Genomic DNA, 110,859 nt, shown 5'->3' with positions numbered 1-110,859 from the left:
AATTAATTTTTGTGCTGAATTGATATTTGGGGGTGACAAATTTTTTGGGGAACCGGATATGTTTCCTTTGATGTGTTTACTTTTGTTGTCAGTTAGTGGATTTGTGTTACAGAATAAAAAAAAAAGACGATATCATTGACATCTTATGTCATATGAGAGGTTGATATCTCTAAGATTAAGAAAACGGTAGGGAAAGATATAGGCTGTTGTTGTTAACCTTTTGCCTCAATTAATATGATTAAAAGATTTAAAATAAATTATTTGTTTTTATTAAAACTTAAAAAACATATTTTCGTCTAAGACTAAACTGTGTCTTGGTCAGGAAATGGACACTTCAGTTCTTCTTTAACGCTGGTACTAAAGGGGGATTTTTTAGCTATTATCTTTTTGGCAACACTGGTTTAAATAATTTTACCATGAATCGTCCTACAAACGAACAAAGCTTGAAAAATTATTGCATTTTATTATCAAAATTCTTCTTCTTCTTCAGCGAGGATGTTAATTTTTGGCGCAATGTGTGAAGATCAGCCAGAAGTATTGCAAGAGCTACCAATGCATCCAGAACAAGCAAAAGCGTGCTAAGTTCGTCCGGGTCAAATCTTAGGAACCCACCACCATGGATTCTGCTAAAATATGGGAGCTACATCTAGTTATAGACCGAATTGGACAGTACTTGGCGCAGTTGTTGAGAGTCATAACAGAACACTATATGCAAAATTTCAGCCAAATCGGAAAAAATCGCGTCTTTAGGGGCTCAAGAAATCAAATCGGGAGATCGGTTTATATGGGAGCTATATCATGTTCCTGACCGCTTTGAACCGTACTTAGCACAGTTGTTGGGAGTCATAACAGAGCACCATGTACAAAATTTCAGCCAAATCGGATGACAATTGCGGCTTCCAGGGGCTCAGGAAGTCAAATCGGGGATCGGTTTATATGGGAGCTATATCATGTTCTTGACCGCTTTGAACCGTACTTAGCACAGTTGTTGGGAGTCATAACAGAACATCATGTACAAAATTTCAGCCAAATCGGATGAAAATTGTGACTTCCATGGGCATAAGAAGTCAAATCGGGAGATCGGTTTATATGGGAACTATATCCAAATTTGAACCGATTTGGCCCATTTGCAATCCCCAATGACCTACATCAATACAAAGTATCTGTGCGAGAGATGAGGGCATCGGGATGACGTCAAAAGTGAGTGATGGCTTTGCTAAGCTCACAAGCAGCCAAATCGAATGACAATTGCGGCTTCCAGGGGCTCAGGGAGTCAAATCGGGAGATGGGTTTATATGGGAGCTATATCAGGTTCTTGACCGCTTTAAACCGTACTTAGCACAGTTATTGGGAGTCATAACAGAACATCATGTACAAAATTTCAGCCAAATCGGATGAAAATTGTGACTTCCATGGAGGCCACCGTAGAGCAGACGTTATCAGGTACGCCTATGACGCTGAACGCCTAGGTTCAAAACCTGGCGAGACCATCAGAAAAAAAATTTCAGCGGTGGTTTTCCCCTCCTAATGCTGGCAACATTTGTAAGGTACTATGCCATGTAAAACTTCTTTCCAAAGAGGTGTCGCAATGCGGCACGCCGTTCGAACTCGTCTTTAAAAATGAGGCCCCTTATCATTGAACTTAAACTTGAATCGGACTGCACTCATTGATATGTGAGAAGTTTGCCCCTGTTCCTTAGTGGAATGTTCATGGACAAAATTTGCCTTTGCATGGGCTTTAGAATCGGGAGATAGGTTTATATGGGAACTATATCCAAATCTGAACCGATATGGCCCATTTGCAATCCCCAATGACCTACCTTAATACAAAGTATCTGTGCGAGAGATGACGGCAGAAAAGAGCGATGGCTTTGCTAAGCTCACAAGCAGACCGAGAAAGCAATCCGGTGCACGACGAAGGAGGCAGAGGAGTATGTACCGGCAACGTAATCGGGCGAAAGTGCAGGATGCTGGAAGGGATAGAACTGACATTCCGAGCACTTCTACGGAAGCTGGAAAAAGAATCAGATCCCCCGAAGAGCATAACACTGCAAAAATGCTGAAGAAGAAAAAGGGCTTTCCGCTTTCAAGTATTCTGGGAAAACCAGCCAGCAAAGGAGACTTCAGACAGTGTCCTGCGGAGTTAGACAAAGTCGAAACAGTAACGAAGAAAGCGCGCACGGCCCCTGAGTCTTCATGGAGGACTGTGACTTCTAATAGGAGGCCACAGCCATCACGAAAGGGGAAGATGGTCGCTGAGAATGGTAAGAAGCCGCCCTCTTACGCCAGAGTGGCAAGGAAGCACAACAGAGATGAGCTGACTTATGCAGTCATCGATATCGGCTCTACATCCGGTAGAATTCCACCAGATCATCGGTCCCAAGTCGAGGATCTGGTTAACGATCGGATTTTCGAACATTTGTGGAACTCTGTAGAGGGTCCACCCATACAAATGATACGCTGCGAGTGTAGAGGGGACATCTTAACGCTGCGTTTTGCGTCGGCGGAATGTATTGATACCGTCAAACAGCTGGTCAGAGGTATTCACGCTCCCTGGGAGGGCGCAAATCTCGACCTGGTGAGAAAGATGGATATCCCCCAGCTCACATAGGCGACGGTCTTTATCAGGGGAAAGGAGCAGTAAATTTGCGAAGGAACGCATGTTGGGATTCTTGGGCAAGCAAAACCAAGGTTTGGTCACAGATAAGTGGGAGGTCACCCGCAGGGAGGAGAAGGAGGAAGAAAATCTCCTTGTGGTTGGCATTGATCAAGTCTCCGTGACGAGTTTGGCTAAAACTAAAGGCATGGCTCACTATGGGAGGAAAGCTTGTTTTTTCAAGATTGGGGGGACTAGGATAGGCAGAAATTCTCATTTTGAGACATCAGGCCGTGTAGTGGTAGGTTACTCAGCACCGTCCATCGAATAGAGGGCTGACAGTGAGACAATCTCGTCATCTCTCAAAATTGGAAAGACTAAGATAAGCAAAGATCGTAATACTAAAATATCAGGCAGTGTAGTGGCGAGAGACCCAACACAGCCTAACAAACAGAAACCCGACGACGAACCCATCACCAACTTCAAGATTCGGAATACTGGGATAGGTGAAGATCCTAATATTGAAACATTCGGCAGCGCAGCGACAGGAGTCTCTATGCAACCCAACGAACAGGGACCCGATGATGGTACCATCACCTACTCCCAAGAAGCCCATTTACTTAAGATTTGGAAGACTAAGATAGGCAAAGATCCTAGTGTTGAAACATCAGGCAGTGCAGGGAATGGAAACCCAATCTAACTAACAGGGACCCGACGGTGGAACCATTACCGACTTTATAAAGAGTCGGAAGACTAGACCAGGCAAAGAAACTAAAACGATTAGATCAGGCAGTACAGTGGCAGGAAAGTCAATGCAGTCTAAAGAACAGGGAGCAGACGATGAGATCATCGCCTACTCCCAAGGTGTCCATTTACTGGACGACCAATGATAGAGGTAATCCAGATAAACCTCTCTGATGGAGAAAATCAGCAAGGGCAAGATTCATATTGCCTTAATTCAGGAGCCATCAACGACCCGGAACAAAGTTTCCCCAGAGTTGTCAACGTCGGATGCAACAGTGGTGAGAAAGGGAGACGGTGGAGCATACCTGAAATTACTAGGATTAGGGAGGAGATATTAGATCTGACGATAGGTTCAGAAAATCTAATCGATGAGGATCAGAATTGGAGGGTCTCCATGGAACACTCTTTCTCTGACCATCGCTACATTAGGTTTAGAATAGCTCGGCCAGCGCCGAATCTGATAGGCTTCCGCAATAAGTTGAAAACCAACTGGACTAAATTCGGAAGGCTACTCAGAAGAAGACTTGGCCAAGATAATTTACATTGTCCAAGCATAGAAGACATTGGCGAAAATGTCAGCAGGATTACGACTGCACTGGTGGGGTCCTTCGAAGATAGTTGTCCTCTTCGGGAAAGGAAATCAGCCCAAGGAAAATCCTGGACCTGGACCTGGACTTGGAGGTCCGCTGATTTTTAACAGAGCACGTCGTAAAAAGGCGGAAGTTTTTGGGATGTGTATTACACACGGCTTAAGGAATACAATAAGATTACCAGAGCGGCAAAACGTGCCTCCTGGAAACTTTTCTGCAAACAGGTCGATAGCGTTTCTCTCAAAAACCCATGTCTAAACTGAAACTTTAGTAGACGACATGGGAGTGAGAGCAGAGACAACGGAGGACATGTCGAGGCTTTTAATACAGACCCATTTTCCACAGGATACGACGAGACTCACGGGGACACCGGAATCTTGGAATAATGAAATTGATCGAAGGTTTATAATAACAGAATTTATGGTGAAGGAATCCTTGAGGAGCTTTAAACCATTTAAGTCACCCGGACCTGAAGGGATATTTCCGGCGTTACTACAAAAGAACGCCGATTATCTGGCGCCTCATCTGGTCAAAATGCTCACAGCGTGCCTAGGACTTGCATATACAGCCTGGCAGGAGGCAAGGGTGGTGTTTATACCAAAGCCTGGCAAGGTAAGTAATGCGAGACCAAAGGCCAACATAAACCTTACGTCCTTTTTACTCAAAACCATGGTACGTATTGTGGACACTATGATAAAGAGTAGGGCATCCAGCGAACTGCTCAAAAACAAACAGCATGCCTATGTTAAGGGAAGGTCGGTGGAGACTGCCCTGCACGAGGTTGTGCAAAAAATAGAAGAATCCTTCGATGCAAAAAAGTACACCTTGGCGGTATGCATTGACATCGAGGCGGCTTTTAACAATGTGCGGACCGACACACTGACCCAATTCTTAAATCACTACCGGGTGGACCCGGTCCTTAGAGACTGGATAAACCATATGCTACAGAGGGATAAATTGTGTTCCCATGGCACAAAAATATAAGGGAAAAAGTGGCACAAGGCATGCCACAGGGAGGCATTTTATAGCCACTCCTATGGGTGACCACCATAAATGACCTATTATGGGTGCTGACAGAGGAGCAGACGATGTTATAATACTTCTTAGGGGTAAGGATCCGAACGAGCTATGCAGAAGAGCCGAAAGGGACTTGCATATGGCATATGACTGGGCTAGACCCAGAGGTCTCAATGTTAACCCAGAGAAGACTGAAATATGCCTGTTCACGAGGAAGACGAAGGTGGGTCAATTTAACGCACCACGTTTTCTCAATAAGGCGATTTCGATAAACAGGCCCATAGGCTAAATTCCCAACGTAACCTCTAATGCTGCAATCGCATTGGTTCTCATAGCCCCAGACACAAATCATAAAGCAACCCTATTTCCCCTGTTAAGATTGAGTACATGGGACATAAAACCCGTCACCGGCAACCAGACGTGGCACCCATTAGCCAGAACAGGCCGTGCCACCACCGAAAACAAGCAGTGCATGAGCCTGAGCCTCAAACACCATTTGCTCCCTATGAGCTTCTGACACGAATATAATGCAGCGAAAGCCTTTTAATCATAGCTTCCATGTTCAGTTTCCGTCCAATTTACTACCAGAGTCACCCCAAGAAATTTTGCCGACCGCAAGATCTGTTAGGTCACACCCTGCAGAGTGGGTAGCCTAAAATCCAGTATTTTCTCCCAACACGTAAACTAAACCAATTTCGTCATCCTCGCATTTAGACCGAGGCCATCATCCATCTCCTAGGTCTGTAAGGTCACACCCTGCAGAGTGGGTAGCCTAAAATCCAGTATTTTCCCCCCTCGCATTTACTCGGTGTAAATGCGAGGAAGACGAAATTGGTTCAGTTTACGTGTTGGGGGAAAATACTGGATTTTATGCTACTCACTCTGCAGGGTGTGACCTTACAGACCTAGGAGATGGATGATAGCCTCGGTGTAAATGCGAGGATGACGAAATTGGTTCAGTTTACGTGTTGGGGGAAAATACTGGATTTTAGGCTACCCACTCTGCAGGGTGTGACCTTACAGTTCTTGCGGTCGGCAAAATCCATCGCCTATGTATCAATGCATTCATGTGCACTATTCAAAACTTCTGACACAGTGGTCAAAAATTTCCCGGTGGCGAGAATAACCAGATCTTCCGCAAACGCTCAAACTCAAATACCCATTGTCTCCAATCTATAATGAAGACCGCTCACGACGAGGATTCAGATTGGAGGCGATTAGAACCCATTATCTCCAGCGCATTAACAAGGAAAGAGAAGAGATTAATCGGTCTGAAGTTCTGTACAATCCTTATACATATGTATATGCCCTAAACACTTTTATGTATTCATCGCATAGGTCACCGAATGCCTCCTGCAGCATTATTGGATAAATGCTGCCCGGCGCCGAAAATTTAAATAGTTGAAATGTGTGTAGTGCCCAATGGACACCAGTCTCTCGGCGACGTCCCCCGCTTCAGTATCTACCATGGATATGAGCACACTATCTCTGTCCCGTTATATCCCAGTGCCTCTGTGGAAATCACGATAGCGTGCGAACGATTCTTTTTGCACAGAAACCTCTTATTAATATAGACACTGCATAGGATAGCTGTGAGCACGACACAGGCTGGAACATTGAGCTCCAATTTGTGTTCATTGCTGTCATGAGAAGCTTAGCTGCGAGCTACCGGGCGTGTCCACAGGTTGCGGATAGTGGAATGCTTCCATACTGAGTAGCTGCAACGGTAGTCGCGGACGGGAAGTCTCAGTGAGAGGCCGGGCGGCACCGGCTCAATTCACAAATATTGAGTGCCTATGTTTCTCGATATGACAAGGCGTGTTATTGGCGCCTTTAAATAATCAATGGCCACTCTGTTCCTGCGGCGATCGGTCCTTTGGACCGGAACTAGCTTGCTCACCTACAGGAACTTGACGAAGATCACCACCCCCACATGAAAATGTGGCTACAACAACAACAACATTAATATAGACATTTTGAAATATTTCTCACAAAATTCAAGAGTCCGGTTTGACATCTTGCGCCTCTAGAAGTCAAGTTTTGCCTATCAATCATTCATTTGAAAAGAGAACTTTTAACGGTTCCAGCACGTTACGTTGAAACCATTGATTTGGCTTTTGATAATCGATATTTTGCTTTGGTTTTCATTCTTCGTAATCGATAACCTTTCCCATTTGCAGTTATCGAAATATCGAAACTGCCATCTCTAATATGAAAATAAAAACAAACCATCTGTCACAAATACACGTGCATGTTGTTGGCCAACTGAAGAACTTTGCATTTATTAATTTAAATAGGACAAAAATGGTTAGTAAAATGTGTAATTATCGTAAGCATATAATCTAACCTGCTACTACCTTCTACCAGGGTAAACAAAAAAAGACACAGAAAATCAAGAAACAAAGAAATGCCCAGCTGAAGCGATTGCTAAAACCCACCGACTCCCGCATTAAAGAGGAATTGCGTAAAAAGAGTAAACTTATCATTGATCCGCAACAAATTAAGGTGAATCAGGCAACCCAACAAAGTTCCGCGCTCTTCTTCCAATACAACACCCAGCTGGGTCCACCCTATCACATTGTCTTGGATACGAACTTTATCAATTTCAGCATTAAAAACAAATTGGACATAATACAAGGAATGATGGACTGCCTGTATGCCAAATGTATACCCTACATATCGGATTGTGTGCGAGCTGAGTTAGAGAAATTGGGCAATAAATATAAGTTAGCATTACGCATAATCTCAGATCCTCGTTTCGAGAGACTGCCTTGTCTGCACAAAGGCACATACGCTGATGAGTGTATAGTGCAAAGGGTGCAACAACACAAGTGCTATATTGTGGCAACAAATGATAAGGACTTGAAGAACCGAATACGCAAAATTCCCGGTGTACCAATAATGTATGTGGCTGCACACAAATATGCCATTGAACGTATGCCCGAAGCGTATGGTGTGAAGGCGTAGTAGTTGTGTATGGAAATATTTTCTTTTTTTGTTTTAATTAATGTAAGCTTGGATGACTTTTAGAATAAAATATTTTGAAGATAAAACGTGAGTGTGCTTTACGATTTAAAAATAATGAATTAAGCCGCTATAGACATTACTGGATAGGTTAAAAACGGCTTTTGTGATGCACCATAAAGTGCATTTATACAACTCCCATGCCCGCGCTTAACACTAAGTGTCCCTTACATGGAATGAGTGCGAGTAGCAGTAAAGTATAAAATCGCCTAGATGGAGCTTTACAACATGCACATACCTCCGGTTAGTAGTTGTGCCCTAGGCTATAAGCCCAAACGTCTTTTCGCCCGAGTGTAATCGCTTAGCACTAGGCAGAATTAAATGCCCATCTATTGTCAATCCCATGGTAGCCGTTTGTACATACCGGATTGACCCGATGGACTTCTTCATCGGCAAGGTCTGCGGCCTCAGTGCATAACACACTGCCACAACAACAACACAACCCAATCTCATGGCAGCCGTTTGTATGTACCGAATTGACCCGATGGAGTCCTTCATCAGCAATGGCTGCCGCCTCAGTGTGCACAATGCTACAACAACAACACAAGCCATCTATTGTTATTACAATCCCTCCTAGATATGAGGGGTATAGCTTTAGTGGGACAGATAGGCTCCGCATTTCGCATTGTTAAAATTATGGAGGGGATATCCTCCCTCCTGAAGTCGTTTACCCTATACGAACCCTTGAATTCACACGCTACGCCCTTGGCTGGGTTTCACTTAGCTCACTCTGTTCTTTAAGGTAAGCCTCTAACTTCCTCACGCACCACAGCTGGATCAGCCGCGATAACGGATTTCTTAAGCAGGGGCCGAATTATGGCATACGAGATTGAGTGCGCTTTCGTACCGGCACGGGATAGCTGTGAGCACCATCTAAGCTAGAACTTTGGGGTCCGGTTTGTGTGGTGTTTTTTGCTGTCACGGGAAGCTTAGCTGCTAGCTACTGGGCGGGTCCACAGGTTGCGGATAGTGGAATGCTCCATACGGAGTAGCTGCAACTTCAGTCGCGAACAATCACCGGTATCGAGCAGAGTCGCAGTGAGAGGTCGGGTGGGACCGGCTCTTGCACAAATACTGAGAGCCTTTGACGCTTGATAGGACATGACGAGTTAAAGGCGCCTTTAAATAACCAATGGCCACCCTGTTCCCGCGCCGATCGGTTTTTTGGACCGGAACGAGCTTGCTCACCTAAAGGAGCTTAATGAGGATCGCCGCCTCCACATGAAAATGTGGCTACAACAACAACAACTGTGCGCTTTCATATCGAATGAAATTTCAACTTGTATTTAATGAAAGTTATGCCATTTCTTTCTACATTTTAATGTCGATGCTTTAATAAATCAGGATCGATTTACACATTCGGGTTCTTAAATTTCAAAAATTCGCGTTCAATAAAAAAATACATAATTCACAATAGGGAGACTACGAACGAATTTACTCGTCCACGTATGCCGAAATTCGACCCCAGGTCTTCACTCCCCCGATACTGAAGCAGTTTTAATGCTCCGAAGTACCAAACCAGCTCTCCGACGATATCGCCCGCCTGCCCAGTTGCGAAATAGGAATACTGATCCCCAGATATTGACTATCTTGATATTATAAAACCAAACATTAAAACCACACTACCTTCTATCTCTTTGTCCACCTTCTAACTCTTTCTGTGACGAATCCTTCAAATGAGAGCCTTACGCGCATTGAGGGAACTCGTGGTTTCAACTTTTACTTAAATTAATTTATTTACTAAATTTTCAGTAGTTTTAGCCTGGGACAGGCTTTATTCCGCTAGAGCTTTTCGGTCTTTGGGGGGGATCCACAATATTCAATTCGATTCCATGGAGCATGCTTAGGACCATGTTTCCGTTGATGCTTCAAATTATTTACATTGCAAACAGAAAACAATTTTTTTATAGTTTGTTAATTGGTGAATTTTATTCAGACATTTTAGAGTGGATTGATTTCTGTAGAATTTTTAAATTAAAACTCTTTTTAAACAAGTAATACATAAATGCCAGGTTCATTACACTCTTTTAAAGAAATTCAAGCATATTATGAACTAAAACTTGCATAAGTTGTTAAACTTCATAAAGAATAGATAAAAACATTAATTAATAACCGAGAGAAGGAAAGCAGGTGAACATGAAAAAATGATGGTTACAAATGACCATGGGTGAGTGTGTGTGTGTGTGTGGATTTTGTTTCTTTTTTATGAATAAATATGAAATTGTTGTTCTTTATGAGGGTCTGCTAGTTTTACAATAACTTAAGATATAGTATTGACAATATCATCGATTTTCAAAATCGAGCGTATAGTCTCGGTGGCCAATGAAATTGCGGAAATATTAACCAAAGCAGGTTGAACAACATTCTCGGCAAAGATGTCTGTAATGGCTCCCTTGCGTACATTAATTCCAGCATTCTTTTCACCTTGGGCATGACGATTGCGCAACTCAGTCACTGTGGCAATGGGATTTAGACCAGCATTTTCGGCCAAAGTTGAGGGAATAACTTCAAGGGCTTCAGCATAGGCACGGAAACAATAGGCATCTACGCCATCCACTGTCTGAGCATGTGCAGCCAATTGTAGGGCCATTTCAATTTCTGGTGCACCACCACCCACAATTTGAGCACGCTTCTTAACCAAACAGCGGACCACACACAAAGCGTCATGCAATGAGCGGGCAGCTTCTTCCAAAACCAATTTGTTGGAACCTCGGCAGACAATGGACACAGTGCGGCCGGGATTTTGAATACCAGTGATTTTCACAAATTTATTTGTGCCACTTGAAACCTCTTCAACCAAGTCGGCACTGGAAAGACTCTCAGCTACAAAGTGATCCAGAGAAGCAATGGGGCGACAATTCAAAGTCTTGCAAACAAATTCAATGTCCTCACGCTCGACATCCTTGACGACCAGGCACTTGATTTTATCCAAGAAATGTTGGGCCAAATCGGAAACAGCATCACTGTGAGAATGTAAGTGGATAAGGAGAGCTATTTTATATGTATACATTGCATGACGTATCGTAACACCTACCGCAAGATAGATTTTTGCACCAGCAAGACATTGCAGCCAGCTTTCTTGATTTGCTTGACAATATTCAGGATGTAAGCACGTTCTTCCTTTAATACACGATCCATGGCAGCATAATCAGAAACAATGACACTGTGGTCCATCTAGGAAGGAGAAATGAATCATTTGTTAGTAAGTAAAGGGCAATATTAGGGATTTAAAATAAAAAAAATGTTCAATTAAAAAAAAAATAATAGAAATTAAAATAAAAAAAAAATGAAAAAATTTAAAATATATAATATTTTCTAATATAAAATATAAAAAAAAGAAATAAAAAAAATAATAAAAAACATAAAAAAGTAAAATATATAAAATTAAACTAAATTAAAAAAAAACAATTTTTATAATTTCTTCTTTATGCAGCTAGACGATGTTCAAAAAATCAAGAAAACAAATTTTAAAAAATAAGAACATTAAAAAAAAGAGTAAAAAAAACACGCAGTAAAATATAAAAACAAAATGAAATGAATAAACTAATTAGAAAATTAAAAAAAAAAACAAGCAAATTAAAAAAAAAAATTAAAAAACAAAATAAGAAACTTAAGAAAATAAAATTAGAAAAAAAATTAAAAACATTTATAAAAATACATGAAAAGAAAATATTAAGATATTAAAAAATATAAAAAAAAAATAAGCAAACCAATTTATTTAAATTTTATAAAAAATATAATAAACAATCAAATTTAATAAAAAATATAATAAAAAAAAGTTAAAATTAAGATTAAGATCTTGAAAAAATAATAAAAAAAAACTATAAAGAAAAAAAATGAAAATAAGAAAAATGTAAGAATTAAGAAAAAAAATGATAATGTTATTAAAAAATATTAAAAATTTTGAAAAAAATTTGTTTAATTGTTTTTCAAGTCGAGTTTAATGACCCAGCGAATGCGACACCCAAAGAAGAGATTGTTAAATGAGTCTTGAAGAAAAGAAATTTCCAGGTCCTCAGACAAGGCAGGACACAAGTCACCCCCTGGTGGAATCGTGTGTACTGCCTTGTTTGAGGTTGAAAAACAATGAAACAGAAATTGATTCGCTCGACCGTTTTTTAACAGCCAAATCAGATGAAAAAGAAAAAAATTTTTAAATTTATTATAAAAAAAAATTAAAAAAATACACAATAAAAAATTGTATGAATAAATAGAAAATTAAAAAAATGAACGTGCAAATTTAAAAAAAAAAAATAATAAATTTAAGAACTTAAAAACAAAATTAGGAGCATGAAAAATAAAATAATTTAAAATTAATAAAAAAAATAAATATAAAAAAATTAAAAACTAAAACACACTAAAATTATTTACAAAATCAAAAATTAAAAAAAAAAAATATTACAAAATTAAAAATTAAAAAAACTATCACAAAATTAAAAATTAAAAAAAAAATATCACAAAATTAAAAATTAAAAAAAAAAGAATAAATATGACAAAATTAAAAACTAAAAGATCATAAAATAATTAACAAAATTAAAAAAAAATATTAAAAATTTAAAAACTAAAAGAGCTCAAAATTATTAACAAGATTTAAAATATAAAAAAATTAAACAAAAAATTAAATAAAAAAATAATTAAAAACAGTTCAAAAATGAAAAAATTAAAAAAAAATATATATATATAAAAATTAAAAAATGAGAAAACAAATTTAAATAAATTAAAAAATATAACGAACAAATTTAAAAAAATAAAAAAATCGTAGAAGTCATTGTGTAAAATGTCAGTCCATTCGAGTAAGAATTGCGCCCTTTAGGGGCTGAAGAAGTTAAATAGAGATCGGTTTATATGGGACCTGTATCAGGCTATAGACCAATTCGGACCACATTTGTCAAGTATATTGAAGGTCATGGGAGAAGCCGTTGTACAAAGTTTCAGCCAAATCGGATAATAATTACGCACTCTGGAGGCTCAAGAAGTCAAGATCCCAGATCGGTTTATATGGCAGCCATATCAGGTTATGTACCGATTTGAATCACATTAAAAACAGTTGTTAGATGTCTTAACAAAACACCTCATGCAAAATTTCAGCCAAATCGGATAAGAATTGCGCCCTCTAGAGCCTCAAGAAGTCAAGATTCAAGATCGGTTTATATGGCAGCTATACCAGGTTATGGACCAATTAAAAGCATATTTAGCACAGTTGTTGGATATCATATCGAAACACGCCAAATCGGATAGGAATTGCGCCCTCTAGACGCTCAAGAAGTCAAGACCCCAGATAGGTTTATATGACAGCTATATCAGGTTATGAACCGATTTCAACCATACTCAACAAAGTTGATGGAATTCATAATAAAACAACTCATGCAAAATTTCAGCCAAATCGGATAAGAATTGTGGCCTCTAGCGGCTCAAAAGGTCAAGATCCAAGATCGGTTTATATGGCAGCTATATCAAAACATGGACCTATATAGCCCATTTACAATCCCAACCGACCTACACTAATAAGAAGTATTTTTGCAAAATTTTAAGCGCCTAGCTTTACTCCTTCGAAAGTTAGCGTGCTTTCGACAGACAGACGGACGGGCAGACATGGCTAATCGACTTAAAATTTCATGACGATTAGACGAATATTTCGAATATAAAATTCACTTTTAATTTTTTTTTTTTTTTGCTTTTGATTTCATAGGATGGTTCATACAAAGGCTTGTGGAAAGGTTTTGTATAATTATCTGCTTACATGATCCTAGCATCACTTTGTGTGTTACCCAAAGTTACTGCACTATATTATGTGGATCTTCTAGCCACACTATACTTAATGTGTATGCCTCAAATATTATTTTTTTTTTTTTTTTCAAAAAAAATGTCAAAAGATTCTCAAATGAAAATAAACTTTTAACATAATGGTGTATGTCTCGTTACTTACATCGGTTTTTGGTGCAGAAATGCAGAACTGGATCAAACCAATCTTAGCCTTCTCAATACGCTTGGGAGCATTGATACCAGCCGAGCGAGAGGTAAACACCAAACCTTCAATCAACTCTGTATCCTCGACAGTACCACCCAAACTTTGAATGACTTTGATGTTTTTCAAATCAACACCGGCTTCCTTGCCGGGCTCGGTAACACGCAAAACAGCATCCACAGCAATGGGGGCCAATAAACTGCTCTGTTGTGATACCACTTTGGAATTCAACGATGTTGAGGCACTCTTAATCAATGTTTCACGATCTGTCAGTTCAATTGGTGTAGACATGCCATTGATGATTTCAATTGCCTTGGTAGCACAACGTTGGAAGGAATCAGAAATGGCAGTAGGATGAATACCCTTGTGCAACAATTTTTCAGAAGCTTCCAACAAAGCTCCAGCAATGACAACAACAGAGGTGGTGCCGTCACCAGCTTCCACATCTTGGGCGCGAGAAAGTTCAACCAACATTTTGGCGGCAGGATGCAAGACATTCATTTGTTTCAAAATGGTGGCACCGTCGTTGGTAATGGAGACCTCGCCATTGCCGGCTTGAATCATTTTGTCCATGCCGCGAGGGCCCAAACTGGTGCGAATGGCATCGCAGACAGCTGCAAGAAAAAAAAACACGTAGATTAGTTTATATAAAAATAAATTAAAAAAAAAAACAAGAAATTTAAAAATATAAAAAAACCGTAAAAATTCATCTCTATACCAAATTTCCAAAAAATTTTCTTTGAAGCCAAATTTTTAAATTTTCTATAAAGACAAAATTTTCATGAAATTTTCTCTAAAAATAAAATATTCATGAAAATTTCTCTAAGACAAAATTTCTTTAAAATTTTCGCTAAAGACAATATTTCCACAAAATTTTCGTTGAAGACAAAATGTCCATGAAATATAAAAACTTAATTTTCATCAAATTTTAATTTTTGTGGGCCTGAGCTGTTGCCTATAAAAATGGACCTACGCCAATTTTCCAGATTCCATAAAAATAACTACAGCTACTGCTTGTTCCCTCATGCACCGGAAAAAATCCAGCTCATCCATGGTAACTGGCCAAGGAAAGCTGCCCCCACTCAAGTTGAATGTTGGACAAGCGAACAGCAGCTAATGGCCCGGCATAATGCTGTTAAGTTATTGTTACTGCACATTTTTATCAAACCTTAAAATTTTAGGCATTTCGTGGGCGAAACAAAAATTGACCAGCTGTGAACATGACGTCATTGTGCAAACCTAATGGTTGGAAGACTTAAAAACTAGATTTGGAACAACTTCAAAAAGTGCTTGGCACTAACAAACAACTTCCTTTTTCCAGACATGAGTGAGTCACTTCAATCAACAGCAGCACATGTACAAGAATATTCGAGAGCAGACTTCTCTTTCATCTTTAAAAACCCACAAATGATTTGTCATTGCCGGCTGTCGATAATAGTGATCTTCACACCTTTAGTCATTGTTTATAGCAACTGTTAAATAAAATTGTTAATTATCCCTAAACTGGATACATTTTAATTAGTTTTCACTAAAAATCACTGAAAACGTTCATTAAATTTCATTAATCTTTCATCCCCACACACACACACACTTTTTACAAATATCCAATAAAAAGTGAACAATTTCTAACCTTTGGCTGCATGAATGTTGGACAAGCGAACATCCTGAGGCTTGGACTTATCTTTGAAAGCTTGGCCCACGGGTTTTCTAGCAACGGTTCCTGCTTTTGGTGCCATTATTTTGTTAATTTTCCGTTTATTCTGTTAATTTTTATTGATGGTTTGGTTGAAACACAGATTTCTTGCGATTAATTTGCGCCTCAAATTCACAGAAAATATTCACTGACCGACCGTCGCTGAGAAAATCTACCGAATTTCTGATTGCACGCTATTACCGACTTGTCATGTGCATTGATATTTGACATTTAGGAAGTGATTGGAAAGTAAAAGTTAATTGAAGCTGCCGTATTAATAAAAACAAAAGTTGGGATTTGTACAGAGCATCGAACTCATGGCTAAACCATCGTTGGCCAACGACGTCTCTGTTATCTACCCTGCGTGCAACACAGAGGCCCATAATATCAATCACATATTATCAAACCCGGACAAACATTCTAATCTATCCCAAAAATAGCTAATGACCGTTCCAATTTAAGCAGCCATACTCCTGGAGCTATATCCCAATCATAATAAATCATTTTGTATACTTATAGCCAAGGCGGATTTAATAGGGTGGTTACCAGCCGGCCAGGTTTGACAGTATTAAGATGTCAGATTTTTTTTGCATTCTCTTTGTTGTTATCTTCTTTCTCGCATATTCTCTGCTCATTTGAGCTGAGTATTCTGTTCAGCTTTTCAAGCGGAATGCTGTCAAACTCCATGTAAAAAAACACGTAAGCGAAATGTTGGCCGAAAATAGGCGGAAAAGTATTACTCTGTTTATAGTGAGAAAAATGGCAAAAACTATTATAGTGGCAACACTTGAAACTATTTCCGGCATCATTTTTGTTTGTTTTATTGTTTTTAATGGTTCGTTTTTCTTTATTTATTTGAGAAAAAATATATTAAATAGAGAAAACAATAAGTGCAGATATAGAAACTTGTTTTGGAGTGGAAATAAAAACATTTCCTTTCTGTCAAATTCCGCTCGCGGAACAATTAAAAATGTCAACGGCTATTCTGAAAGCAGAATAGAATACCAACACTTTCGCACACATATTCACACACGCACATAAATTTCTTTGAGTGTGTTGGCAAAACGTCGATCAACTTGATGACAAAATGGCGGATTGCACCATATGATTTGTGGTTGGTGTACAAATGAGACCACATTTGATTTATTAAACATAAATCTTTCGATCTTATGGCTGCTTTTTTTCTTTTTAAGATTTTAGATAAAATTCACAGCTGTGTTATCATGCCTTTGACATTTTGATTTACTATAAAATTAAAACAAATACAAACAAAACAAATTTTGCCCGTGAACATTCCACTAAGGAACAGGGGCATATCTTCTCACATATCAATGAGTGCAGTCCGATTCAAATTTAAGCTCAATGATAAGGGGCCTCCTTTTTATAGCCGAGTCCGAACGGCTTGCCGCAGTGCGACACCTCTTTGAAGAGAAGTTTTACATGGCACACAGGATTCACTGAATAAGGTTAAGCCAAGCGATCAGCCGATATACTTTTTTTTAATATTTGACAGTACTTGGCATTGAGGTTGTCAACTTGTTCTCTTTTTACATTCATTTTTTGTTTACGTTTTCTCCTATATGATGACATTTTCAATCGTCAGATTTGACATCCTTAATGATGTTTATGGGGCCTATCCACTTTATGTTTTTGCATGTGACCTAACCTTCTATTAGTGAATCCTGCATGGCACAGTACCTTACAAATGTTGCCAGCATTAGGAGGGGAAAACCACCGCTGAAAATTTTTTCTGATGATCTCGCCAGGATTCGAACCCAGCGTCTTAGGCGGACATTCTAAACTCTGCACTACGGAGGCCGCCGAGAATTGTACTCAACTGTTCGCATGACCTCACTTTATAAGTATGATTGACATCCTTAATGATGTTCATGGGGCCTATCCACTTAATGTTTCCGCAAGTGACCTAACCTTCTATTAGTGAATCCTGGGCAACCACGAACAACGTTTTCTTTTGTTTCATTCTTAAGAGTCACCCAGGATTCACTGAATAAGGTTAAGCCAAGCGATCAGCCGATATACTTTTTTTTTAATATTTGGCAGTACTTGGCTTTGAGGATGTCAACTTGTTCTCTTTTTACATTCATTCTTTGTTTACGTTTTCTCCTATATGATGACATTTTCAATCGTCAGATTTGACATCCTTAATGATGTTTATGGGGCCTATCCACTTTGTGTTTTGCATGTGACCTAACCTTCTATTAGTGAATCCTGAGAGTCACCTAAGAGAGGAGCAAATGAAATTGGGTGAACATAAAATGTGCAGAAAAACACAAGTTTATTAATACCAACACAAGTTTATTAATTCGGAAATCTCGTGTTTTGAAACGAGGTTTCAATATAAGATTTACAACAAATCTCCTTCCAAATTCAAATGCAACACTGCGTTTGCATTGTATACCTATTATTATTGGGATTTTTGGGCAGCACTTTTTCTTAACATCTAACAATGTCTTATTGAAATTATAAAATTTAGTAGAAATGTAATAAAATCGTCCCACAAACTTAATTGCTTACCGCAATGTATATGCTGAACACAATAAAAATGCTAATCACAACAAAAACGCTGTCAAAAACGTCACTGTCGACAAATAAAAACCACATAAATCTTCAACTACGGGTTTTGGAGATTATCTTAAATCAAATGGATTTGGGCTCCAATGGAAACATGGTTTAACAAAAAGAAGCTAACAAGAAAGTTAAAAGGTGTTTTGTAAAAATAATTTAAAGTTAAAAAAAAAATGTGGCCACAACCCATTGAAAACTCATTCATTGTTCGTACACAGTTTTTGTTGAAATTCTCTCTTCCCTTATTTTTTTTCTTTTATTTCTAATCCTTGTACATGGTGCCTCTTGAAAGAGGCGGTGGTACATCTATACCTATTGAATATCTGTGACTACAACAATTTTGAATACAAATTTGAATTAATTCGCCAACACACTTACGCCATCTGCCGCAATGAACGGCAGTTGCTTCCCATGACATTCTGGGTACGGCCGTTGCTTCCCACCGCTTTCGTTAGAGGGAGTGAGAGTGAGTCCTGCTGTTTCTGTCGCACATACCCTGTACCGTCACATAACATTATAAACAGACCAACAAGACCCCCACGTTATCTGGATAACTGGAACACTAAACCACTGGACGTAAGTAACGAGGAGCGAGGAGTTGAGTCAGAACTCTCTCCCAGATCCCATTGTCGCAACTCTGTTTCCCTGTTGGGTCATGAACCGCGGTTTTAACAACGAGGGTGCGACAATACAAAGAGGTCGTTTTGAATTGGCCTTCTCGCCTTCTTATTATTATTGTTTTTTATAAATTAAATATTGAAAAATTTAATATGAATAGAAAACAATTAGGTAATTAGGTGAATTTTTCAATATTCTAGCGTCAAACTATCGATTAAAGCCGGAAACAATTTGAAGGAGCCCAGCAGGAAATCACCAAAGAAGAAGTGGTAAAGGTTAGTAAAAAAAAACAAAATATTACCGAACCCTGAAAAAAAGGTGATAAATCGATGTTTCCGTCATTATTATAAATGAAACAAGTGCTAATTTGCTACAACGATTACATTTATTTTCAGCACCTATTGTGTAGTGTACAGATATTCTCGAAAAACATGTCCTCCACATTGAAGTTCGGCAACGTCAAGCTAACCAAATGGCAATTGGCCTTGCTGGTGGGCACACCTTTGGCCATTGGCATGGGCATTTATGTTTACCATAAGGTGAACACACCCCCCGCATCAGCAGGAGATGAAAAGCGAAAGAAACAACAGAAGGCATTGGAATCTAAGAAACAGCAGTCACTATCCATTGATGGTACCTCGGAAGACAAGGAATTGGAAAGAAAAAAGAAATCTGCGGAATTGGAAAATGAAAAGTTATCGCCTCTGAAGGAGGCAACCACATTTAAAAATGAAGGCAACACCTGTTACCGCAATGGTAAATACGACGAAGCCATCAGCTTCTATGACAAAGCAATTGATAAGTGTCCCAAACAGAATAAAACTGATTTGGCCATTTTCTATCAAAATCGTGCGGCCGCCTACGAGATGTTGCGCAAATGGCAACGTGTTAAAGAAGATTGTACCAAATCTCTGGAGAATAATCCACGTTATGCCAAAGCATATTTCCGACGAGCCAAAGCCTATGAGGCCACCAATGAAATGTCTGAATGTTTGGATGATGTTACCGCTACATGTATTTTGGAAATGTTTCAAAATAACAATACCATACTCTACGCAGATCGTGTACTAAAACGAACGGGAAATGAAGATGCCGAAAAAATAATCAAGGACAAGAAACCCATATTGCCCTCTAAGAGCTTTATAAACACCTATATGCGTTCATTTGTGTCGGATCCGATTATAACAATGAGATTGCCCGAGCCCTCAGAGAAATTGCATGGCTTTGCACGTGCCAAGCAGGCCTTGGACGAAGAAGACTATGAGAATATAATTGCGGCATGTACTGAAGAATTGGAATCGTCCGAATCGGAGTCACAGTATAAGGTTGAAGCTTTGTTATTGCGAGGTACCTTCCATTTGATAGCGGGCTCGTTTGAGGAAGCCAAACACGATTTGGATGCTGTGATAAACAATGGTAAGACTTAGAGTGTTAAAAGATTATTTTTAAAGGGAATGCTAGTAATACGGTGGGTAGTGTATGTATAGGGATAGAACCTAATCCTCTATTGAGTTATTAAATCAACAAAAGATAGGCCAATGTAAAAATGATGACGCAAGGCAATGACCACAACAAAAAGGTTTACAAAGTGTTCTAGGTGTGGTTAGCAATGAAAATGCCTTTTGCAAATACATCTTGCTCGTGAACAGGACAAAGAGTATTTCCGTTTCACGCAATTTATAAAATTAATTTGGTTATCAGTAAATTGAATGGTCATATCATAATTATAATTGCCCTACTTCAATGTGGTAATAACAGTTTAATGATAAAGAAAAATGATATATCAAAAGGCAAAAGTCGATGGGAGACGATATACCTACATGAACCATCTTCTACATTAAATAAAGAGAAGTGCAAATATATGAAGTGTGTCATGAGTAACTTTGTCAAGATCCGAGTGAAATTGTTGCTACTAAAGTGACTACACAGGAACATGCAGACGGACAATGGTTTTTGTTGTTGTAACAATGTGTTGTGTTGTTCAATCTTTCGTCTGCTTGGTCCTGTGAAATTTCTGTATCTTGAAACTCTGCGATTTGTGAGTCGAATGGATCTGTCTGGGAACTTAAACAGGTGTCGTGTGGTTCCAGGTCAAAATCAGGACTGAACGTTGACATCGATCCTTGCTCTGCAGGATTTACTACTCTGGTTTGACGGGGTGGACAATGGTTGTTGTTGTATACACATTTACAGGTGAAGGTGGCAATCCTCGTCAAGCTCTTATAGGTCAGCAAGCTCTTTCCGGTCTATACGACCGATCGCCGCGTGAACATGACGGTTGTCGTATCGAGCATCTTAGGCACTCAGTATTTAAGCAAAAGCCGTTGCCACGCGGCCTTACACTCTCCACTCGATACCGCTGATTGACCGCGACTGCAGCTGCAGCACACCATATGGAGCATTCCACCATCCGTAACCTTTGGACGCGCCCGGTAGCTCCCAGCTAAGCATCTCGTGACAACGAAGAACACCGCACAAATTCCAACTCAAAGTTTCAAATTGTGTGGTGCTCATAGTCATCAGGTGCCGGGAGGACAATGGTTGTTGTAGCCACATTCTTACGTGAAGGTGGCGATTCTCGTCAAGCTCCTGTAGGTGAGCAAGCCCGTTCCGGCCCAAAGGACCAGTCGCCGCGGGAACAGGGTGGCCATTGGTTATTTAAAGATGCCAATAACTTGCCTTGTCATATTGAGAATCATAGGCACTCAGTATTTCTGACCTCTTCCTGAGACTCTCCGCTCGATACCGCTGATTGTCCGCGACTGCAAATACAGTTACTCCGTATGGAGCATTCCACTATCCGTAACCTGTGGACGCGCCCGGTAGCTCGCAGCTTAGCTTCTTGTGACAGCAGTGAACACCACACAGGTCGAAACTAAATGTTCCAGCTTGTGTGGTGCTCACAGCTATCCCGTGCCGGGAGCAGTAGTAGTTGTATGGGGTCTAGCGATGTGCTCTGGAGAAAGGGGGTTTACCGCATGATGGTCGGAGTCTACTACAGACGAGCTAGCCAGGACTAGGTCTCCGATGTTCGTGGCTCTGTGCAAGCTGTTTGATAGTAGATAAAATTTTTGTTATGAGTGAGCAAGGAGGAGGACATTAATATTGGGTTGCCCAAAAAGTAATTGCGGATTTTTTAAAAGAAAGTAAATTCATTTTTAATAAAACTTAGAATGAACTTTAATCAAATATACTTTTTTACACTTTTTTTCTAAAGCAAGCTAAAAGTAACAGCTGATAACTGACAGAAGAAAGAATGCAATTACAGAGTCACAAGCTGTGAAAAAATTTGTCAACGCCGACTATATGAAAAATCCGCAATTACTTTTTGGGCAACCCAATATATAGCTGGCAAAATATCGATGGCACTATCGATATTTTATTATTCGTCTGAGTTTCGCAAAAATATACGATTCGGTTCTAAATGTTTCCCAGAAGATATTTCACACCATTTTCATCCGATTGAGCTAAAATTTTGTACAATGATTTCTCTCATGACTTCCAATGGGCTTTATTTAATTTGGTATAATTCGGTCTGTGCTTCTATATAAAACGATAACCTGATTTTTACTTCTCATTTCATTTTGAAATATAGATGATGGAAAATTAATGATAGATTCGATAATTATTATAAAAAATATCGAATGTTGAAACTATCGATAGTTTGCCAGCTCTATATGAATAACTTGGCGCTCCCGAAAAGGTTTATGACTGGTTGGAGACGTTAGACTATCGTTTTTCCGGAGGAGACATCGGACTTTTTTTCTTGTCTGGATTGTCTCCGGACACTTAGTCTTCTTGTATTTTGGACTACTGTAGGAGTTAGAAGTAGCTGACTGAAGGAAACTCATTATCCCATTTATTTCTTTCATCGTATTTGTCTTAGAAAATAAGCACTTTCTAAGCGAAAGACTATTGAAGCGATTGGTAATCGCGATTTCTCGGCGATTGTATTTCAACCCAATCTGAACTTCGTTTGAAATAAAATTTTAAAGTTCTTACTGAACATCAGTAGCGTTTACTCATTAAACAGTTTCAATTTATTATGTGGTCAAAAGTCTGCAATTTCTATTATTTTTATAACCAGCAATAATTCTTATCTATGATTTTTCTTTCAGTTGACGCTGATAAGAAGCTTCGCACCTATGCCTTGATCAGACGTGCCTCCCTCTACATACAACAGGAGAAGAAGAACGATGGCCTTGAAGACTTTGCCAAAGCTCAAGAATTACAAAAGGATTGTGCAGATTTATATCATCAGCGTGCTCAAATTTATATATTACTCGACCAACTGAATGAGGCATTGGATGATTTTGAAAAAGCCGTTAAATTGGGACCCAATAACGCAATGGCCTATGTACAAAAATGTTATGCTGAATATCGTCTTGCTTTAATGTCACAGGATCAAATGCGTTTGCTGATGGTTATGAATGAATTCAAAAATGCTGTGGAAAAATTCCCCGATTGTGTTGAGTGCTACAGTCTAATGGCCCAAGTCTTGAGTGATCAACAACAATTCCCACAAGCCGAACAGTTCTATGAAAAAGCCATCAAATTGGCACCCGACAATGCTTCATTGTTGGTTCATCGTGGTATCATGTGTCTGCAGTGGAAGGGTGATATTGCCACAGCTGTTGGTCTAATGGAGAAAGCCATTGAAATCGATGACAAATGTGGTTTGGCCTATGAGTCCTTGGGTACAGTAGAAGTACAACGTGCCAATTTAGACAGAGCTGTAGAGCTTTTTGAGAAGGCAATTAGATTGGCCAAGAGTCAAGCGGAGATGTGTCATCTTTGTGCGTTGCGTAATGCAGCAGTGGCACAAATTAATGTTACTTCAAAATTGGGCATACCCATGTCCTCAATATCGGCATTAGCAGAGGCGAATATAATGGGCACACCTATGGCTGCAGTGAACTAAATTTAAACTATTGTTCATTAATTTCGTAAAATGTTTCGTTCGACATAAGGCATTGTTTCAACTCATAACGCAAATTTAGAATGCCATCAACAAACATCCACACTATAGACAGCCATATTTTTCTATGAAAAAAAAAAACAAATAGTGGTCCAGCGTAAAAAAGCGAAATTGACAAAGCTTATTGTTTTTTTTTAAGTTCCTTAAACTGCTGGGATGAGAACCTGAGCATACCTCTTCCAGGATATTTAACAGATTTCATATATTTTAGCTTTGTTGCCTACTCGAATGAAGAACGCTCCCATAAGAACACAGCGTAGAGTATTAAGAATCGTTTTTTTCATGGCTGTACACCTCACAAATGCATTAAGCCACTTTTAGAGTTTAGTTGAGTTCACGTAACCACCTAATTGAATGCTGTGCAAATACTTCATCCAAAAATGTTGTCCTCTTGTTAACTATTTTTTCATTATGATTTTGTTATGACATTTTGTTTTAATTTCCTCCCCCCCACCTTGTACCATAGTATTTTTATAGTTTCTTATATTTAGCAGACTTATTTCTGACGCGCCTTCTTTTTTGTTTGAAAAGCATTGTTTTTTCAATTGTTATAATTTGGTTACAAAAAAAAATCAGTACATTTTTAGACATTTGATTTTTAAAAATTATGACTGGTATACTGAAAATCCTATTTTGTTTTCTAATTGTACAGAAAACAATCACAAAAATAATCACAAGACATACAAATAATAATTATAAACAAAAATATTGTTAATTAGGTCAAAATAATCCATAACAGTGAATAATTACTTCAATTAATAAAAATAATTATTAATATTAAAGAATTGTGTGTATTAAATTTGTATGGTGTGCTTTGATTAGCTGCCAAAACCACTAACTTTTAGTCACTTTAGTCAGTTGATTTTATAAAGGAAAACAGCTGATTTAAAAGAGTTTGCGAACGATTCGATTTCAATTAGAGCTTGTTGTTGTATTTCCATGGGAATGAGCTTGTTGCTGTGGTGTACAGATAGATGAATCCTAAGTTTATTCTGACCAGGCTGATGTCTGCAGGAATCTGTCCGCTTTATTTGAAGCGGTTCATAGCGATTCTGCAGTCAGGTTAGTTGTTTTCGCCGGGCATGTTAATGGGTGATTGGTGTCATGGGGTCATGTTTGTCATGCAGGTTAGATAATACAGCTACTCCTCCTGACATGTTTTGTTGGGGTTTCTATTGTAGCTCAGTGAGTTCGAAATGCGGATGTTTCATCTGGTAGCATCCTAGTTCTTGCATTAGTTTTTGTTTCAAGATAAATTCCGTTCCGTAAATGCTAGTTGGATTATGGCTTATGTAATCGACAAAAAGTTATCGATTTCGGAGAAAAAAATCGATCTGCCAAGCATATTTTACCGTCTCAAAGGTAAAGAACGCAATCGTTATTACAAGTAACAAAATAAATAAATACACGTTTTAAACAAGTCTTTTGTCCAAAGGCACAAAAAAGGAATTCAGGTGCAAAAACAAATCGCAGTTTTGCCCTATAAAGTGCATTTTTATACCCTACACCACTACTGTAGTACAGGGTATTATAACTTAGTGAATAAGTTTGTAACACCGAAAAGGAAGAGATATAGACCCATTGATAAGTATACCGATGGACTCAGAATCACTTTCTGATTCGATTTAGCTATGCCCGTCTGTCCATGTTGATTTGTGTACATAGTACAGATGGCAATTTTCATCTGATCGTCTTCAAATTTGAAACATGCATTTTTTCGGCTAGAGACGAAGCCTATTAAAATTGGAAGTCATGGTCCGATTCGGATCACAATTGAATTGAATATTGGAGACCATAGTAGTAGTAGAAGTCATTGTGTAAAATTTCAGCCAATTCGAGTATCGAGAGATCGGTTTTATGGGACCTGTATTAGGCTAAAAACCGATTGGAACCACATTTAACACGTATGTTGAAGGTTATAGGAGAAGCCGTTGTACAAAATTTCAGCCAAATCGGATAATAATTACGCCCTCTGGAGGCTCAAAAAGTCAAGGTCCCAGATCGGTTTAAATGGCAGCTATATCAGGTTATTGATCGATTTGAACCATATTTGACACAGTTGTTAGAAGTAATAATAAAATACCTCATGCAAAATGCCATGAATTTCATCATCCAAATCGGCTAAGAATTGCGCCATCTAGTGGCTCAAGAAGTCAAGATTCAAGATCAGTTTATATGGCAGCTATATCAGGTTATGAACCGATTTAAGGTATAATATTTAGCACAGTTGTTGGATGTCATAAACTTACATGTCGTTCAAAATTTCAGCCAAATCGGAAAGGAATTGCGCCCTCTAGACGCTCAATAAATCAAGACCCCAGATAGGTTTACATGACAGTTTTATCAGGTTATGGACTGATTTCAACCATACTCACCACAGTTGTTGGAAGTCATATAAACACCTCATGTTAAATTTCAGCCAAATCGGGCAAGAATTGCGCCCTCTAGTGGCTCAATAAATCGAGATACAAGATCGGTTTATATGGCAGCTATATCGAAACATGAACCGATATAGTCCATTTACAATCCCAACCGACCTACACTAATAAGAAGTATTTGTGCAAAATTTCAAGTGGCTAGCTTGACTGCTTCGAAAGATAGCCTGCTTTCGACTTAAAATGTCATCACGATCAAGAATATATATACTTTATGGGGTCTTAGACGAATATTTCAAGGAATTACAAACAGAATGACGAAATTAGTGTACCGCCATGCTATGGTGGAGGGTATAAAAATCGGTTTAGATTTGGATATAGCCCTCATATATATGTTCGTCCGATTTGCAGTAATACTCTCGAAATTTGGCAGGAAGGATTTCTTATGACTCCCGAAATTACCGGTTAATTTCATAGAAATCGGATCGAAACAGATTCGTGTTTTACTCTAAAATACATCTTATTACAGCCCCATATTGGAGTGGTCAGCAAATACGCCCTATATGGGTGGTGTTATGGGGGTGGGGTGGGCTCATAGACACCTTTTTCCGAATATTTATGTCAGATACGTGCTTTACTCCCAAATACCTTTCATTTGAGCCCATTATCGTCGCAAATTTGTTCTCTTTTGGGGGTGTTTTTGGGATGGGCGGCCCCCAAACACTGGGCCCCACATTTTATCTAAGCCCCATATTGCCGTGGCCAGTAAACAAGTCCTGTTTGGGTAGTGTTTTGGGGAAGGGGTGGACGCCTAGAAACTTGGTCCCACATTTGGATATCAGATTCGCATTCTACTCGCATATACCTTTCATTAAGGTCCCATATTGCCATGGTCGGTAAATATATCCTATTTAGGGGTGTTTTGCGGGTTGGAGTGGTCCCCCTAAACCCAAAACTCCCCCAAACGGACATATTGGACGTTCATTTCAATATGGGGCTCAATACAAAATCAGATCGAAGTATATTGGGTTACGCCACCCCTCAAAAACGCCATTAGGACTATATGATACTTGGCTGAACCGATTTTCTTAAAATTTTCATAGATTGTGTAAGTTTGTCTGCAAGGAAGGCTATACAATTTTTAGATATCGGGTGGAGGCGGATATCTAACCCAAAAACGCCACCCATATCCGAATTTGGTTCGATGGGCACAATAAGGGTATCAAATGAAAGGAGGAGTTTTGGAGACCAGAAAACGAATATGGTATTCAAATTTGGGTCCAAGTAACCAGCGGCGCCCACCCCCCCCCCCCCAACCCCAAAACTCCTCCTAACAGATATACTCGAAGTTCATGTCAATATGGGACTCAAATGAAAAGTATTAGGCAGTAGATCACAAATATGGCATAAAACATTAGGTGCAAGTAATGGGAGGTCGCTCACCCTCAAATGCCCCTAAAATGGGCATATTAGCCGACAATGCCTATATGGCACTCAAATGAAAAGTATAAGGGAATAGATTACGAATATGACATTAAAATTTGAGTTCAAGTCTAGGTGGCGCTTTTCACCCTAAAGATACGTCAAATGGGTATGACAATATGGGACTCAAATGGAATGTATTTGAGAGTAGAAAAAGAATTTGATATCCAATTTTGGAGCCAAGTGGTACGCCTTAAAGCATCCCCTAAACTGAACTTCATTTCCGTTGGGAATAAGGAACGAATTTGATGTCTATTTTCAGTGCAACGTGTCGGTGGCCGCCCCAGCCCCAAAACGCTCTCCAATCGGTTAATATTTACCGGCCATGACAATATGGGGCTCAAATTAAAGGGATTCGAAGTGCAGCACGTGTTTTATATCCATATTTGGGTCGAAATGCTTGAGGTGCCATCCCTCCCCTAATGAGAACATTGCCCTATGGAAGAACATTGCCATCAGGAACCGGGAAGGGACAAATTCTCACACATCAATGAGTGCTTTCCAATTCAAGTTTAATCTCAATGATAAGGGACCGAACGGCGTCCCGCAGTGCGACACCTCTTTGGGAAAAATTTTTTAAATGACCATGCATGGCATTGTATCTCGCAAATGTCGCCAACATTAAGGGAGGATAAACACCGATTTGTCCGATGTTCTCGCCAGGATTCGAACGCGTTCAGCGTCATAGGCTACAATGGCACGAATTCGATATCCGCATTCGGGGCGAACTCTCCCCACCCTAAAAAGATATTAGAGAGTTAAAGAAGGCTCAGCGAGCGGGCCCGGTTCGGCTAGTCTGTCATATAAATCGATCTCCCTATTTTACTTCTTAGGTCCCTGGAGGCCGCAATTGTTATCCGATTTGGCTGAAATTTTGAACGTTGAGGTTTGTTATGACTTCCAACATCCAGCAAGTGCTGCCAGATCAGATCCCATATAAACCGATATCCCGATTAGTATTCTACGGCCCCAAGAAGTTTCGATTTTTGCTTGTTTTTGGGAGAAATCTGGAAATATGTAGTAGAATCCGTGGTAGTTAGTTCCCAAGTTTCGGCCTGGCGGAACTAAGCACAATTTTACTTGTTATACCCTCAACCATAGGATGCGGGACTACTAATTTCGTCATTCTGTTTGTAACTCCTTGAAATATGCGTCTAAGACCCCATATATATTCTTGATTGTCATGACATTTCAAGTCGATCTAGCCATGTCCGTCCGTCTGTCTGTCGAAAGCACGCAAACATTCGCAGGACTAAAGCTGGAAATTTTACACAAATACTTTGTATTAGTGTAGGTCGGTTGGGATAGTAAATGGGTCAAATCGGTCTATGTTGTGATATAGCTGCCATATAAACCGATCTTGGGTCTTGACTCCTTGAGGAGTCAAGTCGTCCGATTTGACTGAAATTTTGCACGTGGTGTTCTGGTATCACTTTCAATAACTGTGCCAAGTATGGTCCAAATCGGTTCATAACCTGTTATAGCTGCCATATAAACCGATCTTGGGACTTGACTTCTGCAGCTTTTAGAGGGCGCAATTCTTATCCGATTTGGCTGTAATTTTGTACGTGATGTTTTGGTATCACTTCCAACAACTGTGCTTAGTCCGGTTTAAATCGGTTAATAACCTGGTATAGCTGCTTGAGCCGCTAGAGGGCGCAATTCTCATCCAATTTGGCTGACATTTTGCATGCGGTGTTTTGTTATGACTTCCAACAACTTTGCTTAGTATGGGACAATTCGGTACATAACCTGATGTAGCTGCTATATAAACCGATCTGGGATCTTGACTTCTTGAGCCTCTAGAGGGCGCAGTTATTATCCAATTTGGCTGAAATTTTGTACAACGGCTTCTCCCATGACCTTAAATATACCTGTCCAATATGGTCTTAATCGATCTATAGTTTGATACAGCTCCCATATAAACCGATCTCCCGATTTGACTTCTTGAGTCCCTACAAGGCGCAATTCTTATCCGAATGAATTGAAATATTACACAATGACTTCTACAATGTTCAGCATTCATTTACCGTCCGAATCGGACTATAACTTGATATAGCTCCAAAAGCATAACAGTTCTTACATACATACATACATGTGAAATATTGTCTGAATCGATCTATAGCTTGATACAGCTCTCATATAAACCGATCTTCTGATTTTGCTTCTTGAAACATTATACAAATGACTTTTATAATGTTTAGCATTCAATTCATTTATGGTCCGAATCGCACTATAACTTGATATAGCGCCAATAGTATAACAGTTCTTATTCATTATTATTTTTTTTTGCCTTAAAGAAAGAAGAACTCGACAAAACCGATCCATTGTGGAGGGTATATAAGATTCGGCCCGGCCGAACTTAGCACGCTCTTACTTGTTTTAATTTAAAGTCGGTTTTTATTTTCAATTGCTTTATTTTATTACAAAATATTATGTATAATTTGTATGCATCAATTAACAAAAATTGAATGGGAGGAACCAGAATGTTTCATTTCATAAAAATTTCATACATCTTATGCGCGTACAACTCTGCTCTCTATAAAGGTACAAGTCTTAATATGAATACTATTTATTTTAGAATGTTTAAGAATTATATTCTTCAACTAAATGCTATGACAAAGTGCTATACTTGTAGTAAATTCTTAAAGAAATCTCAAAAAAAAGAAAATTGAATATTGTTTACAAAAAAATTGAGGAAAATGCTTAATACAAAAAATAATATTGTTGATTTTAAATAAATTCTTCTATGACAGTTTTTAATGGCAAAAGGGGTTTTAAAAATATCGTCTTTGTGGGATAATAGAAATATTTTAAAATTTTTTGAAAATAAATTGAAAAACTAAAAAAAAATTGATTTGAGTTTTAACATTACTCAATTTTTACTGTTTTTTTTTTCAAAGGATGGTTTATTATGTTTGAATAGTCGTGATGAAAGTTACGTATATCGATTTTTTACGGGTTTTTGAAGGATTTTTAAAGTATATTTAAGCGAAAGCAGGTTTTCATAATACATAAAAAAGTGATGTTTGCTTATAAATTGTTCATTAAGTTCAACCATTGCATTAACAATTGCCCTTGAAAAATATCACATACGATTCCTTTTTTTTTGGGACGCGGTTGTTTTCGTTTTGTTTTTAAAGGCTATGTCTTTGTAATGACGTTTTGTTGTCATTTTTGTTTTCTTTAACTTACTAAGGACATACATGTAAAATTACCTTAATCTAAGCTTGACTTATACATTTAATAATACATTTAAATACTACATAAAATATATGGTACATACAGAAATAACAAATGATTTTTATAATCAATAACATTTTCAAAATTTAACGAACATTCCAAGAGAAATTTAGTAATTACAAAAAAAAAAAACAAAATTTGGTGATTTCTGTTTGGAGGGTTTTCAAAAATTGGGAAATAAGGTTCTATTTTTAAATAAAGAAAAAGAAAAACAGTTAAAATACTGCTTATTCCTTCTAAATACACATTTGGTACCAAGGCATTTATGTTACTGAAGTTGCAACTCCCGATTTATTTTTCTATATACACATATACACAAAAGAAATTTGTAAACACACATATGTCTACATATGTATGTCTGTCCTATATGGAATTTGTATAAATAATTTATATACTGCATTTGATGTCGCTAGAACAGTCTTTATTTCTTCTCCTTACTTTTGCCGCGTTCCTCGGCTTCGTAGTCTTTGGGCAGTGCGGGAGGATCATTGAAGGGTTGTACTTCACCCGAAGCCCAAATGCAATAGACCACAGCGGTAACACAGAGCACAGCAAATGCCACCCAGAATACCAAACGCCATTCCAGTAAGGTTGCCTTAAAAACACAATACCCAAGGTTATACTTTTTGAGTTGAAAGGAATTAAATGATGTTCAACTTACATTTGGTGTCATAACTCCCACCAAGTAGGGTGTTATGACGCCAGTTATGGCCCCAATACCATTGGTGATGGCCATCAATGTACCCGAATAGTTGGGACTCATATCCAGTGGACTTAGTTTCATGCCTGCATAGAAAGCACCCATAAGACCCATACAAATGGTGAAGAGAGCCACCACAGCAGCACGATCGCAACCAGCATAAGAAGCAGCAACCATGAATATAGCAGGACCAAAGGCAGCTGTAAAAAAGAAAATTAGTTTTATTGAAAACTTCAGAAGATATTGTATAACACAAAAAATATAACAATAAATAACAAGTAAAAAGAGATTAAGTTCGGCCGGGCCCAACTTTGGATACACACCACCTCGGGTATATATATATATAAACCCCCTTTCGTCACAATCCGGTGAAAATTGGATAACTTAAGCACCCAAAGTCGGCACGGGGGAGGTTAAAAAAACTCACTGTTTCAAATTTCAGCAAAATCGGGTAATAAATAAAGCTTTTATGGGCTTCAGTCTCCTTATCGGCAGATCGATATATATGGCAGCTATATCTAAACATAGTCCAAACAGAACCATATTTAGGTCGGATGTTGAGAGGCCTTAACCTACTCACTATTTCAAATTTCAGCGAAATCGGGTAATAAAAAAAGTTTTGTTGGCTTCAGACCCATTATCGGCAGATCGGTCTATATGACAACTATATCTAAATATATTCCGGTCAGAACCACATTTAGGTCGGATGTTGAGAGGCCTAAAACTACTCACTGTTTCAAATTTTGGCGAAATGGGTTACAAAATAAAGCCGTTATGGGCTTCAGACCCTTTATCGGGAGATCGGTCTATAAGGCAGCTTTATCTAAATATAGACCGATCTAATCCATATTTAAGTCAGATCTAGGGAGGCTTAAAATAACCCAATGTTTAAAATTTCAGCGAAATCGGGAAATAAATAAAGCTTTTATGGGCTTCAGATCGGTCTATATGATAGCTATATCTAAATATAGACCGATCTAATCCATATTTAAGTCAGATCACGGGAGGCTTAAAATAACCCACTATTTCAAATTTGAAAGAAAATTATAAAAATAAAGCTTTTATGGGCTTCCGACCCTTTAACGGCAGATCAGTCTATATGGCAGCTATATCTAAATATAGTCCGATCTGTACCATATTTGAGTCCTATGTTGGGAAGCTTAAAATAACCCACCGTTTTAAATTTCAGCGAAATAGGGTAATGAATAAAGCTTTCATGGGCTTCAGAACCTTTAGCGGCAGATCGGTCTATATGGCAGCTATATCTAAATATAGTCCGATCTGTACCATATTTGGGTCGGATGTTGGGAGCTTTAAAACTACGCACTGTTCCGAATTTCAGCGAAATCGGATAAAAAAAGCTTTTATGGTCTTTAGACCCTTTATCGGGAGATCGGTCTATATGGCAGCTATATCTAAATATAGACCGATCTAATCTATATTTGTAGGTCAGATCACGGGAGTCTCAAAATAACCCACAGTTTCAAATTTCAGCGAAATCGGGTAATAAATTAAGCTTTAATGGGCTTCAGATCTTTTATCGGCAGATCGGTCTATATAGCAGCTATATCCAAACATGGTCCAATTTGTCTTACATTACCTTACAAATGCCACCAGCACTAGGAGAGTATAACCGCGGCTGAAATATTTGTTCTGTTGTTCTCATCGTTCCAGGCGTTCCAGGGGCTCAAGACCTCAAAGCGGGAGAACGGTTTATAATGGATCAAACTGGCCTACCAGTAAACTCCCTGGATGATAGGCTACTCATTAAAACTTCTTTGCATAGCACTCCGCCGCTTCCTTGATGGCAAGAATCTTCACTACAGTGAGCAGGTAATCTTATGTGTGATGTCGCACTCTCAATAAATGTGTTTTTTATACAGTGCTAACATGTAAAGGGTGATTTTTTTGAGGTTAGGATTTTCATGCATTAGTATTTGACAGATCACGTGGGATTTCAGACATGGTGTCAAAGAGAAAGATGCTCAGTATGCTTTGACATTTCATCATGAATAGACTTACTAACGAGCAACGCTTGCAAATCATTGAATTTTATTACCAAAATCAGTGCTCGGTTCGAAATGTGTTCAAATTTTGACAAATTTTGTTCAGCGATGAGGCTCATTTCTGGTTGAATGGCTACGTAAATAAGCAAAATTGCCGCATTTGGAGTGAAGAGCAACCAGAAGCCGTTCAAGAACTGCCCATGCATCCCGAAAAATGCACTGTTTGGTGTGGTTTGTACGCTGGTGGAATCATTGGACCGTATTTTTTCAAAGATGCTGTTGGATGCAACGTTACGGTGAATGAACACATTTCGAACCGAACACTGATTTTGGTAATAAAATTCAATGATTTGCAAGCGTTGCTCGTTAGTAAGTCTATTCATGATGAAATGTCAAAGCATACTGAGCATCTTTCTCTTTGACACCATGTCTGAAATCCCACGTGATCTGTCAAATACTAATGCATGAAAATCCTAACCTCAAAAAAATCACCCTTTATATGAAATTTCGCTAAAGACATGATGTCTTACAGTACTACTTGCCGTAGACCAATATGTCTATCGGCGGAAATTTTATACCTTGGGGTTTCCAACCAAATTGGCTGTAATTTGGTATTTCAGATTAACGGTGGATAGCAAAATCTCTTAGAAGAAAATTGTCAATAACAGTTGTTGTTGTTGAAGCAGTGTGTTGTACACTGAGGCGGCAGCTCTGGTCGATTAAGGACTTCAAAGGGTCAGTCCGGTACGTACAACCGGCTGCCATGAGATTGTCAATAACCGTACCATCCTATTGCTATTTTCAATGAACAATTTCATTCAGTGTACTAGGAACCAGGGCTGAGGAGTCGAATTTTCGAGGCCGAAGTCGGAGTCGGACTATTGAGCCGGAGTCGGAGTTTGGTTCGGAGTTGAGCACGCGTGCTCCGCTCTCCGATTCCGTCTTAATACTCCGACCTAGACTCAGACCCAGGGTCGGCGTTGAGGGCTGGACTCCGCAGCCCAGCTATAAACCACAACATTTTCACATTAAATAAACGATACTCACCAATTGCAGTCATTAATTTACGGGTGTTGGTAATATTCAAAATCTTCCGGCTCATTAGCCAATCACCAATAAAACCAGATGATATAGAGAAAATCCACATCATGACATAAGGTAGGGATGAATACAAGCCATTAGCCTTGATTGAGAATTGCATGACATCTGCCATATATTTGGGTAAATCAGTAACCATAATGTAGAAGCCCCAATCGTGACCGATTTGTGCACAAACCAAAGCAATCATGGGCAAATTAGTCAATATAGCCTTCCAGGGAGTGGGTGGAAGATTCACATTGCGTACAATCGAACCCATTTCTCTTTCCAAATAATCACGTTCACTGGGCTTAATGAAGGGATGAGAGGCGGGATCACTGAAGCACAAGAAAGACTACAAGAAATGAAGAATAAATTAAAACATTGACCCTTTTGCCACCATGTCCCACCTAAATACTTACGAAAATTACGAACCAAAGAACACCAAGTCCACCAAAGAGATAGAAAACAACTGGCCAATCATAGGCATCCAAAAGCACACCAGATAAAGAATTGGCCAATATGGTACCTACTTGACCACCACCCAAGACCAAAGCTCCCAATTTTCCACGTTCTTTTAGGGGAACCCATTGTGAGAGCAATACACTTAAAGCTGGGAACGTGGTTCCTTCACCCAAACCCATCAAAATGCGTACAATAATCAAAGCAGTTGCGCCACCATTGTCAATGGCTACGGGAGTGACCAAAGTGAATATGGCTGTCGAGAGAATACCCAAGCCCAAAGTCCATTTTCCACCAAATTTCTCTGCCAGCAGACCACCAGGAATGTGTGTAACAATGTAGCCAATGTAAAATGAGGATAAAATTAAACCTTGTAACTCCTCGGACCATTCCTTGTCGCCACCACCCTGCAGAGCAATAAAAAATGCATCAGTTTTAAAGACTCTATGTAAAAAAGGGTGAAAATTCGGGATAAATTTCATATAGAAACTTATCTTTCTTATTTTATCTTATAAGATATAGTTTGATCTAATTTTATCTGATGTCATATATAATTTGATCTAACCACACAATTTTTTTTTACTTAGTATTTGAAATAATTTTAAAATTGAAAATATTTCACTTACAGAGGAGCCCGAATCTAAATCGTCCGCGGGACATACAGCCGATTCGCCATCATCATCTGTGTAATTCTTTTTGACCACCAATTCGGTAATGGCAATTGAAAGACTGATTCTCATGGTGTAGGCATTCAATATAGCCAAGAAACCCATTATGGCCAATATCACACGTTGGGGTATAACGAAATCTGAAATTAGACATGAAAATTAATTACGATCAAATAATGACAAGTGACAAAATAAAATTAACTAATCTAGGTTGTCTTTTTTTTATCAAATCATGTTAGTAATTTTTTTGTTGAGTGTACTTTTCGAATGAATTTCCTTGCATATATAGATTGGTTTATTAAAACTTTGAGCACAAAATATGGCACACAGGCATCTGATGATAGTAGCTGTGATAATAAAATAGATAGGTATCGTGAGAAAAGAGGAGGGGAGAAACGTTTATGAAGATTCCCTTTACGATAACATAGCCTAGCCAAAGTAAGGCTTACTAGATGTAGAAAATAAAGAATACTCGTAGTAAGGCAGCAGGAGCCAATGGACTGCCATCTAATTTATTTAAGACCGGAAGTGGCACAATGTTAGGGATTAAGCATTGGCATGTTAACTAATGGGTGATTTTTTAAGAGCTAAAGGAAAGTTTTTCGAAAAAAAAAACAGTAAGGAAAGGCAAAAGTCGGGCGGTGCCGACTATATAATACCCTACACCACCTAGTGCATGTAGTACTTTTTATATGTAGAACTTATCTCGAAATCTAGTCAGACTTTAATTTGGATACCAATTGAAATAGCAATTTAGAACCTTGTAAGATTTTCCTACCATAGGACACATCTTTAAAAGGCCATATCGGATGAAAAATATATATGGGAGTTGTATCGAAACCTGTGCCAATTTTAATAACACATACTGGGGCGTCAAACAGAGATTGACGTCCCAGTATGTGTCATTAAGATGTGACCAACATTGTGGTTTTTACTGCCATAAAAGTCTATATCGGATGAAATATACACATTGGAGCTATATCTAAATTAGGACTGATTTTAATGAAAGTTTGCGCACGTATTGGAACGTCAATTAAATATCTCATGTAAAATCGGGCGAAAATTGTGGATTCTACAGTCTTAAAAGGCCATATCGGATGAACGATATATATGGTAGCTATATCTAAATCTTAACCGATTTTTATGAAATTTTGCACACATATGATGACGTCAAATTAAGCACCTCATGCAAAATTTTTTAAAGATCGGACCAAAATTGTGGCTTCTACAGCCTTAAAAAGCCAAATCGGATAAACGATATATATGGGAGCTATATCTAAATCTGAACCGAATTTTATGAAATTTTGCACATACATTGAGACTTCACAAAAACATTTGTGGCTTCTACAGCTTCAATAGTTCAAATCGGATGAAAGATATATATGGGAGCTATGTCTAAATCTGAACCGATTTTTATGAAATTATCCAGATATATTAAGATTAGCAACAAAACAGTCCGTGCCAAATTTTGTGCAGATCGGTTGAAAATTGTAGCTACTACGGCCATTTAAGTGCAAATCGGGCGATACATATATATGGGAGCTATATCTAAATCTGAACCGATTTTTATGAAATTTTGCACACATATGTAGACCTCAAATAAAATACCCGATGCCAAATTTGGTGAAGATCGGAAGAAAATTGTGGCTTCTACAGCCTTAAAAACCATATCGGATGAAAGATATATAAATGGGAACTATATCTAAATCTGAACCGATTTTTTCAAAATCAATAGCGTTTGTCCTTGGGCCAAAAAAATGACATGTGCAGAATTTCGTGACGATCGGACAACAAATACGACCAGCACTTTGATTACAAGAGTACATCGACTCACAGACGGACATGGCCAAATCGAATCAGAAAGTGATTCTGAGTCGATCGGTATACTTATCAATGGGTCTAGCTCTTCTCCTTCTTAGCGTTGCAAACAAATGCACAAATCTATAGTACTCTGTACCACAGTGGTGGTGTGGCCTAGGGGTTAATGTCAGGAAGACTGAGTTGGCATTGTAGAGGAGAAGGTGCCTCAGTTCAGAGTGACGAGGCTGTAAGGGACCGCTTAGGATCTGTTTAAGACAGCAATATTCCTTGGTATCATTTTGGATAGTAAGTTCAACTGTGCCTTAAATAGGGAATCTATGGTAGCTAGATTCCTTCTTTATTCGTGCCAGAGGCTCGTTGATAGCAAACGATGCACAGGCTGTACTCGGCAGTAGTGCCACCTGTTCTGACCTATAGTCTGGTGTCTGGTGATTGAGTGCGCGATCTGGATAAGTTGTACTAAGTACTATGGCTTCGACCTCTTCCTTGGAGGTGTTTCTGGGGATTCAGCCAATCGATCAATACGTCAGAATCGTCTACGAGGGCGCTGTTTAAGCTGTCGCACCTTGATCAGCTTCGGAAGTTGTCGGCCAGACAAACCGGTATACTCGACTCAGCTATGGCCGACCTGTAGACTGACTATTAGACGAGGGTGGAAATTGTGGACGGCAGGCTATATGTACTAATAACTACCTTGGCGGAGTGGCAGAAATGGTGTATTAGGTTCGGGCCGAATGTGGAATCCACATCGCATGAAAGACTATTGGAGTAATTTGCAGGCAGAGGGCTATGCGATTGCCAGGGCTGCAGAGTCAGTGTTGTTAAAGAATATTAACTGCTCAGATATCTGCATATTTAGGGATAGCAAGTCGGCACGAGCAAACGATCTTATGGTTCATAAATTTAAATGTTTGAAGATCACTTCTTACAAATGTTGACCGTAAATGCGCCTACGCTTAGTCCAATTTTGGCAAACTCTTACCAACATTTCAGCCGGTATCTCACGAATAAATGCTTCAATGTTGCCTTCCAATGCGTCAATTGAAGCGGGCTTGTCTGTATAGACATGAGCTTTAACAAAGCCCTACAAAAAATAGTCTAAAGGCGTTAAATTGCACGATCTAGGCCAATTGACCGGTCTCGAACCTGAAATAAAATGTTCACCCAACTCGCCTTTTAATAAGTCCATTGTTACGCGTGCTGTGTGGCATATGGCACCGTCCTGTTGAAACCACATGTCACGCAAATCAAGCCCAAGCATTTTGGGCAAAAAAAGTAGGATATCATCTCACGATAGAGCTCACCATTCGCAGTTACGTTGCGATTAGCATCATCTTTAAAGAAGCATGGTCCAATGATGCCACCAGCCCATAAACCGCACAAAAATGTGCCTTTTTCTGGATGCATTGGTAGCGCTTGCAATGCTTCTGGCTGATCTTCACTCCAAAATCGACAATTCTGCTTATTTACATACCCATTGAGCCAAAAATGAGCTACGACGCTCAATGGAAGAAGCGCGATGAATGGAGCACACATTTTGATAATAAAATTCAATAATTTGCAAGCGTTGTTCGTTTGTAAGACACATGGTAAAATTATAGATCAAGCTGGAGATGTTTGACAGTGAAACAGAACACGACACATGCTCAAGGTGATTAAACCAGTGTTACAAAAAAAAAAAAAAAATAGCAAAAAAATATTCTTTAAAAGAGCACACACCCTATAATTCTCATCTCAGCATACTCTGTCAAGTCAGTTGAGCAGTTCAAAAGTTAAGTTTATTTATCAGTGCTATAAAGGAAATCTGTCAAGCAACCTATTTCAAAGCTACATAAAGTTTTGTGAATACCCCTGATAGCCTCTAAAACTTAAAAAACTATTTTTCAATTTAATTTTTTTTATAAATTAAATTTTTGCATTTGTAGTTGTTTATCCATGCTTTTATCTTTATAGCCATATTCAATTAATTTTATTTTGTAATCGTGCCCGTTACAGTGCATGCCATATACTATTAATTTGTTTTCACTATAATTTGTCAACATACTCGTATAATTACCTTAGAACATTTATAACAGTTGCATCAATTTATCCCCATTATCAAATTAACAAATCAAATCAATTCCCTGCTTTATTGTACAATTAGATGACGAACTTTTTGTCAGCGCTGTTTTTGGTAAATGTGGTTTTAAAGCGTAAGTGATTTTGTTTTTTTTTTACAATGTTTATACCCTACACTGCTACACGTAAAAAAATAATTTGTTTTACATAAAGGAAATTTTCGACAAGTAATCTTCTTTTGTGAAAAACGTTGGACTTTGTTTACGATGAAAGTACTTGGTTTTTGCGATATATTCCTGCGAAAATTTGTGACAAATATAAAGTTTTGTTTTACCCTGACATATCCTTCATTCTTGATATATGGTATAAAACATGTTACGAAGGTTGCCTTTTTCGGTATTGCATGCGCATTCGTCGTCCACTCCCTTAACTCGGACTGCGTCGACCTGAAAGGCTTCGGGTAACCCAAGCTTAACATAGGTGTGTCGATTTCCCAATTTGCGGTCTTGAACCCATATACATAAATCTCATTTATTACCCAATTTTGCTGAATTTTTAAAAAGTGAATTGTGGCATGTTTTGTCTAAATCGGACCATATTTCGGTATGGCTGCTGTTGTTTTAGAATCCTGAATTTTTCACTGGATTTTAACGATATGTTGTTTATATGTGCCAGAGATGGTGGGTATCTAAACTTCGGTCGGGCCGAATTCAATGACTTTTTAGTTGTTAATTTTAAAATAGATTATACATTTTGAAAAGTATGCCAAGTTCCATTTAATGCTGTAACGTAATTCAAACTCAAATTTATGCAGCGATAAGCAGATCACAGTTGGTATCTCAAACTCCATTATGGTTTTGTATTATGATCTGCTGAATTCGTTTTGCTATTAAGAAAGCAAAAAAATACTTATGGGAGTTGTTGTTTTCGCACATGTAAATACCTAAGGGTGGATGGATATATCTTTATTTCGTGAATATTACCAAACAATTAATGTGCCTTAGAAATTCTTGAACCTGGCAGCCATTTGCCTGTTGCCCAAATGATTTTTGTCACTGGACATACCGGCTTTTTTGTACCCACCATCATAGGATAGAGATATACTAATCTAGTCATTCCGTTTGTAACACCACGAAATATTCGTCTAAGACCCCATAAAGTATATATATTCTTGATCGTCCCGACGTTCTGAGTCGATCTAGCCATGTCCGTCCGTCAGTCCGTCTGTCGAAATCACAATAGCGGTCGAACGCGTAGAGCTAGCGGCTTGGAATTTTGCACAGATACTTAATATTGATGTAAGCCGTTTGGAATTGCAAATGGGCTATATGGGTTCAGATTAAGTCATAGCTCCCATACAAACCGATATCCCGAATTGACTTCTTGAGCCCTTATAAGCAACCAATTTTGTCCAATTTGGCTGAAATTTTGCATGTAGTCTTTTGTTATGATTTCCAACAACAAATCGGTCTATAACCTGATATAGCTCCCATATAAACCGATCTCCCGGTTTGACTTCTTTAGCACTTACAAGCCGAAAATGGTGTCCGATTTGGCTGAAATTTAACATGCGGTGTTCGGTTACGACTTCCAACCACTGTGCCAAATACGTTCCCAATCAGTCTATACCCTCATATAGCTCCCTAGTGAAACCGGTCTCTCGATCATCGTTGTTCGGTTCCTAGAAGCTTTAATTTTTCAGGTTTGACAGAAGTTTGGTATGTAGAATAAAATTATGCCCTTCAAAAATGCAAATTTTGCCCATGAACATTCCACTAAGGAACAGGGGCAAACTTCCCACATATCAATGAGTGCAGTCCGATTTAAGTTTTTTAAGCTAAATGATAAGGGGCGTCCTTTTTATAGCCGAGTCCGAACGGCGTGCCGCAGTGGACACCTCTTTGGAGAGAAGTTTTGAATGGCATAGTATTGGGTTGCCCAAAAAGTAATTGCGGATTTTTCATATAGTCGGCGTCGACAAATTTTTTCAATGGCTTGTGACTCTGTAATTGCATTCTTTCTTCTGTCAGTTATCAGCTGTTACTTTTAGCTTGCTTTAGAAAAAAAGTATATTTGATTAAAGTTCATTCTAAGTTTTATTAAAAATGCCTTTACTTTCTTTTAAAAAATCCGCAATTACTTTTTGGGCAACTCAATACTTCACAAATGTTGCCAACATTAGGAGGGGAAAACCACCGCTGACAATTTTTTCTGATCCAGGCGTTCAGCGTCATAGGCGGACATGCTAACCTCTGCGCTACGATGGCCTTTCAACTTAGTTTATTTTAGATAAATTTTTTGCAGAATCCATGGTGGTGGGTTCGCAAGATTCGCCGATCTGCAATCGACCGAGATGCTCAACATAATGAGTGCTCTTTGGTCAGTCAAAAAAAAAAAAAATTATTGTTTGTTGTTTCATTTTTTTTTCCAATTTTTCTTTTTTTAAATAAATTAATCTTGTTTTTCTAATTTTAGATTTTCTCCTAATCTTCAAAGACTTTTTGATGATTTGTGCAATCATAAGTTTAAATAATTTGTTGAAAAAAAACTACATTTCAATTCACATTTCCTTAATAATATTTGAGTTAGCAATTATGGATTATTGTCACTCGTTTTTGTTAATAAATGCAATTGTTGCACAAGAAAGCAGATGTTTTCAGAAAGAACGTGTTAATTACATATATCCATAATATAGCGAATGACCCTCCTAGAGAGGCAACAACAAATTTGATAAATTAAATAAATACATATGTGTTTTTTTTTTGCAAAAACAGATGTTAGCGACAGGTGGAAATTGGCAATGAATGTACCCAGAGAAAGGCGGAGCTGAGAAAACACACGATGGTTGTTAATATTATAAGTATACTTAATCTCATATTAAAAGAGCAAATATTTTGTTTTGGGCTGTATTTATATTTTAAAATGGGAGAAGAAGAAATGACTTTGGGAAGAGACTCCTATGTGTGCTGTGCGCTTCATGTTTTTAGTTTAATGGTAGGGGCTTCTTTTTCTTTACTTCCTTTGGGTACCACAGGGCAACAATACTTGCATAAGAGCTTTCCGAGGAAGGTCCAAAAGATGTAAATGCGAGAATGTACTGAAAGACTCATTTTCAAGGATATTTTAAAGGGAATTTTGTCCTTAGAGAAAATTTCTTGGAAACTTTGTGCCAAGAGAACATAATACATAGTAGAGTATCAGGATAGTAGAATATCCATGATTGTGCTCTACTAAAAATTATTTTTACTTTTTTTATACCCTCCACCATAGGATGGGGGTATACTAATTTCGTCATTCTGTTTGTAACTACTCGAAATATTCGTCTGAGACCCCATAAAGTATATATATTCTTGATCGTCGCGACATTTTTTGTTGATCTAGCCATGTTCGTCCGTCCGTCTGTCTGTCGAAAGCACGCTAACTTCCGAAGGAGTAAAGCTAGCCGCTTGAAATTTTGCACAAATACTTCTTATTAGTGTAGGTCGGTTGGTATTGTAAATGGGCCATATCGGTCCATAACCTGATATAGCTGCCATATAAACCGATCTTGGGTCTTGAATTCTTGAGCCTCTAGAGAGCGCAATTCTTATCCGATTGGAATGAAATTTTGCACGAAGTGTGTTGTTATGATATCCAATAATTGTGCCAAGTATGGTTCAAATCGGTCTATAACCTGATATAGCTGCCATAAAACCGATCTTGGGTCTTGACTTCTTGAGCCTCTAGAGGGCGCAATTCTTATCCGATTTGAATGAATTTTTGCACGAAGTATTTTGTTATGATATCCAACAACTGTGCCAAGTATGGTTCGAATCGGTTCATAACCTGATATAGCTATCATATAAACAGATCTGGGGAATTGACTTTTTGAGCTTTTAGAGGGTGCAATTCCTATCCGATTTGGCAGAAATTTTGCACGACGTATTTTCTTCTTACTTTCAACAACTGTGTCAAATAAGGTTCAAATCGGTTCATAACCTTATATAGCTGTCATATTAACAGATCTGGAATCTTGACTTCTTAAGCCTCTAGAGGTCGCAATTATTATCCGATTTGCTTGAAATTTTGTACGACGGATCCTCTCATGACCATCAACATGCGTGTTTATTATGGTCTGAATCGGTCTATAGCCCGATACAGCTCCCACATAAATCGATCTCTCTATTTTACTTCTTGAGCCCCCAAAGGGCGCAATTCTTATTCGAATTGGCTGACATTTTACACAGGTCTCCAACATATAATTTAATCGTGGTCCAAACTGGACCATATCTTGATATCGCTCTAAAAGCAGAGCAAATCTTTCCTTATATCCTTTTTTGTCTAAGAAGAGATGCCGGGAAAAGAACCCGACAAATGCGATCCATGGTGGAGGGTATATAAGATTCGACCCGGCCAAACTTAGCACGCTTTTTATTGTTTTTATTAAATGTTTTGAAAATAAAACTATACTACACATAGTAATAACCATAAAAATAATCAATTTAAATTGAAATTGTATAAAAAATAATGGTCTTGCTCGGACCCGAGGTCGGCTTATATGGCAGCAATATTAGGTTATCAACCGACTTATACCATACTTGGCACAGTTATTGGAAGTGATACCAAAACACCACGTGCAAAATGTCAGGCAAATCGATTCATAATGGAGATCGGTTTATATGGCAGCTATATCAGTTTATATACTGATTTAGACCATACTAGGAACAGTTGTTGGAACTTATACCAAAACGACATATGTAAAATTTCAACCATATTGAATAAGAATTGCGCCCTCTAGAAGCTCAAGAAGTCAATACACAAGATCGGTTTATATGGCAGCTATATCAAAACATGGGCCGATTTGGCCCATTTTCAATCCGAATCGACCTGCACTATTAAGAAGCATTTGTGCAAAATTTCAAGCTCATAGCTTTACACCTTTGAAAGTTAGCGTGCTTTCGATAGACGGACGGACAGACGGATGGACATGGCTACATCGACTTCAAATGTCATAACGATCAAGAATAGATATACTTTATGGGATCTTAAATGCATATTTTGAGGTGTTACCAACGGAATGACGAAATTAGTATACCCTCCATCCTATGGTGGAGGGTATAAAAAGAACGCCAAAGCAATCACACTTAAAGCTATACAAATTCAATTTTAATTATTGCATATTTATTTTTTTTTTTTTTGACTAATAAACACCGCTCCAATTTAATAAGGCGGATTGTTATCTAATCATTAATTCGTACAACATTTACTCACTATCACTTGCATTAGCTATGCATGCATTTTTAAATCCAATGCATTTCAGTTGTTCAATACATTTATTGCTTCTAAGAGCATATAAGCGTAAAGCTGAGAAAGTCAGTTAGACACGTGCCCTATTACTTTCACAAAGCTAAACAAGAATTTGTCTAACATTTTAAAATGCTTGATTTATTATCGGTAATTCATTAAAATGAAATTAATACTAACATTTAGGTATTTAAGCAACTAATGCAAATTTGTCTATGAACATGACGTTAGGGAATGGCGAGAGTATTTTACCATATACAATAAATTCAATTCAATTGTGAAGTGCAACAAAGCGATACAAAGAGTATGTATACATGTCATAATATTCCCATAAAATGTAACACCACAACGATGATAAGAGACTCTGGAGTTCATTTTCTTTTAGAGCTTTCTTTGATTCTATTTCCATTTTGCAGTCATCTACACTCCGTTGGCCTCTTATCATACGAATATAAAGTTGTTTGTCATAAATTCGTGTTCTATTTTCGTTATAACAAATAGTTTGTATGATTATGTGTTATGGGATGTATAAAATACAGCTAAGTTGTATGATTTTATTGTTATATAACATAAATATAAATAAACTGGTATGAATCGTCTGGAAAGTGTTCTTCTTAAAAAAATTATAATTATATAATTAACTGTAAATTAAGTAGCAACAGCGTAAATCATGCAATTATAAATGAATTCAATTCACTCATGTTCAACACATTTTTTGTTTTTTTTTTTTTTTTTGTTTAACGAATTATCTTAAATTGTGCAATTGTGAAGTATTTAAGTTTCAAATATATAAACACCTATAAAGAAAAAGTATATAAAAATGTTTTAAGTATACTATAAAAAACGATTAAAATTTTAATTGTTTTACGGATCATTAACTTTGTTACTAGCCCCATTATCTTGGCAAAATTTTCCACATAAACTATGATTTTAGAAAAGCTGTGGAAAACCTTTATATGTTAAGGGTTCGGTGCCTCAATGAAAATAAATATTAGCTTACGAAACCCTCCAGCATTGTAATAACTCGAATTATTGGTCTAAAATCCGCCATCTGACCCTTCACTGAGACCCTCCTCTTGAAATCGCTGACTGCCCCCGGCCGCATTTGCAGCTACTCCGCATAAAATGAAGCTTTCCACTATCCGTAACCTGTGGACGCGCCCGGTAGCCTTCAGTTAGAACAAATACTGACCATTATGTCCTCCATAAATTCATGACTAAAACCAATAAGGAAAAGTAAAAGTCGGGTGGAGCCAACTATTGGGTTGCCCAAAAAGTAATTGCGGATTTTTCATATAGTCGGCGTTGACAAATTTTTTCACAGCTTGTGACTCTGTAATTGCATTCTTTTCTTCTGTCAGTTACCAGCTGTTACTGTTAGCTTGCTTTAGAAAAAAAGTGTAAAAAAGTATATTTGTATATTTTAAAAAGTTCATTCTAAGTTTTATTAAAAATGCATTTACTTTCTTTTAAAAAATCCGCAATTACTTTTTGGGCAACCCAATATATAATATCCTACACCTACCCTAGAATTATAAATTCAGGTAATAGACAAGTAAAAGCGTGCTAAGTTTGGACCGAATCTTATATACCCTCCACCATGGATCGCATTTGTCTTGTTCTTTGCGCGGTATCTCTTTTTAGGCAAACAAAGAATAATGAATGAGAGCTGTTATGCTATTGGAGTTACATCAAGTCATAGTCCTATTCGGACCATTAATGAATTGAATGCTGAACATTGTAGAAGTCATTGTGTAATATTTCAGTTCATTGGGATAAGAATTGCGACTTGTAGGGGTTCAAGAAGAAAAATCGGCAGATCGGTTTCTGACGGATTCAGACCATATTAGACTCGTATGTTGAAGGTCATGAGAGATGCCGTTGTAGACATTTCTGCCAAATCGGATAAGAATTGTGCAGTTTAGAGGCTCAATAGTCAAGATCCCAGACCGTGCCAATTTTTTGTGCAAATAGGTTGAAAATTTTAGTAACTACGGGAATTTAACTGGAAATCGGGCGATACATATATATGGGATCTATATCCAAATCTGAACCGAATTTGATGAAATCTTGCAGATAGGTTAAGAACAGTAACAAAACAATCCGTGCCAAATTTTTTGCCGATCGGTTGAAAATTGTAGTTACCGCAGCCTTTTAAGTGGAAATCGGGCGATACATATATATGGGAGCTATATCCAAATCTAAACCGATTTTGATGAAATCTTGCAGACACGTTAGGATTAGTAACAAAACACATTAGCCTACGGCCCATTTCGAGCCTACGGCCCATTTCGAGCCTACGGCCCATTTCGAGCCTACGGCCCATTTCGAGCCTACGGCCCATTTCGAGCCTACGGCCCATTTCGAGCCTACGGCCCATTTCGAGCCTACGGCCCATTTCGAGCCTACGGCCCATTTCGAGCCTACGGCCCATTTCGAGCCTACGGCCCATTTCGAGCCTACGGCCCATTTCGAGCCTACGGCCCATTTCGAGCCTACGGCCCATTTCGAGCCTACGGCCCATTTCGAGCCTACGGCCCATTTCGAGCCTACGGCCCATTTCGAGCCTACGGCCCATTTCGAGCCTACGGCCCATTTCGAGCCTACGGCCCATTTCGAGCCTACGGCCCATTTCGAGCCTACGGCCCATTTCGAGCCTACGGCCCATTTCGAGCCTACGGCCCATTTCGAGCCTACGGCCCATTTCGAGCCTACGGCCCATTTCGAGCCTACGGCCCATTTCGAGCCTACGGCCCATTTCGAGCCTACGGCCCATTTCGAGCCTACGGCCCATTTCGAGCCTACGGCCCATTTCGAGCCTACGGCCCATTTCGAGCCTACGGCCCATTTCGAGCCTACGGCCCATTTCGAGCCTACGGCCCATTTCGAGCCTACGGCCCATTTCGAGCCTACGGCCCATTTCGAGCCTACGGCCCATTTCGAGCCTACGGCCCATTTCGAGCCTACGGCCCATTTCGAGCCTACGGCCCATTTCGAGCCTACGGCCCATTTCGAGCCTACGGCCCATTTCGAGCCTACGGCCCATTTCGAGCCTACGGCCTATTTCGAGCCTACGGCCCATTTCGAGCCATTTCGAGCCATTTCGAGCCTACGGCCCGTCTATAATGCAATATTAAGTAAAACGAAATCTTTAGGGAAGGACTTATGGGACCTTTAAAGGGACTTATACCAATGTGATAGTTACTAAATTCAATATTAGACTTAATGTCAAATCTACACCTTAAGTTTGTAGCAAAGCATACTGGGTAGGCAAATATTAGCACAAAATATTATCATCTCAAATAAGATAATAAACAGTGTTATCACAAACTTAGTCCCTGGGAAGGTCAGAGCGAAATTGTGTGTCAATGCAAAAAGCAGGTGTTTTAGTACTCATCGTAGGTAATCCCTGTTACTCCCACTCCCAAAAATATTTGACGTATCTAAACTGTGATTTTTATGATTATTTCCAAGGAAAAACAATATATGCAAATTGTCACGTATAATCAAGTAAAAGTGTCTATTTTTGTAGTGCTATTAATGTAACCGATTATGACCATGTTGATGATTTTATGGTTGTGAGTGAATCGTGAAACTTGCTTATCTGGCCATAAATATAGTCCTATCTGTTAGATTCCTAGTTAGAGCATGTGCGGTTGTGAAATATTTACCCCCAAAATTGTAGTTTGGGCGTGTCTCCACATACCGTCCTATCTCTGTTCAGGGCCATCGAACCTTTCATTTGCCCGCTTTGATGCTTTTTCGCTAACACCTCTTCTAAGTGGGAGAGGGTCAATGCAGTTAAGCATTTGTTTATGATTCATTGTTGTTGCCAATAAGCTATTCAATACCTGGGGCAATGATTTAAAAGTAATTACATTTTAATTATTTTTGTTTTTTCTTAAATTTTTCTTCCGTTTAGTACTAGAGCATAGCGTGGTAATACTACGTGTGGCCTCAGGTTTTGTGCCAGTTGTTTCGTTCCCAACTTTGTTTTGAACTTAAAGTTCATTCGCTTCATTCGTTTATTCACTGTGTTTCAAGGAACTTGAAGCATGCAAAAAACAAAAGGTTTTATTGATGTTTATTCAATTTTATAATTGCTAAGCCAATATTTATGAAGTTTGTTTTGGTTTTAATCGGAATATTAATCAATGAATGCATGTCTGCATACACTTCAAAAAAACATTTTCTCAGTAAATATTTTCTTATAATAAAAAATACTTGATGTTTGTTAAAGAAAAATGCAAATGTATAATATAAAGCATACATAAGCCCCAAACCCCAAAGGAACTTAAACATAAACAAGTAAGAGCGTGCTAAATTCGGCCGGGCCAAATCTTATATACCCTCCACCATGGTCGCATCTGTCGAGTTCATTGCGCAGTATCTGTTTTTAGACAAACAAAGAATATTGAATAAGGACGGAGGAGGAGCTATATCAAGTTATAGTCCGATTCGGGACTCAAGAAGCAAAATCGGGAGATCGGTTTATATGGGAGCGGTATCAAGCTATGGATCGATTCTGACCATATTGCACTCGTATGTTGAAGGCCATGGAAGGAGACGTTGTACAAAATTTGTGCCAAATCGGATGAGAATTGCGCTCTCTAGAGGCTCAAGAAGTCGAGATCCCAGATCGGTTTTTATGGCAGCTATATCAGGTTATGGACCGGTTTGGACCATACTTCGCACAGTTGTTGGAAGTGATATCAAAACACTATGTGTAAAATTTCAGTCAAATCGGATAAGAATTCCGCATTCTAAAAGCTCAAGAAGTTAAGACCCAAGATCGGTTTATATGGTAGCTATATCAGGTTATGGTACAATTTGAACCATATTTAGCACAGTTGTTGGAAGTGATATCAAAACACTATGTGCAAAATTTCAGTCAAATCGGACGAGAATTGCGCCCTCTAGAGGCTCAAGAAGTCAAGACCCAAGATCGGTTTGTATGGCAGCTATATCAAAACATGGACAGATTTGGTCCATTTACAATCCCAACCGACCCACACTTATAAAAAGTATTTGTGCAAAATTTCAAGCGGCTAGCTTAACTCGTTCAAAAGTTAGCGTGCTTTCGACAGACAGGCGGACGGACATGGATAGTTCGACTTAAAATGTCACGACGATCAAGAATATATATACTTTATGGGGTCTTAGACGCATATTTCGAGGTGTTACAAACAGAATGACCATATTAGTATACCCCCATCCTATGGTGGAGGGTATAAAAAGAAGAAAGAAATGCTGTCGATGGCATCTCTTCACCATCATTAGATAAGCAACTTCGTAAGATATGGCCAAATAAAATGTAATACAAAACGGCTTTGAGTTCTTAAAATTTATTATACCCACCACCGTAGGATGCAACACATCGTAATATCAAAGTATATATATTTCGGATCGTAGTAAAATTCTAAGACGATTTAACGATGTCTGTCCGTCTGCCTGTTGTAATCACGCTACAGCCTTCAAAAATTTAGATGTTGAGCTGAAATTGAGCTGGTTAAGTTCTTGAACGGGCCAAATCGGACCATATTTGGATATAGCTGCTATATAGACCGATCTGCCGATAAAGGGCAGAAACAGTTAATAGTTTAAGGCTTCCCGATATCTGACCCAAATATGGTTCAGATCGGACCATATTTGGATATAGCTGCCATATAGACCGATCTGCCGATAAAAGGTCTGATGCCCATAAAAGTTTTATTTATTTCTTGATTTCGCTCAAATTTGAAACAGAGGGTTATTTTAAGCCTCCCGATACCTGAACTACATATGGTTTAGATCGATCTATAAATAGATATAGCATCCATATAGATCAATCTCCCGATAAATGCCCATAAATGCTTTATTTTTCGTCTGATTTTACTGAAATCGTTTTAAAATTCTAAGACGATTTAACGATGTCTGTGTGTCTGTCCGTCCATGTGGCCGCCAGTTGTAATCACGCTACAGCCTTAAAAAATGGAGATATCGAGTTGAAATTTTGCAGGTTAAATTCTTGAATGGGGCACATCGGACTATATTTGGATATATCTGCCATATAGGACGATCAGGAGATTTAGGGTCTTAAGCCTATAACAGGCGCATTTATACGAGGGTTGCATTTTATATTTCGGGAGTGGACAACCCTTGTGTTGCAATCTGCCAACTGATAGCTCTATCGTAAATCTTGACGTTTTTGAGGTTAGACATTTTTAGAACGTTTTGACATACGAATGCTATTTGTGTTGTTTACAGTAACATAAAAGATTCATCTCGCCCAAAAAATGAAATTAAATCGTGAACATTTTTGTGTGATTATTTTTACAACTTTCGACGTGGATTGATCCACGCTTCGATTAATCCATGCTTCGATAGACTTAATTCAATTTTTGGCGATGAAGCTCCATCAAGGACCAGTGTTTATCGATGGTCAATAGATATTTTCCATAATTAATAATTGTTTTGAGTTCGCAAATCCCGAAACATAAAAGGCAACCCTCGTAACCCAATGTCGCTGAAATTTGGCATAGTGAGTTTTATTCGAACGAAACATGGTCCAGATCGGAACATATTTGGAGATAGCTGCCATATAGACTGATTTGACGATTTTGGGTCTGAGGCCAATAATAGGGCGATCTCCAGCTTTGGGGTCTAATTAAGGACGCATTTATTCTCCGACTTTGCTGAAATTTAAAACAGTGATTTGTGTTAGGGGCCCGGCATCCGATCCGAATATGCTGTTTATGGGACCATATTTACATATAGCTGCCATATAGAGCGACATGTCGATTTATGGTCTTAAACCTATAACAGGCGCATTTATTACCCGCTTTTTCTAAACTCAGAACAGTAAGTTTTATTAGAATCGTCGATATCCGAACCAAAAATGGTTTAGATCGGAAAATATTTGAAAATAGCTGCCATATAGACCGATATGCCGATTTTGGGTCTTATGCCTATAACAGGCGCATTTATTACTCGACTTCGCTGAAATTTGGAACAGTAAGTTATGTCAAGACTCCCAACACCTGCCCGAATATGGTTCAGATCGCGCTATATTTAGATATAGCTGCCATAGAGACCGATCTTCAGCTTTAGGGTCTAAAGACCATTAAAGGCGGATTTATTTTCCGATTTTGCTGAAATTTGAAACAGTGAGTTGTACTAGGGGCCTCAACATCAACCCAAATATAGGGTATATCTGTCTATATTTACATATAGACCGATATGCCGATATAAGGTGCATTTATTACCCGATTTCGCTGAAATTTTAAACAATGAGTTTTATTAGGTCCGTCTATATACGAACCAAAAATGGTCCAGATTGGAAAATATTTGGATATAGTCGTCATATACAACGATCTACCGATTTTTGGTCTTAGGCTTATAACAGGCGCATTTATTACCCGACTTCGCTGAAATTTGGAAGTGAATTGTATCAAGACTCCCAACATCTGTGCTGAATATGGTTCAGATCGGGCGTTGCGCGTTTTTTTTGTGGGTTTTGATTGCAGAGTTGAATTTTTAATGCGCGCTCACCCCAGGAAGCATGTGGGGAAGATGATGAGACATTGGAGCATTTCCTTTGTCGTTGCGTCATTGCACAGCTTTCGCGTCTAACAGATACAGGCACTTAGGTGGAGACACAATATCAGATATGAACCAACTTAGGGGAGTGGTATTGAAAACAATTAAGGATTTTGCAAGTAGCACGGAATTCCTAATTCCAAATTTCATTTTTAAAGGTTTCTTTATAGAGCGCACAACAAGCCAATTACTGGCTTAGGTGTATGTCTATAGTGGTATGGGGCGGATTAATATCTGCACCCTCTTTTCAACCCAACCTAACCTAATGTGCGTTCTCAGTATGTAACTCCACTTTTAGACTTTGATTTATTTTATCACAACAAAAGCTACCCAAATCAATTTTAAGGTAGATAAAGCCCCATATAAAACGATTCCCAGATTTGATGCCTTAATCCCCTCAAATACCTCATTCAATAATCGATTTGCATTCTTTTAAAATCCTCCATATCGGTTATTGATACGATTACATACATATCTAATCGTTTAAGAACCCTCATAAAATTTTTGAATTTTTTTATTTAGTTTCTGTGTCGATTATTTTGGAATGAATGTTTCACAAAACCCTTGTTGTTATCGTTCAACTATTTTCTAATAAAAATAACTTAAAGGGAGACGGTATCACTTGACAATGACCAATAATTGAGTATTAAATAAAACGCTTATCAATAGGTAACCATTTGATACCACTTAGACCACATTAGACCAATTTAGATTAAATGTGGATTATTTATATTCCCATTAAAGTGACAGCAATGTTTGAGTGGCACATAAATAGGGAAAAAATATAGCCACGGATATATGGATGTCGGCATGGTAAATTTACGAATGCAATAAAAAACAACAAATGAAAGCGTGCTAAGTTCGGCCGACTCGAATCTTGGGAACCCACTATAATGAATTCTGCTAAAATATGGGAGATATATCTAGTTATAGACCGAATTGGATTGTACTTGGCGCAGTGGTTGAATTTCGGATATGGGTGGCGTTTTTAGGGTAAGGGAGACGGTCCGTCCCCCTTCTGATATCTAAAAATTATATAGCCTATGTTTCCTTCCAGACAAACGTACACAATCTATGAAAATGATAAGAATATCTGATCAGTCAAGTATCATAAAGCCATAATTGGTCCAATGGTGTTTTTGAGGGGTGGCGTGACCCCCTACACTTCGATCTGGTTTTGAATGCCCGATTCGAAATCTACACCCGAATACCTTTCATTTGACCCCCATATTGAAATGAACGTCCATTATGTCTGTTTGGGGGAGTTTAAAGATTGGGGCGGCCCGATGGGTACTTAGACTCAAATTTTAATACCAAATTCGTATTCTACTCCTCAATACCAATATTGTCCCGATCGGTCTACTTTTGATTTTGGGTTGTGTTTTTGGCATGAGGGTCCGTCCCCCTTCCGATGCCGAAAAATTATATAGTCTATGTTTCCTTCCAGACCAACCTACACAATACGCGAAAATTTCGAGAAAAACGGTTCTGCCGTTTTTCAGTCTATACGGAACAAACAAACAGAGATCCATATATCCGTGACTAGCTAATATGCCCATTTTGGGCGTTTTTGTGAGGTTGGGGTGATGCCCTATACTTCGACATGAATTTGTGTACCAGATTAGTTACCTACTCCCACATACTTTTCCCTTGGTCCCATATTGTCCAATTTTGATTTTGTGTGATGTTTTTGGGGTTATGGTGGAGGGTCCAGCCCCTTCCGTTATCAATAACTTATAAACCCTATTCCTACTTCCTAACTATATTCGTAATCTACTCCCGAATACCTATCATTTGAGTCCCATATTGTCATGATCGTCAAATATACCTATTTTAAGGGGTTTTGGGGCTGGGGCAGCCCCCAGGTACTTGGACCCAACTCTATTTTATGAAATTCGTACTCTACTCTTGAATACCTTTCATTTGAATCCCATATTGCCCCGATAAGTCCACTTTTATTTTCGGGTAGTACTTTTGTGGTAAGGGGGAGGGTCCACCTCCCTCCCGATATTAAAAAATTATATAGCCTATGTTTCCATCCAGACCAACCTACACAATCTGTGAAAATTCCAAGGTAATCGGTTTAGCCGTTTTTGAGTCTATACGGAACAAACAAACAAAGCGACACAAATTGAATTTTATATACAAGATGGGATCCTAGATCAATATTTCGAGGTGTTACAAACGGAATGATTGGATTAGTATACCCCCATCCTATGGTGGTGGGTATAAAAATGCAACGAAAAGAAGAACTTAAAAACGAATGGAAACGATATAATAACTTTAAATATGCTAAATATTTCGACAAAAAAGATTTGGTTTAACATACTTTCAATAGTCGAAATACATGAAGATATTCTATAGAAGAAGGCCACTTAATTCTGGAAGAGAACCGCAAACCATTTTAGTGGCGGAAATCCCCCTTGGAAATCCCCATTTATTAAGGTATATTTGGGGAACTTTTCAATACCCACCTGTCTACGTACAAAAAAAAATCCAGTGTGTGAGCTTAATTGCAATCGACAATTGGATATGTCTTCATCGCATATCCAGCCTAAAAGTCGCGAAATAAAACTCAAACTGTTGAAATCAAATAAGGGGATTTATTTATGATAATGATCTTTCCAAAAACAGTTTATGAAAGTTTAACTTTAAGTTTTTATAAACAGCCTCTTTGTCAAAACTAAATTCCTGGAAATAATTTATTATTTCATATTACCGGTATTGAGCTATGATTTATAACCTGCCAACTTTAGGTATGCGGAGAAAACAGTAGCTCTACCAGTTTCAATGCAGACAAGGATGGATGAAGCATATCTAACATTTTAACATGTCCACTTAAGTGGCCTATAAATCAAATAATGATTTATAACCTTTTTATTTCTTGATATTGCAATGATCATCTTAATTTTATAAGTCAATAATGACAAGGGAATTCACCACAAAACATATAGGCGAAAGCACTTTTGAATGAACTCAAACATCGTTAATAAAAAAAATTTTTGTTCTATTTTTATACCCACCACCATAGGGTGGGGGTATATTAAACTTGTAATTCCGTTTGTAACACCTCGAAATATTCGTCCAAGACCCCTTGAAGTATATATATTTTTGATCGTCTCGACGAACGCATAAAGCAATCCGCTTGAAATTTTGCACAGATACTTGAATCGGACTGCACTCATTGATATGTGAGAAGTTTGCTCCTGTTCCTTAGTGGAATGTTCATTGGCAAAATTTGCAATTTTACTTAATATTGATGTAAATCGTTGGGGGTTGCCAATAGGTCATATCAGTTCAGATTTAGATATAGCTATCATATAAACTGATCTCCCGATTATACTTCTTGTTCTATTATGACCTCCAACAACTGTGCCAAGTACGGTTCAAATCGGTCTATAATCTGATATAGCTCCCATATAAATCGATCTCCCGATTTGACTTCTTGAGTCCTTACAAGCCGCAATTTTTGTCCGATTTGGCTGAAATTTTGCATGTAGTGTTCGGTTATGACTTCCAACAAATGTGTTTAGTACGATACAGTCGGTCTATAACCTTATATAGCTCTCATATAAACCGATCTCCCGATTTGACTTCTTGTACCCTTACATATCCCAATTTTTGTCCGATTTGGCTGTGTTCTGTTACGACTTCCAACAACTGCGCCAAATACGCTTCAAATCAGTGTATAACCTTATATTGCTCGCATGTAAACCGGTCTCTCGATCATTCTTGTTCCGTTCCTAGAAGCTTTAATTTTTGCTAGTTTGACAAAAGTTTGGTATATAGTACAAAATAATGCTCTTCAACTACATTTATTTTGTATAAATTTTTAGCAGAATCCATGGTGGTGGGTTCCCAAGATTCGGTCCGGCCGAACTTAGCACGCTTTTACTTGTTGTGATATCCATCGCTGAAGAATAGGGGTATATTAATTTGGTCATTCTGTTTGCAACACCTCGAAATATCCATTTCCAACCCTATAAGTATATATATTCTTGATCAGAGTAAAAATCTAAGACAATCTAGCCATGTCCGTCCGTCTGTCTGTTGAAATCACGCTAGTCTTTAAAAATAGAGAGATTGAGCTGAAACTTTGCACAGATTCCTTTTTTATTCATAAGCAGGATAAATTCGAAGATGGACTGTATTGGACTATATATTGATATAGCCCCCATGGACCTATCAGCCAACTTAGGGTCTCAGGCCCATAAAAGCCACATTTGTTATCCGATTTTGCTGAAATTTGAGACAGTGAGTTTTTTTAGGCCCTCCGACTTTCTGCTTCAATTTGGCCAGATCAGGCCATATTTGGATATAGCTGCCATATAGACCGATCTCTCGATTTAAGGTTATAGGCCTATAAAAGCCACATTTATTATCTGATTTTGCTGAAATTTGGGACAGTGAGTTGTGTTAGACCCTTCGACATCCTTCTTTAATTTGGTCCAGATCGGTACAGATTTGGATATAGCTGCCATATAGATCGACCCGCCGATTTATGGTCTTAGGCCCATAAAAGCCGCATTTATTATCCGATTTTGTTGAAATTTGGGACAGTGGGTTATGTTAGGCCCTTCGATATCTTTCTTCAATTTGGCTCAGATCGGTCCAGATTTGGATATAGCTGCCATATAGACTGATCTCTCGATTTGAGGTTATTGGGCCATAAAAGGCGCATTTATTGTTCGATTTCGCCGAAATTTAGGACAGTGAGTTGTGATAGGCTCTTCAAAAGTTTTCTGAAACTTGGCCCAAATCGGTCCAGATTTGGATAAGCTGCCATATAGCATTTTCGCCGGATTTTGGGATTTTGACGAAAGTTGGGTATCTAAAGTTCGGCCCAGTCGATCCTAACGCCATTTTACTTGTTTTTTTTTTTGGGTTGGCACACATTAAATAGAAGTTTGAAATTTTGCAATTATTTCCAATGATTAATGTATTATCATACATCATTGCTTCGATGGGAATCTTTATTTTATGGCGGCGCAATTAGTTAAACACAATGTTTAAATGACCTGATAAACTGCTGGTGAAATTCTTAATCTGCCATTGATCGATAAACTGGTGCGCAGCAAAATTAATCGAACCATTAAAGGGTTTTCATTTACCACAATTACGAAATTCAATTTACACCCTTCAACAAGATAACCTATAGCTGATAAAGTATTACCCTAATGCCTTTGATGTACCTTGGAATATAACCAGTAACAATATATTATTGTCTCTCGATGAAGTCATATGCTGATGACATGGCTATTGCGGTTAGGGCAAAGTTTCCCAGCACTCAAAGAAGCTGTACGTGTACAGCGAAGTGGTCTACAAGACAGAAGTAGCAGGAGATCCAAGTTATCTACAGTGGCACCTGTCTCCTTGGGAGGAGAGAATGTTCCATTTACAGAAAATGCAAAATACCTGAGCATTTAGCTGGACAGGAAATTGAACTTCAAATCTAACATAGGGCAACTCTTGCCATATACACCTGCAAGAGAGCCATTGGCAAAAGTTGGGGGTTTAGAGCGCACATTATGCATTTGGTATATTCTGCAGTTGTCAGATCTATAATGCTATATGGTGTTGTGGTCTAGTGGACGGCGCTTCAAAAGTCCACCTACTGACCACCTGATCCAAAGGATGGCTTGTTTGTGCATCACAGCCGCACTGAGAACGACATCATCTGATACGTTGAATTTAATGCTACATCTTATGGTGGTGCTTATAGCCAATGATGGTGTTTATACCCAATAGTTGGGTTAAGACCCTAGGGTGGTTTTCATACCCAACGGTGAGGTTTATACCCAAGGATGGTGTTCATACCCAACGGTGATGCTCATGTCCAAGAGAAGTGTTCATATCTAAGGGGAGTGTATATATTCCAAAGGATGTGGTCATATCCAGGGATGTGTTCATATCCAGGGATGTGTTCATATCCATATCCAAGGCAGGTGTTCATCATCTGTATAAAAACAGATCTATTTATACATCACACTTTACGGAGTGCATTTTTCAACCACACCTCCGATGTGGTTGAAATTTGGCATGTAGATGTGGGTTGGAGGTCACCGTGGCACAGAGGTTAGCATGTCCGCCTATGACGCCGAGCGCATGGGTTCAAATTCCGGCGCGAAAATAAAAAAAAAAATTCAACGGTGGTTATACCCTTACTAATGCTGGCTTCATTTGTAAGGTATCCTGCCATGTTAAAACGTCTCTACCAAGTGGTGTCGCTATGCGTCACGCTATAATAAATAGGCATAAAAAAGGAGGCCCCTTATCATTGAGCTAAAACATTAATCGGACTGCACTCATTGATATGAGAGAAATATCCCCTGTTCCTTAATGGAATGTTTTGAAAATTTAGAAAATTTTGGGAACATTTAGTTAAGATGTAATTTGACCCCAGGAACATGAATCAGATGTCCGTTTTTGGAGAAAAGAACCTTGGGCCCCCTAGGGGGCTAAAAGCTCCCCCTTGGGAGGATTTAGACCAATCTAGGCAATATGGGTATCAAAAGAAAGGTATTGTCGAGTAGATTACAAATATGCTAAAACATTCCTAAACCCGGGAAAAGAACCTACGGGTTTATGAAAATTTTGCACCTTGTTAGCATAGACTTGACATCTAGGGGGGCCCGGGAGCCTTTGTCCAAAAAACGGACTTTAGATTCGTGTTTCTGTGGTCAAAATTAAGAGGGGTGCAAAAATGAAAAAAATTGGGGTGCGCCCTGTAAAGTGCAATTTTCCCTCATCTTTACTCAAAAGCATTGGAGGTATATGATAAAGAGGTATATGATAAGAGGCGAAATGTCCAAGCACTACGCCTATGTCAAGTGGAGGTCATTAAAAACATCCCTACATGACATCAAAGGAGCTTTTAAAAAAGTGAGATCAGACACATTGATCTACCGTGTGTATTGGGTCCTTAAAGACATATGCTTTAGAATAGGTGGCAAAACTGTGGGTCCCATGAAATAAGGAGAAGGCGAATGCCGAGCAATACTCATCACAAGGAGGCAATTTATCGCCACCAGTGGTCCTAGGGGGTCTACATTGAGGACCCAGGACCTGACCATATGACTATTATGACATTTCACAGCTAATAGATTCCAGAACTTGAGTGAAGATAAGATACCACACTTTAACCAGCTTGAGGGGATAGAATACCTTTCAGTGACTGGTGCATAATAACATGGGCACATTAGAATCTGCATCCCCTTTTTCAACCTTATCTAAGATCCCTAGAAGCCTCAATGTTTCGACAAAGTCAGACCTACATTCCAACTTCTTTGGGCAAGTACCTTGCAAGTTATAATCTGCATCCAAAGAAAAGTGACGCTAATCATTTGTACACATACCAAACTTTACCTATAAGCTCAACGTTACCCAGTGATTCCCAAAAGTATTAAACATTTTTATTATTTAAACATGCAAATCTACATTACGTGACTTGTATCAGAAATAATAACAAGTTTTAAATAGTGTTTTGAATTTCAAATAATATTAAACATGTGTCAGCGATTTAGACACACTTTAAGCCCACAAAGACATTGACCTTAGGCAAATGCAAAGAATAGGGGATTTTTTAATTCCTTAACATACTGTAGACTATGCAATTGTTGAATTTTTAGCATTTCAAACATATGTAATAACTTAAAATTTTTAGTTTATTGCATATGCAATCGCTAAGAACTTTAAATATATGAAAAACCAACAAATGCTGGCTAATTGAATGAAGGACCAGATTTTTCATCAACCTGAAATGACTGTATAACCCGAAAAATTGTATGATCGGGCAATATGGGATTCAAATGAAAGGTATTCAAGAGTAGAGTACGAATTTCATAATAAAAGTTGGGTCCAAGTACCTAGGGGGCTGCCCCGACCCCAAAACCCCTTCAAATAGGCTTATAGGACGATAACGACAATATGGGACTCGAATGAAAGGTATTCGGGAGTAGATTACGAATATGGTCAGGAAGCAGGAATAGGTTATATAATTTGTTGATATAGGAAGGGGCGGACTCTCCCCCGTTGTCCCAATAACACTACCCAAAATCAAGGTTGACCGATCGGGACAATACGGATATCAAATGAAAGGTATTGGAGAGTAGAATACGAATATGGTATTTAAAGTTGGGTCCAAGAAACCCAGGGACCACTCCAAGTTCCGGACGTACATTTCAATATGGGACTCAAATGAAAGGTATTCGGGAGTTCATTACGAATATGACATAAAAAATCATGTCTTAGTATTTGCGGGTCACTCCACCCCCAATAGAACACCCAAATGGGAATTTTACTCCATCATAGCTATAAAATACTCATATGAAAGATATTTGAGAGTTGATTACGAATATGACATTAAACTTTATGTCTAAGAATCTAGGTGGCGCTCTACCTCCAAAAATCACCTCGAATAGATTATTTGACCCATTAAAACAATGGGGAATCAAGTGATGGAGAAAGATGAGTAGAGTGCGTTATTCAAATATGTGCTCAAGTGTCAGATGGAGTCTGGCGCAACCCTCATATAGACACCCTGCACCAAACGGCTGTATGCACCAATCATGGCAATATGGGATTAAATTAAAGGTATAAGGTTGTGGACTACCAATCTGATATCTTCATTCTGCTCATATATCTAGCTGACCACCTCACCCCAAAACAGTCGATCAATCATAATGACCTAACAGGGCACTGTGTGATTTAATTAATGCGTGGGGACGTAGGCCGTCATACCCAAAAATTTATGACGTTCGCCGTAATAGCAGGAGTTGCAAACCTTAACGTTAAGATTGCAACCATATTAAGCTCATAGACAAGGCCAAACGACATGCTGCTGGCCAACACTATTTTGTTAAAATTTTTTTAATGGTTTAATAGTAAGAACTATCGCCACCGCACCCAAAATAAAGACTGGCAAATTATGATTTAAAAATTAATGATAATTAATGACTATTAATGGGTAGTCATATAGTCATTAGACAACTACCATCAATGTTATAGGCGTTAAGCCACTCCAAGCGAGTAGTAGCACTAACATTTAAGTTAGCGCCATCTACTGGCTGTTTTCAAATGGATTTAGTTGATCCAATTGAAAAAAGTTGATCTACCTGTTGTTTTCAAATGGATTTAGTTGATCCAATTGAAAACAGTCAGTAAATGGCGCTAATTTGGAGAAGCCACCATGAGCAGAAAGAGGGCAGAGTTGTCAAAATTCATCATGCAACATTTATCTTCGTTATGACTTCGTTGCGGTTGGTTGCGGGCCTTAACAATAGTTTTCAAAAACACCAGATCTCGGATATGGGTAGGGCGATTTAAGCGAAATTTTGTTGGCACACTTACATTAACCTAAAATCAAAAATTTGATATCAGAATCTGAGGTGGGTTGCCTAGGAGGGCCGCCCATACCCTAAACCTGTCAAACGGATTTATAGACTAATCACTACAACATGGGTATCAAATTAAAGATATTTGAGAGTAGAGAACGAATATGATATCTAATTGTGGGACTTAGTGTTTCGTGGGTCACCCCACCCCCAAAAATCTGGTCAAATCAGACATATTGACCGACCTTGGCAGTATGGATCTTAAATAAAAGGCCTTTGGGAGTAGAGCACGAAATTGACTTTCACTTTTTAGACCAAATCTCTGGGGATCTACCACACTCTTAAATAGGATTTTTACTTATTGGGGTTGAAATAAAAGGTATTTCAGAGTAGAAAAATCCACAGGAAAATTGGAATACATTTTCAACTTAAATTAGGCAGAAATTTCCAAATTTCTTTTCTTCAACATGGCATTATCGGGCGCAGCAGGGCGAGCCGGGCTCAGCTAGTCTATTTAATAATCTAAACTAGCCAAAGTAGATCTGATTGCAGACCATAATCTCACCTACAGCTACTAAAACAACAGAAAAATAGAACAAAAATATTGGGTTGCCCAAAAAGTTATTGCGGATTTTTTAAAAGAAAGTAAATGCATGTTTAATAAAACTTAGAATGAACTTTAATCAAATATACTTTTTTACACTTTTTTTCTAAAGCAAGCTAAAAGTTACAACTGATAACTGACAGAAGAAAGAATGCAATTTCAGAGTCACAAGCTGTGAAAAAATTTGTCAACGCCGACTATATGAAAAATCCGCAATTACTTTTTGGGCAACCCAATATGTTACAATTTACTGTTATATGCTAATCAAGATGTGAACACTTCTTTTTATTAAATTTAGGCAAAAGATTTTATTAATAATTTAAAATTACCATAAATCTTCCCAGCATTACTTTTTTAAGGTTTACATAACTAATTGCCAACAAGCGGCAAAAAAATGTTGAACACGTGGCACAAACTTGTTTTGAATCTACGTCAAAATAAAATCACTGCTACTAATATCAAGTTAAATATACTATGGCATGGACTATCCACAATAAATAAAAAACCAATTAAAATATCTTTGAAAAAAAGGCATTAATTATTTCACCAATGAATTCACACAATGGCCCAAGAATAGAAGTAAAAAAAAATATATAAATTGCAAATTTTTTTTTATAAATCTAAAATTGACATTTAAAGAACAGCCCGTCATTGAGCAAAAAAGCAAATTAAATCTACCGAAAAAAGGGGGCTGTCATAAACCCATGTGGTCAAAAACAAAATAAGAACGTAGTTTTGAACTCAGGTTAACCAACTTCCATGGCACTAGCCAAAAGCGCCAAAAACAAATCTAATGAATATGCATGCCAATTAACTTCCGATACATATTATGCGATATGTGTTTCGCATTATTTAAAACAAAAGCTAAAAGTATTTTTGTTGTGGTTTTGGATTTTTTGCTAGCTGAGCAGAAAAAAACGTCATCAATGAATGGCAAAATGTTTGAACTTTTTTTTTATAGAAAAAAAAAATAAAAATGATTAACTTCACAGCAGACGGACATTAGCAGTCTGAGTGTGTTATACATTTTAAAGGCAATTTTGAAAACAAATATTTTGCTTTTATTTTTATTTAACGTTGCTACATTATTATGCCCGGCACATAATCAGATGGCTCATTTGACAGATTAGAATCACCATCACCATCATCATCGTTTTGACAAATACATGAGCTCGTATTTGTCATTTTGTGTTATTGTGTTATGACACATAGTTGGGCTCTCTGACAGTCATTGACAGATGTGAGTTGAGTTTTCATATACAAGCGTAAAAACAAACTAAATAACTATAATTTAGTTTTTTTAGCTGTACACGCAAATGGTGATGGTAGATTTCAAATAACTACAATAAGTTTGGAAAAAAAGCGCAATACAAAAAATTTTTAGTTCTGTTTTAAAGAAACCCATAAATTTTTCACTAATATTTCTAATGGAGAAATGAGTTTTTCTCTATTTTCTGTTGTATGAACAATATACCCATAAATAACTTTATTAGTAGACGCAGCAAAAAATTATGCTATGAGAAGAGAAAAAGTCTCAATAAATGGGGAAACTGTCATTGTTAGGGCACCCCGGTTGCGGAGTTGGTAGCATGCTTGGATTACTAGTGCAAGGGTCGTGGGTTCGATTCCCACCAAAAGCCTTGGTCTGTCGCTACTGTGGTATCACAATGAACTTCAAATTGTCTAAGTGAGTCTGTAAAGAACTGCCACTCTTACCAAACCTAACCTAGCCCAACCATCATTGCTTACTAGGTCAAGGTTTTTAATATTTTAATTACCTCACACCTTTTTATTCCCCCCACCATAGGATGTGGGTATACAAACTTCGGTCATTCCGTTTGTAATCCATCGATATATTGGTCTAAGACCCTAGGTTAAGTAAAGTTAGATTTAAGTGGCAGTCTGCGATACCTCGACATACCTTGGATATGAACACCTGCCTTAAATATAAACACGTCCCTTGGATATGAACACATCTCTTCCACAGGAACAGAAGAAGGAAGATGCCTTCTAGTGCCTACGCTTGAACCATCCAGATCGATTTAAATAGCCCAACAACATGCGAACGTTCACATACGCTTAATCAGACCTCACAGCTTCTGCAAAAGTCGGTACTGGCAACCTTCTGTCATCAGCATGTTTTCCGATCAGACAGTGACCTGTCATGACGGACACAATGACTGAGTCGTCTGTTTGGGGTGGATTTTGAGGAGGGGTGGCCCACCTGGGACTTAACCCCAAATTCCTCCATAAGTGTCGTATTCTACTTCCAATTACCTTTTTGCCCCAATTGGTAGACATGCCCGTTTGGCTGGGTTTTGAGATAACGCGTCTCACACGGGGCATACAAAATTTCACTTTAATCGATGCATCCATCTCCGAGATCTGGCGTTTTTTATAATTAGGGGGGTCCTGGTATTATTTGGTTTTATTTTTGTTTTTTTAAGGACAGTTTTATCTGCAAAAAAATTTTGAAGAGAAAATTCCCTCAACATCTCGCTAGTAATGGCAGTACAATATCAACACGGAGAGAATTTTTCTTCATAAATGTTATGATCGGGTTTCATAACCTTTTATTCACAAATATTATGAAAAATTTTAATTTATTAATGAAAAAAATTATAAATATTATGAAAGAAAATGTATAAATATGACCGTTTATTAAAAAAGTTGTTATAATTATGAAACTTTATTTCATACTTGTGAAGAAAATTTTTCATAATATTTAAAATTTTTATCCTAAATATAAAAACGATGTTATTAAAATATGTCCACGTAGGTATAAAATGAAAATTTTTTCATTTACAAAAATTTGATGGAAGAATTTTCCAAGCCTTCCCAGGTGGTCAAGAATCGCTACACAGTATTTATGTACGAATTTTATCTCAATAAATTGAAGTAAATATCCAAGCTTTGGGTTTAATTTTTTTTATAAATGTAATGAAAACATTTTATAAATAGTTCTACAGTTTAGGTTTTCATGAATATATAAATATTATTATAAATTTTATCAAATTCTTTTTTAAATAACATTTGAAAAATTTTTAATAAATATTATGAAAGTTTTTCATTAATGTTATGACAACTGTTATTTTTTTTTTTAAATATTATGACATGTTTCATTGAATTAAGAATTATGAAGCGTATTTCATAAATGTTATGAAAAGTTTCATTGGGACGTATTTAATTTTTTTTCTTTACTGTTATGACAAAATCATTAATATCATGAAAATTCTTCTTTCTGTGTAGGCACATTGCAGAATTACACTCGGTGCCTCAGATAGTGTAGTCTCATCTTCGAATCAATATACAACTAAATGTTTAGATGATAAAGTAAAACGAATTACATTTTTTCAATACCTAATCCAAAATTGACGTGATTGAAATTTCTAAAATTCCGTTTAAAATTCTTTAAGCCAAGAATTAATGCTAATTGTGGTTAAAGTAAAAAACGTATATTTGTATATGCTAATTTTTAATTCACGATTTTGAAAATCCAGTTTTAAGTTTTTTTTTTATAAATAATTGCACGCAAAAAAATTTTTCAAACAACATTTGATGTACAAATTATGGGAATAAACGGACTCTGCTTCAAAAAGTAGCTTTTACTGTATTAATAAATTTTAATCTAAACTATGGAAAATATAATTTTTCTATAAATGGTCTAAATCTTTAAGAGTTACGGTTATGATATGAAAGAACTGCAAAGGAAATATTCCATTTGGAATGATGAGAAATTAATCATTTCTTACCGGAAACGAAATATTTGTTGCGGTTGTTTACAAATGTTAATGTTGTACCATACACATAAAGCGATATATTTTCTTTATACAATTAGAACGAACAAATTCCCGCAAAACCTTTAAAATGTTATTTTCCTTACCAATAAGGTAAATAAAGGTGAAATCACACATATTCAAGCGTTGATGTGGAAGAAGTCAACTGTTTGATATTGAGGTTAGGTTTGGTTTGACACTTATTCTTTTAAACAGACTGACATACACCATCTTTATTCATTGAGATACCACTGCAATGACATACCAAAGCTTCTGGTGGGAACCGAATTCATGAACCCCGCATTGATAATGTAAGCATGCTCCAACTGATATGTTGCAACCCAATATTTGCCAAAAGCAACTCGTCTTCTAACAGACATTTTTAAAGAAGTTTCTTTGTTAATCATTTAGCATCCTTTTTCTGCGTGTACCCTTTCTTTTTATATGGTCAACAAATTTGAATTTTTGGAGCAATGAATCTGTCGAAGGTGAGACAAATGGGTTATATTGCTTGCCGTCATTAAATTCATAATGTATATTTAATTTGTATGAACGTTGAATTAAAAATTGTATAACAATACTCAACTCATTTCACGCAATAAAGATATCTGGTTAGCAAATATTAAGGCATATATTTCATATGAAAAACGTAATTTAAAGTAAAAGAATTCGTTCATTAATCTAGTATTTGGAATTCCAATCTTATAACAATGAGAATTTATTCATCAAACACGATTTCACCTACCTGCTACAGGTAGGTGAAGTTAATATTAAAGGTTAATATACTATTTGGTAAACGTATTTATTTTTTGAATTGCTTTGTCTTTGCTTTTTTTCTTCTTTAACAATAATTATTATAAAGGCATTAAATAGATTCGATTTGGGATTATCTACATTGTATCAATATCTGTTTCAGATAAATTGTTAATGGGTCGTTAACTTTGTTAGATAAGTGCTATGATTTTCAAGTACATTTGTTGCAATTATAATAATTAAAGAAATTTCATCCATTTAACCCTATTTAATCGGTAAGATATTAAAGCTTTCCCAAAAGAAAAAAGATATATAAAGAGAACCTTAAAGAAAAGTTTAAGTACTAAAGAACTTGAATATTTTTTATACACTTCATGATGTGATAGTGGACCTACTCCCTTTTTTCTTAAAATGTATAGAAGTCAGAAAATAAATGGTTTTCTCAAACATGTTAAGAATAATTTAGTTTTGAATTTTTGCTCTTTGTAAAATTTCTGGTAGTTTTCAGTCTCTCTCCTCAAATTAAACCCTTTAATTACGAAAAAAATATTTTACTCATATTTCTCCAATAACATTAGATTAGGTTAGGTTGACTAGAGCGTGCAGTTATTAATCCGCCCCATGCCACTATGGACATATAACTACGCCTGTAATCGGCTCTAAAAACTAACTTAAAAATAGAAAATTTTAAGTTAGGAATTCCGTGCTACTTAAAAAATCTTTAATTGTTTTCCATATCACTCCCCTTCGTTGGTTCATGTATCCATGTCCCCACCTAAATACCGGTGTCTGTAAGCCGCGAAAGCCGGGCATTGTCAATTTCCTATGTCATTGCCCGGCTCCAACGTCTCACCATCTTCTCCACATGCCCTAACATGCTATCAATTGTCGCACCGATTTTGTCCTCTCTCGATCTGGATCGCCCCATAGGATTTTCGCTATCCTACCGACTGTTTCCACAGTGTTTGTGGCCCACGCCCTTATATCGGACTGCGTCGACTCGAATGACTTCGGGTTATCCAAGTTTATTGACGGCAGTTCTCTGGCCTTCACTGCCAAATCGTCTGCCCTTTCATTCCCCCTTACTCCGTTGTGGCCCGTCAACCAAACGTTGCGAATTGTGTCATCCTCAGAGAAGGCGTAAATCTCCTTCTTACACTGCAAGACAGTTCCAATAACATGATATATGCATATAAATGTTTTTGAAGCCTCATTGTCATCCTCGTCAATTAACTTAAACAAAAATTTGTCTAGCACATCACTTTTTTGGGGAACATCTGAGTTTAGGTTAGGTTTGTATTGGCAAGAAATTGTGCATATAAACACGCCTCATGTTACTGCATGAGGCGTGTTTAGAGGAACGTGAGGAAGTCACACTCGATTTCTTCACGTTGACACTATACCAGATCACACTTCTGTGATCGCCCCAATTTTCGCCTTCAGAACCGTGTCATAATCAGGCAGTTGGAAGCGAAACTCTATCTCAGGATCCTCGATGAAGACGCCCACACCTGTTCTCCAGATGGATCAGACCTCCGCCGTGTCGCTGGCAGCAGTGTCTCGCACTCGACCTCAAGTTCTGTTGCAGGTATCCGATCTGAAATCTCTTATGATCCAGTGAGGTTTATTATCGCCACCCCCATACTTTCGATCGTTATAGAATGACCTGCTCCTATTTTACATCCACTCTCCTATCGCCTTAAGTATCATAGCCGCAGTGGCTTTCTCTACCTTCAGTACCGGCTGCTTCTTCCTAATAAAGGTGCATTATTACTAATCGCCAGATTGCAGCTTATAAGATCTAAACTTTCCCAAATCTGGTGATCCGCATTAGAATTACTTCTCATATTGCGGTTATTCTCTTCGGACTCGGTTCTTCCGGTACTGGCCTAAGGATTGAATCAATTTGTCGGCCCGCAGATTACTAACAAGTAAGAGCGTGCTAAGTTCGGCCGGGCCGAATCTTATATACACTCCACCATGGATCGCATTTGTCGAGTTCTTTACGCGGTATTTCTTTTTACGCAAACAAAGAATTAATAAGAACTGTATCGCTATTGGTGCTATATCAAGTTATAGTCCGATTTGGACCATAAATGAATTGAATGCAAAACATTGTAGAAGTCATTGTAATATTTCAGTCCATTCGGATAAGAATTGCAACTTGTAGGGGCTCAAAAAGCAAAATCGGAAGATAGGTTTATTTAGGAGCTGTATTAAGCTATAGATTGATTCAGACCATATTAGGCGCGTAGGTAAAAGGTCATGGGAGAAGACGTTGTGCAAAATGTCTGCCAAAATAAATGAGAATTGCGCTCTCTGGGGGCTCAAGAAGTCAAGATCCCAGATCGGTTTTTATGGCAGCTATATCAGGTTATGTACCGATTTGCGCCATACTTAGCACAGTTGTTGGAAGTCATAACAAAATACTTCATGCAAAATTTCAGCCAAATCAGATGAGAATTGGGCCATCTAGCGGCTCAAGAAGTCAAGATCCAAGATCGGTTTATATGGCAGCTATATCAGGTTATTAATCGATTTGGAGCATATTTCGCACAGTTGTTGGAATTCATAACAAAATACTTCATGCTAAATTTCAGCCTAATAGGATAATAATTGCGCCCTCTAGTGGCTCAAGAAGTCAATATACCAGATTGGTTTATATGGCAGCTATATCATGTAATGAACCGATTTGGGTCATACTTAGCAAAGTTGTTGGAAGTGATACCAAAACACCACGTGTAAAATTTCAGTCAAATTGGACGAGAATTGCGCCCTCTAGAGGCTCAGGAAGTCAAGATCGAAGATCGGTTTATATGACAGCTATATCAAAACATGGACAATCCTAATTGACCTACCTATTTGAACAAAATTTCAAGCGTCCAGCTTTTCTCCTTTAGAAGTTAGCGTGCTTTCGACAGACAGACGGACATGGCTGGATCGACTTAAAATGTTAAGACGATCAAGAATATATATAGTTTCTGGGGTCTTTGACGCATATTTCGGGGTGTTACAAACAGAATGAGGAAATTAGTATACCCCCATCCTATGGTAGAGGGTTTAAAAGCCCCCTCGATGTCAATACTCATGCCATCGAAAGATTTCTCTATCTCATGTACAACCTCGTGTTGGTCGGCTTCCAGCTGAGGTAGTTATGATGTTTGTATCTTTGAAATTCCCTTAATTATGGTGTTAGGAAAGAGATATCCTAATGAAATTTGGATTGGCGTACTGTAAACGTTTTCATGTTTTGGGGAAAAATTGGTCTGTCGCATGAAGGCAATTTTTTACAGCTCAAAAAATCAAACAAAAAATTGAGATTTCTGGAAACTATTTTTGTGTCTTGTTGCATTTGATGGTTTCTAAATAAAAAAAATAAATTTATGTCGATAAGCCTGCTATAGCATGCTCTTGGCAGTAGGGGCGATTTTATGTCAAATTCATTAAATCCCAATTTTCTTCGCTTTTTGGTTATTTAATATTAAGGAAATGTTTTTTGTTCTGAAAACATAGTGGCTGCAGAAATAAAATTTAATTAAAATTTTTTTTTTCAAAATTTTATGTCTTAAACTCCTTCCCTATCATGTTTACAAAAGTATCAGAATTATTTGTTACTAGAATATTGGCATGCGAAAATTCTGCCAGTGCTAGGGTTTACTAACAATTTTTTTTTTGAGTGTAAATAGAACCTGCATCAATTTAATTTTCACTAGAAGGAAATAAAATTGATACTGGCATATTTTGATATATTTTATTACTTGCTGTTGTAGTATGTAAAGTGTGCAATTATTTTTTATCCACTATAAATTTATTATTTTCATATTTTAATTATGCAAATTTTTATTTCTTTTGAAAGCTTGTAGATTAAAACAAAACAAAACACTACAAGTAATGACAGCAATTTCATAATCTGTCAATCAATGTTGGCCATTTGTGGAAACTTTTATAATAGTTTATTTAACTGTTCTAACGGTTTATGAATACCAGGAAACTTTGGTCGGGAGATGTTAGATCATTGTTTTGGTTTTATTGTTTTGTTGCAAAAGCGGAACTAAAATATTTACAAAAAGTGTAAGTGTATAAGTATTGAGAGTATTAGGGGAAGAGTAAACGTGATCATTTTGGTCAAGTGGTCAAGTTGGGAAGAATATTTGCCACAAATTCATGACAAATAACTTAAAAAGTATAATTACTCTGAGATGATGGTGACTGTATTGGCTTTTGCTGTTAATGGAAATGTGTTAATTGTTTTGTGGCTTTAACTTAATTACATTTCATTTTAACACATTTTCTGTAAAGATTTTGGGTATTTTTTATTCTGCCTTAATCGCTGGGAATTGACTTTTAATGTGTCGATAATTAAGTTAATGTGCTAATGTCACTCTTATAACAGTTATTATATCCGTAACAGATGGCAGACAATGGTGGTTTTGTTATGCTGATGCTCCCTCTTTCTTTTTCTCTCTCTCTCCCCTAGCGGTCACTGTTTGCATTTTTCCGAGTTAATTGCAGAATGCTATTGCACTTTGGGTTAATGCTAATTGTTTTCTTTATTATTGCATTACTTTGTAATTAGTTCACAAAATATCCATAAGTCAGTCACGAGTACAACTCATAATGCTCTTTTTGTTATTGTTGTCAGGGGTTTTCTTTACATTGTTGCTCTTCACTTACATTTTGAGAGGCTTATGCCCCATGCAGGTTGCTGTTGTGTCATTTTGAAGCTGAAGTGTCAGTGCTGCTCGCTTTACTCTTTTGTTTTCGAATTAGAATTTCAAATGAAATTTATATTTAAAAAACTGTGTATTTCGGTCAAAAAATTCCTGTTGATAAAGAACAGTTAAATTTCCTGTTTCTGAGAAGGTTGGTGCTTAACACTTCCTGGTCACTTAGTTTGATTTACACTTGTTTCACTTTTAAATGAAAATATAGAACTTTAGCTTTAGTTAAAGTCCTTTAGGTATTGGTTTTTTTTTTTAGGGAATTTTCTTTTTTTCGTGTGGGCTTTGTTTTTTGTTTGTTTTGAAAACGCGTAAATCGCGTTTTCTTTAATTTTCTTCAACGCTGTTTAATTTCAAGTCCATTCTTGGTTTTTGCAAGAAAAAAAAAATGCTCTCCAATCCGAATTTGTTGCGATTTGTCAATGTATACCGATCGATCGATTTTAAAACTGGCACGTTCGCGCCTTACGAACGTTAAATTTCAAATGAGAAGCAATTTTTAAACGACTTTAGTTTATATACGGAGATAAGCGCCGACTTTATTGTTAGCACTCGTTTTGTCGCTTGGTTAGCTGGGTTGGCTGTATGGTGGCTTGCTTGCTTGCTTGGTTTTATGACAGTTTATATTGAGAACTGTTTTTCTCCATCATTGTCCGTCTGTTGTATTGGTTATTGTTGTTGTTGTCTAAATGACTGAGAACGACATACTATGGGTGAACCAAACCATGAATGAGTGAGCAATGTGTGAGTGTAGTGGTGGTTTTGGCCTTTTTTTACAAAATGTTATCCATATCCAGGTTATTGACAATCTTGCCGCCGCCGTCATCATCAATGGTGGCGGCTAACACACACACACACTTAAGCACCCACTTAAGAAATGTTTGAAGGTTTTCATTTTCAAAAAAAAAGAACCTAGAACAAAAAAAACAAAAACATGCTCGATCGAGTAACTACCAACAAAAAGACACTTTGTATTTGTTCTTAAAATTTGAAATCTTATCGATTTCCATGTTTATGAGTGTAAGGGGAGTAATGTAATATTAATTAAAAAAATCCAAATTGCTCGATATACTCGTACTTGAAATTGTTGGCCAAGGATATTTTTTAAGTATCTATGGGCCGATTCAAAATACGCAATTGAACTTGCTGCAACTATCAGTTTGAACAAAAGAGTTAGGAAGAATGGTTTCCATTTCCCTCCTCAACTCTGCAAATTTACCCATGAACGTTGTCATTTAAGCAATAGGGGGAAACTTCTGACATATCAATGAGTGCTATCCCATTCAAGTTTTAGCTCAATGATGAGGGACCTTCTTTTTATAGCTGAGTCCGAGTCGAGGAGGGGATAACCACCGCTGAAAATGTTTTCTGATGTTCTCGCCAGGATTCGAATCGAGGCGTTCAGCGTCAAAGGCGGATATGCTAAACTCTGCGTCAGGGTTACCGAAATGCGATATAAGGCACATTTTGATTCATTTTTTATATGGTTAACGCGTTTTATGGCGCTTTTACAAACATTCCCTTTTTTTGAACCTTCTTAGGTATTTCCGTTGGACGTTGTTCTTATACAGGAACCATATAAGCCATGAATTAAGAAATCCTGTTTTTAAGATTACTTAATGGAGTGGGTAATGGTAGACATAGAGCCTGTATTCTTCCAAGGACTAGGCTCCGAAGATGTAATAGTGGTCAGCCTTTTTCTGGGGGGTGCTTAGCCCACCCACAAGAAGCTTTTCTACGCTTACGGTCAGTAGAAAGGCTCCTCAAGGAGGGATACTATCTCCTTATCTAAATACATATTATTGTCTTTGAAAAAAGTAGCAGGCTATGATGATGACGTGGCTATTGCGGTTAGGTGAAGATTCCGTCATTCTTAGAAACATACATAAGTAACTCTACGTAGGACGGGGAAGTGGAGGTTGAAAGTAGCCTTGGCGTTAATCCCTCTTAGACAGACATTGTTATATTCAACAGGAGATAAAAGGGTCCTCCAGTGGCACCTGTATCCATGGAAGGAGCGAATGCTCCATGACCTGATATCACAAAATGTCTGTCTTCTTTGATGAAAAGGAAATTGAACTTCAAATCCAAAAGGGCAAATTTATACAACTGCGAGAGGGCTATTGGTAATCATTCGGGTTTATTCCCCGTGTCACGTACTATGTACTGGTTATATACTGCAGTTGTAAGTTCTATAATCCTACATGGTGTTATGCGGGGCTACACAGCCGCGCAGACGACATCATCTGATGGCTTAATTTAACGTTACGCTTTATGCCTCGAGATATTGCGTCTGGACAAATTGTTGCCAACACTGCCGTGAAATTATGAGATAACAAGTAAAAGCGTGCTAAGTTCAGCCGGGCCGAATTTGATATACCCTCCACCATAGATCGCACTTGTCAAGTTCGTCGCCCAGTATCTGTTTAAGACAAACAAAAGATAATGGATAAAAATTGCCATGCTATTGGAGCCATATCAGGTTATGGACCATTTCTGACCATACATGGTTTGGATGTTGGAGCCCATAGAAGAAGTCATTGAGCACAATGTCAGCCAAATCGGATAACTGAGCCCTATTGGGCCTCAAGAAGTAATATTGGGAGATCGGTTTATAAGTGAGCTATATCAGATTATAAGCTGCATTTGACCATATTTGGCACGCACGTTGAAGGAGAAGTTGTTGTACAAAATTTCAGCCAAATCGAAAAAATTGCGCCCTCTATAAGCCGAAGAAGCATAATCAGGAGATCATTTCATATGAGAGCTATATCAGGTTATGAACCGATTTCGACCATACTTGGCACAGTTGTTGGAAGTCAAAACAAAAGACTTCATGACAAATTGTAGCCAAACCGGATAATAATTGCGCTCTCTAGAGCCTCAAGAAGTCAAGATCCGAGATCCGAGGTTTTTATGGCAGCAATATCAAGACGTGAACCTATTTTGATCATATTTAACACAGCTGTTGGAAGTTATAGCAAAACATTTTTTATAAATCGGATAAGAATTGAGCCGCCTAGAGGCTCAAAAAGTCCAGATCCAAGATCGGTTTATATGGCAGCTATATCAAAACATGGACCGATATGGCCCTTTAAAAACCGCAACCAACCTACACTAATTTCAAGCACCTATCTTAACTCCTTCGAAAGTTAGCACTTAAAATGTTAGCCAAAACAAAAAAGGAAAAAAGTTGTGTGTGAGAATGTGTATATAGACACTGTCTATAACAGTGACGAGCACACAATTGAAATTATTTGCTAGCCTATGAGTCTGCATGGGATTATTTTCTTGTGTACGTACAAAGCAATGGGCAATTAAGAGAGTATTTTTGCCAACCACTGATCTGTCTATACGTTCAAATACTCATCCTTTCTCTCTAGTAAAAGAGACACAAGAGAATTTTTATTGGTCCAGTACACTATTAATCGTTTGAGGCTATCGGAGCACTTTTGCAATTAAAGAGTTTTTGGTTTTACAACAAAAGGAAGGTCCTTTTACAGAAGCTGCTAAAGGTTTTACAATAAACAAAGTTAGATACGTTCAAAAATACTACGCTTATGGCTAACGGATGCTGAAGAAAACAATCTGCAAAATTTCGAGAATATTTGTTGATTTATCTGCTTGCTACGGATTTTAAAGTGAAAATCGGGCGTTCATATATATGTGAGTTATATGTAAATTTGAATCGATTTTTTATAAAACTCTACGACTATGTTAAGATTCTAAAGAAAATAGTATGTGCTCAGCGTCATAGTAAGTAAAGAAAGATGCTAAGTTCAGCGATCGAAATTCAAATCAGACAGTTGTTACTGTTAGTTTATGATAGCGACATTAATTTAAAGATAGTCACCGGTATTCGCACATCTAAATGTAGCTTTGAAATAGGTTGATTTGGCAGATTTCCTTTATATAACTGTAAAATAAACCTATTTTAAGGCCTCATTAAGTTTTGTGAGTACGGCCGAGTATCTTTAATATGAATATTGGCTTCTTTGGCTCGCACCATTGCCTGCTATTGTTATAAATAGTCAATGTATTTCAATTGAAACATTTTTACCTTTTTGCCAGAACATGTATTATCATGCACATGTGTTATCATCCACGTGTCATTTGTCATTTTTAAGTTCATCTAATATTTACAATACCTGCTTTTTTATAACATACTACACAGTCGTAAATTAAGCTATAAAAAAATTCCGCTACAAATCATTGTGTTATAGCAAAATTCTGGCTTTAATATTTACTACAGTTAATAAAGCAAGAAAAAATATATTTCATTTAATTTTCACACAAGCTTGTAATAGATTAATAAGTAATTGTCATCAAAAGTGTGGGTTCATTTTGTAGTAAATAAATTTACAAAAAAAAATTACGTCAAGTTACATGAAATGCAAACTAATCTTTCGATGTGTGATTTACTAATACTATTATAAAATAAATATTTTCGTAAAAAAAATTGTAAAAATTGAAACTTTAGGCAAAATGTTGCCAAATTTTGATAATGTAGTTCTACAGCCAAGCAGGGAATGGTTGAAGATTATTTAATTAGGTTACAGATACAAAGTCAGTACAACTATAGAAAAACTTAAGTACGGCGTTGACAAAGTGATCACATTCGTTCATAAAAGTGAATCAACATACAGATGTTATCGGATCAATTATAAATGTTCATAAACCAATAACAGATTTTGTGAATGAAACGTACACACCCGTTCACATTCTGACAACGTCTAGGGCACAGTTTCTTGAAAGATTGCCAAAAGCCTTTGTGTGCTGATGAGTATTGAACCTGTCTTCCATCCATTCCATCGAATGTTTACAAACGCCTTACCACACTGCACCACAGCCATATACACATTTTGAAGTAATGATGTTTACAACGTTCGGTGCATGAAACAACAACGAGTGTTTACAAAATAATCAACGCTTGTTAACAATATTTTCAACAACGTCTGCGTATGATAATGACAACATCGATGCATGATTTTGCAACTTCTTTTTATACCCACCACCGAAGGATGGGGTGTATTCATTTTGTCATGCCGTTTGCAACTCATCGAAATATCCATGTCCAACCCTATAAAGTATTATATTCTTGATCAGCGTAAAAATTTAAGACGATCTAGCCATGTCCGTCCGTCTGTCTGTCCTTCCGGTGAAATCACGCTACAGTCTTTAAAAATAGAGGTATTGAGCTGAAACTTTGGACAGATTCTTTTTTATACCCTCCACCCTAAGATGGGAGTACACTAATTTCGTCATTCTGTTTGTAACTCCTCGAAATATTTGTCTAAGACCCCATAAAGTATATATATTCTTGATCGTCATGACATTTTAAGTCGATCTAGCCATGTCCGTCCGTCTGTCTGTCGAAAGCACGCTAACTTTCGAAGAAGTAAAGCTATCCGCTTGAAATTTTGCTCAAATACTTTTTATTAGGGCAGGTCGGTTGGGATTGTAAATGGGCCATATCGGTTTTGATATAGCTGCCGTATAAACCGATCTGGGATCTTGAATTCTTGAGCCTCAAGAGGGCCTAATTATTATCCGATTTGGTTAAAATTTTGTACAATGGCTTCTTCCATGACCTTCAACATACGTGTCAAATATGGTCTGAATCGGTATTTAGCCTAATACAGCTCCCCTATAAACCGATCTCCCAATTTTACTTCTTGAGCCCCTAAAAGGCCAAATTCTTATTCGATTTGGCTGAAATTGTGCACATATAATTCTACTGTGGTCTCCAAAATTCAATTAGCAAAGCAATTCTTTTCTTTTATCTTTTGTTTATCTAAAAGAGATACCGGGAGAGAACTCGACAAATGCGATCCATGGTGGAGGATATATACGATTCGGCCCGGCCGAACTTAGCACGCTTTTACTTGTTTGTCCATAAGCAGATTAAGTTCGAAGATGGGCTATAACGGACTATATCTTGATATAGCCCCCATATAGACCGATCCGCCGATTTAGGGTCTTAGGCCCATAAAGGCCACATTTATTATCCGATTTTGCTGATTTGAATATAGCTGCCATATAGACCGATCCACCGATTTAGGGTCTTGGGCCCATAAAAGCCACATTTATTATCCGATTTTGCTAAAATTTGGGACAGTGAGTTGTGTTAGGCCCTTCGATATCCTTCTTCAATTTGGCCCAGATCGATTCAGATTTGGATATAGCTGCCATATAGACCGATACGCCGATTTAGGGTCTTAGGCCCATAAAAGCCACATTTAAAATCCGATTTTGCTGAAATTTGGGACAGCGAGTTATGTTAGGCCACTCGACATGCTTCTTCAATATGGCACAGATCGGTCTAGATTTGAATATAGCTGCCATATAGACCGATCTCTCGATTTTTGGGCCCATAAAAGGCGCATTTCTTGTCCGATGTCACCGAAATTTGGGACAGTGAGTTATATTTGCCCCTTCGACTTTCTTCTTCAATTTGGCTCAGATCGGTCCGGATTTTGATATAGCTGCCATATAGTCCGATCTCTCGATTTAAAATTTGAGCCCATAAAAGGCGCATTTATTGCCCGATGTCGCCGAAATTTGAGACAGTGAGTTAAGTTAAGTCCCTCGATATGCTTCTGCAATATGGCACAGATCTGTCTAAATTTGGATATAGCTGTCATATAAACCGATCTCTCGATTTAATGTTTTGGGCCATAAAAGGCTCATTTATTGTCCGATTTCGCCGAAATTTGGGTCAGTGGGTTGTGTTAGGCTCTTCGACATTTTTCTGCAACTTGGCCTAAATCGGTCCAGATTTGGATATAGCTGCATTATAGACCGATATCTTGATCCGATTTCACGGAAATTTGACACTGTGACTTATGTTAGGCTTTTCGACATCCGTGTCGTATATGGTTCAGATCGGTTTGTTCTTTTAGATATAGCAACTAAAAAGACCAATATTTTGTTATACACAATTGAACAATGACTTGTACTTGTTAGTATTTGGTCCAAATAGAAACATATTTCGATCTAGCTGCTATGGGGCATAAGCTATTAATTTTTCACTGGATTTTGACGAAAGGTGGTTTACTTATATACCCGAGGTGGTGGGTTTCCAAAGTTCGGCCTTCGGAACTTATGGCCTTTTTACTTGTTTTCGAACAGTGTAAAGCAAAAGCACTAAAGTTGAAGGATTCACAGTTTTAACGCTGAGCTTCCAAATATTTAAGGTATAACTTTGACAGATACACTGATTTACATTAAAATTTATAGTACCAGTACAGCATTAATTTTTGGATGTCAATAATGACAATATGGAACTCAATTTTAAAGCCATTGGATACGAATCTGATATAAAAGTAAGGCATTAAGTCTCAGGGGGGCCGCCATTCTACCAAAAATTCCCCCGCTCTATACCAGATATTTGAGATGTTACAGACGAAATGAATCGAATAGGGGTAGACAAATGGATGCAGCAGCAATACTTATTACAAAATGTTGACCAATTCATAGTTTCAGTTTACACCCGTTCACATTTTCATTTCCCAAAGTTAAAAGTTCCATACTGAATTCGGATTCAAAAGCTTTTTCCCACAGTCTGTTATAAATATAATTGTTTTTGCTTTTGTTGTTTCGTTTACTCGATCTTTGCTACAACTACAATACATAAAATATACAATTTACTGACTAATAACCGCAATGAAACACCGGCTTTGCCTTCTAAATCACACAGTACATTATTATTAGAATTTAATTTCGTTTGATTTTATTGCCACACACTTCAATTATTTTTTTTTTTATTCCCACAACATTCTCTGTCCAAAACTGCAATTAATTTTTTTTTTTTTTTTTGCTTTAATTTACGTTTTGTTCACATTTCACACTCGTTAATCGCCAATATATTTTACACGAATATCTTCTATTAAATTATTTTTGTTGTCGTTGCATTCATTGCTGGATGCGTGCATTCCAAAACAAAACTATTTTCAAAATAAACTATTATGGATTTCATTTCAATTTCTTAGTTTGTTTTCTTTTTTTTGTAGTTGTCAGTTATTCAGAAATGCCTGCTGAGGGAAATGCAGTAGAGAATGGGAGAGAAAGAGTCATTAATCTCCCACATCATAACAGTGTAGCAGAGAAAATGGAGACACTTAATGCCTTCACAACAAACGAGTGTTCAGATAATCGTAATGTTTACATTTGAAGACTGTTTGTACAACTTATCGGTGTTCAAAGCGAATAATGGGTGTGTTTTATTTTTGCACTATATGGAACAGTTGGATTCTTTAACAAGCAAAAAGGCATTAAGTTCGGCGGGCCGAACTTTGGATACCCAAAGTTATTAATTCATTTTTATACCCACCACCGAAGGATGGGGTATAACCACTCTGTCAATCCGTTTGCAACACATCGAAATATCCATTTCCGAACCTATAAAGTATATATATATTCCTGATCGTCGTAAAAATCTAAGACGATCTAGCCATTTCCATCCGTCTGTCTGTTGAAATCACGCTACAGTCTTTAAAAATAGAGATATTGAGCTGAAACTTTGCACAGATTATTTTTTTTTTTTTGTCCATAAGCAGGTTAAGTTCGAAGATGGGCTATATCGGACTATATCTTAATATAGCCCCATATATACAGATCCGCTGATTTAGGGTCTTAGGCCCAAAAAAGCCACATTTATTATCCGATGTTGCTGACAGTGGAGTTGCGTGAAGCCACTAGACATCCTTCTTCAATTTCGCCCTGAAATTGACATTTAGTTAGTCCCTCGACATATTTCTGCAAATTGGCTTAGATCGATCAAGATTTGCATATAGCTGCCATATAGACCAACCTCTCGATTTAAGGTCTTGGACCCATAAAAGACGCATTTATTGTCCGATGTCGCCGAAATTGTGCTGTGTTAACTCAGTGAGTTGTATTAGGCCCCTCGACATCTTAGGTTAGGTTAGGTAAGAGTGGCAGTCCTTTACATACTCTCTTAGACAATTTTTAAGTCCTTTGCGATACCACAGTAGCGACAGACCAAGGCTTCTGGCGGGAATCGAACCCTTAGACAATTTTTAAGTCCTTTGTGGTACCACAATAGCGACAGAGAGTGGCAGTGGGACAGAGGCAGTAGCTGCCATATAGACCAATCTCTTGATTTAAGGTCTTGGGCCCATAAAAGGCGCGTTTATTGTCCGATGTCGCCGAAATTTGAGACAGTGAGGTTTGTTAGGCCTTTCGAGATCCCTCTTCGAATTTTTCCCTTTATGGGCCCAAGACCTTAAATCGAAAGATCGGACTTTATGCAGCTATATCCAAAACTGGACCCATCTGAGCCAAATTCAAAAAAGATGTCTAAGGGCCTAACACAACTCACTGTCTTGAATTTCACCGAAATCGGATAATAAATGTGGCTTTTATGTGCCTAAGACCTTAAATCGGCGAATCGGTTTACATGGGGGCTACATCAAGATATAGTCTGATATAGCCCATCTTCAGACTGAACCTACCTATGGACAAAAAAGAATCATGCAATATCTCTTTTTTTTATAGACTGTAGCGTGATTTCAACAGACAGACGGACGGACATGGCTAGACGAAATAGGACAAATGTCATACTCTCTGTGCCTCTAAGGGGTAATGTCGGGAGAACTGTCTATATGGAGGCCATACCGAAAGTTGAACCTACAATATGTGTCTCATATTTAGCACTAATTTGAAAGCGATTTATACCACTCATCGTTCTCAACTTCAACGAAAAGGATGAGAAATACTTCTACCCTAAGTAAAATGGAACAGATAACATTATTTGCGAAAACAGTAGTGTGCTCTAAAGCAAACAGGCAGACAAACTCATGAACAAACGGATGTTTCTCAAGTGCTTCGAATATACAAACTATATTTCACCAATGGATGTACCTCGTATTTACGATACTAATTGGTTCAACATTTGTGTTTCCTACAAAAGTCGGGATGTTCTCATATTTTTTGTCAAATAGTCTGGATAGGCACAGAAAGTAGGAATAATCCCGACTATTTGACAACCCGAATACTTACCCGACACAAGGATTATGGCTAAATAAATTTGAATATGCTTATGGCTAATGGTCGGCTTTAGTATTGAACGCTAGACTTCGAATACTGGCTAGAACACCAATGTTCATCCCCTAAAAAAATACTGCCGACATTTGTGAGTATCTTACCTCAAGGCTATTAGGAAAATATATTCATACTTTAAAGGGTCTCAGATCAATATTTCGTTGTGTTATATATATTGGGTTGCCCAAAAAGTAATTGCGGATTTTTCATATAGTCGGCGTTGACAAATTTTTTCACAGCTTGTGACTTTGTAATTGCATTCTTTCTTCTGTCAGTTAACAGCTGTTACTTTTAACTTGCTTTAGAAAAAAAGGGTAAAAAAAAGTATATTTGATTAAAGTTCATTCTAAGTTTTATTAAAAATGCATTTACTTTCTTTTAAAAAATCCGCAATTACTTTTTGGGCAACCCAATAGAATGACAAATTTAGTATACCCCGCGTTTTCGCTAGGTGATATAAAAATAAAAATAAAAAAAAATATGATTTAAACAAAGATCTATTTTATGAAAATAAAATTTGGAATAAACTCTTTATTATGAAGCTAATCATACAATACAATACAATTGTTTAGGACTAATTATCTTGAATTTCAGCAATATTTGAAGTTAATTTTTCTCAAGTTTCACATGCATAATATTCTCACTGACATAACATCCATCATTTATAAAACAAAAAACATTTTTTGACACCTTACTCTCTGTGCATTTCCAATGAGGATACCACGGTTCAAGTTGGTATTTTTTCTTAATTTCGGAAATATACTTTGAAGTCTTTTTTTCTATCTTTCAATTATTATTCAAATCTGGAGATTTTGTTTTGTTTCAAGGTATTAGGAATACTTATGGCAACACGTGCGATATTCGCAGGCGCTTCATCAATTATAAATTGCCGTTAAACCAAGCGTACAACATAATATCTGTAGATTGTTTAATATATTAAATAAATATTTTCACGTTTGTCTGAACGAGAATTTAAACTTGCAAAAAAAATTCACTTATTGCATTAAACAAACAAAAGACTAGCGATTCAGCTTTGGCCCAAACTACCAGTAGATGTGTAAAATTGCAAATGTTCCGACCACACAGGGAAGATGAAAAGAGGGGAAAAGTCTACAGAGAGCAATGGAAAGTCGTGAATATGAGCGAATCATGATGTCCCAGGCCGAAAATTCTACCAAAAATTAGACACCAAAAATCGAACACCAAACCGAAAAGACAAATAGAGAAATCTGGTAATAGATACATATAGTGTGTTTTGGATTTGAAAAGAACATGCTTCCCAGCAGCTACTATGCGATAGTATTGCGACTGAGATACCACAAAACTAATCCTTGACGACGGAGTGAGGTCAGCTTTGCTGAAGAACAACAAGGCAGCAGAAACCGACGAGTTTTCAGTTGAATTATTTAAGACCGTACAAGACACACTGATGAGGCACAAACATCAATGTCTGCGTAATGTGGCTAGAGGAACACATACTCGATAGAAAACTATGCTATGTCTCGTATACACGAAAGATGATTAGTAAGTATGTAATAACCAGGGATCTGAAACGGTTACCTTTTTTTCCGCTCCACTCCCGCACGGGCAAAAAATTTTCCGCTCCGGCAATTTTTGTTTACTTACTAACTCTTTTTATACACACCACCATAGGATGGAAGTATTCTAAACTAGTCATTTCGTTTGTAACAACTCGAAATATTGATCTAGGACCCCATAAAGTATATATATTCTTGCAATTTCCACTAAGGAACAGGGGCAAACTTCTCACACATCAATGAGTGCAGTCCTTTTCAAGTTTTAAGCTCAATGATAAGGGGCCTCCTTTTTATAGCCGAATCCAAACGGCGTGCCGCAGTGCTACACCTCTTTGGAGAGAAGTTTTACATGGCGTTGTACCTCACAAATGTTGCCAGCATTAGGAGGGGAAAACCACCGTTGAAATTTTTTTCTGATGGTCTAGCCAGGATTCGAACCCAGGCGTTCAGCGTCATAGTTGGACATGCTAACCTCTGCGCTACGGTGGTCTCCGTATATTCTTGATCGTCTCGAAATTCTAATTCGAACTAGATATATCCGTCCGTCCGTCTGTCGAAACCACGATAGCGGTCGAACGCGTAGATCTAGCCGTTTAAAATTTGGCACAAAAATTTCATATTGATGTAGGTAGTTGAGGATTGCAAATAGGCCATATCGGTTCAGATTTGGATATAGCTTCTATATAAACCGATCTCCCGATTTGACTTCTTGAGCCCCTGGAAGCCGCAATTTTTGTCCGATTTGACTGAAACTTTGCACATAGTGTTCTGTTATGTCTTCCAATAACTATGCCAGGTATGGTTCAAATTGATCAAAGACTTGATATAGCTCCCATATATACCGATCTCCCGATTTGACTTCTTGAGCCCTTACAAGCCGTAATTTTTATCCCATTTGGCTGAAATTTTGCATATAGTGTTCTGTTATGACAATCAACAACTGCGCCAAGTACGGTCCAATTCAGTCTATAACTAGATATAGCTCAGATATTTTAGCAAAATCCATGGTGGTGGGTTTCCAGATTTTAATATTTCTTTATACACAACGTGCCCAATGAAGTGATATATTAATGTTGTCATAAGCAAAATTCAACTCCGATTATGTGTATTCTTGATTGCAGTCTATATCGGGCTATATCCTTATAAAGCACCCATATAAACCGATCACCTGAATTGATTTCTTGAGCCTCTAGAGGGAGCAATTCTTATCCGTTTTGGTTGAAATTTTGCAAACCAGTTCCTTTTATAACCTCCAACATTTTCGTAAGGTCTCAATCGGTCCATAACCGTTTATAGCCTTCATATGAACCAAACTACACTACATTAATGTCCAAGCATGGGCCGATTTGGATCATATTTGGTTCAAGGAAATCAGGTTATAAATGATAATTTTGTGTTTTAACATCCCAAATCTGCAGATCGGTCCATATGACAGCTATATCCAAATATGGTCTGATATGGACCATACGCGGTTCGGATATCCAAATAAATATCAAAGTATGGTAAAACTTGACAAAAGGTGGATGGAATATAAGTTTCGGCCCTACCGAACAAAGCCCGTTTATTTGTTTTACTTGTTTTGACTTTAACACAAAACTTTATAAAATTGGTACAAATCTGTTCTCTAATATGTTTTGGATAACGATTTAACGAAAGTTAACTGATGTTAATTTAATAATTAATTTTATATACCCTCCACCGTGGATCGCATTTGTCGAGCTCTTTCCATGGTATTCCTTTTAGGCAAATAAAGGATAAACGAAAAAAAATTGCTATGTTATTGGAACAATATCAAGTTATGGTTCATTTCGGACCATAATTGTATTGCATATTGGAGACCATAGTAGAAGTCATTGTGTAAATTTCAGCCAAATCTAGTAAGAATTGTGCACTTAAGGAGCTGAAGAAGTAAAATAGGGAGATCGGTTTATAGGGGAGCTGTATTAGTTTATACACCGATTCATACCATATTCGACATGTATGTTAAAGGTCATGAGAGAAGCCTTTGTACAAATTTTCGGCCAAATCGGATAATACTTGCGTGCTTTAGAGGCTCAAGAAGTCAAGACCCCAGATCGGTTTATATGTCAGCTATACCAGGATATAAACCGATTTGAACCATACTTAGCACATCAGTTGAAAGTCATAACAAAACACATTATGCAAAATTTCAGCCAAATCGGATAATAATTGTGTCCTCTAATGGCTCAAGAAGTCAAGACCCCACATCGGTTTATATGGTTATGGACCGATTTGAACTATTCTTGGCACAGTTGTAGAAAGTCATAACAAAACACCTCAACCAAAATTTCAGCCAAATCGGATAATAATTGCGCCCTCTAGAGGCTCAAGAAGTAAAGACCCCAGATCGGTTTATATGGTAGCTATATCAGGTTATGGATCGATTTGAACTATTCTTAACACAGTTGTTGGAAGTCATAACAAAACACCATGTGCAAAATTATAGCCACATCGGATAGGAATCGCGCACTCTAGACGCTCAAGAAGTCAAGACCCCAGATAGGTTTATATGACAGCTATATCAGGTTATGGACCGATTTGAACCATACTCAATAACATCATTATAAAATAGCTAGATCGACTTAAAATGTCATGACGATCAAGAATACATATACTTTATGAGGTCTTACATGAATATTTCGAGGAGTTACAAACAGAATAACGAAATTAGTATACCCCCATCCTATGGTGGAGGGTAAAAAAAAATTTATTTTAATACTCCAAAATAAGAAGTTCGTAAACTAAAAAAAAATGCGAATTTTGAAGATTTTTATTTTATCGGAGTGGAGCGAATTTTGAAATTGGAAACCGCTCCGCTCCGAGTTCAAAATATTTCGTTACCGCTCCGGCATAAGTAGGCCTGCTCCGTTCCGAATCACTGGTGGTAACTAAAGAGGATTGTGTCTGCTTCCTATTGCACACAAATAATATAAGAAAATAATTTTAAATTTAATATCTGGCAATAATAAATCTTTGAGAATCCACTTTCAATTTCATACTCCTTACTAAAAATTCTTCATTAAAGCAAATCCACTTTGTGCATACAACATTTTGCTAAACTGGAATGAGAACGAGAATATTAAATTAAGTGAAACATTATCGCTTCGGCCAAGTACTCAAATTGAAAATTCCATAAAAAATTTATTACCGCTTAGAAAAGTTTTCTATAATTTTTTTATTTCATTGTTATTTCCCAGTTTTTTTTTAATCTTATCACTCACTCTTGTCCAATTCATATGTACTCGCGTGTCTCACATATTTTCTTGGTGTTTATAACGTTTATGGCATCTTCATAAAAACATAAATTTATTTTTGCAATGTGCAAATGTTTTCATTTTATCCAATAATTGATAACAACAAGTCAAGATAATTTCAATTCTCTTTAATAGCTATTATGGCAGTCCGATCAAAGGTTTCGCAATGTGCGATAACACAGAAAAGACACACCTTCCACGATATTATTGCCTGTATTGGTGAGAGTGCGACGAGTACAACAGGAAAAGGAAATTATTTTCTAATTTTTGTATCACAGCGTCCATGTCCACAGGATCGGCCACATTGCTTTATAGCCAAATTTTAGCAATTTTATGAATTGATTTTTTTCTGGCAATCAGTGATCCAAGTGGTGTATGTGAGGCATTTGAATCGATATTTAGCGATTAGATTTGAATACATATTCAAATGTGAACATATTCATAGATTATATTTATGAAGAAGTGATTTTATTGAATACAATTTTGTGTAAAAATGTGCTGATTTCAAATGGTGATTGTAAACCTTACGATGAGTAATATTGTATCTGAGACTCGATAACAAAAAACCCAGATTTACGTCATAAAAAAACTCTTTATAATATATTTCAAACCTGAGCTGATATTTTGTTTTAACTGAACATATACAACATGCGGTGAGTATATTTATAGGTAATCCCACAAGTCTTAATATGTGTGTGAAGTCATATTTTTGTTGAGACAGATTTATCATAGGTTTTTACACAATTCAAAGAGTATGCAGTGGAATGTATACTTACTTACTTAATTGGCTGTGGAAGAACATTTGTTCCACTAGCCGAACATAGAATAGCGTTCCAAGTGCCTTGATCTTCTGCGCTCATTCTAAAATCTCTGACACCAAGTTTCGAGGTGTCTCCCACCACTTGATCTTTCCATCGGGCTTTTGGTCTTCACGGTTTTCGTGTACCACCGTGTTTGCCTTCAAAGGCTTCTTTGCTGCAGCTTCTTCATCCATTCTGACAACATGACCTAGCCAACGCAGTCGTTGTACAATATTTTGATGCGTGTAACTATGCTATCGTCGTCATACAGCTCGTGATTCATACGTCGCCTATATTCTCCATTAACGCAAACTGATCCATACAGTTTAGAAGGAATCTTTCTCTCAAATTCTAAAAGCACTGCCTCAAGCACCCATGCCTCAGAACCATATAACAACGCGGGTAGTACCAGTGTCTTGTATAGGGTAATCTTCGTCTGTCGAGAGGTGGCCTTGTTTCTAATCTGCCTACTTAGTCCATAGTAGCATCTGTTTGCCAGTATAATGCAATGCAATGCAGTGCAAATTTGCCATTCACATTCCACTAAGGAACAGGGGCGAACTTCTCACATATCAGTGAGTGCTGTCCGATCTAATTATAAGCTCTATGATAAGGGGCCTCCTTTTTATAGCCGAGTCCGAACGGCGTGCCGCAGTGCGACACCTCTTTGGGGAGAAGTTTTTACATGGCATGGCAATTATTCTGATGTTCACGCCGGGGTTTGAACCCAGGCGTTCGGGTGGCCAGTATAATTCTTCGCTTTATCTCAAAACTGGTGTCGTTCGTTTCGGTTACGGCGGTGCCGAGGTAGATAAAGTTACTGACTATCTCAAAGTTGTGGTTCCCAACTTTCCCCATTTTCTTTATCTGCTCGCTTGTACAAGGCGTTTAGGGAGTTGAAACCATCCATTTCGTCTATCTCCATTTACTGCCAGACCCATTTTCACTGGCTCTCTTTCGATCAAAAGCTGTAGTTACTACCTCCGGCGAACGACCTATGATATCGATGTCATCGGCATAGGCTAGTAGCATGTCTTCTCTTGTGATTAGTATGCCATATCTTATCACATCTACATCTCGTATAATCTTCTCCAGCAGAATATTAAAGAGATCACGCGATAGGCTGTATCCTTGTCTGAAACCACGTTTGGTATTAAATGGTTCGGAGAGATTCGTTTCTATTCTTACTGAGGAACGCGTATCAGCAAGTGTCATCCTGCAGAGTCTTCAATTTTGCAGGGATACCAAGCTCAGACATGGCTTGAATACCTTTCAACGTAAAGGGGTATCGAAAGCGGCTTTGTAGTCAACAATGAGATGGTAGGTGTTCATTTGTCCTTCTCGGGTCTTTTCCAGGATTTGGCGCAGTGTAAATATCTGGTCCAGGGTGGATTTACCAGGTCTAAAGCCGCATTGATAGGGCCCAATCATCTCATTGACTTTAGGTTTTAATCTTTCACATAGTACGCTCGAGAGTATCTTGTATGCGATGGGGAGGAGACTTATTCCTTTGTAGTTGGCACATTCCGTCTGAGGTTCCAAACATCCGGTATGCGTTCCTCTAGCCAGATTGCGCAGATAACCTGATGCATACGCTATATCAGCGTGTTGACTCCGGTCTTAAATAGTTCAGTGGGTAACCCATCGGCTCCTGCTGCCTTGTTGTTCTTTAGTCAGGCCACTGCTACTTGGACCTCATTCTGACTAGGAGGTTAACATTCTATACCATCATCATTGATTGGTTCTGCGGTATCCTCTTCGCCGCCAACGTCGGACATTAGCAATGCAAATTGCAAATTTTGCCCATGAACATTTCAGCAAGGAACAGGGGCAAACTTCTCACATATCAATGAGTGCAGTGTGATTCAAGTTAAAGCTCAATGATAAGGGGCCTCCTTTTTATAGCCGAGTTCGAACGGCGTGCCACAGTGATGCCTGCGTATCTGCGTACATAGTACCTCACAAATGTTGCCAGCATTAGTAGCGGAAAACCACCGCTGATGGTCACCCAGGCGTTCAGCGTCATAGGTGTACATGCTAACCTCTGCGCTATGTCGGACACTAGCAGTTGGGTAAATGTTCTTTCCATATCCTTAGCATGCTATTTGTGTCAGTTACCAGATTTCCTTCTTTGTCTCTGCAGGAGGATGTGCCTGCACCAAAGCCATCGGTTTGCTGTTTAATTCCTTGGTAGAATTTACGGACTTCATTCTGACTCCTATACATTTAAATTCGCTCGCACTCACGTTTTTCCATTTCCTTTTTCTTTCTGCGGAATAGACGTTTCTCGTCTCTCCTTTTCTCCCGATAACTCTTTTTAATCTGGCGCATTGCTCTATATGCCGCATTATTCAGTAGCATCTCGACACTCTTGGTCGTACCATGGCTTTCATGGAGGAGGCTTCCGGTACCCAAGTACGAATTTCGCAGCATTTTCCATGGAGTGGGCAATAGTTTGCCAGTGGAATGTATAGGAAAGATTATTCTCAATTCAATGTCTTAACCGCAACAGTCCACAAAACTATTAAACCTATATATAAGGCATTAAGAGTGCTCTTCGACAATAATAATCTTCTGTGGCTTCGGTCTCTGACACTGGCGTTAGATGACGTCATTTCTAAAACCCATGCAAGCCTTGTGTGTATATAGCTTATGGTATCGTGTTACAATTCCCAAGGCCGAGGCCAGATGTGTTTTCTCCAACTATGTTTCGCATCCGCAAGTCCAGTGGATTTTCTCATCAACTTCCACTCTTCATCTTCACCTTCTGTAAATATCTCACAAAAAACCCCAAATTTTTTCTGCCTGTAGACTCGAAATGGGGCCTGAATCTGAGGATAGTCCACTGGCTCCACATGAGCATGATTAGACCGATACTTACTTACTCCTCAGTAGTTTGGTGGACTGCGATGGAGAAAAAGTGTAATGTTAGGATAATACATAAGGTTCAGAGAACATTCTGTCTTGGCATAGGCGGAGTAATGAGGACCACGCTCACTAGGGCACTGGCGACTATTCGCGATATCCGACCCATAGACATATAGATTAAGCGTGAGGCAGCCATTGCGGCTATGAAACTTAAGGCGATAGGAGAATGGATTGAGGATAGGAGCAGAGCATACCAAAGTGGTATAATCGAGGCGACTATAGGATACCTGCAAGGAATGGAAGAGGTGTCCGATCGAATAACTGAGACGAGACTTGAGTTCGAGTGCGAGGCACTCCTGCCAGCGGCACAGTCATGTATTGACGAAACCCTAGTATTGCCGTCTGGAAGATTTCGCGGCTAACAGACACTGGCACTTATTTAGATGGGGACACAATACCAGACATGAAACATCTTAGAAGCGAGGCATGGAAAAAAAGTCAGTATATGTCCTGTATGCCCAATAGTTAACAAAAGTTCAACGTGAACATAGGGCTCCAACAAGCTCTCTCCATCCATCTTGATTCCACCATATATGGGTTGACTTCAACTCTCTTTTCGTACAGCGGATTAATTTTCAGGCCCGACTAGCTGGCCCTGTGCGCTTCGCTACACCATAAAATGGCGTTTTTCTTAATGCATTTGTAAGCTGGTGATCAAGACATTGAGGACTACAGGTCTCGTTCAGATCCACACTCATTATTTTTTTTTTATTTCCTTTCATTTTCAAAATCATATTTCAAAGCTACCACTTGGGATAGCACATTTGTAAAGATCCGCAGGTTCTTCCTGTGTCTATACCAATTTGAGGGCAAAAAGTGTACTCTACTACCGCAAACCTTTTATTGCTGTTCTATTCTATCCTGATCGGCCTTTACATGTTATTTTTAATTCCTTTTTTGTTTTGGGTAGGTTGGGGGAGGGGGATTTCCCTCTGGCATGTCCTTTCATTTGTGTACAATATGTCCTCAATCGTCTAACATGACAGTTTGGTGTTGTTTATATTGGGAGGAATGGGTCGGACCCCCGACGCTAAGGCCCAAAAGACCATTTATTCGAGTCTTTTATTGTCGCGATCTATATGTCCTGCTGAACGGCAGGACGTGACTCAAATACATGGATCAATATAGCAGATTAGAACTGTACTACCATAGACCTTTCTTTTAGTTCCCTTACAATCACGTCAAACTACACGTCCTATTGAAGAGTATTTAGTGGGTGGGCCAGTCCCAAACTTTGACAAATGTGTATACCAGATTCGTAGTCAACTCCCAAAGAACTTTCATTTAATACCGTTTTGCTGACATTGAACTTTCATGATCATTATGGGGTTTTTAAGGTTGGGGAGGCGCCTCAGACACCAAGAAATATTGTACATTTTGATATCAGATTATTACTCTACTTTTAAATACCTTTCATTTGATACCAATACTGTCCCAATCGGTAAATATTGGGTTGCCCAAAAAGTAATTGCGGATTTTTCATATAGTCGGCGTTGACAAATTTTTTCACAGCTTGTGACTCATTCTAATTGCTAATTGCATTCTTTCTTCTATCAGTTATCAGCTGTTACTTTTAGCTTGCTTTAGAAAAAAGTGTAAAAAAAGTATATTTGATTAAAGTTCATTCTAAGTTTTATTAAAAATGCATTTACTTTCTTTTAAAAAATCCGCAATTACTTTTTGGGCAACCCAATATGTCCTGTTCAGGGGTTTTGGGTGGTGGGGAGGCCCCTCAGACACCAAGAAATAAATTTTTATATTAGATTCTTACTCTACTTTTAAATACCTTTCATTTGATATCCATAGTGCCCCAATTGGTAAATATGCCTTGCTGGGGGGTTTTGGGGGAAGGGGCCCCTCAGACACCATTTTTATGTCAGGTTTGCACTCTACATTTAAATACCTATCATTTCATATCTTTATTGTCCCTATTGATAAATATGCCCCGCTGGGGGGTGGGAAGGCCCCTCAGACACCAATGAATAAATTTTTATCTCAAATTTGTACTCTGCTTTTAAAAATACCCATATTGCCTTAAATATCTTTCATTTGATACCCTAATTGTCCCAATCGGTAAACATGTCCGTTCGGGTAGTTTTGGGATGGGGTGTCGCCCCAGGTTATTTGACACCAAATTTTAATAATAATTTCGTGTTTTTGGGTACCATAAAGCGGCATACAATATTTCTCTTAAATCGGTGCACTCATCTCCAAGGAGGAGGGTCCGCCCCCTTCGGATAACAAAAAATGTTGTATCCTATTTTCACCGGGGGCTGAAACTCTACCATCTGTGAAAATTTCATGAAAATCGGTTTAACCGTTTTTGAGTATAATAGAAAGAAGATTATCTCTGGGAACTAGGCGTTTGACCAGCGAGGCGTAGGCTCGATAGGTAGTCCCTGCTAGGGGTTTTGATACACTCGATTTTGTCCGTAGCAGAGCGTGCGTAGACTTTTCCGTTGTTTTATTTCCTCTATAGTTTCGTTGCCTATCCAGGGTTTTTGAAATCAGCAACGCTATCCAGGTATTTTGGAATTAGCTACGCCTATCATCTATCATAGGCGTTGCTAGACTACTAGGCCTTCTCCTTTATTTTGTAGCTTTTCAGTTAATGCAGCCTTGTATTACAAGGTCTTGTGGAAGAGGTTGAACTTTGTGCTTTTTGTTTGAATCCTATTCACGACCTCTGGGGGTAGTCGTAGAGTGGTCACTATTGATGTCGGCACCACATCTAGTTTTTACACCCATCAGCGAACTTAACAAGAGCTTGCTGATAAGTACGTGGTTGATTTGAATTCGGGTGTTTCCATCTGGCGATTTCCAAGAATATTTATTTTTATTATTATTTGGGAATTTTGAGCATTTAATAAATATCCGGTTTCGTGCGTAGAAATCAACCAATCTATCAATATTGCCATTCCTGGTATCCCCAAGTGCTTGCATTCCCATCATTAATTGTAGATAATTGTTGTTATTCCCCACCTTGGCATTGAAATCCTCCATAACAAGTTTTATGGCTCCCTTTGGTAGAGAGCGGGTCACAGACTCGAGTTGGGAATAGAATTGAGTCTTGTTTCGTCGTCATGATAGGTTCACATATGACATTGTATTATAGCAGAGCTCACTTTGCTTTCGGCAAAAGCAAAAGACCAACCCCATTTAATTGGTGGATTTCATAGCCTAAAAAAATTAAGTGTTAGCTACCTTGGAGATTCATAGTTCCGGATTTCGGCCATCTTACTTCATTGAAACCTAGGAGGTTTAGGGTTGTAGTTTGGCATCTCGTTCAGGACTTGGTCTCGATGATTCTGAGAGAGTTCTGACGTTCCATGTTCTAATCACAATACCGTATTTTGAAGCCATAGGTCGTCATCGGGAGTTGTCAGTTTCAAAACTTCTTGTAGATGTTTCTGTAATCATATTTTTATACTGAGGCGGATTGGGCCATCGCATCGGTACCTAGTGCTGGAGCTGTCAGCGACCCTCAAAATCGGTCTTTTTTATGATAAATCTTCTAAAGACCTGCGAGCGTCACCGTTGGCTATTCCTTTGACTCATCCACCTCCGACCCTATTGTACGGTCCATCGTATTCTTCTCCGTACAGGCGCGACACCCCCTGCTTTTGCTAGCTTTTTGGTTCGCCCCGAATATTTTATCTCTGCATTATCCGTCATATCTGATGAGCTTTCCTCTATTGTTTCCTTTTACAGTTTTTACAACTCTATGTCAAAATCACAACGTTTGGTGCAGTTTTGGAGTATATTCAGATCCCCAAAAACAAAATAGGAGGCCACCGTAGCGCAGAGGTTAGCATGTCCGTCTATGACGCTGAACGCCTGGCTTCGAATCCTGGCGAGACCATCAGAAAAAATTTGCAACGGTGGTTTTCCCCTCCTAATGCAAGCAACATTTGTGAGGTACTATGCCATGTAAAACTTCTCTCCAAAGAGGTGTCGCAATGCGGCACGCCGTTCGGACTCGGCTATAAAAAGGAGGCCCAAAATTTGCATTTTGCAAAAACTAAATTTGCCGAGTAGCCAGTTGATTATACTGGTATGTCTACAGGCAACTTTCGAAGGTCATCAATCTGACTATCACAATCTCGGTTGATTCTGCAATGTATAAATCGAATGATTCAGCTTTCAAGACAACACCTGCCCGTACAGATACCAGGTCACAGTAGACTCAACGACATATGTAATACCAAAATGTACGAAATGTGCTGAAAATGAGATAGCAGACACGACTGCTGTATTAGCAATCGTATATCTGTCGTTTTAGCAAAATTTTTGCTCTGGATCAGCAGACATTTTCAGCAAGCAACAGACTTTTCAGCAGTCAGCCTGCTATTCTAAAATAGCAAACAGCATAACTAGTGCTGAAATAGTAACAAAACTAAGTATTAACAGTCAGCAGACAACGTTTGCTATTATCAATGTTTGCTAGTATCGAGCGTAGTACTATTACTCTGTAGTTGGTACATTCCGTCTTGTCTCCTTTCTTGTGTACGGGACAGAGTATGCTAAGGTTCCAAGCATCGGGTATGCGTTCTTCTAGCCAGATTGCGCAGATAAGCAGATGCATATGCCTAATCAGCGTGTCGCCTCCGGTCTTAAATTGTTCAGCGGGTAACCCATCGGCTCCTGCTGCCTTGTTGTTCTTTAGTCGGGTCACTGCTACCTGGACCTCTTTCTGACTAGGAGGTAAACATGCGATACCATCATCATTAATTGGTTCTGCGGTATCCTCTTCGCCACCAACGTCGGACACTAGCAGTTGAGTAAAATGTTCTTTCGATTTTCTCAGCATGTTATCTGTGTCAGTTACCAAATTTCCTTCTTTGTCCCCGCAGTAGGATGTGCCTGCACCAAAACCATCGGTTTGCTGTTTAATTCTTTCGTAAAATTTACGGACTTCATTCTGACTCCTGTACATTTCAATTCGCTCACACTCACGTCTTTCCATTTCCTTTTTCTTTCTGCGGAATAGACGTTTCTCCTCTCTCCTTTTCTGCCGATACCTCTCTTTCATCTGGCGAATTGCTACTGAATGCAGGGTTGCTCTATATGCCGCATTCTTGGCTTCAGTAGCATCTCGACACTCTTGTGCTTCCGGTACCCAAGTACGGATTTCGCGGCATTATCCAAGGAGTGGGCAATGGTTTGTCACTGGAGTGGAACAAGGAGTACACTCATCAAGCAGTTGGGTCAGTCGAGTGGAGTATGCGGCTGCCATCTGTTGTGCTTGCAGCTTTTCAGGGTCCAGCTTCTGTGCAGTATCAGATCGTACTTTCCTCGCCATGTTGAAAGGGGTGCGAACCTTTGCTGGTAATTGTCCGAATCTATATTCGCTCCACGGATCGATCTTACATCTAACACGCTGGATGAATGCCTTCCATTGATCACAATGTAATCAATTTGAGTTTTGATAGGGTGACAGCCATGTGGCTTTGTAAATATTTTTATGTTGAAATCTGGTGCTACTAACTACCATGTTTTTTGGTGTTTCAGTCTCCGACTAACCACAAATCCACAGCCAAATTCATGCCTGGTGTTATGGCAGCTATAGTATAGTTCGTCACCGTTTGGTGTTGTAGTGACGCCATACCCAGTCCATCGCACTTCCTGTAAGGCGGTAATATCTGCCTTGTACTTCTCTAATACATCCGCCAGCGCGTATATTGCACCTTCTCTATAAAGAGTGCGGACATTCCAGGTGCAGATCCGCAAATCATGGTCCTTTTTTCGTTTGCGTGATTTGCGGCTAATCCGCATAAAAACCGAATCATCCACCATCCGCAACCTGTGGACGCGCCCGGTAGCTTTTAGCTAAGCTTCCCGTGGTAATGATGGACACCCCGCATGTCGGAGCTTAAAGTTTCAGCCTGTGTGGTGCTCATAATTATCCTGTGTCGGCCGGGCCGGCTGTTTTTAGATGGGGTAAAAACGAAGCGACCCAAACGGGACAACTTTTCAGTAGTATAACAAACATTTGAGTTGAAAAGTTTTTACATTCATTTGTCTATTATATAACCTCGGAAAATCCTTACATCAGGATTTCAGGGAAGTTTTAAAAATGTAATTGACTACAAGGAAACTTTCTAATTACAATTTGCCTTGAACCATGGCCAGCACCGTTTCATAGACCATTGAAACTGCATATGCTGGTTCTATGACGTTATTGAACTTAACCCAGTCGCATTTATGGTCCATTAATGTTTCATTCATCAGTCGACTTTTTTTTGCACATTTTTAAAGACTCAAGGTATGGAAAATTTTTTGAAATATTTTTTCTGCTTTTTTTCACGGCAGGTTGAATGTTGAAACTGAAACCGGGTCTAGGTTAGTATGTGTCCAACTAGTTTAGTTTATAACATTTTCATTTTATCAATGGACTGACCAACAGACAGACTGCCGAATAAATGTAACATTAAAACTGATCTACGAGCATATGCATAACTGCTTGGATAAATGATTGTGGTTGCAAATATAAAGTTGCATATCCTCAAACACCCAAAAAAAAAAAAAGAAAATCCGAAGAGTTGTAATTTGTTTCATAAGGAGGAGAGAGAAGTTACATTGTAATAAAAAAACCAATAAATATTTGTTAATAATTTTGTCTTCATATTCCGGACCAGGAAGTCAAAGACTATCGAGAGACTGAAGTTTGCATGTCCACCTTGACGCTGAATGTCTTAGTTTTATTTCTTGCGAAACAATCAGAAAATTGTTTTCCGCGGTGGTTATCTGCTCACTAATGGCGAGATTTATGAGATATTCTACTATGATATATGGCATTGCGGGTTGGAGGACGTTACTTCCATAATCCAACTAATGTGCATGTTTTAAACTCCCAACGATTACCAATAGTCAATCCCATGACAGCCGGTTGTTCATACCGCCTCGGTGTACAGCAAACTGCTACAACAACCAATAGTCCCCTTGAAGATGTATAGTGCTAAAGTTAGTGAAGTTTTCCGTCCCACAAGAGGTTTATACCACAAAATGAGACAGGTGCCGCCACAGACATCATATATCACCTGTAGGAACGATTTTTGTCGTTCCCTTTTGCTGTTGCACAGAGAGCTTTTCAACGCAGGTCGCTAACAGTCCCGAATAACTTCCCCTTACCACATATTTCAACAAAACATCTGCTTAAAGTTACTTTTACTGACACTTAGGTTAAGATAGGTGAAAGTCTTTTCTGTAAATAGAGGTACTTAATGATAGTGGGAATTTACCCCCGACTTCCTCTAGTGGGAATTTACCCACGACTTCCGCACTGAGAATCCGAGCACGCTACCAATACCGATTAAACTCAAGCCTATGGTTTCAGTTCCTTTATGAATGAAGCCAAGTTTACATTGTGGATGGCATTCTCAATGTCAAGCAATAATACCATTGGATATTCCTTAATATTGAGAGCGTCTTTTATGTAATCAAAAGAGGTTATCTGTAGGAAACTATGCTCTAAAATATATACCCATAATTTTCTAATTTTCTTTCAGTGCATTAGTCCATAGATTATTCTCAAAATTTGCCTAACAACCACCAGCAAACTATGGAAATGGCAACTTCACCATTAACACTGCTACACATGGATACTGCATGGTGTGCGCTCTCGAATATGTACTACTTAATATGGGGAGGGCTGTGGACTGACTGCTGCAGCAACAACGGCAATCAATCGATCGAAACAAGTTTCCTAAATCAAATTCATTTGAACTATTGACAGATGGATTGCTGCAAGACATACATTCCAATGATTTGTTGAGGGAATTGCACTGGACCGACCGACCAAAGGCAGCAGCAGCTCCACCAAGTCTATCATTTCCACAAATTGCTGGCGAAGAAAACTTCATTGTGGTATTGTCTTAAGAGCATTTATTTTACTATCGCTGAAACCAAGGCGGAGTGGAGCCACAGCCTCCTTACCGTCAGCAATGGAAATTTTATGTTTATGGTAAAAATGTCATTGACATAAACGGGGTCTCCTCCACACAGGCTGCCATTCAGCAGTGATTAAATTGCGCCAATGACAACGATGTCCATCAGCGTCTTGGGGTTTTGTGTTTTTTTTCTTCAATGGTCAGTTTGCTAAATGCTCTGGATGTTATTTTTTAGAAGGCTCGTCATTTACCCTCCATACAAACGGGTTATTACGCTTGGCGATTTTTATTTCTTGTTGGGTGTTGATACAGTTTCAGCTTGAGCTGTTCGCTCGATTATTGCTGACTTGCAATAACTCTGCGGCAGCAGGGAAAACCAGAAAAAACTGCCACAATCCATCATAATTTTCCATTAAACTTTGTTTTGACTGTCATTATTAACACATAGGCAATATGTAGGTGAAGAAGTACTAGTATAAAGATATAAATGTAGTATTAAGTGTGTGGAGAATGATTCCTACTTAGTACTTGGTTGAATAAAATAGGGGCCAAAACCCAGAACAGCTAAAAGTGTGGTCTGCCAATGTGGGCAATATATGTTATGCTCCTTAAACTATAAAAAACATGGTTGAGAGGCTTGGCCAAAAACACAACCTTGTAAAAAATCCCCCAAAGGCAAATTAAGGAAAATGATATGAGAAACTGCACCAGGAATGTCCGAACAAAGAGGGTGCTGTATATACACTGGCGGATGTACTGGAAAAGTACAACACACACTTTTCCGTTGTACTATGGCTACCACGAATCTGGAACAAATATGTGAGACCAATATTTTTACGAGAAATGTCGAAGAAAATAGAGTCTAGAGTAGAGTAGAGTAGAGTAGAGTAGAGTAGAGTAGAGTAGAGTAGAGTAGAGTAGAGTAGAGTAGAGTAGAGTAGAGTAGAGTAGAGTAGAGTAGAGTAGAGTAGAGTAGAGTAGAGTAGAGTAGAGTAGAGTAGAGTAGAGTAGAGTAGAGTAGAGTAGAGTAGAGTAGAGTAGAGTAGAGTAGAGTAGAGTAGAGTAGAGTAGAGTAGAGTAGAGTAGAGTAGAGTAGAGTAGAGTAGAGTTAAGAAAAGAGTTGAGTGGAGTAAGTTACGAAAAGAATGTTTCTTTCATTAAGTTTATACTTGACTACGATAGCACGGTTCATAAGTGAGAAATTTGCCTCTGTTCCTTAATGGAATGCTCATGGGCAAATTAGCATTTACAAAGGATTTTTTATGCTGAGTCGGAACGATGTGCCACAACGTGTAACGTGACAAATTGCATTTGCACGAACATAGCTACTCTTCATCTACACTAAAAAAATTCTTATTGTCAGCCTTCGATTCTAATTAACTTGTGTTATCACTTAAGGTTTGTGGATCCTTAAATTGACTGAACCTACATCAGACTTTGACTAAACCACGTTACAAACCGTTACACCAATACGTATAGAAATTATCGATAGATAAGTACAACTGAAAATTTTTTTCTGATAGTTTCGCCGGAATTTGACATCCCAATCATTGCGCCACAGTAGTCTCTAGGAGTAAATGGAGATAAGACGAAATGGATGGTTTCAACTTCCAAAAAGACTTGCACAACCGAACAGATAAAGAAAATGGAGAAACATGGGAACCACAACTTTGAGACAGTCAGTAACTTTATCTATTTCGGCACCGCCGTAACCGAAACGAATGAAACCAGTTTTGAGAAAAAGCGAAGAATAATACTGGCAAACAGATGCTACTTTGGACTAAGTAAGCAGTTTGGAAACAAGAGCACCTCTCGACGGACGAAGATTACGATATGCAAGATACTCATACTACCCGTGTTGTTATATGGTTCTGAGGCATGGGTACTTGTAAAAGCAGATGAGGCAGTGCCTGGAGTATTTGAGAGAAAGATTCTTTGTAAAATATGTGGACCAGCTTGCGTTAATAGAGAATATAGGCGTTATATGAACCAGGAGCTGTATGACGACGATAGCATAGTTACACGCATCAAAATACAACGGCTGCGTTGGCTAGGTCATGTTGTCAGAATGGATGAAGAAGCTCGAGCAAAGAAGTCTTTTGAAGACAAACACGGTGGTACACGCAAACCGGGAAGACCAAACGTAGTGTCAGAGATTTAAGAGCGCAGAAGATCGAGGCACTTAGAACGCTATTCTACATTCGGCTAGTGGAACAAATGTTCTGTCATAACCAATTAGTAAAGTCTCCGGCTAATAAATGCCACTTTGGATTAAGTATTGGGTTGCCCAAAAAGTAATTGCGGATTTTTTAAAAGAAAGTAAATGCATTTTTAATAAAACTTAGAATGAACTTTAATCAAATCTACTTTTTTACACTTTTTTTCTAAAGCAAGCTAAAAGTAACAGCTGATAACTGGCAGAAGAAAGAATGCAATTACAGAGTCACAAGCTGTGAAAAAATTTGTCAACGCCGACTATATGAAAAATCCGCAATTACTTTTTGGGCAACCCAATAGGTAGGTTACGCACAAATTCAATTCTCGCCAGACAAAAGTTACATGTTACAAGGGCTGATAGTACCCTTTTACATAGTTCCGAAGCCTGGTAATTACTTTGACTTCATCATGTTGTTAGAATGAATGAAGAAGCTCCAACTAATAAGATGTTATTTGAAAAAGTACCTGATGTAAATGCAAAAGAAGAAGGTTAAAACAACGTTGGAAAGATTAAATGGGAACCAGGATTTTAACTAAAGAAGAGTGTGTGACTCGAATTTGTCTTATCAATCGCTATTCTTTTCAGATTGGGCTGATATGCTGCATGTTGAGTTCCATTATAACCTTCAATGTTGTCATTTCATTTTCTGTTTATAGGAAACATCTTCCGGAGAACTTGACAAAAACAGTCACTTATAAAATTTGTATGTTCATGTTCAACATTTTCTTTTCAGTAGATCATGTTAAGCCAATACGATTAGAAAGTCTAACAACTTTTTTTCGAGTGCAAGTAATACGACTATAATAGACAAAGGTGCTCTTCCTATGAAATTAATATTACTTGCTATAATCACTGGCTAGTCATAGTCGCAATGATGATCTGATACTTCAATACGAGATTTCGTAGAAAACTTATTTCTATTCGTGGTGATCATTCTCCCATAAAAACACAACTTTGTACTTTCCATTTCCATGGCGAGTAATCTTCTGCGTAAAAAATTACGCACTGTCTGACAATGGCAAAATAAAAAGTAGAAAACCTAGAGAAAGATAAATGACTCTACCTCCGCATTTAGCAAATGAAGATTCAATTGATTGGAGTGCAATAAACTGAAATGCAATGCAACATAAATCTATCATGACACATCAAATGTCAATGGTGGAATATGAAATCGAATCTAGTCAACATACATAGCTGTGATATTTAAGGCTATCACTAGAGCCCATCAACTTGCTATTTGTTAATCTATATGGGTTATATTTACTTAAACAATTAACGAGTTACATTATACTGGAGCAATTTTAAAGGGGGCCCACCACAAAGTATTTCTGAGAGTTTCTTTAAAATTGTTTATTTACACAAAAATAAAAGTTGAATTATATTCTCTCAATGTTGTGGTAGTTCTATTTTGTTCTATATATAATTGTTGTAATTTTTTTTTGCACTATTCTCTCATGAATTGTTTAACTTTTAATCATGCAACAAATGTATTCAAGTGGAAAAATTCATTATAAGTCAGTGGCATAAATAACAAAACTGAATGCATTTCAAAGAAAACTACAACAAAACAAAAAAAAAAGAAAAGATAAAATACTCGTAATAAAAATCAAGTATCAGTAGTTCTCATATATACGTAAATCACTGCACAAAAAAACAATCTGTCATGAATGAGTGATAATAAACTTAATATTTAATTAGACATTTATGAGCATGTATGTACATTAGGGTGATGACTTTTTTACAACCTCATATCGCTGTATCATACTTTGATGAGTTTTTATTTAAGATAAGATAAAATCTTCGATAAAAAAAGACCTCACGCACTAAATGATTTTAAAATTTTTATTTCGGCATTTTTGGCAATTCTTTGTTGGTGGCAGAAGTTTTATAATCTTACATCACTTTGATCGCTTGCAATCAGCAGGCAATGTTTATTGGATTGTTCTTCTTTCCAGCGTATCTTCAAGCAGATAGTGTAGATAGCTACAGATAGTTCTTCAAAATCTTCAACGCGAAACAATTGACTACTGAACCAATGATCAGTTCATGAGTAAGAAGTTAATGAACAGATTTTACGCAACCTGTTCCGGTTTTAAGGCATCAGAATAAGCGTAAGTGTGGAAACAGTCGCTTCCGTTGCACTCTCTCGCTTGGATGAGTGGATGGTATTCGCACCAGCAGATTTACCGCTGGAATAGCCAACAAAGCCTTTGCTCTAAACTTGAAGTTTCTAGAAGTTCTAATCTTCTTTGCACATCCATTCACCTTTTACCTTGGTTATGTCAAACAATTCCTTTTATAAATCAAAGTGCTTTTGTTGTCTTTCAGAAGTTTTGTTAGTTTTGCACAAATTGCTTGATCAGATAAATGCGGGAAGTTTAATGTTTTGTTTCTTAGAGACTTTAGCTGTATATCAATTAGATCGATCCTATTTCTCCGATCTTTGGCAGTGGACTTAAAAAATTGTAAGCGTCCAATGACGTGGTTTTCTGGGGCAAGCGATCCGTTAATTTAATGGTCCATCAGCAATTACCATGTCGCATATTCTTGATGGTGCTTGAAACCGGACTAGCTTTTTTGTCAAGGTTTTCTTATTCTCTGTGCTCAAAGAGATCTTCTTGAATGACATTTGGTATTGTTTTCAATAACTTGAATGGAAAATGCCTTACCGTTATTCAGGTTTGTCGGAACTTGTTGAATGACACAAATCAATGAACACCTATTTATATTACGTAGTTTTCAGTATTTTACTAAGAGGTGTTTATGAATGGGCGCATTTTGTTCTACGGAAGCTAAACACATGAGTTAGCACCTGGACGTTAGAAATTTTTCAAAATTTCCAAATTAATGACCCCTCATAAATGTGGTTTCTGTAACAAAATCATCCCCAACAGGTAGCCAAGGGAAAAAGACACATCTTTATAAAAATTTTTCACTTTCCTTTTCCTCCTTATTTTAATGTAAACGGAGTGGCAATTCAGTATAAATTTATGAGAGTATATTAGTTTCCTACCACAATCATAAAAATGACATAACCGTTTGTTTTTCACTAATTTTCTTAAAAACTGAGAATTTAAAAAAACTGGTCAAAGGTTTTTCCAAAGAAGACTCTTAATGAGGAACCTTTAATTAATTGTTAATAAAAGCCAAGTATGTAAACCGATTTTTACGATCAACATCTCATTTTATTCACTGGTTAGGTGGATTTTCGGGAAAGTTATAAAATTAGCCAAATTTTCCGTTTTGGATTTGTATGATTTAACAAAAAAAAATTTCTTTTCACTAAAATATAACTTCAGAGGGGTTTATGCGTGACCTTTTTATACCCACCACCGTAGGATAGGGGTATATTCATTTAGTCATTCCGTTTGCGACCCTACAAAGTATATATATTTCGGATCGTCGTAAAATTCTAAGACGATTTAACGATGTCCGTGTGTCTGTCCGTCCGTCTGTTGTAATCACTCCAGATCCTTCAAAAATTAAGATATTGAGCTGAAATTTGGCACAGATACGTCTTTTTGTTGCACGCTGGTTAAGTTCTTGAACGGGCCAAATCGGACCATATTTGGATATAGCTGCTATATAGACCGATTTTCCGATAAAGGGTCTAATGCCCATAAAAGCTTAATTTTTCATTCGATTTTGCTAAAATTTGAAACAGTAAGTAGTTGAAGGCTTCCCGACAACTGACCCAGATCGGATTATATTTAGATATAGCTACCATATACATCGATCACCCGATAAAGGGTCTGAAGACAATAAAAGCTTTATTTATTAACCGCTGAATTTTGCAACAGTGGGTTATTTTAAGCCTCCCGATATCTGACCTAAATATAGATTAGATCGGATTATATTAAGATATAGCTGCCATATAGACCGATCTCCCGATAAAGGGTCAAAAGCCCATTAAAGGTTTATTTATTACCCGATTTCGCTGAAATTTAAAACAGTGAGTAGTTTTACGCCTCCCAACATAGGACCAAAATATGGTTTAGATCGGACTATATTCAGATATAGCTGCCAATTAGACCGATCTCCAGATAAAGTGTCTGAAGCCCATAAAAGCTCTATTTATTACCCGATTTCGTTGAAATTTAAAACAGTTGGTAGTTTTGGGTCTCCCGACGTCCGTCCCAAATATGGTTTGTATTGGACAATATTTAGATATAGTTTCCATACAGAGCATTCTGCCGATTAAGGGTCTGAAGCCCATAAACGCTTTATTTTTTATCCGATTTCGCTGAAATTTTAAATACAAAATTCAACAGTAACTTATATTTATTAGACCACTTAAAGTCCGTGCCGAATTTGGTTGCATAAGTTATCCAATTTTCACCAGATTGTCGATTTTGGAGTGAAGATCAGCCAGAAGCATTGCAAGAGCTAAACCAATGCATCCAGAAATAGTCACAGTTTAGTGCGGTTTATGGGCTGGTGGCATCATTGGACCGTACTTCTTCAAAGATGATGCGAGTCGTAACGTAACTATGAATGGTGAGAGCTATCGTGAGATGATATCCAACAACATAGCACGCGTAACAATGGACTTATTGAGAGACGAGTTAGGTGAACATTTTATCGACCGGTCAATTGGCCGCCTGGAACGTGCGGTTTAACGCCATTAGACTATTTTTGTAAGGTTCATATATATACAGACAACCCGCTTCAATTGGTGCATTGGAAAAGAAATGTCGAAATGTTGGAAAGAGTATGCCAAAATTGGACTTCTCTCCAAACAGGTGTCGCACTGCGGCACGATGTTCGGACTCGGCTATAAAAAGGAGGCCCCTTATCATTGAGCTTAAACTTGAATCGGACTGCACTCTTTGATATGTGAGAAGTTTGCCCCTGTTCCTTAGTCGAACGTTCATGGGGAAAATTTGCAATTGTATGGGCGATTTGAGGCGCAGTCACGGTCAACATTTGCATGAAATAATCTTCAAACATTAAATTGTATGGACCGTACTATCGATTCAAATAAAGCTTTTATACGTTTTTCTGAATTTGATGTGTTTTTTTTTTGGAAAAACTTTCCTATAGCTCTTGAAAAATCCCGCTTTATATATATCGTCTGATTTGCACTTCAAGAGCAACTGCAAGCACATTTATTTGACAATCTTCTCAAAATTGTGCATGACGCTTTCTTCCACGAAATCCACTGCCAATGCTAAGGAGTTTGGTCGAAATCTCTTCGTATTTACATAAAGCTTCGTCTGATTTTGAGTAAATTGCAATTATGGGATCATTTGATAACCGATTCTTTCGAAATTTAGTCGGAAGGATTTTATTATGACTTTTGATATTTCTGATGAATTTTATTACCCGATTTCGCTGAAATTTGAAACAGTGGGTTATTATAAGACTCCCGAGATCTGACTTTAATATGGTTTAGATCGGATTATATTTAGATATAGCTGCCATATAGACCGATCTCCAGATAAAGGGTCTGAAGCCCATAAAAGCTTTATTTGTTAACCGATTTCGCTGAAATTTAAAACAGTGAGTAGTTTTACGTCTCCCAACATAGGACCAAAATATGGTTCAGATCGGACTATATTCAGATATAGCTGCCATATTGACCGATCTGCCGATAAAGTGTCTGAAGCCCATTACCCGATTTTGTCGAAATTTGAAACAGTTGGTAGTTTTATGTCTCCCGACGTCCGTCCCAAATATGGTTTGTATTGGACAGTATTTAGATATAGCTTCCAGAGCATTCTGCCGATGAAGAGTCTGAAGCCCATAAAAGCTTCATTTTTTAACCGATTTCGCTGAAATTTTAAATACAAAATTCAACAGTGACTTATATTTATTACACCACTCAATGTCCGTGCCGAATTTGGTTGCATAAGTTATCCAATTTTCACCAGATTGTGGCGAAAAGGGGTTTACATATACACCCGAGGTGGTGGGTATCCAAAGTTCGGCCCGGCCGAACTTAATGCCTTTTTTTACTTGTTTAACATTTAATTGGAATAAACATTATTTTAGCCATTAATAGGCAAAAGTTCATTCACTCGTGCAACAGGAAATAATTGTTAAAAAAAAATCAAAAAGTATCACCTTAATGTACATAGTAAAACATACGTCAGATTCTAAATATTAAAACCAACAAAGTAAATTTTTACAATAGCATGTGTCTCTACAATTAATAAGAAATATACGGGTATCTAAGTTCATTTCACCCACTTGACAAATTGCCACTTTTATCATATATTCGTAAGTATTCAGTACATTAAACTGTTAGCAGAGAGGCTGATTTATTTCCTTAAGCTACAACAGTTAGGAAAGCTATAGGCTGATCCATGAAAAAGTGTGTGAATCTTGAGAACCCATCACCATGTACTCTGATGAAAATGTACACTCGTAAACTCAAAATTTTTTCCAAATTTTGATATCGGATTCGTTTACACCCAAACACCTTTCATTGTTTTTGTTTTCTGAAAATTGGAAAACAGATATGACTATGACTTATACCGGACACCACTCATTATTATGCGACAAGTTCCCCTGTTCGTGAGCAAATTTCGATAACCATTGAAAATATAATCCCTCATTTCCCGATATGTCACCAAATCAGTGTTGATGACCTAAACCGTTTCTTCAATGTAATTAAGCTGCATTATTTTTCAGTCAGCCTGCTATTCTAATATTTCAAACATTTTGTTAGAACAGCAGAACTACTGACGTAAAATCAGCAAAATTAACTACTTACAGTCAGAAGACAATGTGAGTTATTAAAGGGTGATTTTTTTAGTTATTATCTTTTAGGCAACACTGGCTTAAACATCTCCGCACGTTTCGTGTTTTGTTTCACTGTCAAACATCTTCAGTTTGGTCCAAATTTTAACTATGAATCGTCTTACAAACGAACAACGCTTGCAAATGATTGAATTTTATATCAAAATGTGTGTTCTGTTAAGAAATTTCATGGCGCACTTCTTCCATTTTATGTTCAGTTTAATCGACTTCACTGAAGCGGGTATTCGGGCTATTGTGACTAAATTTCGCTCCAAATTTACATTGTTGGACATTAAATACAAATGCAAATTTTGCCCATGAACATTCCACTAAGGAACAGGGGGAAACTTCTCACCTATCAATGAGTGCAGTCCGAATCAAGTTTAAGCTTCATGACAAGGGGCCTCCTTTTTATAGCCGAGTCCGAACGGCGTGCCGCAGTGCGACACCTCTTTGGAGAGAAGTTTTATATGGCATAGTGCCTTACAAATGTTGCCAGCATTAGTAGGGGAAAACCACCGCTAAAAATTTTTTCTGATGGTCTCGCCAGGATTCGAACCCAGGCGTTCAGCGTCATAGGCGGACATGCTAACCTCTGCGCTACGGTGGCCTCCGTTGAACATTAAACCACCAAGTGCGAACTGAAGAAAATTTCGCAGCTGTATCGGCCAGTGTTGCAGCAATTGGGCCTCTGTTACTCAACAACGTTGAAACTTTTGCGGAATTCAGATATAGCTCCCATATATTTTTTCATCCGATATGGCCTTTAAAGGCTGCACCAATTTTGGTCCGATCTTTACAAAATTTGGCATGGGCCGTTTTATTCAACGTCCTCATATATGTGCAAAGTTTCATAAAAATCGGTCCAAATTTAGATATAGCTTCCATATATATTTTTCATCCGATATGGCCTTTAAAGGCTGTAGAAGCCATAGTTTTTTAATGTGGTCTCTAAAAATTTTTTTCCAATCCGTTTGCAAAATTTCATCAAAATCGATTTAGATAGAACTTCCATATATAACCACAATTTTCGTACCATCGTAAGAAAATCGTATAAGGTTCTATTCGATATTTCAACAGGTATGCAAAATTAAAGTCTGCCTAAGTTTGGAAATAAATGCTGTCTATTAAAAGTATTACGTATACTCGGTGCTGTAGGGTATTATATACTCAGCTCCGCCCGACTTTTGCCTTTCCTTACTGGATTATCTAAAAATTTTGTTCAGCGACGAAGCTCATTTTTGGCTCAATGGGTACGTTAAAATAAGTAGAATTGTCGATTTTGGAGTGAAGATCGGTCAGAAGCATTGCAAGAGCTACCAATGCATCCGGAAAAAGTCACAGTTTGGTGGGGTTTATGGGCTGGTGGCATCATTGGACCGTACTTCTTTAAAGATGATGCGAATCGTAACGTAACTGAGCGCTATCGTGAGATGATATCCAACTTTTTTGCCCAAATTCTGTGTTGCCATACGTGAATCAGCGTTTTTAGGCGTCAAAATTAAAAATTCTTTAACTTTTGGGCGTTGCTTTCGTGCGATTTGTTTGCAGAATTGCATTTTGCAACGCAACGCCCAAAAGCAAAACTCAAAGCGCTAATTCTTAGTCCTTAATCTTTAATGTCGATTGTGGCTAGCCTCTCACTCAGCTGAGTACACAAGGTATCTGACTAACCTAAAGCGAAACGCATGTCTCTTATCATGGCAGCCATTTAACAACGCAACATCTTTCCTGTAAGGCGGGAGTGTCGGCCTTATACTTTTCTAATACATCCGCCAGTATGTATACTACACCTACTCTGTAAAGAGTGGTGTTCGGGGCACATGTTAGCGTACTTCCTGTAACAGGTGTAAGAGACAGCTGCCTGAGTTTACGCCACGTGGAGTTCAGGGTGCACAATTGAGATAAGTTAGGAGCCAAAATTGGCCTGGACCTTGCAAAAGCCACTCAGAACCGCTACCCTGTATCCCTCAACCCCTAAGTAAACCGATAAAAGTTTATTATTTCAGAGAACATCGATAATTATCCCCTTGTGCAATAAACTGAATTGCTTTATAGTGCAGAAGACCTTTATTTACTTCAAAGTATCCGCCACGTGCCGACATTACCTTTAGATCTAAAATATACATTCACATGATTTTTATGATCGCAGTTTCTAAAAATAATATATCCAAAAAAATGTTAATAACCACCCACCCTCTTGTTATAATGGATAATAAAATGCCTACCTTCTCCAAGCTAATTCTTTGCATTTACTATCAAAATTGTGTTAAGTCAACCAAACACCAAATGTTTTTTGTTCTGCTAATTTTTATCTAAAAAAAATTGTGTTATTACCTCAATCATAATAAATTCATTTAATATGGACTTTATAAATTTACAACTCCATTAAAAGACTTTGGATAAATATTTGTATACGCGAATATGCACCAGAGATATGTGTGTGATATGTTTATTTGAATTTCTTTTCGTTTGTATACAAAAAAATCGCAGAAATTCATTTTTTGCTCGGTTAGATGTATTATTTGCGTTTATGACTCTCAAATATTTACTTGGGTATTGACGTTAATCTAAACTATTAGTAAAAAGGCATTAAATCGGCCGGGCCGAACTTTGGATACCCACCACCTCGGGTATATATGTGAATCCCATTTCGTCACAATCAGGTGAAAATTGGATAACTTAAGCACCCAAATTCGGCACGGGCATTTAGTGGTCTAATATATATGTCACTATTCAACTTTGTAGAACAAAATATTGGTCTTTTTGGCAGATATATCCAATTATAAACCGATCTGAACCATATTGAGGTCGGATATAATGAAGGTCAGAAAAACTCACTGTTTAAAATTTCAGCAAAATCGGGTATTAAATAAAGCTTTTATGGGCTTCAGTCCCCTTATCTGCAGATCAGTCTATATGGCAGCTATATCTAAATATAGTCCGATCTGAACCATATTTAGGTCGGATGTTGGGAGGTCTTAACCTACTCACTGTTTCAAATTTCAGGGAAATCGGGTAATAAATAAAGCTTTTATTGGTTTCACACCCCTTATCGGCAGATCGGTCTATATGGCAGCTATATCTAAATATAGTCCGATCTGAGCCATATTTAGGTCGGGTATCAATATGCTAAAAATAACTCACTGTTTCAAATTTTAGCGAAATCGGTTTAAAAAAAGCTTTTATGAGCTTCAGACCCTTTATCGGCAGATTGGTCTACATGACAGCTGTATCTATATATAGTCCGATCTGTATCATATTTAGGTCGGAGGCTTAAAACTGCGCACTATTCCAAATTTCAGCGAAATCGGGTAATATTGAGTTGCCCAAAAAGTAATTGCGGATTTTTTAAAAGAAAGTAAATGCATTTTTAATAAAGCTTAGAATGAACTTTAATCAAATATATAATTGCCATTTTGTTCGATAACCTTTTGCCATCTTCCTGGCAAATTTAGTATTCCACGCTCATAGAACTTCTGGCCTTTATCTGCAAAAAACTGAACCAAGTGCGATTTTATAGCCTCATCAATAAAGTTTTTATGGTATTCCGACCCTTTATCGGGAGATCGGTTTATATGGCAGCTATATCTTAATATAGTCCGATTTGAACCATATTTGGGTCAATTGTCGGGAAGCCTTACAGTACTCA

At 37.9% G+C, this 110,859-nt stretch overlaps 4 protein-coding genes across 5 annotated transcripts; 2 read left to right on the top strand and 2 right to left on the bottom strand.

The window, feature by feature from the left end:
* The first annotated feature begins 7,178 nt into the window (after window positions 1-7,178).
* On the top strand, window positions 7,179-8,005 carry LOC106096320 (rRNA-processing protein FCF1 homolog). The gene is made up of 2 exons (XM_013264005.2): window positions 7,179-7,254; window positions 7,315-8,005. The coding sequence occupies exons 1-2, from the start codon at window positions 7,252-7,254 to the stop codon at window positions 7,912-7,914; spliced, it is 603 nt and encodes a 200-aa protein (XP_013119459.1). The 5' UTR covers window positions 7,179-7,251; the 3' UTR covers window positions 7,915-8,005.
* Window positions 8,006-9,973: 1,968 nt separating this feature from the next.
* Window positions 9,974-15,824, bottom strand: LOC106096336 (T-complex protein 1 subunit delta). The gene is made up of 4 exons (XM_013264036.2): window positions 15,567-15,824; window positions 13,898-14,550; window positions 11,006-11,145; window positions 9,974-10,934 (listed from the first exon to the last, which is right to left on the bottom strand). The coding sequence occupies exons 1-4, from the start codon at window positions 15,670-15,672 to the stop codon at window positions 10,232-10,234; spliced, it is 1,602 nt and encodes a 533-aa protein (XP_013119490.1). The 5' UTR covers window positions 15,673-15,824; the 3' UTR covers window positions 9,974-10,231.
* A 2,858-nt stretch (window positions 15,825-18,682) lies between these two features.
* Window positions 18,683-24,492, top strand: LOC106096335 (mitochondrial import receptor subunit TOM70). 2 transcript variants are annotated; one of them, XM_013264034.2, is made up of 4 exons: window positions 18,683-18,791; window positions 19,034-19,108; window positions 19,229-20,249; window positions 22,952-24,492. In XM_013264034.2, exons 3-4 carry the CDS (start codon window positions 19,265-19,267, stop codon window positions 23,752-23,754), a joined length of 1,788 nt encoding a protein of 595 aa, XP_013119488.1. In that variant the 5' UTR covers window positions 18,683-18,791; window positions 19,034-19,108; window positions 19,229-19,264; the 3' UTR covers window positions 23,755-24,492. The 2 variants fall into 2 exon arrangements, with proteins under 2 accessions (XP_013119488.1, XP_013119489.1); XM_013264035.2 differs by lacking the exon at window positions 18,683-18,791 and adding an exon at window positions 18,802-18,913.
* Window positions 24,493-30,065: 5,573 nt separating this feature from the next.
* LOC106096330 (putative inorganic phosphate cotransporter) lies at window positions 30,066-72,309 on the bottom strand. The gene is made up of 6 exons (XM_013264025.2): window positions 71,704-72,309; window positions 35,783-35,964; window positions 35,117-35,563; window positions 34,665-35,049; window positions 31,573-31,811; window positions 30,066-31,506 (listed from the first exon to the last, which is right to left on the bottom strand). The coding sequence occupies exons 1-6, from the start codon at window positions 71,744-71,746 to the stop codon at window positions 31,333-31,335; spliced, it is 1,470 nt and encodes a 489-aa protein (XP_013119479.1). The 5' UTR covers window positions 71,747-72,309; the 3' UTR covers window positions 30,066-31,332.
* Window positions 72,310-110,859: the final 38,550 nt, after the last annotated feature.

Source organism: Stomoxys calcitrans, chromosome 3 (genome assembly GCF_963082655.1).
Source record: "Stomoxys calcitrans chromosome 3, idStoCalc2.1, whole genome shotgun sequence".
Classification (NCBI taxonomy): domain Eukaryota; kingdom Metazoa; phylum Arthropoda; class Insecta; order Diptera; family Muscidae; genus Stomoxys; species Stomoxys calcitrans.
The sequence above is the reverse complement of the archived record's forward strand: the minus strand, read 5'-3'. Positions and strand labels throughout refer to the sequence as shown.

Coding starts and splice junctions, on each gene's coding strand:
- LOC106096336 (XM_013264036.2), bottom strand. CDS start 15,672: ATGGCACCAAAAGCAGGAACCGTTGCTAGAAAACCCGTGGGCCAAGCT. Junction 11,146..13,897: donor TTTCTGCACCAAAAACCGAT/GTAAGTAACGAG, acceptor TCTCCTTCCTAG/ATGGACCACAGTGTCATTGT. Junction 10,935..11,005: donor GTGCAAAAATCTATCTTGCG/GTAGGTGTTACG, acceptor ACATTCTCACAG/TGATGCTGTTTCCGATTTGG.
- LOC106096335 (XM_013264034.2), top strand. CDS start 19,265: ATGTCCTCCACATTGAAGTTCGGCAACGTCAAGCTAACCAAATGGCAA. Junction 20,250..22,951: donor GGATGCTGTGATAAACAATG/GTAAGACTTAGA, acceptor TTTTTCTTTCAG/TTGACGCTGATAAGAAGCTT.
- LOC106096330 (XM_013264025.2), bottom strand. CDS start 71,746: ATGACACAACAGCAACCTGCATGGGGCATAAGCCTCTCAAAAT. Junction 35,965..71,703: donor GGGCATAAGCCTCTCAAAAT/GTAAGTGAAGAG, acceptor GTCTAATTTCAG/ATTTCGTTATACCCCAACGT. Junction 31,812..34,664: donor TAAATTAATGACTGCAATTG/GTGAGTATCGTT, acceptor TCTTTTTTACAG/CTGCCTTTGGTCCTGCTATA.